This window comes from Phyllobates terribilis, unplaced genomic scaffold, assembly GCF_046119375.1.
Source record: "Phyllobates terribilis strain yellow unplaced genomic scaffold, ASM4611937v1 Scaffold_3__8_contigs__length_932513732, whole genome shotgun sequence".
In the NCBI taxonomy this organism is placed as follows: Eukaryota; Metazoa; Chordata; class Amphibia; order Anura; family Dendrobatidae; genus Phyllobates; species Phyllobates terribilis.
The window spans coordinates 6094802-6238980 of record NW_027362763.1 but is presented as its reverse complement, the minus strand read 5'-3'; the positions used below and the strand labels follow the sequence as shown (position 1 = coordinate 6238980).

The window sequence follows — 144179 nt, the reverse complement described above, 5'->3', positions numbered from 1 at the left end:
ATGTGGGGGGCACATACTTTTCTCCATATTAATGTCTATGGATGTAGATGAGGACAGAGAAGCCCCTGGAGGTGGATGTGGGGGGCACATACTTTCCTCCATATTAATGTCTATGGATGTAGATGAGGACAGAGAAGCCCCCGGAGGTGGATGTGGGGGGCACATACTTTTCTCCATATTAATGTCTATGGATGTAGATGAGGACAGAGAAGCCCCCGGAGGTGGATGTGGGGGGCACATACTTTCTCCATATTAATGTCTATGGATGTAGATGAGGACAGAGAAGCCCCCGGAGGTGGATGTGGGGGGCACATACTTTTCCCCATATTAATGTTTATGGATGTAGATGAGGACAGAGAAGCCCCCGGAGGTGGATGTGGGGGGCACATACTTCCTCCATATTAATGTCTATGGATGTAGATGAGGACAGAGAAGCCCCTGGAGGTGGATGTGGGGGGCACATACTTTTCCCCATATTAATGTTTATGGATGTAGATGAGGACAGAGAAGCCCCCGGAGGTGGATGTGGGGGGCACATACTTTTCTCCATATTAATGTCTATGGATGTAGATGAGGACAGAGAAGCCCCCGGAGGTGGATGAGGGGGGCACATACTTTCCTCCATATTAATGTCTATGGATGTAGATGAGGACAGAGAAGCCCCCGGAGGTGGATGAGGGGGGCACATACTTTCCTCCATATTAATGTCTATGGATGTAGATGAGGACAGAGAAGCCCCTGGAGGTGGATGTGGGGGGCACATACTTTCCTCCATATTAATGTCTATGGATGTAGATGAGGACAGAGAAGCCCCCGGAGGTGGATGTGGGGGGCACATACTTTTCTCCATATTAATGTCTATGGATGTAGATGAGGACAGAGAAGCCCCCGGAGGTGGATGTGGGGGGCACATACTTTCTCCATATTAATGTCTATGGATGTAGATGGACGGAGAAGCCCCCGGAGGTGGATGTGGGGGGCACATACTTTTCTCCATATTAATGTCTATGGATGTAGATAGAGGACAGAGAAGCCCCCGGAGGTGGATGTGGGGGGCACATACTTTCTCCATATTAAAGTCTATGGATGTAGATGGACAGAGAAGCCCCTGGAGGTGGATGTGGGGGGCACATACTTTCCTCCATATTAATGTATATGGATGTAGATGAGGACAGAGAAGCCCCCGGAGGTGGATGTGGGGGGCACATGCTTTCCTCCATATTAATGTCTATGGATGTAGATGAGGACAGAGAAGCCCCTGGAGGTGGATGTGGGGGGCACATACTTTCCTCCATATTAATGTCTATGGATATAGAGGAGGACAGAGAAGCCCCCGGAGGTGGATGTGGGGGGCACATACCTTTCTCCATATTAATGTCTATGGATGTAGATGAGGACAGAGAAGCCCCCGGAGGTGGATGTGGGGGGCACATACTTTTCTCCATATTAATGTCTATGGATGTATATGAGGACAGAGAAGCCCCCGGAGGTGGATGTGGGGGGCACATACTTTCCTCCATATTAATGTCTATGGATGTAGATGAGGACAGAGAAGCCCCCGGAGGTGGATGTGGGGGGCACATACTTTTCCCCATATTAATGTTTATGGATGAAGATGAGGACAGAGAAGCCCCCGAAGGTGGATGTGGGGGGCACATACTTTCTCCATATTAATGTCTATGGATGTAGATGAGGACAGAGAAGCCCCTGGAGGTGGATGTGGGGGGCACATACTTTTCCCCATATTAATGTTTATGGATGTAGATGAGGACAGAGAAGCCCCCGGAGGTGGATGTGGGGGGCACATACTTTTCTCCATATTAATGTCTATGGATGTAGATGAGGACAGAGAAGCCCCCGGAGGTGGATGTGGGGGGCACATACTTTTTTCCATATTAATGTCTATGGATGTAGATGAGGACAGAGAAGCCCCCGGAGGTGGATGTGGGGGGCACATACTTTCCTCCATATTAATGTCTATGGATGTAGATGAGGACAGAGAAGCCCCCGGAGGTGGATGAGGGGGGCACATACTTTCCTCCATATTAATGTCTATGGATGTAGATGAGGACAGAGAAGCCCCTGGAGGTGGATGTGGGGGGCACATACTTTCCTCCATATTAATGTCTATGGATGTAGATGAGGACAGAGAAGCCCCCGGAGGTGGATGTGGGGGGCACATACTTTTCTCCATATTAATGTCCATGGATGTAGATGAGGACAGAGAAGCCCCCGGAGGTGGATGTGGGGGGCACATACTTTTCTCCATATTAATGTCTATGGATGTAGATGAGGACAGAGAAGCCCCCGGAGGTGGATGTGGGGGGCACATACTTTCTCCATATTAATGTCTATGGATGTAGATGGACGGAGAAGCCCCCGGAGGTGGATGTGGGGGGCACATACTTTCTCCATATTAATGTCTATGGATGTAGATGGACGGAGAAGCCCCCGGAGGTGGATGTGGGGGGCACATACTTTTCTCCATATTAATGTCTATGGATGTAGATAGAGGACAGAGAAGCCCCCGGAGGTGGATGTGGGGGGCACATACTTTCTCCATATTAATGTCTATGGATGTAGATGGACAGAGAAGCCCCTGGAGGTGGATGTGGGGGGCACATACTTTCCTCCATATTAATGTCTATGGATGTAGATGAGGACAGAGAAGCCCCTGGAGGTGGATGTGGGGGGCACATACTTTCCTCCATATTAATGTCTATGGATGTAGATGAGGACAGAGAAGCCCCCGGAGGTGGATGTGGGGGGCACATACTTTCCTCCATATTAATGTCTATGGATGTAGATGAGGACAGAGAAGCCCCTGGAGGTGGATGTGGGGGGTACATACTTTTCCCCATATTAATGTCTATGGATGTAGATGAGGACAGAGAAGCCCCCGGAGGTGGATGAGGGGGGCACATACTTTCCTCCATATTAATGTCTATGGATGTAGATGAGGACAGAGAAGCCCCCGGAGGTGGATGTGGGGGTCACATACTTTTCTCCATATTAATGTCTATGGATGTAGATGAGGACAGAGAAGCCCCCGGAGGTGGATGTGGGGGCACATACTTTCCTCCATGTTAATGTCTATGGATGTAGATGAGGACAGAGAAGCCCCTGGAGGTGGATGTGGGGGGCACATACTTTCCTCCATATTAATGTCTATGGATGTAGATGAGGACAGAGAAGCCCCCGGAGGTGGATGTGGGGGGCACATACTTTCTCCATATTAATGTCTATGGATGTAGATGGACGGAGAAGCCCCCGGAGGTGGATGTGGGGGGCACATACTTTTCTCCATATTAATGTCTATGGATGTAGATAGAGGACAGAGAAGCCCCCGGAGGTGGATGTGGGGGGCACATACTTTTCCCCATATTAATGTTTATGGATGTAGATGAGGACAGAGAAGCCCCCGGAGGTGGATGTGGGGAGCACATACTTTTCTCCATATTAATGTCTATGGATGTAGATAGAGGACAGAGAAGCCCCCGGAGGTGGATGTGGGGGGCACATACTTTTCCCCATATTAATGTTTATGGATGTAGATGAGGACAGAGAAGCCCCCGGAGGTGGATGTGGGGGGCACATACTTTTCTCCATATTAATGTCTATGGATGTAGATGGACGGAGAAGCCCCCGGAGGTGGATGTGGGGGGCACATACTTTTCTCCATATTAATGTCTATGGATGTAGATGGACGGAGAAGCCCCCGGAGGTGGATGCGGGGGGCACATACTTTTCTCCATATTAATGTCTATGGATGTAGATGGACAGAGAAGCCCCTGGAGGTGGATGTGGGGGGCACATACTTTCCTCCATATTAATGTCTATGGATGTAGATGAGGACAGAGAAGCCCCCGGAGGTGGATGTGGGGGGCACATACTTTCCTCCATATTAATGTCTATGGATGTAGATGAGGACAGAGAAGCCCCTGGAGGTGGATGTGGGGGGCACATACTTTCCTCCATATTAATGTCTATGGATATAGAGGAGGACAGAGAAGCCCCAGGAGGTGGATGTGGGGGGCACATACCTTTCTCCATATTAATGTCTATGGATGTAGATGAGGACAGAGAAGCCCCTGGAGGTGGATGTGGGGGGCACATACTTTCCTCCATATTAATGTCTATGGATGTAGATGAGGACAGAGAAGCCCCCGGAGGTGGATGTGGGGGGCACATACTTTTCTCCATATTAATGTCTATGGATGTATATGAGGACAGAGAAGCCCCCGGAGGTGGATGTGGGGGGCACATACTTTTCTCCATATTAATGTCTATGGATGTAGATGAGGACAGAGAAGCCCCCGGAGGTGGATGTGGGGGGCACATACTTTTCCCCATATTAATGTTTATGGATGAAGATGAGGACAGAGAAGCCCCCGAAGGTGGATGTGGGGGGCACATACTTTCTCCATATTAATGTCTATGGATGTAGATGAGGACAGAGAAGCCCCTGGAGGTGGATGTGGGGGGCACATACTTTTCCCCATATTAATGTTTATGGATGTAGATAAGGACAGAGAAGCCCCCGGAGGTGGATGTGGGGGGCACATACTTTTCTCCATATTAATGTCTATGGATGTAGATGAGGACAGAGAAGCCCCCGGAGGTGGATGTGGGGGGCACATACTTTTTTCCATATTAATGTCTATGGATGTAGATGAGGACAGAGAAGCCCCCGGAGGTGGATGTGGGGGGCACATACTTTCCTCCATATTAATGTCTATGGATGTAGATGAGGACAGAGAAGCCCCCGGAGGTGGATGAGGGGGGCACATACTTTCCTCCATATTAATGTCTATGGATGTAGATGAGGACAGAGAAGCCCCTGGAGGTGGAGGTGGGGGGCACATACTTTCCTCCATATTAATGTCTATGGATGTAGATGAGGACAGAGAAGCCCCCGGAGGTGGATGTGGGGGGCACATACTTTTCTCCATATTAATGTCCATGGATGTAGATGAGGACAGCGAAGCCCCCGGAGGTGGATGTGGGGGGCACATACTTTTCTCCATATTAATGTCTATGGATGTAGATGAGGACAGAGAAGCCCCCGGAGGTGGATGTGGGGGGCACATACTTTCTCCATATTAATGTCTATGGATGTAGATGGACGGAGAAGCCCCCGGAGGTGGATGTGGGGGGCACATACTTTCTCCATATTAATGTCTATGGATGTAGATGGACGGAGAAGCCCCCGGAGGTGGATGTGGGGGGCACATACTTTTCTCCATATTAATGTCTATGGATGTAGATAGAGGACAGAGAAGCCCCCGGAGGTGGATGTGGGGGGCACATACTTTCTCCATATTAATGTCTATGGATGTAGATGGACAGAGAAGCCCCTGGAGGTGGATGTGGGGGGCACATACTTTCCTCCATATTAATGTCTATGGATGTAGATGAGGACAGAGAAGCCCCTGGAGGTGGATGTGGGGGGCACATACTTTCCTCCATATTAATGTCTATGGATATAGAGGAGGACAGAGAAGCCCCCGGAGGTGGATGTGGGGGGCACATACCTTTCTCCATATTAATGTCTATGGATGTAGATGAGGACAGAGAAGCCCCCGGAGGTGGATGTGGGGGGCACATACTTTCCTCCATATTAATGTCTATGGATGTAGATGAGGACAGAGAAGCCCCTGGAGGTGGATGTGGGGGGCACATACTTTTCCCCATATTAATGTCTATGGATGTAGATGAGGACAGAGAAGCCCCCGGAGGTGGATGAGGGGGCACATACTTTCCTCCATATTAATGTCTATGGATGTAGATGAGGACAGAGAAGCCCCCGGAGGTGGATGTGGGGGTCACATACTTTTCTCCATATTAATGTCTATGGATGTAGATGAGGACAGAGAAGCCCCCGGAGGTGGATGTGGGGGCACATACTTTCCTCCATGTTAATGTCTATGGATGTAGATGAGGACAGAGAAGCCCCCGGAGGTGGATGTGGGGGGCACATACTTTCCTCCATGTTAATGTCTATGGATGTAGATGAGGACAGAGAAGCCCCTGGAGGTGGATGTGGGGGGCACATACTTTCCTCCATGTTAATGTCTATGGATGTAGATGAGGACAGAGAAGCCCCTGGAGGTGGATGTGGGGGGCACATACTTTCCTCCATGTTAATGTCTATGGATGTAGATGAGGACAGAGAAGCCCCTGGAGGTGGATGTGGGGGGCACATACTTTCCTCCATATTAATGTCTATGGATGTAGATGAGGACAGAGAAGCCCCCGGAGGTGGATGTGGGGGTCACATACTTTTCTCCATATTAATGTCTATGGATGTAGATGAGGACAGAGAAGCCCCCGGAGGTGGATGTGGGGGGCACATACTTTTCTCCATATTAATGTCTATGGATGTAGATGAGGACAGAGAAGCCCCCGGAGGTGGATGTGGGGGTCACATACTTTTCTCCATATTAATGTCTATGGATGTAGATGAGGACAGAGAAGCCCCCGGAGGTGGATGTGGGGGGCACATACTTTTCCCCATATTAATGTCTATGGATGTAGATGAGGACAGAGAAGCCCCCGGAGGTGGATGTGGGTGGCACATACTTTCTCCATATTAATGTCTATGGATGTAGATGAGGACAGAGAAGCCCCTGGAGTTTGATGTGGGGGGCACATACTTTCCTCCATATTAATGTCTATGGATGTAGATGAGGACAGAGAAGCCCCTGGAGATGGATGTGGGGGGCACATACTTTCCTCCATATTAATGTCTATGGATGTAGATGAGGACAGAGAAGCCCCTGGAGGTTGATGTGGGGGGCACATACTTTTCCCCATATTAATGTCTATGGATGTAGATGAGGACAGAGAAGCCCCTGGAGGTTGATGTGGGGGACACATACTTTCCTCCATATTAATGTCTATGGATGTAGATGAGGACAGAGAAGCCCCCGGAGGTGGATGTGGGGGTCACATACTTTTCTCCATATTAATGTCTATGGATGTAGATGAGGACAGAGAAGCCCCCGGAGGTGGATGTGGGGGGCACATACTTTCTCCATATTAATGTCTATGGATGTAGATGGACGGAGAAGCCCCCGGAGGTGGATGTGGGGGGCACATACTTTCTCCATATTAATGTCTATGGATGTAGATGGACGGAGAAGCCCCCGGAGGTGGATGTGGGGGGCACATACTTTTCTCCATATTAATGTCTATGGATGTAGATGAGGACAGAGAAGCCCCAGGAGGTGGATGTGGGGGGCACATACTTTCTCCATATTAATGTCTATGGATGAAGATGGACAGAGAAGCCTCCGGAGGTGGATGTGGGGGGCACATACTATCCTCCATATTAATGTCTATGGATGTAGATGGGGACAGAGAAGCCCCCTGAGGTGGATGTGGGGGGCACATACTTTCCTCCATATTAATGTCTATGGATGTAGATGAGGACAGAGAAGCCCCCGGAGGTGGATGTGGGGGGCACATACTTTCTCCATATAATGTCTATGGATGTAGATGAGGACAGAGAAGCCCCCGGAGGTGGATGTGGGGGTCACATACTTTTCTCCATATTAATGTCTATGGATGTAGATGAGGATAAAGAAGCCCCCGGAGGTGGATGTGGGGGGCACATACCTTTCCTCCATATTAATGTCTATGGATGTAGATGGGGACAGAGAAGCCCCCTGAGGTGGATGTGGGGGGCACATACTTTCCTCCATATTAATGTCTATGGATGTAGATGAGGACAGAGAAGCCCCTGGAGATGGATGTGGGGGGCACATACTTTTCTCCATATTAATGTCTATGGATGTAGATGAGGACAGAGAAGCCCCCGGAGGTGGATGTGGGGGGCACATACATTCCTCCATATTAATGTCTATGGATGTAGATGAGGACAGAGAAGCCCCCGGAGGTGGATGTGGGGGGCACATACTTTCCTCCATATTAATGTATATGAATGTAGATGATAACAGAGAAGCCCCCGGAGGTGGATGTGGGGGGCACATACTTTCCTCCATATTAATGTCTATGGATGTAGATGATAACAGAGAAGCCCCCGGAGGTGTATGTGGGGGGCACATACTTTCCCCATATTAATGTCTATGGATGTAGATGAGGACAGAGAAGCCCCCGGAGGTGGATGTGGGGGGCACATACTTTCCTCCATATTAATGTCTATGGATGTAGATGAGGACAGAGAAGCCCCCGGAGGTGGATGTGGGGGGCACATACTTTCCTCCATATTAATGTCTATGGATGTAGATGAGGACAGAGAAGCCCCCGGAGGTGGATGTGGGGGGCACATACTTTCCTCCATATTAATGTCTATGGATGTAGATGAGGACAGAGAAGCCCCCGGAGGTGGATGTGGGGGGCACATACTTTCCTCCATATTAATGTCTATGGATGTAGATGAGGACAGAGAAGCCCCTGGAGGTGGATGTGGGGGGCACATACTTTCTCCATATTAATGTCTATGGATGTAGATGAGGACAGAGAAGCCCCTGGAGGTGGATGTGGGGGGCACATACTTTCCTCTATATTAATGTCTATGGATGTAGATGAGGACAGAGAAGCCCCCGGAGGTGGATGTGGGGGTCACATACTTTTCTCCATATTAATGTCTATGGATGTGGATGAGGACAGAGAAGCCCCCGGAGGTGGATGTGGGGGTCACATACTTTTCTCCATATTAATGTCTATGGATGTAGATGAGGACAGAGAAGCCCCTGGAGGTGGATGTGGGGGGCACATACTTTCCTCAATATTAATGTCTATGGATGTAGATGAGGACAGAGAAGCCCCTGGAGGTGGATGTGGGGGGCACATACTTTTCTCCATATTAATGTCTATGGATGTAGATGAGGACAGAGAAGCCCCCGGAGGTGGATGTGGGGGGCACATACTTTTCTCCATATTAATGTCTATGAATGTAGATGAGGACAGAGAAGCCCCCGGAGGTGGATGTGGGGGGCACATACTTTCCTCCATATTAATGTCTATAGATGTAGATGAGGACAGAGAAGCCCCCGGAGGTGGATGTGGGGGGCACATACTTTTCTCCATATTAATGTCTATGAATGTAGATGAGGACAGAGAAGCCCCCGGAGGTGGATGTGGGGGGCACATACTTTCCTCCATATTAATGTCTATAGATGTAGATGAGGACAGAGAAGCCCCTGGAGGTGGATGTGGGGGGCACATACTTTCTCCATATTAATGTCTATGGATGTAGATGAGGATAAAGAAGCCCCCGGAGGTGGATGTGGGGGTCACATACTTTCCTCCATATTAATGTCTATGAATGTAGATGAGGACAGAGAAGCCCCTGGATGTGGATGTGGGGGTCACATACTTTCCTCCATATTAATGTCTATGAATGTAGATGAGGACAGAGAAGCCCCTGGAGGTGGATGTGGGGGGCACATACTTTCCTCCATATTAATGTCTATGGATGTAGATGAGGACAGAGAAGCCCCCGGAGGTGGATGTGGGGGGCACATACTTTTCTCCATATTAATGTCTATGGATGTAGATGAGGACAGAGAAGCCCTCGGAGGTGGATGTGGGGGGCACATACTTTCTCCATATTAATGTCTATGGATGTAGATGAGGAGAGAGAAGCCCCCGGAGGTGGATGTGGGGGGCACATTCTTTCCTCCATATTAATGTCTATGGATGTAGATGAGGACAGAGAAGCCCTCAGAGGTGGATGTGGGGGGCACATACTTTCTCCATATTAATGTCTATGGATGTAGATGAGGAGAGAGAAGCCCCCGGAGGTGGATGTGGGGGGCACATACTTTCCTCCATATTAATGTCTATGGATGTAGATGAGGACAGAGAAGCCCCCGGAGATGGATGTGGGGGGCACATACTTTTCCTCATATTAATGTCTATGGATGTAGATGAGGACAGAGAAGCCCCTGGAGGTGGATGTGGGGGGCACATACTTTTCTCCATATTAATGTCTATGGATGTAGATGAGGACAGAGAAGCCCCTGGAGGTGGATGTGGGGGGCACATACTTTTCTCCATATTAATGTCTATGGATGTAGATGAGGACAGAGAAGCCCCCGGAGGTGGATGTGGGGGGCACATACTTTTCTCCATATTAATGTCTATGGATGTAGATGAGAACAGAGAAGCCCCCGGAGGTGGATGTGGGGGGCACATACTTTTCTCCATATTAATGTCTATGGATGTAGATGAGGACAGAGAAGCCCCCGGAGGTGGATGTGGGGGGCACATACCTTTCTCCATATTAATGTCTATGGATGTAGATGAGGACAGAGAAGCCCCCGGAGGTGGATGTGGGGGGCACATACTTTCTCCATATTAATGTCTATGGATGTAGATGAGGACAGAGAAGCCCCTGGAGGTGGATGTGGGGGGCACATACTATCCTCCATATTAATGTCTATGGATGTAGATGAGGACAGAGAAGCCCCCGGAGGTGGATGTGGGGGGCACATACTATCCTCCATATTAATGTCTATGGATGTAGATGAGGACAGAGAAGCCCCTGGAGGTGGATGTGGGGGGCACATACTTTTCTCCATATTAATGTCTATGGATGTAGATGAGGACAGAGAAGCCCCCGGAGGTGGATGTGGGGGGCACATACATTCCTCCATATTAATGTCTATGGATGTAGATGAGGACAGAGAAGCCCCCGGAGGTGGATGTGGGGGGCACATACTTTCCTCCATATTAATGTATATGAATGTAGATGATAACAGAGAAGCCCCCGGAGGTGGATGTGGGGGGCACATACTTTCCTCCATATTAATGTCTATGGATGTAGATGATAACAGAGAAGCCCCCGGAGGTGTATGTGGGGGGCACATACTTTCCCCATATTAATGTCTATGGATGTAGATGAGGACAGAGAAGCCCCCGGAGGTGGATGTGGGGGGCACATACTTTCCTCCATATTAATGTCTATGGATGTAGATGAGGACAGAGAAGCCCCCGGAGGTGGATGTGGGGGGCACATACTTTCCTCCATATTAATGTCTATGGATGTAGATGAGGACAGAGAAGCCCCCGGAGGTGGATGTGGGGGGCACATACTTTCCTCCATATTAATGTCTATGGATGTAGATGAGGACAGAGAAGCCCCTGGAGGTGGATGTGGGGGGCACATACTTTCTCCATATTAATGTCTATGGATGTAGATGAGGACAGAGAAGCCCCTGGATGTGGATGTGGGGGGCACATACTTTCCTCTATATTAATGTCTATGGATGTAGATGAGGACAGAGAAGCCCCCGGAGGTGGATGTGGGGGTCACATACTTTTCTCCATATTAATGTCTATGGATGTGGATGAGGACAGAGAAGCCCCCGGAGGTGGATGTGGGGGTCACATACTTTTCTCCATATTAATGTCTATGGATGTGGATGAGGACAGAGAAGCCCCCGGAGGTGGATGTGGGGGTCACATACTTTTCTCCATATTAATGTCTATGGATGTAGATGAGGACAGAGAAGCCCCTGGAGGTGGATGTGGGGGGCACATACTTTCCTCCATATTAATGTCTATGGATGTAGATGAGGACAGAGAAGCCCCCGTAGGTGGATGTGGGGGGCACATACTTTTCTCCATATTAATGTCTATGGATGTAGATGAGGACAGAGAAGCCCCCGGAGGTGGATGTGGGGGGCACATACTTTCCTCCATATTAATGTCTATAGATGTAGATGAGGACAGAGAAGCCCCCGGAGGTGGATGTGGGGGGCACATACTTTTCTCCATATTAATGTCTATGAATGTAGATGAGGACAGAGAAGCCCCCGGAGGTGGATGTGGGGGGCACATACTTTCCTCCATATTAATGTCTATAGATGTAGATGAGGACAGAGAAGCCCCTGGAGGTGGATGTGGGGGGCACATACTTTCTCCATATTAATGTCTATGGATGTAGATGAGGATAAAGAAGCCCCCGGAGGTGGATGTGGGGGTCACATACTTTCCTCCATATTAATGTCTATGAATGTAGATGAGGACAGAGAAGCCCCTGGATGTGGATGTGGGGGGCACATACTTTCCTCCATATTAATGTCTATGGATGTAGATGAGGACAGAGAAGCCCCCGGAGGTGGATGTGGGGGGCACATACTTTTCTCCATATTAATGTCTATGGATGTAGATGAGGACAGAGAAGCCCTCGGAGGTGGATGTGGGGGGCACATACTTTCTCCATATTAATGTCTATGGATGTAGATGAGGAGAGAGAAGCCCCCGGAGGTGGATGTGGGGGGCACATACTTTCCTCCATATTAATGTCTATGGATGTAGATGAGGACAGAGAAGCCCCCGGAGATGGATGTGGGGGGCACATACTTTTCCTCATATTAATGTCTATGGATGTAGATGAGGACAGAGAAGCCCCTGGAGGTGGATGTGGGGGGCACATACTTTTCTCCATATTAATGTCTATGGATGTAGATGAGGACAGAGAAGCCCCTGGAGGTGGATGTGGGGAGCACATACTTTTCTCCATATTAATGTCTATGGATGTAGATGAGGACAGAGAAGCCACCGGAGGTGGATGTGGGGGGCACATACTTTTCTCCATATTAATGTCTATGGATGTAGATGAGAACAGAGAAGCCCCCGGAGGTGGATGTGGGGGGCACATACTTTTCTCCATATTAATGTCTATGGATGTAGATGAGGACAGAGAAGCCCCCGGAGGTGGATGTGGGGGGCACATACCTTTCTCCATATTAATGTCTATGGATGTAGATGAGGACAGAGAAGCCCCCGGAGGTGGATGTGGGGGGCACATACTTTCTCCATATTAATGTCTATGGATGTAGATGAGGACAGAGAAGCCCCCGGAGGTGGATGTGGGGGGCACATACTTTCTCCATATTAATGTCTATGGATGTAGATGAGGACAGAGAAGCCCCCGGAGGTGGATGTGGGGGGCACATACTTTCTCCATATTAATGTCTATGGATGTAGATGAGGACAGAGAAGCCCCCGGAGGTGGATGTGGGGGGCACATACTATCCTCCATATTAATGTCTATGGATGTAGATGAGGACAGAGAAGCCCCTGGAGGTGGATGTGGGGGGCACATACTATCCTCCATATTAATGTCTATGGATGTAGATGAGGACAGAGAAGCCCCCGGAGGTGGATGTGGGGGGCACATACTATCCTCCATATTAATGTCTATGGATGTAGATGAGGACAGAGAAGCCCCTGGAGGTGGATGTGGGGGGCACATACTTTTCTCCATATTAATGTCTATGGATGTAGATGAGGACAGAGAAGCCCCCGGAGGTGGATGTGGGGGGCACATACATTCCTCCATATTAATGTCTATGGATGTAGATGAGGACAGAGAAGCCCCCGGAGGTGGATGTGGGGGGCACATACTTTCCTCCATATTAATGTATATGAATGTAGATGATAACAGAGAAGCCCCCGGAGGTGGATGTGGGGGGCACATACTTTCCTCCATATTAATGTCTATGGATGTAGATGATAACAGAGAAGCCCCCGGAGGTGTATGTGGGGGGCACATACTTTCCCCATATTATTGTCTATGGATGTAGATGAGGACAGAGAAGCCCCCGGAGGTGGATGTGGGGGGCACATACTTTCCTCCATATTAATGTCTATGGATGTAGATGAGGACAGAGAAGCCCCCGGAGGTGGATGTGGGGGGCACATACTTTCCTCCATATTAATGTCTATGGATGTAGATGAGGACAGAGAAGCCCCTGGAGGTGGATGTGGGGGGCACATACTTTCTCCATATTAATGTCTATGGATGTAGATGAGGACAGAGAAGCCCCTGGATGTGGATGTGGGGGGCACATACTTTCCTCTATATTAATGTCTATGGATGTAGATGAGGACAGAGAAGCCCCCGGAGGTGGATGTGGGGGTCACATACTTTTCTCCATATTAATGTCTATGGATGTGGATGAGGACAGAGAAGCCCCCGGAGGTGGATGTGGGGGTCACATACTTTTCTCCATATTAATGTCTATGGATGTGGATGAGGACAGAGAAGCCCCCGGAGGTGGATGTGGGGGTCACATACTTTTCTCCATATTAATGTCTATGGATGTAGATGAGGACAGAGAAGCCCCTGGAGGTGGATGTGGGGGGCACATACTTTCCTCCATATTAATGTCTATGGATGTAGATGAGGACAGAGAAGCCCCCGTAGGTGGATGTGGGGGGCACATACTTTTCTCCATATTAATGTCTATGGATGTAGATGAGGACAGAGAAGCCCCCGGAGGTGGATGTGGGGGGCACATACTTTCCTCCATATTAATGTCTATAGATGTAGATGAGGACAGAGAAGCCCCCGGAGGTGGATGTGGGGGGCACATACTTTTCTCCATATTAATGTCTATGAATGTAGATGAGGACAGAGAAGCCCCCGGAGGTGGATGTGGGGGGCACATACTTTCCTCCATATTAATGTCTATAGATGTAGATGAGGACAGAGAAGCCCCTGGAGGTGGATGTGGGGGGCACATACTTTCTCCATATTAATGTCTATGGATGTAGATGAGGATAAAGAAGCCCCCGGAGGTGGATGTGGGGGTCACATACTTTCCTCCATATTAATGTCTATGAATGTAGATGAGGACAGAGAAGCCCCTGGATGTGGATGTGGGGGGCACATACTTTCCTCCATATTAATGTCTATGGATGTAGATGAGGACAGAGAAGCCCCCGGAGGTGGATGTGGGGGGCACATACTTTTCTCCATATTAATGTCTATGGATGTAGATGAGGACAGAGAAGCCCTCGGAGGTGGATGTGGGGGGCACATACTTTCTCCATATTAATGTCTATGGATGTAGATGAGGAGAGAGAAGCCCCCGGAGGTGGATGTGGGGGGCACATTCTTTCCTCCATATTAATGTCTATGGATGTAGATGAGGACAGAGAAGCCCTCGGAGGTGGATGTGGGGGGCACATACTTTTCTCCATATTAATGTCTATGGATGTAGATGAGGACAGAGAAGCCCCTGGAGGTGGATGTGGGGGGCACATACTTTCCTCCATATTAATGTCTATGGATGTAGATGAGGACAGAGAAGCCCCCGGAGATGGATGTGGGGGGCACATACTTTTCCTCATATTAATGTCTATGGATGTAGATGAGGACAGAGAAGCCCCTGGAGGTGGATGTGGGGGGCACATACTTTCCCCATATTAATGTCTATGGATGTAGATGAGGACAGAGAAGCCCCTGGAGGTGGATGTGGGGGGCACATACTTTTCTCCATATTAATGTCTATGGATGTAGATGAGGACAGAGAAGCCCCCGGAGGTGGATGTGGGGGTCACATACTTTTCTCCATATTAATGTCTATGGATGTAGATGAGAACAGAGAAGCCCCCGGAGGTGGATGTGGGGGGCACATACTTTTCTCCATATTAATGTCTATGGATGTAGATGAGGACAGAGAAGCCCCTGGAGGTGGATGTGGGGGGCACATACTTTTCTCCATATTAATGTCTATGGATGTAGATGAGAACAGAGAAGCCCCCGGAGGTGGATGTGGGGGGCACATACTTTTCTCCATATTAATGTCTATGGATGTAGATGAGGACAGAGAAGCCCCCGGAGGTGGATGTGGGGGGCACATACCTTTCTCCATATTAATGTCTATGGATGTAGATGAGGACAGAGAAGCCCCCGGAGGTGGATGTGGGGGGCTCATACTTTTCTCCATATTAATGTCTATGGATGTAGATGAGAACAGAGAAGCCCCCGGAGGTGGATGTGGGGGGCACATACTATCCTCCATATTAATGTCTATGGATGTAGATGAGGACAGAGAAGCCCCCGGAGGTGGATGTGGGGGGCACATACTATCCTCCATATTAATGTCTATGGATGTAGATGAGGACAGAGAAGCCCCTGGAGGTGGATGTGGGGGGCACATACTTTTCTCCATATTAATGTCTATGGATGTAGATGAGGACAGAGAAGCCCCCCGGAGATGGATGTGGGGGGCACATACTTTCCTCCATATTAATGTCTATGGATGTAGATGAGGAAAGAGAAGCCCCCGGAGGTGGATGTGGGGGGCACATACTTTTCTCCATATTAATGTCTATGGATGTAGATGAGGACAGAGAAGCCCTCGGAGGTGGATGTGGGGGGCACATACTTTCTCCATATTAATGTCTATGGATGTAGATGAGGAGAGAGAAGCCCCCGGAGGTGGATGTGGGGGGCACATACTTTCCTCCATATTAATGTCTATGGATGTAGATGAGGACAGAGAAGCCCCCGGAGATGGATGTGGGGGGCACATACTTTTCCTCATATTAATGTCTATGGATGTAGATGAGGACAGAGAAGCCCCTGGAGGTGGATGTGGGGGGCACATACTTTTCTCCATATTAATGTCTATGGATGTAGATGAGGACAGAGAAGCCCCTGGAGGTGGATGTGGGGAGCACATACTTTTCTCCATATTAATGTCTATGGATGTAGATGAGGACAGAGAAGCCACCGGAGGTGGATGTGGGGGGCACATACTTTTCTCCATATTAATGTCTATGGATGTAGATGAGAACAGAGAAGCCCCCGGAGGTGGATGTGGGGGGCACATACTTTTCTCCATATTAATGTCTATGGATGTAGATGAGGACAGAGAAGCCCCCGGAGGTGGATGTGGGGGGCACATACCTTTCTCCATATTAATGTCTATGGATGTAGATGAGGACAGAGAAGCCCCCGGAGGTGGATGTGGGGGGCACATACTTTCTCCATATTAATGTCTATGGATGTAGATGAGGACAGAGAAGCCCCCGGAGGTGGATGTGGGGGGCACATACTATCCTCCATATTAATGTCTATGGATGTAGATGAGGACAGAGAAGCCCCTGGAGGTGGATGTGGGGGGCACATACTATCCTCCATATTAATGTCTATGGATGTAGATGAGGACAGAGAAGCCCCCGGAGGTGGATGTGGGGGGCACATACTATCCTCCATATTAATGTCTATGGATGTAGATGAGGACAGAGAAGCCCCTGGAGGTGGATGTGGGGGGCACATACTTTTCTCCATATTAATGTCTATGGATGTAGATGAGGACAGAGAAGCCCCCGGAGGTGGATGTGGGGGGCACATACATTCCTCCATATTAATGTCTATGGATGTAGATGAGGACAGAGAAGCCCCCGGAGGTGGATGTGGGGGGCACATACTTTCCTCCATATTAATGTATATGAATGTAGATGATAACAGAGAAGCCCCCGGAGGTGGATGTGGGGGGCACATACTTTCCTCCATATTAATGTCTATGGATGTAGATGATAACAGAGAAGCCCCCGGAGGTGTATGTGGGGGGCACATACTTTCCCCATATTATTGTCTATGGATGTAGATGAGGACAGAGAAGCCCCCGGAGGTGGATGTGGGGGGCACATACTTTCCTCCATATTAATGTCTATGGATGTAGATGAGGACAGAGAAGCCCCCGGAGGTGGATGTGGGGGGCACATACTTTCCTCCATATTAATGTCTATGGATGTAGATGAGGACAGAGAAGCCCCTGGAGGTGGATGTGGGGGGCACATACTTTCTCCATATTAATGTCTATGGATGTAGATGAGGACAGAGAAGCCCCTGGATGTGGATGTGGGGGGCACATACTTTCCTCTATATTAATGTCTATGGATGTAGATGAGGACAGAGAAGCCCCCGGAGGTGGATGTGGGGGTCACATACTTTTCTCCATATTAATGTCTATGGATGTGGATGAGGACAGAGAAGCCCCCGGAGGTGGATGTGGGGGTCACATACTTTTCTCCATATTAATGTCTATGGATGTGGATGAGGACAGAGAAGCCCCCGGAGGTGGATGTGGGGGTCACATACTTTTCTCCATATTAATGTCTATGGATGTAGATGAGGACAGAGAAGCCCCTGGAGGTGGATGTGGGGGGCACATACTTTCCTCCATATTAATGTCTATGGATGTAGATGAGGACAGAGAAGCCCCCGTAGGTGGATGTGGGGGGCACATACTTTTCTCCATATTAATGTCTATGGATGTAGATGAGGACAGAGAAGCCCCCGGAGGTGGATGTGGGGGGCACATACTTTCCTCCATATTAATGTCTATAGATGTAGATGAGGACAGAGAAGCCCCCGGAGGTGGATGTGGGGGGCACATACTTTTCTCCATATTAATGTCTATGAATGTAGATGAGGACAGAGAAGCCCCCGGAGGTGGATGTGGGGGGCACATACTTTCCTCCATATTAATGTCTATAGATGTAGATGAGGACAGAGAAGCCCCTGGAGGTGGATGTGGGGGGCACATACTTTCTCCATATTAATGTCTATGGATGTAGATGAGGATAAAGAAGCCCCCGGAGGTGGATGTGGGGGTCACATACTTTCCTCCATATTAATGTCTATGAATGTAGATGAGGACAGAGAAGCCCCTGGATGTGGATGTGGGGGGCACATACTTTCCTCCATATTAATGTCTATGGATGTAGATGAGGACAGAGAAGCCCCCGGAGGTGGATGTGGGGGGCACATACTTTTCTCCATATTAATGTCTATGGATGTAGATGAGGACAGAGAAGCCCTCGGAGGTGGATGTGGGGGGCACATACTTTCTCCATATTAATGTCTATGGATGTAGATGAGGAGAGAGAAGCCCCCGGAGGTGGATGTGGGGGGCACATTCTTTCCTCCATATTAATGTCTATGGATGTAGATGAGGACAGAGAAGCCCTCGGAGGTGGATGTGGGGGGCACATACTTTTCTCCATATTAATGTCTATGGATGTAGATGAGGACAGAGAAGCCCCTGGAGGTGGATGTGGGGGGCACATACTTTCCTCCATATTAATGTCTATGGATGTAGATGAGGACAGAGAAGCCCCCGGAGATGGATGTGGGGGGCACATACTTTTCCTCATATTAATGTCTATGGATGTAGATGAGGACAGAGAAGCCCCTGGAGGTGGATGTGGGGGGCACATACTTTCCCCATATTAATGTCTATGGATGTAGATGAGGACAGAGAAGCCCCTGGAGGTGGATGTGGGGGGCACATACTTTTCTCCATATTAATGTCTATGGATGTAGATGAGGACAGAGAAGCCCCCGGAGGTGGATGTGGGGGTCACATACTTTTCTCCATATTAATGTCTATGGATGTAGATGAGAACAGAGAAGCCCCCGGAGGTGGATGTGGGGGGCACATACTTTTCTCCATATTAATGTCTATGGATGTAGATGAGGACAGAGAAGCCCCTGGAGGTGGATGTGGGGGGCACATACTTTTCTCCATATTAATGTCTATGGATGTAGATGAGAACAGAGAAGCCCCCGGAGGTGGATGTGGGGGGCACATACTTTTCTCCATATTAATGTCTATGGATGTAGATGAGGACAGAGAAGCCCCCGGAGGTGGATGTGGGGGGCACATACCTTTCTCCATATTAATGTCTATGGATGTAGATGAGGACAGAGAAGCCCCCGGAGGTGGATGTGGGGGGCTCATACTTTTCTCCATATTAATGTCTATGGATGTAGATGAGAACAGAGAAGCCCCCGGAGGTGGATGTGGGGGGCACATACTATCCTCCATATTAATGTCTATGGATGTAGATGAGGACAGAGAAGCCCCCGGAGGTGGATGTGGGGGGCACATACTATCCTCCATATTAATGTCTATGGATGTAGATGAGGACAGAGAAGCCCCTGGAGGTGGATGTGGGGGGCACATACTTTTCTCCATATTAATGTCTATGGATGTAGATGAGGACAGAGAAGCCCCCGGAGATGGATGTGGGGGGCACATACTTTCCTCCATATTAATGTCTATGGATGTAGATGAGGACAGAGAAGCCCCCGGAGGTGGATGTGGGGGGGCACATACTTTCCTCCATATTAATGTCTATGGATGTAGATGAGGACAGAGAAGCCCCTGGAGGTGGATATGGGGGGCACATACTTTTCTCCATATTAATGTCTATGGATGTAGATGAGGACAGAGAAGCCCCGGGAGGTGGATGTGGGGGGCACATACTTTTCTCCATATTAATGTCTATGGATGTAGATGAGGACAGAGAAGCCCCTGGAGGTGGATGTGGGGGGCACATACTTTTCTCCATATTAATGTCTATGGATGTAGATGGGGACAGAGAAGATCCTGGAGGTGGATGTGGGGGGCACATACTTTCCTCCATATTAATGTCTATGGATGTAGATGAGGACAGAGAAGCCCCCGGAGGTGGATGTGGGGGGCACATACTTTTCTCCATATTAATGTCTATGGATGTAGATGGGGACAGAGAAGATCCTGGAGGTGGATGTGGGGGGCACATACTTTCCTCCATATTAATGTCTATGGATGTAGATGAGGACAGAGAAGCCCCGGGAGGTGGATGTGGGGGGCACATACTTTCCTCCATATTAATGTCTATGGATGTAGATGAGGACAGAGAAGCCCCCGGAGGTGGATGTGGGGGGCACATACTTTCCTCCATATTAATGTCTATGGATGTAGATGAGGACAGAGAAGCCCCCGGAGGTGGATGTGGGGGGCACATACTTTCCTCCATATTAATGTCTATGGATGTAGATGAGGACAGAGAAGCCCCTGGAGGTGGATGTGGGGGGCACATACTTTCCTCCATATTAATGTCTATGGATGTAGATGAGGACAGAGAAGCCCCTGGAGGTGGATGTGGGGGGCACATACTTTCTTCATATTAATGTCTATGGATGTAGATGAGGACAGAGAAGCCCCCGGAGGTGGATGTGGGGGGCACATACTTTCTCCATATTAATGTTTATGGATGTAGATGGACAGAGAAGCCCCTGGAGGTGGATGTGGGGGGCACATACTTTTCTCCATATTAATGTCTATGGATGTAGATGAGGACAGAGAAGCCCCCGGAGGTGGATGTGGGGGGCACATACTTTCTCCATATTAATGTTTATGGATGTAGATGAGGACAGAGAAGCCCCCGGAGGTGGATGTGGGGGGCACATACTTTTCTCCATATTAATGTCTATGGATGTAGATGGGGACAGAGAAGCCCCAGAGGTGGATGTGGGGGTCACATACTTTCTCCATATTAATGTCTATGGATGTAGATGAGGACAGAGAAGCCCCTGGAGGTGGATGTGGGGGGCACATACTTTCTCCATATTAATGTCTATGGATTTAGATGAGGACAGAGAAGCCCCTGGAGGTGGATGTGGGGGGCACATACTTTCTCCATATTAATGTCTATGGATGTAGATGAGGACAGAGAAGCCCCCGGAGATGGATGTGGGGGGCACATACTTTCCTCCATATTAATGTCTATGGATGTAGATGGGGACAGAGAAGCCCCCGGAGGTGGATGTGGGGGGCACATACTTTCCTCCATATTAATGTCTATGGATGTAGATGAGGACAGAGAAGCCCCTGGAGGTGGATGTGGGGGGCACATACTTTCCTCCATATTAATGTCTATGGATGTAGATGAGGACAGAGAAGCCCCCGGAGGTGGATGTGGGGGGCACATACTTTCCTCCATATTAATGTCTATGGATGTAGATGAGGACAGAGAAGCCCCTGGAGGTGGATGTGGGGGGCACATACTTTCCTCCATATTAATGTCTATGGACGTAGATGAGGTCAGAGAAGCCCCCGGAGGTGGATGTGGGGGGCACATACTTTCCTCCACAGGACAGAGAAGCCCCCGGAGGTAGATGTGGGGGGCACATACTTTTCTCCATATTAATGTCTATGGATGTAGATGAGGAGAGAGAAGCCCCTGGAGATGGATGTGGGGGGCACATACTTTCCTCCATATTAATGTATATGAATGTAGATGATAACAGAGAAGCCCCCGGAGGTGGATGTGGGGGGCACATACTTTCCTCCATATTAATGTCTATGGATGTAGATGAGGACAGAGAAGCCCCTGGAGGTGGATGTGGGGGGCACATACTTTCTCCATATTAATGTCTATTGATGTAGATGGACGGAGAAGCCCCCGGAGGTGGATGTGGGGGGCACATACTTTCTCCATATTAATGTCTATGGATGTAGATGGACGGAGAAGCCCCACGAGGGGGATGTGGGGGGCACATACTTTTCTCCATATTAATGTCTATGGATGTAGATGAGGACAGAGAAGCCCCCGGAGGTGGATGTGGGGGGCACATACTTTCCTCCATATTAATGTCTATGGATGTAGATGAGGACAGAGAAGCCCCTGGAGGTGGATGTGGGGGGCACATACTTTCCTCCATATTAATGTCTATGGATGTAGATGAGGACAGAGAAGCCCCCGGAGGTGAATGTGGGGGGCACATACTTTCTCCATATTAATGTCTATGGATGTAGATGAGGACAGAGAAGCCCCCGGAGGTGGATGTGAGGGGCACATACTTTCTCCATATTAATGTCTATGGATGTAGATGAGGACAGAGAAGCCCCTGGAGGTGGATGTGGGGGGCACATACTTTCCTCCATATTAATGTCTATGGATGTAGATGAGGACAGAGAAGCCCCTGGAGATGGATGTGGGGGGCACATACTTTCCTCCATATTAATGTCTATGGATGTAGATGAGGACAGAGAAGCCCCTGGAGGTGGATGTGGGGGGCACATACTTTCTCCATATTAATGTCTATGGATGTAGATGGACGGAGAAGCCCCCGGAGGTGGATGTGGGGGGCACATACTTTCTCCATATTAATGTCTATGGATGTAGATGGACGGAGAAGCCCCACGAGGGGGATGTGGGGGGCACATACTTTTCTCCATATTAATGTCTATGGATGTAGATGAGGACAGAGAAGCCCCCGGAGGTGGATGTGGGGGGCACATACTTTCCTCCATATTAATGTCTATGGATGTAGATGAGGACAGAGAAGCTTTCGGAGGTGGATGTGGGGGGCACATACTTTCCTCCATATTAATGTCTATGGATGTAGATGAGGACAGAGAAGCCCCTGGAGGTGGATGTGGGGGGCACATACTTTCCTCCATATTAATGTCTATGGATGTAGATGAGGACAGAGAAGCCCACGGAGGTGGATGTGGGGGGCACATACTTTCCTCCATATTAATGTCTATGGATGTAGATGAGGACAGAGAAGCCCCTGGAGGTGGATGTGGGGGGCACATACTTTCTCCATATTAATGTCTATGGATGTAGATGAGGACAGAGAAGCCCCCGGGGGTGGATGTGGGGGGCACATACTTTCCTCCATATTAATGTCTATGGATGTAGATGAGGACAGAGAAGCCCCCGGAGGTGGATGTGGGGGGCACATACTTTCCTCCATATTAATGTCTATGGATGTAGATGAGGACAGAGAAGCCCCTGGAGGTGGATGTGGGGGGCAAATACTTTCCTCCATATTAATGTCTATGGATGTAGATGAGGACAGAGAAGCCCCCGGAGGTGGATGTGGGGGGCACATACTTTTCTCCATATTAATGTCTATGGATGTAGATGAGGACAGAGAAGCCCCCGGAGGTGGATGTGGGGGGCACATACTTTCTCCATATTAATGTCTATTGATGTAGATGAGGACAGAGAACCCCCCGGAGGTGGATGTGGGGGGCACATACTTTCTCCATATTAATGTCTATGGATATAGATGAGAACAGAGAAGCCCCCGGAGGTGGATGTGGGGGGCACATACTTTTCTCCATATTAATGTCTATGGATGTAGATGAGGACAGAGATGCCCCCGGAGGTGGAGGTGGGGGGCACATACCTTTCTCCATATTAATGTCTATGGATGTAGATGAGGACAGAGAAGCCCCCGGAGGTGGATGTGGGGGGCACATACTTTCCTCCATATTAATGTCTATGGATGTAGATGAGGACAGAGAAGCCCCTGGAGGTGGATGTGGGGGGCACATACTTTTCTCCATATTAATGTCTATGGATGTAGATGAGGACAGAGATGCCCCCGGAGGTGGAGGTGGGGGGCACATACCTTTCTCCATATTAATGTCTATGGATGTAGATGAGGACAGAGAAGCCCCTGGAGATGGATGTGGGGGGCACATACTTTCCTCCATATTAATGTCTATGGATGTAGATGAGGACAGAGAAGCCCCTGGAGGTGGATGTGGGGGGCACATACTTTCTCCATATTAATGTCTATGGATGTAGATGGACGGAGAAGCCCCCGGAGGTGGATGTGGGGGGCACATACTTTCTCCATATTAATGTCTATGGATGTAGATGGACGGAGAAGCCCCACGAGGGGGATGTGGGGGGCACATACTTTTCTCCATATTAATGTCTATGGATGTAGATGAGGACAGAGAAGCCCCCGGAGGTGGATGTGGGGGGCACATACTTTCCTCCATATTAATGTCTATGGATGTAGATGAGGACAGAGAAGCCCCTGGAGGTGGATGTGGGGGGCACATACTTTCCTCCATATTAATGTCTATGGATGTAGATGAGGACAGAGAAGCCCACGGAGGTGGATGTGGGGGGCACATACTTTCCTCCATATTAATGTCTATGGATGTAGATGAGGACAGAGAAGCCCCCGGAGGTGGATGTGGGGGGCACATACTTTTCTCCATATTAATGTCTATGGATGTAGATGAGGACAGAGAAGCCCCTGGAGGTGGATGTGGGGGGCACATACTTTCCCCATATTAATGTTTATGGATGTAGATGAGGACAGAGAAGCCCCCGGAGGTGGATGTGGGGGGCACATACTTTCCTCCATATTAATGTCTATGGATGTAGATGAGGACAGAGAAGCCCCCGGAGGTGGATGTGGAGGGCACATACTTTCCTCCATATTAATGTCTATGGATGTAGATGAGGACAGAGAAGCCCCTGGAGGTGGATGTGGGGGGCACATACTTTCTCCATATTAATGTCTATGGATGTAGATGAGGACAGAGAAGCCCCCGGGGGTGGATGTGGGGGGCACATACTTTCCTCCATATTAATGTCTATGGATGTAGATGAGGACAGAGAAGCCCCCGGAGGTGGATGTGGGGGGCACATACTTTCCTCCATATTAATGTCTATGGATGTAGATGAGGACAGAGAAGCCCCTGGAGGTGGATGTGGGGGGCACATACTTTTCTCCATATTAATGTCTATGGATGTAGATGAGGACAGAGAAGCCCCCGGAGGTGGATGTGGGGGGTACATACTTTTCTCCATATTAATGTCTATGGATGTAGATGAGGACAGAGAAGCCCCCGGAGGTGGATGTGGGGGGCACATACTTTCTCCATATTAATGTCTATTGATGTAGATGAGGACAGAGAAGCCCCCGGAGGTGGATGTGGGGGGCACATACTTTCTCCATATTAATGTCTATGGATATAGATGAGAACAGAGAAGCCCCCGGAGGTGGATGTGGGGGGCACATACTTTTCTCCATATTAATGTCTATGGATGTAGATGACGACAGAGATGCCCCCGGAGGTGGAGGTGGGGGGCACATACCTTTCTCCATATTAATGTCTATGGATGTAGATGAGGACAGAGAAGCCCCCGGAGGTGGATGTGGGGGGCACATACTATCCTCCATATTAATGTCTATGGATGTAGATGAGGACAGAGAAGCCCCTGGAGGTGGATGTGGGGGGCACATACCTTTCTCCATATTAATGTCTATGGATGTAGATGAGGACAGAAAAGCCCCCGGAGGTGGATGTGGGGGGCACATACTATCCTCCATGTTAATGTCTATGGATGTAGATGAGGACAGAGAAGCCCCTGGAGGTGGATGTGGGGGGCACATACTTTTCTCCATATTAATGTTTATGGATGTAGATGAGGACAGAGAAGCCCCCCGGAGGTGGATGTGGGGGGCACATACTTTCCTCCATATTAATGTCTATGGATGTAGATGAGGACAGAGAAGCCCCCGGAGGTGGATGTGGGGGGCACATACTTTCTCCATATTAATGTCTATGGATGTAGATGGGGACAGAGAAGATCCTGGAGGTGGATGTGGGGGGCACATACTTTCCTCCATATTAATGTCTATGGATGTAGATGAGGACAGAGAAGCCCCGGAGGTGGATGTGGGGGGCACATACTTTCCTCCATATTAATGTCTATGGATGTAGATGAGGACAGAGAAGCCCCCGGAGGTGGATGTGGGGGGCACATACCTTTCTCCATATTAATGTCGATGGATGTAGATGAGGACAGAGAAGCCCCCGGAGGTGGATGTGGGGGGCTCATACTTTCTCCATATTAATGTCTATAGATGTAGATGAGGATAGAGAAGCCCCCGGAGGTGGATGTGGGGGGCACATACTTTCCTCCATATTAATGTCTATGGATGTAGATGAGGACAGAGAAGCCCCCGGAGGTGGATGTGGGGGGCACATACTTTCCTCCATATTAATGTCTATGGATGTAGATGAGGACAGAGAAGCCCCCGGAGGTGGATGTGGGGGGCACATACTTTCCCCATATTAATGTCTATGGATGTAAATGAGGACAGAGAAGCCCCTGGAGGTGGATGTGGGGGGCACATACCTTTCTCCATATTAATGTCTATGGATGTAGATGAGGATAGAGAAGCCCCCGGAGGTGGATGTGGGGGGCACATACTTTCTCCATATTAATGTCTATGGATGTAGATGAGGACAGAGAAGCCCCTGGAGGTGGATGTGGGGGGCACATACCTTTCTCCATATTAATGTCTATGGATGTAGATGAGGACAGAGAAGCCCCCGGAGGTGGATGTGGGGGGCACATACTTTCTCCATATTAATGTCTATGGATGTAGATGAGGACAGAGAAGCTCCTGGAGGTGGATGTGGGGGGCACATACTTTTCTCCATATTAATGTCTATGGATGTAGATGAGGACAGAGAAGCCCCCGGAGGTGGATGTGGGGGGCACATACTTTCCTCCATATTAATGTCTATGGATGTAGATGAGGACAGAGAAGCCCCCGGAGGTGGATGTGGGGGGCACATACTTTCCTCCATATTAATGTCTATGGATGTAGATGAGGACAGAGAAGCCCCCGGAGGTGGATGTGGGGGGCACATACTTTCCCCATATTAATGTCTATGGATGTAGATGAGGACAGAGAAGCCCCTGGAGGTGGATGTGGGGGGCACATACTTTTCTCCATATTAATGTCTATGGATGTAGATGAGGACAGAGAAGCCCCCGGAGGTGGATGTGGGGGGCACATACTATCCTCCATATTAATGTCTATGGATGTAGATGAGGACAGAGAAACCCCCGGAGGTGGATGTGGGGGGCACATACTTTCCTCCATATTAATGTCTATGGATGTAGATGAGGACAGAGAAACCCCCGGAGGTGGATGTGGGGGGCACATACTTTCCTCCATATTAATGTCTATGGATGTAGATGAGAACAGAGAAGCCCCTGGAGGTGGATGTGGGGGGCACATACTTTCCTCCATATTAATGTCTATGGATGTAGATGAGGACAGAGAAGCCCCCGGAGGTGGATGTGGGGGGCACATACTTTCCCCATATTAATGTCTATGGATGTAGATGAGGACAGAGAAGCCCCTGGAGGTGGATGTGGGGGGCACATACTTTTCTCCATATTAATGTCTATGGATGTAGATGAGGACAGAGAAGCCCCCGGAGGTGGATGTGGGGGGCACATACTTTCCTCCATATTAATGTCTATGGATGTAGATGAGGACAGAGAAGCCCCCGGAGGTGGATGTGGGGGGCTCATAGTTTTCTCTGTATTAATGTCTATGGATGTAGATGAGGACAGAGAAGCCCCCGGAGGTGGATGTGGGGGGCACATACTTTCCTCCATATTAATGTCTATGGATGTAGATGAGGACAGAGAAGTCCCTGGAGGTGGATGTGGGGGCACATACTTTCTACATATTAATGTCTATGGATATAGATGAGGACAGAGAAGCCCCTGGAGGTGGATGTGGGGGGCACATACTTTCCTCCATATTAATGTCTATGGATGTAGATGAGGACAGAGAAGCCCCGGAGGTGGATGTGGGGGGCACATACTTTCTATATATTAATGTCTATGGATATAGATGGGGACAGAGAAGCCCCCGGAGGTGGATGTGGGGGGCACATACTTTTCTCCATATTAATGTCTATGGATGTAGATGAGGGCAGAGAAGCCCCTGGAGGTGGATGTGGGGGGCACATACTTTCTCCATATTAATGTCTATGGATGTAGATGAGGACAGAGAAGCCCCCGGAGGTGGATGTGGGGGGCACATACTTTCCTCCATATTAATGTCTATGGATGTAGATGAGGACAGAGAAGCCCCCGGAGGTGGATGTGGGGGGCACATACTTTCCTCCATATTAATGTCTATGGATGTAGATGAGGACAGAGAAGCCCCCGGAGGTGGATGTGGGGGGCACATACTTTCCTCCATATTAATGTCTATGGATGTAGGTGAGGACAGAGAAGCCCCCGGAGGTGGATGTGGGGGGCACATACTATCCTCCATATTAATGTCTATGGATGTAGATGGGGACAGAGAAACCCCCGGAGGTGGATGTGGGGGGCACATACTTTTCTCCATATTAATGTCTATGGATGTAGATGGGGACAGAGAAACCTCCGGAGGTGGATGTGGGGGGCACATACTATCCTCCATATTAATGTCTATGGATGTAGATGGGGACAGAGAAACCCCCGGAGGTGGATGTGGGGGGCACATACTTTCCTCCATATTAATGTCTATGGATGTAGATGGGGACAGAGAAACCTCCGGAGGTGGATGTGGGGGGCACATACTATCCTCCATATTAATGTCTATGGATGTAGATGGGGACAGAGAAGCCCCCGGAGGTGGATGTGGGGGGCTCATAGTTTTCTCTGTATTAATGTCTATGGATGTAGATGAGGACAGAGAAGCCCCCGGAGGTGGATGTGGGGGGCACATACTTTCCTCCATATTAATGTCTATGGATGTAGATGAGGACAGAGAAGCCCCTGGAGGTGGATGTGGGGGGCACATACTTTTCTCCATGCTAATGTCTATGGATGTAGATGAGGACAGAGAAGCCCCTGGAGGTGGATGTGGGGGGCACATACTTTCCTCCATATTAATGTCTATGGATGTAGATGAGGACAGAGAAGCCCCTGGAGGTGGATGTGGGGGGCACATACTTTCTACATATTAATGTCTATGGATGTAGATGAGGACAGAGAAGCCCCTGGAGGTGGATGTGGGGGGCACATACTTTCTACATATTAATGTCTATGGATATAGATGAGGACAGAGAAGCCCCTGGAGGTGGATGTGGGGGGCACATACTTTTCTCCATATTAATGTCTATGGATGTAGATGGGGACAGAGAAGCCCCCGGAGGTGGATGTGGGGGGCACATACTTTTCTCCATATTAATGTCTATGGATGTAGATGAGGACAGAGAAGCCCCCGGACGTGGATGTGGGGGGCACATACTTTCCTCCATATTAATGTCTATGGATGTAGATGAGGATAGAGAAGCCCCCGGAGGTGGATGTGGGGGGCACATACTTTCTCCATATTAATGTCTATGGATGTAGATGGACAGAGAAGCCCCTGGAGTTGGATGTGGGGGGCACATACTTTTCTCCATATTAATGTCTATGGATGTAGATGAGGACAGAGAAGCCCCCGGAGGTGGATGTGGGGGGCACATACTTTCTCCATATTAATGTCTATGGATGTAGATGGACAGAGAAGCCCCTGGAGGTGGATGTGGGGGGCACATACTTTTCTCCATATTAATGTCTATGGATGTAGATGAGGACAGAGAAGCCCCCGGAGGTGGATGTGGGGGGCACATACTTTCTCCATATTAATGTCTATGGATGTAGATGGACAGAGAAGCCCCTGGAGGTGGATGTGGGGGGCACATACTTTTCTCCATATTAATGTCTATGGATGTAGATGAGGACAGAGAAGCCCCCGGAGGTGGATGTGGGGGGCACATACTTTCCTCCATATTAATGTCTATGGATGTAGATGAGGACAGAGAAGCCCCCGGAGGTGGATGTGGGGGGCACATACTTTCCTCCATATTAATGTCTATGGATGTAGATGAGGACAGAGAAGCCCCCGGAGGTGGATGTGGGGGGCACATACTTTCCTCCATATTAATGTCTATGGATGTAGGTGAGGACAGAGAAGCCCCCGGAGGTGGATGTGGGGGGCACATACTATCCTCCATATTAATGTCTATGGATGTAGATGGGGACAGAGAAACCCCCGGAGGTGGATGTGGGGGGCACATACTTTTCTCCATATTAATGTCTATGGATGTAGATGGGGACAGAGAAACCTCCGGAGGTGGATGTGGGGGGCACATACTATCCTCCATATTAATGTCTATGGATGTAGATGGGGACAGAGAAACCCCCGGAGGTGGATGTGGGGGGCACATACTTTCCTCCATATTAATGTCTATGGATGTAGATGGGGACAGAGAAACCTCCGGAGGTGGATGTGGGGGGCACATACTATCCTCCATATTAATGTCTATGGATGTAGATGGGGACAGAGAAGCCCCCGGAGGTGGATGTGGGGGGCTCATAGTTTTCTCTGTATTAATGTCTATGGATGTAGATGAGGACAGAGAAGCCCCCGGAGGTGGATGTGGGGGGCACATACTTTCCTCCATATTAATGTCTATGGATGTAGATGAGGACAGAGAAGCCCCTGGAGGTGGATGTGGGGGGCACATACTTTTCTCCATGCTAATGTCTATGGATGTAGATGAGGACAGAGAAGCCCCTGGAGGTGGATGTGGGGGGCACATACTTTCCTCCATATTAATGTCTATGGATGTAGATGAGGACAGAGAAGCCCCTGGAGGTGGATGTGGGGGGCACATACTTTCTACATATTAATGTCTATGGATGTAGATGAGGACAGAGAAGCCCCTGGAGGTGGATGTGGGGGGCACATACTTTCTACATATTAATGTCTATGGATATAGATGAGGACAGAGAAGCCCCTGGAGGTGGATGTGGGGGGCACATACTTTTCTCCATATTAATGTCTATGGATGTAGATGGGGACAGAGAAGCCCCCGGAGGTGGATGTGGGGGGCACATACTTTTCTCCATATTAATGTCTATGGATGTAGATGAGGACAGAGAAGCCCCCGGACGTGGATGTGGGGGGCACATACTTTCCTCCATATTAATGTCTATGGATGTAGATGAGGATAGAGAAGCCCCCGGAGGTGGATGTGGGGGGCACATACTTTCTCCATATTAATGTCTATGGATGTAGATGGACAGAGAAGCCCCTGGAGTTGGATGTGGGGGGCACATACTTTTCTCCATATTAATGTCTATGGATGTAGATGAGGACAGAGAAGCCCCCGGAGGTGGATGTGGGGGGCACATACTTTCTCCATATTAATGTCTATGGATGTAGATGGACAGAGAAGCCCCTGGAGGTGGATGTGGGGGGCACATACTTTTCTCCATATTAATGTCTATGGATGTAGATGAGGACAGAGAAGCCCCCGGAGGTGGATGTGGGGGGCACATACTTTCTCCATATTAATGTCTATGGATGTAGATGGACAGAGAAGCCCCTGGAGATGGATGTGGGGGGCACATACTTTTCTCCATATTAATGTCTATGGATGTAGATGGGGATAGAGAAGCCCCCGGAGGTGGATGTGGGGGTCACATACTTTCTCCATATTAATGTCTATGGATGTAGATGAGGACAGAGAAGCCCCTGGAGGTAGATGTGGGGGGCACATACTTTTCTCCATATTAATGTCTATGGATGTAGATGAGGACAGAGAAGCCCCCGGAGGTGGATGTGGGGGGCACATACTTTCTCCATATTAATGTCTATGGATGTAGATGAGGACAGAGAAGCCCCCGCAGGTGGATGTGGGGGGCACATACTTTCTCCATATTAATGTCTATGGATGTAGATGAGGACAGAGAAGCCCCCGGAGGTGGTTGTGGGGGGCACATACTTTCTCCATATTAATGTCTATGGATGTAGATGAGGACAGAGAAGCCCCCGGAGGTGGATGTGGGGGGCACATACTTTCCCCATATTAATGTCTATGGATGTAGATGAGGACAGAGAAGCCCCCGGAGGTGGATGTGGGGGGCACATACTTTCTCCATATTAATGTCTTTGGATGTAGATGAGGACAGAGAAGCCCCCGGAGGTGGATGTGGGGGGCACATACTTTCTCCATATTAATGTCTATGGATGTAGATGAGGACAGAGAAGCCCCCGGAGGTGGATGTGGGGGGCACATACTTTCTCCATATTAATGTCTATGGATGTAGATGAGGACAGAGAAGCCCCCGGAGGTGGATGTGGGGGGCACATACTTTCTCCATATTAATGTCTATGGATGTAGATGAGGACAAAGAAGCCCCCGGAGGTGGATGTGGGGGGCACATACTTTCCCCATATTAATGTCTATGGATGTAGATGAGGACAGAGAAGCCCCTGGAGGTGGATGAGGGGGGCACATACTTTCCTCCATATTAATGTCTATAGATGTAGATGAGGACAGAGAAGCCCCTGGAGGTGGATGTCGGGGGGCACATACTTTCTCCATATTAATGTCTATGGATGTAGATGAGGACAGAGAAGCCCCCGGAGGTGGATGTGGGGGGCACATACTTTCCTCCATATTAATGTCTATGGATGTAGATGAGGACAGAGAAGCCCCTGGAGGTGGATTTCGGGGGGCACATACTTTCTCCATATTAATGTCTATGGATGTAGATGAGGACAGAGAAGCCCCCGGAGGTGGATGTGGGGGGCACATACTTTCTCCATATTAATATCTATGGATGTAGATGAGGACAGAGAAGCCCCCGGAGGTGGATGTGGGGGGCACATACTTTCTCCATATTAATATCTATGGATGTAGATGAGGACAGAGAAGCCCCCGGAGGTGGATGTGGGGGGCACATACTTTCTCCATATTAATGTCTATAGATGTAGATGAGGACAGAGAAGCCCCCGGAGGTGGATGTGGGGGGGCACATACTTCCTCCATAATAATGTCTATGGATGTAGATGAGGACAGAGAAGCCCCTGGAGGTGGATGAGGGGGGCACATACTTTCCTCCATATTAATGTCTATAGATGTAGATGAGGACAGAGAAGCCCCTGGAGGTGGATGTGGGGGGCACATACTTTCTCTATATTAATGTCTATGGATGTAGATGAGGACAGAGAAGCCCCTGGAGGTGGATGTCGGGGGGCACATACTTTCCTCCATATTAATGTCTATGGATGTAGATGAGGACAGAGAAGCCCCCGGAGGTGGATGTGGGGGGCACATACTTTCTCTATATTAATGTCTATGGATGTAGATAAGGACAGAGAAGCCCCTGGAGGTGGATGTTGGGGGCACATACTTTCTCCATATTAATGTCTATGGATGTAGATGAGGACAGAGAAGCCCCTGGAGGTGGATGTGGGGGGCACATACTTTCTCTATATTAATGTCTATGGATGTAGATAAGGACAGAGAAGCCCCTGGAGGTGGATGTCGGGGGGCACATACTTTCCTCCATATTAATGTCTATGGATGTAGATGAGGACAGAGAAGCCCCCGGAGGTGGATGTGGGGGGCACATACTTTCTCCATATAATGTCTATGGATGTAGATGAGGACAGAGAAGCCCCCGGAGGTGGATGTGGGGGGCACATACTTTCCTCCATATTAATGTCTATGGATGTAGATGAGGAAAGAGAAGCCCCTGGAGGTGGATGTGGGGGGCACATACTTTTCTCCATATTAATGTCTATGGATGTAGATGAGGACAGAGAAGCCCCCGGAGGTGGATGTGGGGGGCACATACTTTCCTCCATATTAATGTCTATAGATGTAGATGAGGAAAGAGAAGCCCCCGGAGGTGGATGTGGGGGGCACATACTTTTCTCCATATTAATGTCTATGGATGTAGATGAGGACAGAGAAGCCCCTGGAGGTGGATGTCGGGGGGCACATACTTTCTCCATATTAATGTCTATTGATGTAGATGAGGACAGAGAAGCCCCCGGAGGTGGATGTGGGGGGCACATACTTTCTCTATATTAATGTCTATGGATGTAGATGAGGACAGAGAAGCCCCTGGAGGTGGATGTCGGGGGGCACATACTTTCCTCCATATTAATGTCTATGGATGTAGATGAGGACAGAGAAGCCCCCGGAGGTGGATGTGGGGGGCACATACTTTCTCTATATTAATGTCTATGGATGTAGATGAGGACAGAGAAGCCCCTGGAGGTGGATGTGGGGGGCACATACTTTCTCCATATAATGTCTATGGATGTAGATGAGGACAGAGAAGCCCCTGGAGGTGGATGTGGGGGGCACATACTTTCTCCATATAATGTCTATGGATGTAGATGAGGACAGAGAAGCCCCCGGAGGTGGATGTGGGGGGCACATACTTTCCTCCATATTAATGTCTATGGATGTAGATGAGGACAGAGAAGCCCCTGGAGGTGGATGTGGGGGGCACATACTTTTCTCCATATTAATGTCTATGGATGTAGATGAGGACAGAGAAGCCCCCGGAGGTGGATGTGGGGGGCACATACTTTCCTCCATATTAATGTCTATGGATGTAGATGAGGAAAGAGAAGCCCCTGGAGGTGGATGTGGGGGGCACATACTTTTCTCCATATTAATGTCTATGGATGTAGATGAGGACAGAGAAGCCCCCGGAGGTGGATGTGGGGGGCACATACTTTTCTCCATATTAATGTCTATGGATGTAGATGAGGACAGAGAAGCCCCTGGAGGTGGATGTGGGGGGCACATACTTTTCTCCATATTAATGTCTATGGATGTAGATGAGGACAGAGAAGTCCCCGGAGGTGGATGTGGGGGTCACATACTTTTCTCCATATTAATGTCTATGGATGTAGATGAGGACAGAGAAGCCCCCGGGGGTGGATGTGGGGGGCACATACTTTTCTCCATATTAATGTCTATGGATGTAGATGAGGATAGAGAAGCCCCCGGAGGTGGATGTGGGGGGCACATACTTTTCTCCATATTAATGTCTATGGATGTAGATGAGGACAGAGAAGCCCCTGGAGGTGGATGTGGGGGGCACATACTTTTCTCCATATTAATGTCTATGGATGTAGATGAGGACAGAGAAGCCCCCGGGGGTGGATGTGGGGGGCACATACTTTCCTCCATATTAATGTCTATGGATGTAGATGAGGACAGAGAAGCCCCCGGAGGTGGATGTGGGGGGCACATACTTTTCTCCATATTAATGTCTATGGATGTAGATGAGGATAGAGAAGCCCCCGGAGGTGGATGTGGGGGGCACATACTTTCTCCATATTAATGTCTATGGATGTAGATGGACAGAGAAGCCCCTGGAGTTGGATGTGGTGGGCACATACTTTTCTCCATATTAATGTCTATGGATGTAGATGAGGACAGAGAAGCCCCCGGAGGTGGATGTGGGGGGCACATACTTTCTCCATATTAATGTCTATGGATGTAGATGGACAGAGAAGCCCCTGGAGGTGGATGTGGGGGGCACATACTTTTCTCCATATTAATGTCTATGGATGTAGATGAGGACAGAGAAGCCCCCGGAGGTGGATGTGGGGGGCACATACTTTTCTCCATATTAATGTCTATGGATGTAGATGAGGACAGAGAAGCCCCCGGAGGTGGATGTGGGGGGCACATACTTTTCTCCATATTAATGTCTATGGATGTAGATGAGGAAAGAGAAGCCCCTGGAGGTGGATGTGGGGGGCACATACTTTTCTCCATATTAATGTCTATGGATGTAGATGAGGACAGAGAAGCCCCCGGAGGTGGATGTGGGGGGCACATACTTTCCTCCATATTAATGTCTATGGATGTAGATGAGGAAAGAGAAGCCCCCGGAGGTGGATGTGGGGGGCACATACTTTCCTCCATATTAATGTCTATGGATGTAGATGAGGAAAGAGAAGCCCCCGGAGGTGGATGTGGGGGGCACATACTTTCCTCCATATTAATGTCTATGGATGTAGATGAGGACAGAGAAGCCCCTGGAGGTGGATGTGGGGGGGCACATACTTTTCTCCATATTAATGTCTATGGATGTAGATGAGGACAGAGAAGCCCCCGGAGGTGGATGTGGGGGGGCACATACTTTTCTCCATATTAATGTCTATGGATGTAGATGAGGACAGAGAAGCCCCCGGAGGTGGATGTGGGGGGCACATACTTTTCTCCATATTAATGTCTATGGATGTAAATGAGGACAGAGAAGTCCCTGGAGGTGGATGTGGGGGGCACATACTTTTCTCCATATTAATGTCTATGGATGTAGATGAGGACAGAGAAGCCCCCGGAGGTGGATGTGGGGGGCACATACTTTTCTCCATATTAATGTCTATGGATGTAGATGAGGACAGAGAAGCCCCTGGAGGTGGATGTGGGGGGCACATACTTTTCTCCATATTAATGTCTATGGATGTAGACGAGGACAGAGAAGCCCCCGGAGGTGGATGTGGGGGGCACATACTTTTCTCCATATTAATGTCTATGGATGTAGATGAGGACAGAGAAGTCCCTGGAGGTGGATGTGGGGGGCACATACTTTTCTCCATATTAATGTCTATGGATGTAGATGAGGACAGAGAAGCCCCTGGAGGTGGATGTGGGGGGCACATACTTTTCTCCATATTAATGTCTATGGATGTAGATGAGGACAGAGAAGTCCCTGGAGGTGGATGTGGGGGGCACATACTTTTCTCCATATTAATGTCTATGGATGTAGATGAGGACAGAGAAGCCCCCGGAGGTGGATGTGGGGGGCACATACTTTTCTCCATATTAATGTCTATGGATGTAGATGAGGACAGAGAAGCCACCGGAGGTGGATATGGGGGGCACATTCTTTTCTCCATATTAATGTCTATGGATGTAGATGAGGACAGAGAAGTCCCTGGAGGTGGATGAGGGGGGCACATACTTTCTCCATATTAATGTCTATGGATGTAGATGAGGACAGAGAAGCCCCCGGAGGTGGATGTGGGGGGCACATACTTTCTCCATATTAATATCTATGGATGTAGATGAGGACAGAGAAGCCCCCGGAGGTGGATTTGGGGGGCACATACTTTCTCCATATTAATGTCTATGGATGTAGATGAGGACAGAGAAGCCCCCGGAGGTGGATGTGGGGGGCACATACTTTCTCCATATTAATATCTATGGATGTAGATGAGGACAGAGAAGCCCCCGGAGGTGGATTTGGGGGGCACATACTTTCTCCATATTAATGTCTATGGATGTAGATGAGGACAGAGAAGCCCCCGGAGGTGGATGTGGGGGGGCACATACTTCCTCCATAATAATGTCTATGGATGTAGATGAGGACAGAGAAGCCCCCGGAGGTGGATGTGTGGGGGCACATACTTCCTCCATATTAATGTCTATGGATGTAGATGAGGACAGAGAAGCCCCCGGAGGTGGATGTGGGGGGCACATACTTTCCCCATATTAATGTCTATGGATGTAGATGAGGACAGAGAAGCCCCCGGAGGTGGATGTGGGGGGCACATACTTTTCTCCATATTAATGTCTATGGATGTAGATGAGGACAGAGAAGCCCCCGGAGGTGGATGTGGGGGGCACATACTTTTCTCCATATTAATGTCTATGGATGTAGATGAGGACAGAGAAGCCCCCGGAGGTGGATGTGGGGGTCACATACTTTTCTCCATATTAATGTCTATGGATGTGGATGAGGACAGAGAAGCCCCTGGAGGTGGATGAGGGGGGCACATACTTTCCTCCATATTAATGTCTATAGATGTAGATGAGGACAGAGAAGCCCCTGGAGGTGGATGTCGGGGGGCACATACTTTCTCCATATTAATGTCTATTGATGTAGATGAGGACAGAGAAGCCCCCGGAGGTGGATGTGGGGGGGCACATACTTCCTCCATAATAATGTCTATGGATGTAGATGAGGACAGAGAAGCCCCCGGAGGTGGATGTGGGGGGCACATACTTTCCCCATATTAATGTCTATGGATGTAGATGAGGACAGAGAAGCCCCCGGAGGTGGATGTGTGGGGGCACATACTTCCTCCATATTAATGTCTATGGATGTAGATGAGGACAGAGAAGCCCCCGGAGGTGGATGTGGGGGGCACATACTTTCCCCATATTAATGTCTATGGATGTAGATGAGGACAGAGAAGCCCCTGGAGGTGGATGTGGGGGGCACATACTTTCCCCATATTAATGTCTATGGATGTAGATGAGGACAGAGAAGCCCCCGGAGGTGGATGTGGGGGTCACATACTTTTCTCCATATTAATGTCTATGGATGTGGATGAGGACAGAGAAGCCCCTGGAGGTGGATGAGGGGGGCACATACTTTCCTCCATATTAATGTCTATAGATGTAGATGAGGACAGAGAAGCCCCTGGAGGTGGATGTCGGGGGGCACATACTTTCTCCATATTAATGTCTATTGATGTAGATGAGGACAGAGAAGCCCCCGGAGGTGGATGTGGGGGGCACATACTTTCTCTATATTAATGTCTATGGATGTAGATGAGGACAGAGAAGCCCCTGGAGGTGGATGTGGGGGGCACATACTTTCCTCCATATTAATGTCTATGGATGTAGATGAGGACAGAGAAGCCCCTGGAGGTGGATGTGGGGGGGCACATACTTTTCTACATATTAATGTCTATGGATGTAGATGAGGACAGAGAAGCCCCCGGAGGTGGATGTGGGGGGCACATACTTTTCTCCATATTAATGTCTATGGATGTAGATGAGGACAGAGAAGCCCCCGGAGGTGGATGTGGGGGGCACATACTTTCTCCATATTAATGTCTATGGATGTAGATGAGGACAGAGAAGCCCCCGGAGGTGGATGTGGGGGGCACATACTTTTCTCCATATTAATGTCTATGGATGTAGATGAGGACAGAGAAGCCCCCGGAGGTGGATGTGGGGGGCACATACTTTTCTCCATATTAATGTCTATGGATGTAGATGAGGACAGAGAAGCCCCTGGAGGTGGATGTGGGGGGCACATACTTTCCTCCATATTAATGTCTATGGATGTAGATGAGGACAGAGAAGTCCCTGGAGGTGGATGTGGGGGGCACATACTTTTCTCCATATTAATGTCTATGGATGTAGATGAGGACAGAGAAGCCCCCGGAGGTGGATGTGGGGGGCACATACTTTCTCCATATTAATGTCTATGGATGTAGATGAGGACAGAGAAGCCCCCGGAGGTGGTTGTGGGGGGCACATACTTTCCTCCATATTAATGTCTATAGATGTAGATGAGGACAGAGAAGCCCCTGGAGGTGGATGAGGGGGGCACATACTTTTCTCCATATTAATGTCTATGGATGTAGATGAGGACAGAGAAGCCCCCGGAGGTGGATGTGGGGGGCACATACTTTCTCCATATTAATGTCTATGGATGTAGATGAGGACAGAGAAGCCCCCGGAGGTGGATGTGGGGGGCACATACTTTCCTCCATATTAATGTCTATAGATGTAGATGAGGACAGAGAAGCCCCTGGAGGTGGATGACGGGGGCACATACTTTTCTCCATATTAATGTCTATGGATGTAGATGAGGACAGAGAAGCCCCTGGAGGTGGATGTGGGGGGCACATACTTTCCTCCATATTAATGTCTATAGATGTAGATGAGGACAGAGAAGCCCCTGGAGGTGGATGAGGGGGGCACATACTTTTCTCCATATTAATGTCTATGGATGTAGATGAGGACAGAGAAGCCCCCGGAGGTGGATGTGGGGGGCACATACTTTCTCCATATTAATGTCTATGGATGTAGATGAGGACAGAGAAGCCCCCGGAGGTGGATGTGGGGGGCACATACTTTCTCCATATTAATGTCTATGGATGTAGATGAGGACAGAGAAGCCCCCGGAGGTGGATGTGGGGGGCACATACTTTCCTCCATATTAATGTCTATGGATGTAGATGAGGACAGAGAAGCCCCTGGAGGTGGATGTCGGGGGGCACATACTTTCTCCATATTAATGTCTATGGATGTAGATGAGGACAGAGAAGCCCCCGGAGGTGGATGTGGGGGGCACATACTTTCTCCATATTAATATCTATGGATGTAGATGAGGACAGAGAAGCCCCCGGAGGTGGATGTGGGGGGCACATACTTTCTCCATATTAATATCTATGGATGTAGATGAGGACAGAGAAGCCCCCGGAGGTGGATGTGGGGGGCACATACTTTCTCCATATTAATGTCTATGGATGTAGATGAGGACAGAGAAGCCCCCGGAGGTGGATGTGGGGGGGCACATACTTCCTCCATAATAATGTCTATGGATGTAGATGAGGACAGAGAAGCCCCCGGAGGTGGATATGGGGGGCACATACTTTCCCCATATTAATGTCTATGGATGTAGATGAGGACAGAGAAGCCCCTGGAGGTGGATGTGGGGGGCACATACTTTTCTCCATATTAATGTCTATGGATGTAGATGAGGACAGAGAAGCCCCCGGAGGTGGATGTGGGGGGCACATACTTTTCTCCATATTAATGTCTATGGATGTAGATGAGGACAGAGAAGTCCCTGGAGGTGGATGTGGGGGGCACATACTTTTCTCCATATTAATGTCTATGGATGTAGATGAGGACAGAGAAGCCCCTGGAGGTGGATGTGGGGGGCACATACTTTTCTCCATATTAATGTCTATGGATGTAGATGAGGACAGAGAAGTCCCTGGAGGTGGATGTGGGGGGCACATACTTTTCTCCATATTAATGTCTATGGATGTAGATGAGGACAGAGAAGCCCCTGGAGGTGAATGTGGGGGGCACATACTTTCTCCATATTAATGTTTATGGATGTAGATGAGGACAGAGAAGCCCCTGGAGGTGGATGTGGGGGGCACATACTTTCCTCCATATTAATGTCTATGGATGTAGATGGGGACAGAGAAGCTCCTGGAGGTGGATGTGGGGGGCACATACTTTCCTCCATATTAATGTCTATGGATGTAGATGAGGACAGAGAAGCCCCCGGAGGTGGATGTGGGGGGCACATACTTTCCTCCATATTAATGTCTATGGATGTAGATGAGGACAGAGAAGCCCCTGGAGGTGGATGTGGGGGGCACATACTTCCTCCATATTAATGTCTATGGATGTAGATGAGGACAGAGAAGCCCCCGGAGGTGAATGTGGGGGGCACATACTATCCTCCATATTAATGTCTATGGATGTAGATGAGGACAGAGAAGCCCCTGGAGGTGGATGTGGGAGGCACATACTATCCTCCATATTAATGTCTATGGATGTAGATGAGGACAGAGAAGCCCCCGGAGGTGAATGTGGGGGGCACATACTATCCTCCATATTAATGTCTATGGATGTAGATGAGGACAGAGAAGCCCCCGGAGGTGAATGTGGGGGGCACATACTATCCTCCATATTAATGTCTATGGATGTAGATGAGGACAGAGAAGCCCCTGGAGGTGGATGTGGGGGGCACATACTTCCTCCATATTAATGTCTATGGATGTAGATGAGGACAGAGAAGCCCCCGGAGGTGAATGTGGGGGGCACATACTATCCTCCATATTAATGTCTATGGATGTAGATGAGGACAGAGAAGCCCCCGGAGGTGGATGTGGGGGGCACATACTTTTCTCCATATTAATGTCTATGGATGTAGATGAGGACAGAGAAGCCCCCGGAGGTGGATGTGGGGGGCACATACTTTTCTCCATATTAATGTCTATGGATGTAGATGAGGACAGAGAAGCCCCTGGAGGTGGATGTGGGGGGCACATACTTTCCTCCATATTAATGTCTATGGATGTAGATGAGGACAGAGAAGCCCCCGGAGGTGGATGTGGGGGGCACATACTTTTCTCCATATTAATGTCTATGGATGTAGATGAGGACAGAGAAGCCCCCGCAGGTGGATGTGGGGGGCACATACTTTTCTCCATATTAATGTCTATGGATGTAGATGAGGACAGAGAAGCCCCCGGAGGTGGATGTGGGGGGCACATACTTTTCTCCATATTAATGTCTATGGATGTAGATGGACAGAGAAGCCCCCGGAGGTGGATGTGGGGGGCACATACTTTTCTCCATATTAATGTCTATGGATGTAGATGGACAGAGAAGCCCCCGGAGGTGGATGTGGGGGGCACATACTTTTCTCCATATTAATGTCTATGGATGTAGATGGACAGAGAAGCCCCCGGAGGTGGATGTGGGGGGCACATACTTTTCTCCATATTAATGTCTATGGATGTAGATGGACAGAGAAGCCCCCGGAGGTGGATGTGGGGGGCACATACTTTTCTCCATATTAATGTCTATGGATGTAGATGGACAGAGAAGCCCCCGGAGGTGGATGTGGGGGGCACATACTTTTCTCCATATTAATGTCTATGGATGTAGATGAGGACAGAGAAGCCCCTGGAGGTGGATGTGGGGGGCACATACTTTTCTCCATATTAATGTCTATGGATGTAGATGGACAGAGAAGCCCCTGGAGGTGGATGTGGGGGGCACATACTTTCTCCATATTAATGTTTATGGATGTAGATGAGGACAGAGAAGCCCCCGGAGGTGAATGTGGGGGGCACATACTTTCTCCATATTAATGTTTATGGATGTAGATGAGGACAGAGAAGCCCCCGGAGGTGAATGTGGGGGGCACATACTTTCTCCATTTTAATGTTTATGGATGTAGATGAGGACAGAGAAGCCCCTGGAGGTGGATGTGGGGGGCACATACTTTCTCCATATTAATGTCTATGGATGTAGATGAGGACAGAGAAGCCCCTGGAGGTGGATGTGGGGGGCACATACTTTTCTCCATATTAATGTCTATGGATGTAGATGAGGACAGAGAAGCCCCTGGAGGTGGATGTGGGGGGCACATACTTTTCTCCATATTAATGTCTATGGATGTAGATGAGGACAGTGAAGCCCCCGGAGGTGGATGTGGGGGGCACATACTTTTCTCCATATTAATGTTTATGGATGTAGATGAGGACAGAGAAGCCCCCGGAGGTGAATGTGGGGGGCACATACTTTCTCCATATTAATGTTTATGGATGTAGATGAGGACAGAGAAGCCCCCGGAGGTGAATGTGGGGGGCACATACTTTCTCCATATTAATGTTTATGGATGTAGATGAGGACAGAGAAGCCCCCGGAGGTGAATGTGGGGGGCACATACTTTCTCCATATTAATGTCTATGGATGTAGATGAGGACAGAGAAGCCCCTGGAGGTGGATGTGGGGGGCACATACTTTCTCCATATTAATGTTTATGGATGTAGATGAGGACAGAGAAGCCCCTGGAGGTGGATGTGGGGGGCACATACTTTCCTCCATATTAATGTCTATGGATGTAGATGAGGACAGAGAAGCCCCTGGAGGTGGATGTGGGGGGCACATACTTTCCTCCATATTAATGTCTATGGATGTAGATGAGGGCAGAGAAGCCCCCGGAGGTGGATGTGGGGGGCACATACTTTCCTCCATATTAATGTCTATGGATGTAGATGAGGGCAGAGAAGCCCCCGGAGGTGGATGTGGGGGGCACATACTTTCCTCCATATTAATGTCTATGGATGTAGATGAGGACAGAGAAGCCCCTGGAGGTGGATGTGGGGGGCACATACTTCCTTGATATTAATGTCTATGGATGTAGATGAGGACAGAGAAGCCCCCGGAGGTGAATGTGGGGGGCACATACTATCCTCCATATTAATGTCTATGGATGTAGATGAGGACAGAGAAGCCCCCGGAGGTGGATGTGGGGGGCACATACTTTCCTCCATATTAATGTCTATGGATGTAGATGAGGACAGAGAAGCCCCTGGAGGTGGATGTGGGGGGCACATACTTTCCTCCATATTAATGTCTATGGATGTAGATGAGGACAGAGAAGCCCCCGGAGGTGGATGTGGGGGGCACATACTTTCCTCCATATTAATGTCTATGGATGTAGATGAGGACAGAGAAGCCCCCGGGGGTGGATGTGGGGGGCACATACTTTTCTCCATATTAATGTCTATGGATGTAGATAAGGAGAGAGAAGCCCCCGGAGGTGGATGTGGGGGGCACATACTTTTCTCCATATTAATGTCTATGGATGTAGATGGACAGAGAAGCCCCCGGAGGTGGATGTGGGGGGCACATACTTTTCTCCATATTAATGTTTATGGATGTAGATGGACAAAGAAGCCCCCGGAGGTGGATGTGGGGGGCACATACTTTCTCCATATTAATGTCTATGGATGTAGATGAGGACAGAGAAGCCCCCGGAGGTGGATGTGGGGGGCACATACTTTCTCCATATTAATATCTATGGATGTAGATGAGGACAGAGAAGCCCCTGGAGGTGGATGTGGGGGGCACATACTTTTCTCCATATTAATGTCTATGGATGTAGATGAGGACAGAGAAGCCCCCGGAGGTGGATGTGGGGGGCACATACTTTCCTCCATATTAATGTCTATGGATGTAGATGAGGACAGAGAAGCCCCCGGAGGTGGATGTGGGGGGCACATACTTTTCTCCATATTAATGTCTATGGATGTAGATAAGGAGAGAGAAGCCCCCGGAGGTGGATGTGGGGGGCACATACTTTTCTCCATATTAATGTCTATGGATGTAGATGGACAGAGAAGCCCCCGGAGGTGGATGTGGGGGGCACATACTTTCTCCATATTAATGTTTATGGATGTAGATGAGGACAGAGAAGCCCCCGGAGGTGAATGTGGGGGGCACATACTTTCTCCATATTAATGTTTATGGATGTAGATGAGGACAGAGAAGCCCCCGGAGGTGAATGTGGGGGGCACATACTTTCTCCATTTTAATGTTTATGGATGTAGATGAGGACAGAGAAGCCCCTGGAGGTGGATGTGGGGGGCACATACTTTCTCCATATTAATGTTTATGGATGTAGATGAGGACAGAGAAGCCCCCGGAGGTGGATGTGGGGGGCACATACTTTCTCCATATTAATGTTTATGGATGTAGATGAGGACAGAGAAGCCCCTGGAGGTGGATGTGGGGGGCACATACTTTCCTCCATATTAATGTCTATGGATGTAGAAGAGGGCAGAGAAGCCCCTGGAGGTGGATGAGGGGGGCACATACTTTTCTCCATATTAATGTCTATGGATGTAGATGAGGACAGAGAAGTCCCTGGAGGTGGATGAGGGGGGCACATACTTTCCTCCATATTAATGTCTATGGATGTAGATGAGGACAGAGAAGCCCCCGGAGGTGGATGTGGGGGGCACATACTTTCCTCCATATTAATGTCTATGGATGTAGATGAGGGCAGAGAAGCCCCTGGAGGTGGATGTGGGGGGCACATACTTTTCTCCATATTAATGTCTATGGATGTAGATGAGGACAGAGAAGCCCCTGGAGGTGGATGTGGGGGGCACATACTTTCCTCCATATTAATGTCTATGGATGTAGATGAGGACAGAGAAGCCCCTGGAGGTGGATGTGGGGGGCACATACTTTTCTCCATATTAATGTCTATGGATGTAGATGAGGACAGAGAAGCCCCCGGAGGTGAATGTGGGGGGCACATACTTTCCTACATATTAATGTCTATGGATGTAGATGAGGACAGAGAAGCCCCTGGAGGTGGATGTGGGGGGCACATACTTTCCTCCATATTAATGTCTATGGATGTAGATGAGGACAGAGAAGCCCCCGGAGGTGGATGTGGGGGGCACATACTTTTCTCCATATTAATGTCTATGGATGTAGATGAGGACAGAGAAGCCCCTGGAGGTGGATGTGGGGGGCACATACTTTTCTCCATATTAATGTCTATGGATGTAGATGAGGACAGAGAAGCCCCTGGAGGTGGATGAGGGGGGCACATACTTTCCTCCATATTAATGTCTATGGATGTAGATGAGGACAGAGAAGCCCCTGGAGGTGGATGTGGGGGGCACATACTTTCCTCTATATTAATGTCTATGGATGTAGATGAGGACAGAGAAGCCCCCGGAGGTGAATGTGGGGGGCACATACTTTCCTCCATATTAATGTCTATGGATGTAGATGAGGACAGAGAAGCCCCTGGAGGTGGATGTGGGGGGCACATACTTTCCTCCATATTAATGTCTATGGATGTAGATGAGGACAGAGAAGCCCCTGGAGGTGGATGTGGGGGGCACATACTTTTCTCCATATTAATGTCTATGGATGTAGATGAGGACAGAGAAGCCCCTGGAGGTGGATGTGGGGGGCACATACTTTTCTCCATATTAATGTCTATGGATGTAGATGGACAGAGAAGCCCCCGGAGGTGGATGTGGGGGGCACATACTTTCTCCATATTAATGTCTATGGATGTAGATGAGGACAGAGAAGCCCCCGGAGGTGGATGTGGGGGGCACATACTTTCCTCCATATTAATGTCTATGGATGTAGATGAGGACAGAGAAGCCCCCGGAGGTGAATGTGGGGGGCACATACTTTCCTCCATATTAATGTCTATGGATGTAGATGAGGACAGAGAAGCCCCCAGAGGTGGATGTGGGGGGCACATACTTTCCTCCATATTAATGTCTATGGATGTAGATGAGGACAGAGAAGCCCCCAGAGGTGGATGTGGGGGGCACATACTTTCTCCATATTAATGTTTATGGATGTAGATGAGGACAGAGAAGCCCCCGGAGGTGGATGTGGGGGGCACATACTTTCTCCATATTAATGTCTATGGATGTAGATGAGGACAGAGAAGCTCTTGGAGGTGGATGTGGGGGGCACATACATTCCTCCATATTAATGTCTATGGATGTAGATGAGGACAGAGAAGCTCTTGGAGGTGGATGTGGGGGGCACATACTTTCCTCAATATTAATGTCTATGGATGTAGATGAGGACAGAGAAGCCCCCAGAGGTGGATGTGGGGGGCACATACTTTCCTCCATATTAATGTCTATGGATGTAGATGAGGACAGAGAAGCCCCTGGAGGTGGATGTGGGGGGCACATACTTTCTCCATATTAATGTCTATGGATGTAGATGAGGACAGAGAAGCCCCCGGAGGTGGATGTGGGGGGCACATACTTTTCTCCATATTAATGTCTATGGATGTAGATGAGGACAGAGAAGCCCCCGGAGGTGGATTTGGGGGGCACATACGTTTCTCCATATTAATGTCTATGGATGTAGATGAGGACAGAGAAGCCCCTGGAGGTGGATGTGGGGGGCACATTCTTTCCTCCATATTAATGTCTATGGATGTAGATGAGGACAGAGAAGCCCCCGGAGGTGGATGTGGGGGGCACATACTTTTCTCCATATTAAAGTCTATGGATGTAGATGAGGACAGAGAAGCCCCTGGAGGTGGAAGTGGGGGGCACATACTTTCCTCCATATTAATGTCTATGGATGTAGATGAGGACAGAGAAGACCCCAGAGGTGGATGTGGGGGGCACATTCTTTCCTCCATATTAATGTCTATGGATGTAGATGAGGATAGAGAAGCCCCCGGAGGTGGATGTGGGGGGCACATACTTTCCTCCATATTAATGTCTATGGATGTAGATGAGGACAGAGAAGCCCCCGGAGGTGGATGTGGGGGGCACATACTTTCCTCCATATTAATGTCTATGGATGTAGATGAGGACAGAGAAGTCCCTGGAGGTGGATGAGGGGGGCACATACTTTCCTCCATATTAATGTCTATGGATGTAGATGAGGACAGAGAAGCCCCCGGAGGTGGATGTGGGGGGCACATACTTTCCTCCATATTAATGTCTATGGATGTAGATGAGGGCAGAGAAGCCCCTGGAGGTGGATGTGGGGGGCACATACTTTTCTCCATATTAATGTCTATGGATGTAGATGAGGACAGAGAAGCCCCTGGAGGTGGATGTGGGGGGCACATACTTTCCTCCATATTAATGTCTATGGATGTAGATGAGGACAGAGAAGCCCCTGGAGGTGGATGTGGGGGGCACATACTTTTCTCCATATTAATGTCTATGGATGTAGATGAGGACAGAGAAGCCCCCGGAGGTGAATGTGGGGGGCACATACTTTCCTACATATTAATGTCTATGGATGTAGATGAGGACAGAGAAGCCCCTGGAGGTGGATGTGGGGGGCACATACTTTCCTCCATATTAATGTCTATGGATGTAGATGAGGACAGAGAAGCCCCCGGAGGTGGATGTGGGGGGCACATACTTTTCTCCATATTAATGTCTATGGATGTAGATGAGGACAGAGAAGCCCCTGGAGGTGGATGTGGGGGGCACATACTTTTCTCCATATTAATGTCTATGGATGTAGATGAGGACAGAGAAGCCCCTGGAGGTGGATGAGGGGGGCACATACTTTCCTCCATATTAATGTCTATGGATGTAGATGAGGACAGAGAAGCCCCTGGAGGTGGATGTGGGGGGCACATACTTTCCTCTATATTAATGTCTATGGATGTAGATGAGGACAGAGAAGCCCCCGGAGGTGAATGTGGGGGGCACATACTTTCCTCCATATTAATGTCTATGGATGTAGATGAGGACAGAGAAGCCCCTGGAGGTGGATGTGGGGGGCACATACTTTCCTCCATATTAATGTCTATGGATGTAGATGAGGACAGAGAAGCCCCTGGAGGTGGATGTGGGGGGCACATACTTTTCTCCATATTAATGTCTATGGATGTAGATGAGGACAGAGAAGCCCCTGGAGGTGGATGTGGGGGGCACATACTTTTCTCCATATTAATGTCTATGGATGTAGATGGACAGAGAAGCCCCCGGAGGTGGATGTGGGGGGCACATACTTTCTCCATATTAATGTCTATGGATGTAGATGAGGACAGAGAAGCCCCCGGAGGTGGATGTGGGGGGCACATACTTTCCTCCATATTAATGTCTATGGATGTAGATGAGGACAGAGAAGCCCCCGGAGGTGAATGTGGGGGGCACATACTTTCCTCCATATTAATGTCTATGGATGTAGATGAGGACAGAGAAGCCCCCAGAGGTGGATGTGGGGGGCACATACTTTCCTCCATATTAATGTCTATGGATGTAGATGAGGACAGAGAAGCCCCCAGAGGTGGATGTGGGGGGCACATACTTTCTCCATATTAATGTTTATGGATGTAGATGAGGACAGAGAAGCCCCTGGAGGTGGATGTGGGGGGCACATACTTTCCTCCATATTAATGTCTATGGATGTAGATGAGGACAGAGAAGCTCTTGGAGGTGGATGTGGGGGGCACATACTTTCCTCAATATTAATGTCTATGGATGTAGATGAGGACAGAGAAGCCCCCAGAGGTGGATGTGGGGGGCACATACTTTCCTCCATATTAATGTCTACGGATGTAGATGAGGACAGAGAAGCCCCTGGAGGTGGATGTGGGGGGCACATACTTTTCTCCATATTAATGTCTATGGATGTACATGAGGACAGAGAAGCCCCTGGAGGTGGATGTGGGGGGCACATACTTTCTCCATATTAATGTCTATGGATGTAGATGAGGACAGAGAAGCCCCCGGAGGTGGATGTGGGGGGCACATACTTTTCTCCATATTAATGTCTATGGATGTAGATGAGGACAGAGAAGCCCCCGGAGGTGGATTTGGGGGGCACATACGTTTCTCCATATTAATGTCTATGGATGTAGATGAGGACAGAGAAGCCCCTGGAGGTGGATGTGGGGGGCACATTCTTTCCTCCATATTAATGTCTATGGATGTAGATGAGGACAGAGAAGCCCCCGGAGGTGGATGTGGGGGGCACATACTTTTCTCCATATTAAAGTCTATGGATGTAGATGAGGACAGAGAAGCCCCTGGAGGTGGAAGTGGGGGGCACATACTTTCCTCCATATTAATGTCTATGGATGTAGATGAGGACAGAGAAGACCCCAGAGGTGGATGTGGGGGGCACATTCTTTCCTCCATATTAATGTCTATGGATGTAGATGAGGATAGAGAAGCCCCCGGAGGTGGATGTGGGGGGCACATACTTTCCTCCATATTAATGTCTATGGATGTAGATGAGGACAGAGAAGCCCCCGGAGGTGGATGTGGGGGGCACATACTTTCCTCCATATTAATGTCTATGGATGTAGATGAGGAGAGAGAAGCCCCTGGAGATGGATGTGGGGGGCACATTCTTTCCTCCATATTAATGTCTATGGATGTAGATGAGGATAGAGAAGCCCCCGGAGGTGGATGTGGGGGGCACATACTTTCCTCCATATTAATGTCTATGGATGTAGATGAGGACAGAGAAGCCCCCGGAGGTGGATGTGGGGGGCACATACTTTCCTCCATATTAATGTCTATGGATGTAGATGAGGACAGAGAAGCCCCCGGAGGTGGATGTGGGGGGCACATACTGTACTCCATATTAATGTCTATGGATGTAGATGAGGACAGAGAAGCCCCCGGAGGTGGATGTGGGGGGCACATACTTTCCTCCATATTAATGTCTATGGATGTAGATGAGGACAGAGAAGCCCCTGGAGGTGGATGTGGGGGGCACATACTTTTCTCCATATTAATGTATATGGATGGAGGACAGAGAAGCCGCCGGAGGTGGATGTGGGGGGCACATACTTTCCCCCATATTAATGTCTATGGATGTAGATGAGGACAGATGAGCCCCCGTAGGTGGATGTGGGGGGCACATACTTTCTCCATATGAATGTCTATGGATGTAGATGAGGACAGAGAAGCCCCCGGAGGTGGATGTGGGGGGCACATACTTTCCTCCATATTAATGTCTATGGATGTAGATGAGGACAGAGAAGCCCCCAGAGGTGGATGTGGGGGGCACATACTTTCCTCCATATTAATGTCTATGGATGTAGATGAGGACAGAGAAGCCCCCAGAGGTGGATGTGGGGGGCACATACTTTCTCCATATTAATGTTTATGGATGTAGATGAGGACAGAGAAGCCCCCGGAGGTGGATGTGGGGGGCACATACTTTCCTCCATATTAATGTCTATGGATGTAGATGAGGACAGAGAAGCCCCTGGAGGTGGATGTGGGGGGCACATACTTTCTCCATATTAATGTCTATGGATGTAGATGAGGACAGAGAAGCCCCCGGAGGTGGATGTGGGGGGCACATACTTTCTCCATATTAATGTCTATGGATGTAGATGAGGACAGAGAAGCCCCCGGAGGTGGATGTGGGGGGCACATACTTTTCTCCATATTAATGTCTATGGATGTAGATGAGGAGAGAGAAGCCCCTGGAGGTGGATGTGGGGGGCACATTCTTTCCTCCATATTAATGTCTATGGATGTAGATGAGGACAGAGAAGCCCCTGGAGGTGGATGTGGGGGGCACATACTTTTCTCCATATTAATGTCTATGGATGTAGATGAGGACAGAGAAGCCCCCGGAGGTGGATGTGGGGGGCACATACTTTTCTCCATATTAATGTCTATGGATGTAGATGAGGAGAGAGAAGCCCCTGGAGGTGGATGTGGAGGGCACATACTTTTCTCCATATTAATGTCTATGGATGTAGATGAGGAGAGAGAAGCCCCTGGAGGTGGATGTGGGGGGCACATACTTTTCTCCATATTAATGTCTATGGATGTAGATGAGGACAGAGAAGCCCCCGGAGGTGGATGTGGGGGGCACATACTTTTCTCCATATTAATGTCTATGGATGTAGATGAGGACAGAGAAGCCCCTGGAGGTGGATGTGGGGGGCACATACTTTCCTTCATATTAATGTCTATGGATGTAGATGAGGACAGAGAAGCCCCCGGAGGTGAATGTGGGGGGCACATACTTTTCTCCATATTAATGTCTATGGATGTAGATGAGGACAGAGAAGCCCCCGGAGGTGGATGTGGGGGGCACATACTTTTCTCCATATTAATGTCTATGGATGTAGATGAGGAGAGAGAAGCCCCTGGAGGTGGATGTGGGGGGCACATACTTTTCTCCATATTAATGTCTATGGATGTAGATGAGGACAGAGAAGCCCCCGGAGGTGGATGTGGGGGGCACATACTTTTCTCCATATTAATGTCTATGGATGTAGATGAGGACAGAGAAGCCCCCGGAGGTGGATGTGGGGGGCACATACTTTTCTCCATATTAATGTCTATGGATGTAGATGAGGAGAGAGAAGCCCCTGGAGGTGGATGTGGGGGGCACATTCTTTCCTCCATATTAATGTCTATGGATGTAGATGAGGACAGAGAAGCCCCCGGAGGTGGATGTGGGGGGCACATACTTTTCTCCATATTAATGTCTATGGATGTAGATGAGGACAGAGAAGCCCCTGGAGGTGGATGTGGGGGGCACATACTTTCCTCCATATTAATGTCTATGGATGTAGATGAGGAGAGAGAAGCCCCTGGAGGTGGATGTGGGGGGCACATACTTTCTCCATATTAATGTCTATGGATGTAGATGAGGACAGAGAAGCCCCCGGAGGTGGATGTGGGGGGCACATACTTTTCTCCATATTAATGTATATGGATGTAGATGAGGACAGAGAAGCCCCCGGAGGTGGATGTGGGGGGCACATACTTTCTCCATATTAATGTATATGGATGTAGATGAGGACAGAGAAGCCCCCGGAGGTGGATGTGGGGGGCACATACTTTCTCCATATTAATGTATATGGATGTAGATGAGGACAGAGAAGCCCCCGGAGGTGGATGTGGGGGGCACATACTTTCTCCATATTAATGTATGTGGATGTAGATGAGGACAGAAAAGCCCCCGGAGGTGGATGTGGGGGGCACATACTTATTTCCTCCTGAAGTCCCCCAGTGTCACGGTCCAGGGGTCAACTTCCCCCCCAGTGTCACCGTCCAGGGGTCCAACCCCCAGTGTCACCGTCCAGGGGTGCGCCCCCCCAGTGTCACTGTCCAGGGGTCCACCCCCCCAGTGTCACCGTCCAGGGGTCCACGCCCCCAGTGTCACCGTCCAGGGGTCCACCCCCCCAGTGTCACTGTCCAGGGGTCCACCCCCCCAGTGTCACCGTCCAGGGGTCCACGCCCCCAGAGTCACCGTCCAGGGGTCCACCCCCCCAGTGTCACCGTCCAGGGGTACACCCCCCCAGTGTCACCGTCCAGGGGTCCACCCCCCCAGTGTCACCCTCCAGGGGTCCACCCCCCCAGTGTCACCGTCCAGGGGTACACCCCCCCAGTGTCACCGTCCAGGGGTACACCCCCCCAGTGTCACCGTCCAGGGGTCCACCCCCCCAGTGTCACCCTCCAGGGGTCCACCCCCCCAGTGTCACCGTCCAGGGGTACACCCCCCCAGTGTCACCGTCCAGGGGTCTGCCCCATCACCCCTGGGCAGAGATTCACACACTCACCGGTAATGCAGTGGGATGAAGTAAAAATTAGCCATCTGCACGGCCGGCCATATCTGCAGGGAGGGAAGAAAATCAGAACATAGAAAAAGCCGCAGAGATCAGAACCTCAACGATAAGAGCTGGAAACTTACATAATAATTGGCGATTAAGGCGTCTGTGTAATCCTGCAAGACAAGAACACACCATCAGTGACCCGAGCCGGGCACAGAGACGCTGCCCTGCCCGCCAGAGAGCATGCTGGAGTTAAGGCACGCCCGGTATAGGGAGGTAAGCCGCGCCCGGTATATGGAGGTAAGGCGCGCCCGGTATATGGAGGTAAGGCGCGCCCGGTATATGGAGGTAAGGCGCGCCCTGTATATGGAGGTAAGGCGCGCCCGATATAGGGAGGTAAGGCGCGCCCGGTATATGGAGGTAAGGCACGCCCGGTATATGGAGGTAAGGCGCGCCCGGTATAGGGAGGTAAGGCGCGCCCGGTATATGGAGGTAAGGCGCGCCCGGTATAGGGAGGTAAGACGCGCCCGGTATATGGAGGTAAGGCACGCCCGGTATAGGGAGGTAAGGCGCGCCCGGTATATGGAGGTAAGGCCCGCCAGAGAGCATGCTGGAGGTAAAGCACGCCCGGTATAGGGAGGTAAGGCACGCTCGGTATATGGAGGTAAGGCGCGCCCGGTATAGGGAAGTAAGACGCGCCCGGTATAAGGAGGTAAGGGACGCCCGGTATAGGGAGGTAAGGCGCGCCCGGTATATGGAGGTAAGGCCCGCCAGAGAGCATGCTGGAGGTAAGGCACGCCCGGTATAGGGAGGTAAGGTGCGCCCGGTATAGGGAGGTAAGGCACGCTCGGTATATGGAGGTAAGGCGCGCCCGGTATAGGGAGGTAAGACGCGCCCGGTATATGGAGGTAAGGCACGCCCGGTATATGGAGGTAAGGCGCGCCCTGTATATGGAGGTAAGGCCCGCCAGAGAGCATGCTGGAGGTAAGGCGCGCCCGGTATAGGGAGGTAAGACGCGCCCGGTATATGGAGGTAAGGCGCGCCCGGTATAGGGAGGTAAGACGTGCCCGGTATATGGAGGTAAGGCACGCCCGGTATATGGAGGTAAGGCGCGCCCGGTATATGGAGGTAAGGCGCGCCCGGTATATGGAGGTAAGGCGCGCCCGGTATAGGGAGGTAAGACGCGCCCGGTATAGGGAGGTAAGGCCCACCAGAGAGCATGCTAGAGGTAAGGCGCGCCCGGTATATGGAGGTAAGGCACGCCCGGTATATGGAGGTAAGGCGCGCCCGGTATAGGGAGGTAAGACGCGCCCGGTATATGGAGGTAAGGCACGCCCGGTATATGGAGGTAAGGCGCGCCCTGTATATGGAGGTAAGGCCCGCCAGAGAGCATGCTGGAGGTAAGGCGCGCCCGGTATAGGGAGGTAAGACGCGCCCGGTACATGGAGGTAAGGCGCGCCCGGTATAGGGAGGTAAGACGTGCCCGGTATATGGAGGTAAGGCACGCCCGGTATATGGAGGTAAGGCGCGCCCGGTATATGGAGGTAAGGCGCGCCCGGTATATGGAGGTAAGGCGCGCCCGGTATAGGGAGGTAAGACGCGCCCGGTATAGGGAGGTAAGGCCCACCAGAGAGCATGCTAGAGGTAAGGCGCGCTCGGTATATGGAGGTAGGCACGCCCGGTATATGGAGGTAAGGCGCGCCCTGTATATGGAGGTAAGGCCCGCCAGAGAGCATGCTGGAGGTAAGTCGTGCCCGGTATAGGGAGGTAAGACGCGCCCGGTATATGGAGGTAAGGCGCGCCCGGTATAGGGAGGTAAGACGCGCCCGGTATATGGAGGTAAGGCGCGCCCTGTATATGGAGGTAAGGCCCGCCAGAGAGCATGCTGGAGGTAAGGCACGCCCGGTATAGGGAGGTAAGACGCGCCCGGTATATGGAGGTAAGGCGCGCCCGGTATAGGGAGGTAAGACGCGCCCGGTATATGGAGGTAAGGCACGCCCGGTATATGGAGGTAAGGCGCGCCCTGTATATGGAGGTAAGGCGCGCCCGGTATATGGAGGTAAGGCACGCCCGGTATATGGAGGTAAGGCACGCCCGGTATATGGAGGTAAGGCGCGCCCTGTATATGGAGGTAAGGCGCGCCCGGTATATGGAGGTAAGGCACGCCCTGTATATGGAGGTAAGGCGCGTCCGGTATATGGAGGTAAGTCGCGCCCGGTATATGGAGGTAAGGCGCGCCCGGTATATGGAGGTAAGGCGCGCCCTGTATATGGAGGTAAGGCGCGCCCGGTATATGAAGGTAAGGCACGCCCTGTATATGGAGGTAAGGCGCGCCCGGTATATGGAGGTAAGGCGCGCCCAGTATATGGAGGTAATGCGCGCTCTGTATAGGGAGGTAAGACGCGCCCGGTATATGGAGGTAAGGCGCGCTCTGTATATGGAGGTAAGGCGCGCCCGGTATATGGAGGTAAGGCGCGCCCGGTATATGGAGGTAAGGCGCGCCCTGTATATGGAGGTAAGGCGCGCCCGGTATATGGAGGTAAGGCGCGCCCTGTATATGGAGGTAAGGCGCGCCCGGTATATGGAGGTAAGGCGCGCCCGGTATATGGAGGTAAGGCGCGCCCGGTATATGGAGGTAAGGCGCGCCCGGTATATGGAGGTAAGGCGCGCTCTGTATAGGGAGGTAAGACGCGCCCTGTATATGGAGGTAAGGTGCGCTCTGTATAGGGAGGTAAGGCGCGCTCTGTATAGGGAGGTAAGACGCGCCCTGTATATGGAGGTAAGGCGCGCCCGGTATATGGAGGTAAGGCGCGCCCGGTATATGGAGGTAAGGCGCGCTCTGTATAGGGAGGTAAGACGCGCCCTGTATATGGAGGTAAGGCGCGCCCGGTATATGGAGGTAAGGTGCGCTCTGTATAGGGAGGTAAGACGCGCCCTGAATAGGGAGGTAAGACGCTCCCTGTATATGGAGGTAAGGCGTGCTCTGTATAGGGAGGTAAGATGCGCCCTGTATAGGGAGGTAAGGTGCGCCCTGTATAGGGAGGTAAGGCGCGCTCTGTATAGGGAGGTAAGACGCGCCTTGTATATGGAGGTAAGGCACACCCTGTATATGGAGGTAAGGCACACCCTGTATATGGAGGTAAGGCGCGCTCTGTATAGGGAGGTAAGGCACGCTCTGTATAGGGAGGTAAGGCGCGCCCTGTATAGGGAGGTAAGGCGCGCCCTGTATATGGAGGTAAGGCACACCCTGTATATGGATGTAAGGCACACCCTGTATATGGAGGTAAGGCGTGCCCGGTATAGGGAGGTAAGACGCACCCGGTATAGGGAGGTAAGACGCGCCCGGTATATGGAGGTAAGGCACGCCCGGTATATGGAGGTAAGGCACGCCCTGTATATGGAGGTAAGGCGCGCCCTGTATAGGGAGGTAAGGCGCGCTCTGTATAGGGAGGTAAGGCGCGCCCTGTATATGGAGGTAAGACGCGCCCTGTATATGGAGGTAAGGCGCGCCCTGTATATGGAGGTAAGGTGCGCTCTGTATAGGGAGGTAAGACGCGCCCTGTATAGGGAGGTAAGACGCTCCCTGTATATGGAGGTAAGGCGTGCTCTGTATAGGGAGGTAAGACGCGCCCTGTATATGGAGGTAAGGTGCGCCCTGTATAGGGAGGTAAGGCGCGCTCTGTATAGGGAGGTAAGACGCGCCTTGTATATGGAGGTAAGGCACACCCTGTATATGGAGGTAAGGCACACCCTGTATATGGAGGTAAGGCGCGCTCTGTATAGGGAGGTAAGGCGCGCTCTGTATAGGGAGGTAAGGCGCGCCCTGTATAGGGAGGTAAGGCGCGCCCTGTATATGGAGGTAAGGCACACCCTGTATATGGATGTAAGGCACACCCTGTATATGGAGGTAAGGCGTGCCCGGTATAGGGAGGTAAGACGCACCCGGTATAGGGAGGTAAGACGCGCCCGGTATATGGAGGTAAGGCACGCCCGGTATATGGAGGTAAGGCACGCCCTGTATATGGAGGTAAGGCGCGCCCTGTATAGGGAGGTAAGGCGCGCTCTGTATAGGGAGGTAAGGCGCGCCCTGTATATGGAGGTAAGACGCGCCCTGTATATGGAGGTAAGGCGCGCCCTGTATAGGGAGGTAAGGCGCGCTCTGTATAGGGAGGTAAGGCGCGCCCTGTATATGGAGGTAAGGCGTGCCCTGTATATGGAGGTAAGGCGCGCCCTGTATATGGAGGTAAGGCACGCCCGGTATATGGAGGTAAGGCGCGCCCGGTATATGGAGGTAAGGCACGCCCTGTATATGGAGGTAAGGCGCGCCCTGTATAGGGAGGTAAGGCACGCCCGGTATAGGGAGGTAAGGCACGCCCGGTATATGGAGGTAAGGCGTGCCCGGTATATGGAGGTAAGGCGCGCTCTGTATAGGGAGGTAAGACGCGCCCTGTATATGGAGGTAAGGTGCGCTCTGTATAGGGAGGTAAGGCGCGCTCTGTATAGGGAGGTAAGACGCGCCTGGTATATGGAGGTAAGGCGCGCTCTGTATAGGGAGGTAAGACGCGCCCTGTATATGGAGGTAAGGCGCGCCCGGTATATGGAGGTAAGGCGCGCCCTGTATATGGAGGTAAGGCGCGCCCGGTATATGGAGGTAAGACGCGCCCTGTATATGGAGGTAAGGCGCGCCCTGTATATGGAGGTAAGGCGCGCCCGGTATATGGAGGTAAGACGCGCCCTGTATATGGAGGTAAGGCGCGCCCTGTATATGGAGGTAAGGCGCGCCCGGTATATGGAGGTAAGGCGCGCTCTGTATAGGGAGGTAAGACGTGCCCTGTATATGGAGGTAAGGTGCGCTCTGTATAGGGAGGTAAGGCGCGCTCTGTATAGGGAGGTAAGGCGCGCCCTGTATATGGAGGTAAGGCGCGCCCGGTATATGGAGGTAAGGCGCGCTCTGTATAGGGAGGTAAGACGCGCCCTGTATATGGAGGTAAGACGCGCCCGGTATATGGAGGTAAGACGCGCGCTGTATATGGAGGTAAGGCGTGCCCTGTATAGGGAGGTAAGGCGCGCCCTGTATAGGTAGGTAAGATGCGCCCTGTATAGGGAGGTAAGGCGCGCCCTGTATATGGAGGTAAGGCACACCCTGTATATGGATGTAAGGCACACCCTGTATATGGAGGTAAGGCGTGCCCGGTATAGGGAGGTAAGACGCACCCGGTATAGGGAGGTAAGACGCGCCCGGTATATGGAGGTAAGGCACGCCCGGTATATGGAGGTAAGGCACGCCCTGTATATGGAGGTAAGGCGCGCCCTGTATAGGGAGGTAAGGCGCGCTCTGTATAGGGAGGTAAGGCGCGCCCTGTATATGGAGGTAAGACGCGCCCTGTATATGGAGGTAAGGCGCGCCCTGTATAGGGAGGTAAGGCGCGCTCTGTATAGGGAGGTAAGGCGCGCCCTGTATATGGAGGTAAGGCGTGCCCTGTATATGGAGGTAAGGCGCGCCCTGTATATGGAGGTAAGGCGCGCCCGGTATATGGAGGTAAGGCGCGCCCGGTATATGGAGGTAAGGCACGCCCTGTATATGGAGGTAAGGCGCGCCCTGTATAGGGAGGTAAGGCACGCCCGGTATAGGGAGGTAAGGCACGCCCGGTATATGGAGGTAAGGCGTGCCCGGTATATGGCGGTAAGGCGCGCTCTGTATAGGGAGGTAAGACGCGCCCTGTATATGGAGGTAAGGTGCGCTCTGTATAGGGAGGTAAGGCGCGCTCTGTATAGGGAGGTAAGGCGCGCTCTGTATAGGGAGGTAAGACGCGCCCTGTATATGGAGGTAAGGCGCGCCTGGTATATGGAGGTAAGACGCGCTCTGTATAGGGAGGTAAGACGCGCCCTGTATATGGAGGTAAGGCGCGCCCGGTATATGGAGGTAAGGCGCGCCCTGTATATGGAGGTAAGGCGCGCCCGGTATATGGAGGTAAGGCACACCCTGTATATGGATGTAAGGCACACCCTGTATATGGAGGTAAGGCGTGCCCGGTATAGGGAGGTAAGACGCACCCGGTATAGGGAGGTAAGACGCGCCCGGTATATGGAGGTAAGGCACGCCCGGTATAAGGAGGTAAGGCACGCCCTGTATATGGAGGTAAGGCGCGCCCTGTATAGGGAGGTAAGGCGCGCTCTGTATAGGGAGGTAAGGCGCGCCCTGTATATGGAGGTAAGACGCGCCCTGTATATGGAGGTAAGGCGCGCCCTGTATAGGGAGGTAAGGCGCGCTCTGTATAGGGAGGTAAGGCGCGCCCTGTATATGGAGGTAAGGAGTGCCCTGTATATGGAGGTAAGGCACGCCCTGTATATGGAGGTAAGGCGCGCCCGGTATATGGAGGTAAGGCGCGCCCGGTATATGGAGGTAAGGCACGCCCTGTATATGGAGGTAAGGCGCGCCCTGTATAGGGAGGTAAGGCACGCCCGGTATAGGGAGGTAAGGCACGCCCGGTATATGGAGGTAAGGCGTGCCCGGTATATGGCGGTAAGGCGCGCTCTGTATAGGGAGGTAAGACGCGCCCTGTATATGGAGGTAAGGTGCGCTCTGTATAGGGAGGTAAGGCGCGCTCTGTATAGGGAGGTAAGACGCGCCCTGTATATGGAGGTAAGGCGCGCCTGGTATATGGAGGTAAGGCGCGCTCTGTATAGGGAGGTAAGACGCGCCCTGTATATGGAGGTAAGGCGCGCCCGGTATATGGAGGTAAGGCGCGCCCTGTATATGGAGGTAAGGCGCGCCCGGTATATGGAGGTAAGACGCGCCCTGTATATGGAGGTAAGGCGCGCCCTGTATATGGAGGTAAGGCGCGCCCGGTATATGGAGGTAAGACGCGCCCTGTATATGGAGGTAAGGCGCGCCCTGTATATGGAGGTAAGGCGCGCCCGGTATATGGAGGTAAGGCGCGCTCTGTATAGGGAGGTAAGACGTGCCCTGTATATGGAGGTAAGGTGCGCTCTGTATAGGGAGGTAAGGCGCGCTCTGTATAGGGAGGTAAGGCGCGCCCTGTATATGGAGGTAAGGCGCGCCCGGTATATGGAGGTAAGGCGCGCTCTGTATAGGGAGGTAAGACGCGCCCTGTATATGGAGGTAAGACGCGCCCGGTATATGGAGGTAAGGCGTGCCCTGTATAGGGAGGTAAGGCGCGCCCTGTATAGGTAGGTAAGACGCGCCCTGTATAGGGAGGTAAGATGCTCCCTGTATATGGAGGTAAGACGCTCCCTGTATATGGAGGTAAGGCGCGCCCTGTATAGGGAGGTAAGACGCGCCCTGTATAGGGAGGTAAGACGCGCTCTGTATAGGGAGGTAAGATGCTCCCTGTATATGGAGGTAAGACGCTCCCTGTATATGGAGGTAAGGCACACCCTGTATAGGGAGGTAAGACGCGCTCTGTATATGGAGGTAAGACGCTCCCTGTATATGGAGGTAAGGCACACCCTGTATATGGAGGTAAGACGCGCTCTGTATATGGAGGTAAGGCGCGCCCTGTATAGGGAGGTAAGACGCGCTCTGTATATGGAGGTAAGGCGCGCCCTGTATAGGGAGGTAAGGCGCGCTCTGTATAGGGAGGTAAAACGCGCTCCGTATATGGAGGTAAGGCACACCCTGTATATGGAGGTAAGACGCGCTCTGTATATGGAGGTAAGGCACACCCTGTATAGGGAGGTAAGACGCGCTTTGTATATGGAGGTAAGGCGCGCCCTGTATAGGGAGGTAAGGCGCGCTCTGTATAGGGAGGTAAGACGCGCTCTGTATATGGAGGTAAGACGCTCCCTGTATATGGAGGTAAGGCGCGCTCTGTATATGGAGGTAAGACGCTCCCTGTATAGGGAGGTAAGACGCGCCCTGTATAGGGAGGTAAGACGCGCCCTGTATAGGGAGGTAAGACGCGCCCTGTATAGGGAGGTAAGATGCTCCCTGTATATGGAGGTAAGACGCTCCCTGCATATGGAGGTAAGGCGCGCCCTGTATAGGGAGGTAAGACGCGCCCTGTATAGGGAGGTAAGACGCGCTCTGTATATGGAGGTAAGATGCTCCCTGTATATGGAGGTAAGACGCTCCCTGTATATGGAGGTAAGACGCGCCCTGTATAGGGAGGTAATACGCGCTCTGTATATGGAGGTAAGACGCTCCCTGTATATGGAGGTAAGGCGCGCTCTGTATAGGGAGGTAAGGCGCGCTCTGTATAGGGAGGTAAGACGCGCCCTGTATAGGGAGGTAAGATGCTCCCTGTATATGGAGGTAAGACGCTCCCTGTATATGGAGGTAAGGCGTGCTCTGTATAGGGAGGTAAGACGCGCCTGGTATATGGAGGTAAGACGCGCCCTGTATATGGAGGTAAGGCGCGCCCTGTATATGGAGGTAAGGCGCGCTCTGTATAGGGAGGTAAGGCACGCCCTGTATATGGAGGTAAGGCACACCCTGTATATGGAGGTAAGGCACACCCTGTATATGGAGGTAAGGCGTGCCCGGTATAGGGAGGTAAGACGCACCCGGTATAGGGAGGTAAGACGCACCCGGTATAGGGAGGTAAGACGCGCCCGGTATATGGAGGTAAGGCACGCCCGGTATATGGAGGTAAGGCGCGCCCGGTATATGGAGGTAAGGCGCGCCCGGTATATGGAGGTAAGGCGCGCCCTGTATATGGAGGTAAGGCGCGCCCGGTATATGGAGGTAAGGCGCGCCCTGTATAGGGAGGTAAGGCGCGCTCTGTATAGGGAGGTAAGACGCGCTCCGTATATGGAGGTAAGGCACACCCTGTATATGGAGGTAAGACGCGCTCTGTATATGGAGGAAAGGCACACCCTGTATAGGGAGGTAAGACGCGCTCTGTATATGGAGGTAAGGCGCGCCCTGTATAGGGAGGTAAGGCGCGCTCTGTATAGGGAGGTAAGACGCGCTCTGTATATGGAGGTAAGACGCTCCCTGTATATGGAGGTAAGGCGCGCTCTGTATATGGAGGTAAGACGCTCCCTGTATAGGGAGGTAAGACGCGCCCTGTATAGGGAGGTAAGACGCGCCCTGTATAGGGAGGTAAGATGCTCCCTGTATATGGAGGTAAGACGCTCCCTGTATATGGAGGTAAGGCGCGCCCTGTATAGGGAGGTAAGACGCGCCCTGTATAGGGAGGTAAGACGCGCTCTGTATATGGAGGTAAGATGCTCCCTGTATATGGAGGTAAGACGCTCCCTGTATATGGAGGTAAGACGCGCCCTGTATAGGGAGGTAAGACGCGCTCTGTATATGGAGGTAAGACGCTCCCTGCATATGGAGGTAAGGCGCACTCTGTATAGGGAGGTAAGGCGCGCTCTGTATAGGGAGGTAAGACGCGCCCTGTATAGGGAGGTAAGATGCTCCCTGTATATGGAGGTAAGACGCTCCCTGTATATGGAGGTAAGGCGCTCCCTGTATATGGAGGTAAGGCGCGCTCTGTATAGGGAGGTAAGGCACGCCCTGTATATGGAGGTAAGACGCGCTCTGTATATGGAGGAAAGGCACACCCTGTATAGGGAGGTAAGACGCGCTCTGTATATGGAGGTAAGACGCGCCCTGTATAGGGAGGTAAGATGCTCCCTGTATATGGAGGTAAGAAGCGCCCTGTATATGGAGGTAAGGCGCTCCCTGTATATGGAGGTAAGGCGCGCTCTGTATAGGGAGGTAAGGCACGCCCTGTATATGGAGGTAAGACGCGCTCTGTATATGGAGGAAAGGCACACCCTGTATAGGGAGGTAAGGCGCGCTCTGTATAGGGAGGTAAGACGCGCCCTGTATAGGGAGGTAAGATGCTCCCTGTATATGGAGGTAAGACGCGCCCTGTATATGGAGGTAAGGCGCTCCCTGTATATGGAGGTAAGGCGCGCTCTGTATAGGGAGGTAAGGCACGCCCTGTATATGGAGGTAAGACGCGCTCTGTATATGGAGGAAAGGCACACCCTGTATAGGGAGGTAAGACGCGCTCTGTATATGGAGGTAAGGCGCGCCCTGTATAGGGAGGTAAGGCGCGCTCTGTATAGGGAGGTAAGACGCGCTCTGTATATGGAGGTAAGACGCTCCCTGTATATGGAGGTAAGGCGCGCTCTGTATATGGAGGTAAGACGCTCCCTGTATAGGGAGGTAAGACGCGCCCTGTATAGGGAGGTAAGACGCGCCCTGTATAGGGAGGTAAGACGCGCCCTGTATAGGGAGGTAAGACGCGCCCTGTATAGGGAGGTAAGACGCGCCCTGTATAGGGAGGTAAGACGCGCCCTGTATAGGGAGGTAAGATGCTCCCTGTATATGGAGGTAAGACGCTCCCTGTATATGGAGGTAAGGCGCGCCCTGTATAGGGAGGTAAGACGCGCCCTGTATAGGGAGGTAAGACGCGCTCTGTATATGGAGGTAAGATGCTCCCTGCATATGGAGGTAAGACGCGCCCTGTATAGGGAGGTAAGACGCGCTCTGTATATGGAGGTAAGACGCTCCCTGTATATGGAGGTAAGGCGCGCTCTGTATAGGGAGGTAAGGCGCGCTCTGTATAGGGAGGTAAGACGCGCCCTGTATAGGGAGGTAAGATGCTCCCTGTATATGGAGGTAAGACGCTCCCTGTATATGGAGGTAAGGCGTGTTCTGTATAGGGAGGTAAGACGCGCCCGGTAGATGGAGGTAAGACGCGCCCTGTATATGGAGGTAAGGCGCGCCCTGTATATGGAGGTAAGGCGCGCTCTGTATAGGGAGGTAAGGCACGCCCTGTATATGGAGGTAAGGCACACCCTGTATATGGAGGTAAGGCACACCCTGTATATGGAGGTAAGGCGTGCCCGGTATAGGGAGGTAAGACGCACCCGGTATAGGGAGGTAAGACGCACCCGGTATAGGGAGGTAAGACGCGCCCGGTATATGGAGGTAAGGCACGCCCGGTATATGGAGGTAAGGCGCGCCCGGTATATGGAGGTAAGGCGCGCCCGGTATATGGAGGTAAGGCGCGCCCTGTATATGGAGGTAAGGCGCGCCCGGTATATGGAGGTAAGGCGCGCCCTGTATATGGAGGTAAGGCGCGCCCGGTATATGGAGGTAAGGCGCGCCCGGTATATGGAGGTAAGGCGAGCCCAGTATATGGAGGTAAGGCGCGCTCTGTATAGGGAGGTAAGACGCGCCCTGTATATGGAGGTAAGGCGCGCCCTGTATATGGAGGTAAGGCGCGCCCTGTATATGGAGGTAAGGCGCGCCCGGTATATGGAGGTAAGGCGCGCCCGGTATATGGAGGTAAGGCGCGCTCTGTATAGGGAGGTAAGGCACGCCCGGTATAGGGAGGTAAGGCACGCCCGGTATATGGAGGTAAGGCACGCCCGGTATAGGGAGGTAAGGCACGCCCGGTATATGGAGGTAAGGCGCGCCCGGTATATGGAGGTAAGGTGCGCTCTGTATAGGGAGGTAAGGCACACCAGGTATAGGGAGGTAAGACGCGCCCTGTATATGGAGGTAAGGCGCGCCCGGTATATGGAGGTAAGGTGCGCTCTGTATAGGGAGGTAAGACGCGCCCTGTATAGGGAGGTAAGACGCTCCCTGTATATGGAGGTAAGGCGTGCTCTGTATATGGAGGTAAGGCGCGCCCTGTATAGGGAGGTAAGGCGCGCTCTGTATAGGGAGGTAAGGCACGCCCTGTATATGGAGGTAAGGCACACCCTGTATATGGAGGTAAGGCACACCCTGTATATGGAGGTAAGGCGTGCCCGGTATAGGGAGGTAAGACGCACCCGGTATAGGGAGGTAAGACGCGCGCCCGGTATAGGGAGGTAAGACGTGCCCGGTATATGGAGGTAAGGCGCGCCCTGTATAGGGAGGTAAGGCACGCCCTGTATACGGGGGTAATGCACGCTCGGTATATGGAGGTAAGGCACGCCCTGTATATGGAGGTAAGGCGCGCCCGGTATATGGAGGTAAGGCACACCCGGTATACGGAGGTAAGATGCGCCCGGTATACAGAGGTAAGACGCGCCCTGTATATGGAGGTAAGGCGCACCTGGTATATGGAGGTAAGGCACACCCTGATGGATAGGAGCCATCCCTGATGGATAGGAGCCACCCCTGATGGATAGGAGCCACCCCTGACGGATATCAGCCACCCCTGACGGATATCAGCCACCCCTGACGGCTATCAGCCACCCCTGATGGATAGGAGCCACCCCTGACGGATAGAAGCCACCCCTGACGGATAGGAGCCACCCCTGACGGATAGAAGCCAACCCTGACGGATAGAAGCCACTCCTGACGGATAGAAGCCACCCCTGAGGGATATCAGCCACCCCTGATGGATATCAGCCACCCCTGACGGATAGAAGCCACCCTTGACGGATAGAAGCCACCCCTGATGGATAGAAGCCACCCCTGATGGATATCAGCCACCCCTGACGGATAGAAGCCACCCCTGATGGATAGAAGCCACCCCTGACGGATAGAAGCCACCCCTGAAGGATAGAAGCCAACCCTGATGGATATCAGCCACCCCTGACGGATAGAAGCCACCCCTGATGGATAGAAGCCACCCCTGACGGATAGAAGCCACTACTGACGGATAGAAGCCACCCCTGACGGATAGAAGCCACCTCTGATGGATATCAGCCACCCCTGACGGATAGAAGCCACCCCTGATGGATAGAAGCCACCCCTGACTGACAGAAGCCACTACTGACGGATAGAAGCCACCCCTGACGGATAGAAGCCACCCCTGATGGATAGACCCACCCCTGACTGATAGAAGCCACTACTGACGGATAGAAGCCACCCCTGACGGATAGAAGCCACCCCTGATGGATATCAGCCACCCCTGACGGATAGAAGCCACCCCTGACGGATAGAAGCCACCCCTGATGGATAGAAGCCACCCCTGACTGATAGAAGCCACTACTGACGGATAGAAGCCACTACTGACGGATAGAAGCCACCACTGACGGATAGAAGCCACCCCTGATGGATATCAGCCACCCCTGACGGATAGAAGCCACCCCTGACGGATAGAAGCCACCCCTGATGGATAGAAGCCACCCCTGACTGATAGAAGCCACCCCTGATGGATAGAAGCCACCCCTGAAGGATAGAAGCCAACCCTGATGGATATCAGCCACCCCTGACGGATAGAAGCCACCCCTGACGGATAGAAGCCACCCCTGACGGATAGAAGCCACTACTGACGGATAGAAGCCACCCCTGACGGATAGAAGCCACCCCTGATGGATATCAGCCACCCCTGACGGATAGAAGCCACCCCTGACGGATAGAAGCCACCCCTGATGGATATCAGCCACCCCTGACGGATAGAAGCCACCCCTGATGGATATCAGCCACCCCTGATGGATAGAAGCCACCCCTGATGGATAGAAGCCACCCCTGATGGATAGAAAACACCCCTGATGGATAGAAGCCACCCCTGACGGATAGAAGCCACCCCTGATGGATATCAGCCACCCCTGACGGATAGAAGCCTTCTTGCTCCACTATTCGTAGATATCTGGAGCTGCCGTTGCCTTTTCTATTAATAATTACAAGTCAGGTCACCCCAGAGGAGACGTAAATATGACATCACGTAGTACGGAGCTTTGGAGATGAAGCCTTACAATGGGGTCTTCTCGGCTCCCTCATTACATAGGCAGGTTTATAAATAGAGGCCCAGTGTGTCAGGGGGTCACTTATTTCAGCATCTGCAGCTAATTCTTCGCCATTGTCACATCCCGTTGATACCAGGTCTGGATGTTTGAAGAACTAATATCTTCCCCTCACCCCGACCTCTTACCATCGTCATCGCGACGTTCTCATCAGACTATATTTACACAAATTATACCTTCCAGATGAGGCCTGCAGGATGGTCAAACACATAAAGACCCTGCACCCTCCCCAGGGAACACAGTAATCCGTCCTCCATCATGGACGTACCCGCTGTAGTTTGTCCCAGATTTCCTCTTTAGAGAGTCCATTCAATGAGCCAACAATGGTCAGGAAGCATCCGAGAAAGCAAGGAGCAAAGCCACCCTGGAAGAGAAAATGTACAGCGAGGTGTACAACTAAAGCCAAGAATGTGCCCATCCAGAAGAACTGCACCACCATCCCAGAAATGCTGACCGAGGAGTCATCCCAACCCATCCCACAGCACCTCGCACCCTGCGCGCGATCAGTGCTTCCCATGACCAGGGTGCAGCACAGAGCAGCACCTGAATTTGCGGCTCTCTTGTGCGTCTGGGTGGTGCGGACAGCGATATTAGTATGGCCATTCTTACCTGATCCAACAGCATTTTCTTCATGGCTGCACTCTTGCTGCTCCCGGAAATAATGCCATCAAGTACCTTGTACCATCCACCGACTACTGGACCCTGTATGACAAGAGAAATTCTGAAATGTACATAGTCACTGCCCAGAAAAAGGCACCAAATATACACTCGAGAAAATACCTGTGATGTTTATCTGGAAAACCTTCCTCTGCAACCACAATCTCTTCAGCAAAAACCTGTACTGTCACCACCGTGTCCTTCATCCTTACACTGCACATCTGTACCAGCACCACCATGTTCTCCTCCATCTCTACATCACACACCTGTACCACCATCACTATGACCTCCTCCATCTCTACATCACAAATCTGTACCAGCAACACTGTCCTCCTCCATCTCTACATCACACATCTGTACCAGCAACACTGTCCTCCTCCATCTCTACATCACACACCTGTACCACCATCACTATGACCTCCTCCATCTCTACATCACACATCTGTACCAGCAACACTGTCCTCCTCCATCTCTACATCACACACCTGTACCACCATCACTATGACCTCCTCCATCTCTACATCACACATCTGTACCAGCAACACTGTCCTCATCCATCTCTACATCACACATCTGTACCACCATCACTATGACCTCCTCCATCTCTACACCGCACATCTGTACCACCATCACTATGACCTCCTCCATCTCTACACCGCACACCTGTACCACCATCACTATGACCTACTCCATCTTTACATCACATGCTTGCACCAGCACCACTATGTCATACTCCGGCTCTACATAACACACCTCTACCACCACCACTATGTCCTCTTCCATCACACATCTGTAACAGAACCACTATGTCCTACTCCATCTCTACATCACACATCTGAACCACCGCAACTATGTCCTCTTCCATCTCTAAACCACACATCTGTACCAGCACCACTATGTCCTCCTCCATCTCTACACCGCACATCTGTACCAGCACCACTATGTCCTCCTCCATCTCTACATCACACACCTGTACCACACCACTATGAGATCCTCCATCTCTACATCACACATCTGAACCACCACCATGTCCTCCTCCATCTGTACACCGCACATCTGTAACAAGCACCACTATGTCCTCCTCTATCTCTACATCGCACATCTGTACCAACACCACTATGTCCTCATCCATCTCTACATCACACGCTTGTAGCAGCACCACTATGTCCTCCTCCATCTCTACATCACACATCTGTACCACCACCACTATGTCCTCCTCCATCTCTACATCACACGCTTGTACCAGCACCACTATGTCCTCCTCCATCCCTACATCCCACGCCTGTACCAGCACCACTATGTCCTCCTCCATCCCTACATCACACGCTTGTACCAGCACCACTATGTCCTCCTCCATCTCTACATCACACGCTTGTACCAGCACCACTATGTCTTCCTCCATCCCTACATCCCACGCCTGTACCAGCACCACTATGTCCTCCTCCATCCCTACATCACACGCTTGTACCAGCACCACTATGTCCTCCTCCATCTCTACATCACACGCTTGTACCAGCACCACTATGTCCTCCTCCATCCCTACATCCCACGCCTGTACCAGCACCACTATGTCCTCCTCCATCCCTACATCCCACGCTTGTACCAGCACCACTATGTCTTCCTCCATCCCGACATCACACGCCTGTACCAGCACCACTATGTCCTCCTCCATCCCTACATCCCACACTTGTACCAGCACCACTATGTCCTCCTCCATCCCTACATCCCACGCCTGTACCAGCATCACTATGTCCTCCTCCATCCCTACATCACACGCCTGTACCAGCACCACTATGTCCTCCTCCATCCCTACATCCCACGCTTGTACAAGCACCACTATGTCCTACTCCATCCCTACATCCCATGCTTGTACCAGCACCACTATGTCCTCCTCCATCCCTACATCCCAAGCCTGTACCAGCACCAATATGTCCTCCTCAATCCCTACATCACACGCCTGTACCAGCACCACTATGTCCTCCTCAATCCCTACATCACACGCCTGTACCAGCACCACTATGTCCTCATCCATCTCTACATCACACGCCTGTACCAGCACCACTATGTCCTCCTCCATCCCTACATCACACGCCTGTACCAGCACCACTATGTCCTTCTCCATCCCTATATCCCACGCTTGTACCAGCACCACTATGTCCTCCTCCATCCCTACATCACATGCTTGTACCAGCACCACTATGTCCTCCTCCATCTACATCACACGCCTGTACCAGCACCACTATGTCCTCCTCCATCTCTACATCACACGCTTGTACCAGCACCACTATGTCCTCCTCCATCTCTACATCACATGCTTGTAGCAGCATCACTATGTCCTCCTCAATCCCTACATCACACGCTTGTACCAGCACCACTATGTCCTCCTCCATCTACATCACACGCCTGTACCAGCACCACTATGTCCTCCTCCATCTCTACATCACACGCCTGTACCAGCACCACTATGTCCTCCTCAATCCCTACATCACACGCCTGTACCAGCACCACTATGTCCTCCTCCATCTACATCACACGCCTGTACCAGCACCACTCTGTCCTCCTCCATCCCTACAACCCATGCTTGTACCACCACCACTATGTCCTCCTCCATCTCTACATCACACGCTTGTACCAGCACCACTATGTCCTCCTCCATCTCTACATCACACGATTGTACCAGCACCACTATGTCCTCCTCCATCCCTACATCACAAGCTTGTACCAGCACCACTATGTCCTCCTCCATCCCTACATCACACGCCTGTACCAGCACCACTATGTCCTCCTCAATCCCTACATCACACGCCCGTACCAGCACCACTATGTCCTCCTCAATCCCTACATCACACGCCTGTACCAGCACCACTATGTCCTCCTCCATCTACATCACACGCCTGTACCACCACCACTATGTCCTCCTCAATCCCTACATCACACGCCTGTACCAGCACCACTATGTCCTCCTCCATCTACATCACACGCTTGTACCAGCACCACTATGTCCTCCTCCATCTCTACATCACACGCTTGTACCAGCACCACTATGTCCTCCTCCATCTCTACATCACACGCTTGTACCAGCACCACTATGTCCTCCTCCATCCCTACATCACAAGCTTGTACCAGCACCACTATGTCCTCCTCCATCTACATCACACGCCTGTACCAGCACCACTATGTCCTCCTCCATCTACATCACACGCTTGTACCAGCATCACTATGTCCTCCTCAATCCCTACATCACACGCTTGTACCAGCACCACTATGTCCTCCTCCGTGTCTACATCACACACTTGTACCAGCACCACTATGTCCTCCTCCATCTACATCACACGCCTGTACCAGCACCACTATGTCCTCCTCCATCTCTACATCACACGCTTGTACCAGCACCACTATGTCCTCCTCCATCTCTACATCACACGCTTGTACCAGCACCACTATGTCCTCCTCCGTGTCTACATCACACACTTGTACCACCACCACTATGTCCTCCTCCATGACACACCTGTACCAGCACCACTATGTCCTCCTCCATCACACACCTGTACCAGCACCACTATGTCCTCCTCCATCACACACCTGTACCAGCACCACTATGTCCTCCTCCGTCTCTACATCACACACCTGTACCAACACCACTTTGTCCTACTCCATCTCTACATCCCACGCTTGTACCAGCACCACTATGTCCTCCTCCGTCTCTACATCACACACCTGTACCAGCACCACTATGTCCTCCTCCATCTCTACATCCCACGCTTGTAAAAGCACCACTATGTCTTCCTCCATCCCTACATCACACGCCTGTACCAGCACCACTATGTCCTCCTCAATCCCTACATCACACGCCTGTATCAGCACCACTATGTCCTGCTCCATCTCTACATCACACGCCTGTACCAGCACCACTATGTCCTCCTCAATCCCTACATCACACGCCTGTACCAGCACCACTATGTCCTCATCCATCTCTACATCACACGCCTGTACCAGCACCACTATGTCCTCATCCATCTCTACATCACACGCTTGTACCAGCACCACTATGTCTTCCTCCATCCCTACATCACACGCCTGTACCAGCACCACTATGTCCTCCTCAATCCCTACATCACACGCCTGTACCAGCACCACTATGTCCTCCTCAATCCCTACATCACACGCCTGTACCAGCACCACTATGTCCTCCTCAATCCCTACATCACACGCCTGTGCCAGCACCACTATGTCCTCATCCATCTCTACATCACACGCCTGTACCAGCACCACTATGTCCTCCTCCATCCCTACATCACACGCCTGTACCAGCACCACTATGTCCTTCTCAATCCCTACATCCCACGCTTGTACCAGCACCACTATGTCCTCCTCCATCCCTACATCACATGCTTGTACCAGCACCACTATGTCCTCCTCCATCTACATCACACGCCTGTACCAGCACCACTATGTCCTCCTCCATCTCTACATCACACGCTTGTACCAGCACCACTATGTCCTCCTCCATCTCTACATCACATGCTTGTAGCAGCATCACTATGTCCTCCTCAATCCCTACATCACACGCTTGTACCAGCACCACTATGTCCTCCTCCATCTACATCACACGCCTGTACCAGCACCACTATGTCCTCCTCCATCTCTACATCACACGCCTGTACCAGCACCACTATGTCCTCCTCAATCCCTACATCACACGCCTGTACCAGCACCACTATGTCCTCCTCCATCTACATCACACGCCTGTACCAGCACCACTATGTCCTCCTCCATCCCTACAACCCATGCTTGTACCACCACCACTATGTCCTCCTCCATCTCTACATCACACGCTTGTACCAGCACCACTATGTCCTCCTCCATCTCTACATCACACGACTGTACCAGCACCACTATGTCCTCCTCCATCCCTACATCACAAGCTTGTACCAGCACCACTATGTCCTCCTCCATCCGTACATCACACGCCTGTACCAGCACCACTATGTCCTCCTCAATCCCTACATCACACGCCCGTACCAGCACCACTATGTCCTCCTCAATCCCTACATCACACGCCTGTACCAGCACCACTATGTCCTCCTCCATCTACATCACACGCCTGTACCACCACCACTATGTCCTCCTCAATCCCTACATCACACGCCTGTATGAGCACCACTATATCCTCCTCCATCTACATCACACGCTTGTACCAGCACCACTATTCCTCCTCCATCTCTACATCACACGCTTGTACCAGCACCACTATGTCCTCCTCCATCTCTACATCACACGCTTGTACCAGCACCACTATGTCCTCCTCCATCTCTACATCACACGCTTGTACCAGCACCACTATGTCCTCCTCCATCTACATCACACACTTGTACCACCACCACTATGTCCTCCTCCATCACACACCTGTACCAGCACCACTATGTCCTCCTCCATCACACACCTGTACCAGCACCACTATGTCCTCCTCCATCACACGCTTGTACCAGCACCACTATGTCCTCCTCCATCTCTACATCACACGCTTGTACCAGCACCACTATGTCCTCCTCCATCTCTACATCACACGCTTGTACCAGCACCACTATGTCCTCCTCCATCCCTACATCACAAGCTTGTACCAGCACCACTATGTCCTCCTCCATCTACATCACACGCCTGTACCAGCACCACTATGTCCTCCTCCATCTACATCACACGCTTGTACCAGCATCACTATGTCCTCCTCAATCCCTACATCACACGCTTGTACCAGCACCACTATGTCCTCCTCCGTGTCTACATCACACACTTGTACCAGCACCACTATGTCCTCCTCCATCTACATCACACGCCTGTACCAGCACCACTATGTCCTCCTCCATCTCTACATCACACGCTTGTACCAGCACCACTATGTCCTCCTCCATCTCTACATCACACGCTTGTACCAGCACCACTATGTCCTCCTCCGTGTCTACATCACACACTTGTACCACCACCACTATGTCCTCCTCCATCACACACCTGTACCAGCACCACTATGTCCTCCTCCAACACACACCTGTACCAGCACCACTATGTCCTCCTCCATCACACACCTGTACCAGCACCACTATGTCCTCCTCCGTCTCTACATCACACACCTGTACCAACACCACTTTGTCCTACTCCATCTCTACATCCCACGCTTGTACCAGCACCACTATGTCCTCCTCCGTCTCTACATCACACACCTGTACCAGCACCACTATGTCCTCCTCCATCTCTACATCCCACGCTTGTAAAAGCACCACTATGTCTTCCTCCATCCCTACATCACACGCCTGTACCAGCACCACTATGTCCTCCTCAATCCCTACATCACACGCCTGTATCAGCACCACTATGTCCTCCTCCATCTCTACATCACACGCCTGTACCAGCACCACTATGTCCTCCTCAATCCCTACATCACACGCCTGTACCAGCACCACTATGTCCTCATCCATCTCTACATCACACGCCTGTACCAGCACCACTATGTCCTCATCCATCTCTACATCACACGCTTGTACCAGCACCATTATGTCTTCCTCCATCCCTACATCACACGCCTGTACCAGCACCACTATGTCCTCCTCAATCCCTACATCACACGCCTGTACCAGCACCACTATGTCCTCCTCAATCCCTACATCACACGCCTGTACCAGCACCACTATGTCCTCCTCAATCCCTACATCACACGCCTGTGCCAGCACCACTATGTCCTCATCCATCTCTACATCACACGCCTGTACCAGCACCACTATGTCCTCCTCCATCCCTACATCACACGCCTGTACCAGCACCACTATGTCCTTCTCAATCCCTACATCCCACGCTTGTACCAGCACCACTATGTCCTCCTCCATCCCTACATCACATGCTTGTACCAGCACCACTATGTCCTCCTCCATCTACATCACACGCCTGTACCAGCACCACTATGTCCTCCTCCATCTCTACATCACACGCTTGTACCAGCACCACTATGTCCTCCTCCATCTCTACATCACATGCTTGTAGCAGCATCACTATGTCCTCCTCAATCCCTACATCACACACTTGTACCAGCACCACTATGTCCTCCTCCATCTACATCACACGCCTGTACCAGCACCACTATGTCCTCCTCCATCTCTACATCACACGCCTGTACCAGCACCACTATGTCCTCCTCAATCCCTACATCACACGCCTGTACCAGCACCACTATGTCCTCCTCCATCTACATCACACGCCTGTACCAGCACCACTATGTCCTCCTCCATCCCTACAACCCATGCTTGTACCACCACCACTATGTCCTCCTCCATCTCTACATCACACGCTTGTACCAGCACCACTATGTCCTCCTCCATCTCTACATCACACGACTGTACCAGCACCACTATGTCCTCCTCCATCCCTACATCACAAGCTTGTACCAGCACCACTATGTCCTCCTCCATCCGTACATCACACGCCTGTACCAGCACCACTATGTCCTCCTCAATCCCTACATCACACGCCCGTACCAGCACCACTATGTCCTCCTCAATCCCTACATCACACGCCTGTACCAGCACCACTATGTCCTCCTCCATCTACATCACACGCCTGTACCACCACCACTATGTCCTCCTCAATCCCTACATCACACGCCTGTATGAGCACCACTATATCCTCCTCCATCTACATCACACGCTTGTACCAGCACCACTATTCCTCCTCCATCTCTACATCACACGCTTGTACCAGCACCACTATGTCCTCCTCCATCTCTACATCACACGCTTGTACCAGCACCACTATGTCCTCCTCCATCTCTACATCACACGCTTGTACCAGCACCACTATGTCCTCCTCCATCTACATCACACACTTGTACCACCACCACTATGTCCTCCTCCATCACACACCTGTACCAGCACCACTATGTCCTCCTCCATCACACACCTGTACCAGCACCACTATGTCCTCCTCCATCACACGCTTGTACCAGCACCACTATGTCCTCCTCCATCTCTACATCACACGCTTGTACCAGCACCACTATGTCCTCCTCCATCTCTACATCACACGCTTGTACCAGCACCACTATGTCCTCCTCCATCCCTACATCACAAGCTTGTACCAGCACCACTATGTCCTCCTCCATCTACATCACACGCCTGTACCAGCACCACTATGTCCTCCTCCATCTACATCACACGCTTGTACCAGCATCACTATGTCCTCCTCAATCCCTACATCACACGCTTGTACCAGCACCACTATGTCCTCCTCCGTGTCTACATCACACACTTGTACCAGCACCACTATGTCCTCCTCCATCTACATCACACGCCTGTACCAGCACCACTATGTCCTCCTCCATCTCTACATCACACGCTTGTACCAGCACCACTATGTCCTCCTCCATCTCTACATCACACGCTTGTACCAGCACCACTATGTCCTCCTCCGTGTCTACATCACACACTTGTACCACCACCACTATGTCCTCCTCCATCACACACCTGTACCAGCACCACTATGTCCTCCTCCAACACACACCTGTACCAGCACCACTATGTCCTCCTCCATCACACACCTGTACCAGCACCACTATGTCCTCCTCCGTCTCTACATCACACACCTGTACCAACACCACTTTGTCCTACTCCATCTCTACATCCCACGCTTGTACCAGCACCACTATGTCCTCCTCCGTCTCTACATCACACACCTGTACCAGCACCACTATGTCCTCCTCCATCTCTACATCCCACGCTTGTAAAAGCACCACTATGTCTTCCTCCATCCCTACATCACACGCCTGTACCAGCACCACTATGTCCTCCTCAATCCCTACATCACACGCCTGTATCAGCACCACTATGTCCTCCTCCATCTCTACATCACACGCCTGTACCAGCACCACTATGTCCTCCTCAATCCCTACATCACACGCCTGTACCAGCACCACTATGTCCTCATCCATCTCTACATCACACGCCTGTACCAGCACCACTATGTCCTCATCCATCTCTACATCACACGCTTGTACCAGCACCATTATGTCTTCCTCCATCCCTACATCACACGCCTGTACCAGCACCACTATGTCCTCCTCAATCCCTACATCACACGCCTGTACCAGCACCACTATGTCCTCCTCAATCCCTACATCACACGCCTGTACCAGCACCACTATGTCCTCCTCAATCCCTACATCACACGCCTGTGCCAGCACCACTATGTCCTCATCCATCTCTACATCACACGCCTGTACCAGCACCACTATGTCCTCCTCCATCCCTACATCACACGCCTGTACCAGCACCACTATGTCCTTCTCAATCCCTACATCCCACGCTTGTACCAGCACCACTATGTCCTCCTCCATCCCTACATCACATGCTTGTACCAGCACCACTATGTCCTCCTCCATCTACATCACACGCCTGTACCAGCACCACTATGTCCTCCTCCATCTCTACATCACACGCTTGTACCAGCACCACTATGTCCTCCTCCATCTCTACATCACATGCTTGTAGCAGCATCACTATGTCCTCCTCAATCCCTACATCACACACTTGTACCAGCACCACTATGTCCTCCTCCATCTACATCACACGCCTGTACCAGCACCACTATGTCCTCCTCCATCTCTACATCACACGCCTGTACCAGCACCACTATGTCCTCCTCAATCCCTACATCACACGCCTGTACCAGCACCACTATGTCCTCCTCCATCTACATCACACGCCTGTACCAGCACCACTATGTCCTCCTCCATCCCTACAACCCATGCTTGTACCACCACCACTATGTCCTCCTCCATCTCTACATCACACGCTTGTACCAGCACCACTATGTCCTCCTCCATCTCTACATCACACGACTGTACCAGCACCACTATGTCCTCCTCCATCCCTACATCACAAGCTTGTACCAGCACCACTATGTCCTCCTCCATCCGTACATCACACGCCTGTACCAGCACCACTATGTCCTCCTCAATCCCTACATCACACGCCCGTACCAGCACCACTATGTCCTCCTCAATCCCTACATCACACGCCTGTACCAGCACCACTATGTCCTCCTCCATCTACATCACACGCCTGTACCACCACCACTATGTCCTCCTCAATCCCTACATCACACGCCTGTATCAGCACCACTATGTCCTCCTCCATCTACATCACACGCTTGTACCAGCACCACTATGTCCTCCTCCATCTCTACATCACACGCTTGTACCAGCACCACTATGTCCTCCTCCATCTCTACATCACACGCTTGTACCAGCACCACTATGTCCTCCTCCATCTCTACATCACACGCTTGTACCAGCACCACTATGTCCTCCTCCATCTACATCACACACTTGTACCACCACCACTATGTCCTCCTCCATCACACACCTGTACCAGCACCACTATGTCCTCCTCCATCACACACCTGTACCAGCACCACTATGTCCTCCTCCATCACACGCTTGTACCAGCACCACTATGTCCTCCTCCATCTCTACATCACACACCTGCACCACCACCATGTCCTCCTCCATATCTACATCGCAGATCTGTACCACACTACCTCCCTTAGGACAAGTTACACACAGCAGGTTAGTCAGCGGGTAAACAGTTAATGAGAAATAGGGATGGTCATAATTTATACACAGGTGTGAATTTTACCACAAAGCAGAATCCTATTCCCATCATCTTCATGGTCCTCTCCACGCTGTGACCTTGGAGACCTCGCCTCTCCACCAATTGCTGAGAGATCACATCACCCACACCGACCAGAGACCCTGTGGGGCGAGAGCCATGTTAGGAGTCTCCAGTGTATGATGTGTTTCATTATTACATAGATCTTACTACAAAAAAAAATAAAGAGTCCACATTCACTAGTGACAGTATGGCGCCTCTAGTGATCGGACGCCCTCCCCAGCACTCACGTATGCCCTCTAGTGATCGGACGCCCTCCCCAGCACTCACGTATGCCCTCTAGTGATCGGACGCCCTCCCCAGCACTCACGTATGCCCACTAGTGATCGGACGCCCTCCCCAGCACTCACGTATGCCCTCTAGTGATTGGACGCCCTCCCCAGCATTCACGTGTGCCCTCTAGAGATCGGACGCCCTCCCCAGCATTCACGTATGCCCTCTAGTGATTGGACGCCCTCCCCAGGACTCACGTATGCCCTCTAGTGATCGGACGCCCTCCCCAGCACTCACGTATGCCCTCTAGTGATCGGACGCCCTCCCCAGCACTCACGTGTGCCCTCTAGTGATCGGACGCCCTCCCCAGCACTCACGTATGCCCTCTAGTGATCGGACGCTCTCCCCTGCACTCACGTATGCCCTCTAGTGATCGGACGCTCTCCCCTGCACTCACGTATGCCCTCTAGTGTTCAGACACCCTCCCCAGCACTCACGTATGCCCTCTAGTGATCGGACGCCCTCCCCAGCACTCACGTATGCCCTCTAGTGATCGGACGCCCTCCCCAGCACTCACGTATGCCCTCTAGTGATCGGACGCAGTCCCCAGCACTCACGTATGCCCTCTAGTGATCGGACGCCCTCCCCAGCACTCAAGTGTGCCCTCTAGTGATTGGACGCCCTCCCCAGCACTCACGTATGCCCTCTAGTGATCGGACGCCTTCCCCAGCACTCACGTATGCCCTCTAGTGATCGGACGCCCTCCCCAGCACTCACGTATGCTCTCTAGAGATCGGACGCCCTCCCCAGCACTCACGTATGCCCTCTAGTGATCGGACGCCCTCCCCAGCACTCACGTATGCCCTCTAGTGATCGGACGCCCTCCCCAGCACTCACGTATGCCCTCTAGTGATCGGACACCCTCCGCAGCACTCATGTATGCCCTCTAGTGATCGGACGCCCTCCCCAGCACTCACGTATGCCCTCTAGTGATCGGACGCCCTCCCCATCACTCACGTATGCCGTCTAGTGATCGGACGCCCTCCCCAGCACTCACGTATGCCCTCTAGTGATCAGACGCCCTCCCCAGCACTCACGTATGCTCTCTAGAGATCGGACACCCTCCCCAGCACTCACGTATGCCCTCTAGTGATCGGACGCCCTCACCAGCACTCACGTATGCTCTCTAGAGATCGGACGCCCTCCCCAGCACTCACGTGTGCCCTTTAGTGTTCAGACACCCTCCCCAGTACTCACGTATGCCCTCTAGTGATCGGATGCCCTCCCCAGCATTCACGTATGCTCTCTAGAGATCGGACGCCCTCCCCAGCACTCACGTATGCTCTCTAGAGATCGGACGCCCTCCCCAGCACTCACGTGTGCCCTTTAGTGTTCAGACACCCTCCCCAGTACTCACGTATGCCCTCTAGAGATCGGACGCCCTCCCCAGCACTCACGTATGCCCTCTAGTGATCAGACGCCCTCCCCATCACTCACGTATGCCCTCTAGTGATCGGACACCCTCCCCAGCATTCACGTATGCTCTCTAGAGATCGGACGCCCTCCCAGGCACTCACGTGTGCCCTTTAGTGTTCAGACGCCCTCCCCAGTACTCACGTATGCCCTCTAGTGATCGGACGCCCTCCCCAGCACTCACGTGTGCCCTCTAGTGTTCAGACACCCTCCCCAGCACTCACGTATGCCCTCTAGTGATCGGACGCCCTCCCCAGCACTCACGTATGCTCTCTAGAGATCGGACGCCCTCCCCAGCACTCACGTATTCCCTCTAGAGATCGGACGCCCTCCCCAGCACTCACGTATGCTCTCTAGAGATCGGACGCCCTCCCCAGCACTCACGTATGCCCTCTAGTGTTCAGACACCCTCCCCAGCACTCACGTATGCCCTCTAGTGATCGAACGCCCTCCCCAGCATTCACGTGCGCCCTCTAGTGTTCAGACACCCTCCCCAGCACTCACGTATGCCCTCTAGTGATCGGACGCCCTCCCCAGCACTCACGTATGCTCTCTAGAGATCGGACGCCCTCCCCAACACTCACGTATTCCCTCTAGAGATCGGATGCCCTCCCCAGCACTCACGTATGCTCTCTAGAGATCGGACGCCCTCCCCAGCACTCACGTATGCCCTCTAGTGTTCAGACACCCTCCCCAGCACTCACGTATGCCCTCTAGTGATCGGACGCCCTCCCCAGCACTCACGTATGCTCTCTAGAGATCGGACGCCCTCCCCAGCATTCACGTATGCTCTCTAGAGATCGGACGCCCTCCCCAGCACTCACGTGTGCCCTCTAGTGATCGGACGCCCTCCCCAGCATTCACGTGCGCCCTCTAGTGTTCAGACACCCTCCCCAGCACTCACGTATGCCCTCTAGTGATCGGACGCCCTCCCCAGCACTCACGTATGCTCTCTAGAGATCGGACACCCTCCCCAGCACTCACGTATTCCCTCTAGAGATCGGACGCCCTCCCCAGCACTCACGTATGCTCTCTAGAGATCGGACGCCATCCCCAGCACTCACGTGTGCCCTATAGTGTTCAGATGCCCTCCCCAGCACTCACGTATGCCCTCTAGTGATCGGACGCCCGCCCCAGCACTCACGTGTGCCCTCTAGTGTTCAGACACCCTCCCCAGCACTCACGTATGCCCTCTAGTGATCGGACGCCCTCCCCAGCACTCACGTATGCCCTCTAGTGATCGGACGCCCTCCCCAGCACTCACGTATGCCCTCTAGTGATCGGACGCCCTCCCCAGCACTCACGTATGCCCTCTAGTGATCGGACGCCCTCCCCAGCACTCACGTATGCCCTCAAGTGATCGGACGCCCTCCCCAGCACTCACGTATGCCCTCTAGTGATCGGACGCTCTCCCCTGCACTCACGTATGCCCTCTAGTGATCGGACGCCCTCCCCAGCACTCACGTGTGCCCTCTAGCGATCGGACGCCCTCCCCAGCACTTACGTATGCCCTCTAGTGATCGGACGCCTTCCCCAGCACTCACGTATGCCCTCTAGTGATCGGACGCCCTCCCCAGCACTCACGTATGCTCTCTAGAGATCGGACGCCCTCCCCAGCACTCACGTATGCCCTCTAGTGATCGGACGCCCTCCCCAGCACTCACGTATGCCCTCTAGTGATCGGACGCCCTCCCCAGCACTCACGTATGCCCTCTAGTGATCGGACACCCTCCGCAGCACTCATGTATGCCCTCTAGTGATCGGAAGCCCTCCCCAGCACTCACGTATGCCCTCTAGTGATCGGACGCCCTCCCCATCACTCACGTATGCCGTCTAGTGATCGGACGCCCTCCCCAGCACTCACGTATGCCCTCTAGTGATCAGACGCCCTCCCCAGCACTCACGTATGCTCTCTAGAGATCGGACACCCTCCCCAGCACTCACGTGTGCCCTCTAGTGATCGGACGCCCTCCCCAGCACTCACGTATGCTCTCTAGAGATCGGACGCCCTCCCCAGCACTCACGTGTGCCCTTTAGTGTTCAGACACCCTCCCCAGTACTCACGTATGCCCTCTAGTGATCGGATGCCCTCCCCAGCATTCACGTATGCTCTCTAGAGATCGGACGCCCTCCCCAGCACTCACGTATGCTCTCTAGAGATCGGACGCCCTCCCCAGCACTCACGTGTGCCCTTTAGTGTTCAGACACCCTCCCCAGTACTCACGTATGCCCTCTAGAGATCGGACGCCCTCCCCAGCACTCACATATGCCCTCTAGTGATCAGACACCCTCCCCAGCACTCACGTATGCCCTCTAGTGATCGGACGCCCTCCCCAGCACTCACGTATGCTCTCTAGAGATCGGACGCCCTCCCCAGCACTCACGTATGCCCTCTATAGATCGGACGCCCTCCCCAGCACTCACGTATGCCCTCTAGTGATCAGACGCCCTCCCCATCACTCACGTATGCCCTCTAGTGATCGGACGCCCTCCCCAGCATTCACGTATGCTCTCTAGTGATCGGACGCCCTCCCCAGCACTCACGTGTGCCCTCTAGTGTTCAGACACCCTCCCCAGCACTCACGTATGCCCTCTAGTCATCGGACGCCCTCCCCAGCACTCACGTATGCTCTCTAGAGATCGGACGCCCTCCCCAGCACTCACGTATTCCCTCTAGAGATCGGACGCCCTCCCCAGCACTCACGTATGCTCTCTAGAGATCGGACGCCCTCCCCAGCACTCACGTATGCCCTCTAGTTTTCAGACACCCTCCCCAGCACTCACGTATGCCCTCTAGTGATCGGACGCCCTCCCCAGCACTCACGTATGCTCTCTAGAGATCGGACGCCCTCCCCAGCACTCACGTATTCCCTCTAGAGATCGGACGCCCTCCCCAGCACTCACGTATGCTCTCTAGAGATCGGACGCCCTCCCCAGCACTCACGTATGCCCTCTAGTGTTCAGACACCCTCCCCAGCACTCACGTATGCCCTCTAGTGATCGGACGCCCTCCCCAGCACTCACGTATGCTCTCTAGAGATCGGACGCCCTCCCCAGCATTCACGTATGCTCTCTAGAGATCGGACGCCCTCCCCAGCACTCACGTGTGCCCTTTAGTGTTCAGACACCCTCCCCAGCACTCACGTATGCCCTCTAGTGATCGGACGCCCTCCCCAGCACTCACGTATGCTCTCTAGAGATCGGACACCCTCCCCAGCACTCACGTATTCCCTCTAGAGATCGGACGCCCTCCCCAGCACTCATGTATGCTCTCTAGAGATCGGACGCCCTCCCCAGCACTCATGTATGCTCTCTAGTGATCGGACGCCCTCCCCAGCACTCACGTATGTCCTCTAGTGATCGGACGCCCGCTCCAGCACTCACGTGTGCCCTCTAGTGTTCAGACACCCTCCCCAGCACTCACGTATGCCCTCTAGTGATCGGACGCCCTCCCCAGCACTCACGTATGCTCTCTAGTGATCGGACGCCCTCCCCAGCACTCACGTATGCCCTCTAGAGATCGGACGCCCTCCCCAGCACTCACGTGTGCCCTTTAGTGTTCACACGCCCTCCCCAGTACTCACGTATGCCCTCTAGTGATCGGACGCTCTCCCCAGCACTCACGTGTGCCCTCTAGTGATCGGACGCCCTCCCCAGCATTCACGTGTGCCCTCTAGTGATCGGACGCTCTCCCCAGCACTCACGTATGCCCTCTAGTGATCGGACGCCCTCCCCAGCACTCACGTATGCTCTCTAGAAATCGGACGCCCTCCCCAGCACTCACGTACTCCCTCTAGAGATCGGACGCCCTCCCCAGCACTCACGTGTGCCCTCTAGTGTTCAGACGCCCTCCGCAGCACTCACGTATGCCCTCTAGTGATCGGACGCCCTCCCCAGCACTCACGTATGCTCTCTAAAGATCGGACGCCCTCCCCAGCACTCACGTATGCCCTCTAGTGTTCAGACGCCCTCCCCAGCACTCACGTATGCCCTCTAGTGATCGGACGCCCTCCCCAGCACTCACGTATGCTCTCTAAAGATCGGACGCCCTCCCCAGCACTCACGTATGCCCTCTAGTGATCGGACGCCCTCCCCAGCACTCACGTATGCCCTCTAGTGATCGGACGCCCTCCCCAGCACTCACGTATGCTCTCTAAAGATCGGACGCCCTCCCCAGCACTCACGTATGCCCTCTAGTGATCGGACGCCCTCCCCAGCACTCACGTATGCCCTCTAGTGATCGGACGCCCTCCCCAGCACTCACGTATGCTCTCTAAAGATCGGACGCCCTCCCCAGCACTCACGTGTGCCCTCTAGTGTTCAGACGCCCTCCCCAGCACTCACGTATGCCCTCTAGTGATCGGACGCCCTCCCCAGCATTCACGTGCGCCCTCTAGTGTTCAGACACCCTCCCCAGCACTCACGTATGCCCTCTAGTGATCGGACGCCCTCCCCAGCACTCACGTATGCTCTCTAGAGATCGGACGCCCTCCCCAGCACTCACGTATTCCCTCTAGAGATCGGACGCCCTCCCCAGCACTCACGTATGCTCTCTAGAGATCGGACGCCCTCCCCAGCACTCACGTATGCCCTCTAGAGATCGGACGCCCTCCCCAGCACTCACGTGTGCCCTTTAGTGTTCAGACGCCCTCCCCAGTACTCACGTATGCCCTCTAGTGATCAGACGCTCTCCCCAGCACTCACGTGTGCCCTCTAGTGATCGGACGCCGTCCCCAGCATTCACGTGTGCCCTCTAGTGTTCAGACACCCTCCCCAGCACTCACGTATGCCCTCTAGTGATCGGACGCCCTCCCCAGCACTCAGGTATGCTCTCTAGAAATCGGACACCCTCCCCAGCACTCACGTACTCCCTCTAGAGATCGGATGCCCTCCCCAACACTCACGTGTGCCCTCTAATGTTCAGACGCCCTCCCCAGCACTCACGTATGCCCTCTAGTGATCGGAGGCCCTCCCCAGCACTCACGTGTGCCCTCTAGTGTTCAGACACCCTCCCCAGCACTCACGTATGCCCTCTAGTGATCGGACGCCCTCCCCAGCACTCACGTATGCTCTCTAGAGATCGGACGCCCTCCCCAGCACTCACGTGTGCCCTCTAGTGTTCAGACGCCCTCCCCAGCACTCACGTGTGCCCTCTAGTGATCGGACGCCCTCCCCAGCACTCACGTATGCCCTCTAGTGATCAGACGCCCACCCCAGTACTCACGTATGCCCTCTAGTGATCGGACGCCCTCCCCAGCACTCACGTGTGCCCACTAGTGTTCAGACACCCTCCCCAGCACTCACGTATGCCCTCTAGTGATCGGACGCCCTCCCCAGCACTCACGTGTGCCCTCTAGTGTTCAGACACCCTCCTCAGCACTCAGGCATGCCCTCTAGTGATCGGACGCCCTCCCCAGCACTCACGTATGCTCTCTAGAGATCGGACGCCCTCCCCAGCACTCACGTGTGCCCTCTAGTGTTCAGACGACCTCCCCAGCACTCACGTATGCCCTCTAGTGTTCAGACGACCTCCCCAGCACTCACGTATGCCCTCTAGTGTTCAGACGCCCTCCCCTGCACTCACGTATGCCCTCTAGTGATCGGACGCCCTCCCCAGTACTCACGTATGCCCTCTAGTGATCAGACGCCCTCCCCAGCACTCACGTGTGCCCTCTAGTGATCGGACGCCCTCCCCAGCACTCACGTGTGCCCTCTAGTGTTCAGGCACCCTCCTCAGCACTCACTTTGGCCCTCTAATGATCGGACACCCTCCCCAGCACTCACGTATGCCCTCTAGTGATCAGACGCCCTCTCCAGCACTCACGTGTGCCCTCTAGTGATCGGACACCCTCCCCAGCACTCACGTATGCCCACTAGTGATCGGACGCCCTCCCCAGCATTCACGTGTGCCCTCTAGAGATCGGACGCCCTCCCCAGCATTCACGTATGCCCTCTAGTGATTGGACGCCCTCCCCAGGACTCACGTATGCCCTCTAGTGATCGGACGCCCTCCCCAGCACTCACGTATGCCCTCTAGTGATCGGACGCTCTCCCCAGCACTCACGTACCATCTCTAGTGATCAGACGCCCTCCCCGGCACTCACTTATGCCCTCTAGTGATCAGACGCCCTCCCCAGTACTCAGGTATCCCTGTAGTGATCGGACGGCCTCCCCAGCACTCACGTATGCCCTCTAGTGATGGGACGCCCTCCCCAGCACTCACGTATGCCCTCTAGTGATGGGACACCCTCCCCAGCACTCACGTACCATCTCTAGTGATCTGACGCCCTCCCCGGCACTCACTTATGCCCTCTAGTGATCGAACGGCCTCCCCAGCACCCCGGCACTGTCTCTACTGATTGGACACCGTCCCCGGCACTCACGTATGGCCTCTAGTGATCGGACGCCCTCCCCGGCACTCACGTATGCCCTCTAGTGATCGGACGCCCTCCCCAGCACTCACGTATGCCCTCTATTGATCGGACGCCATCCCCACCACTCACGTACCATCTCTAATGATTGGATGCCCTCTCCAGCACTCACGTATGCCCTCTAGTGATCGGACACCCTACCCAGCACTCACGTATGCCCTCTAGTGATCAGATGCCCTCCCCAGCACTCACGTGTTACCTCTAGTGATCGGACGCCCTCCCCAGCACTCACGTATACCCTCCAGTGATCGGACGCCCTCCCCAGCACTCACGTATGCTCTTTAGTGATCGGACGCCCTCCCCAGCACTCACGTGTTACCTCTAGTGATCGGACGCCCTCCCCAGCACTCACGTATACCTTCCAGTGATTGGACGCCCTCCCCGGCACTCACGTATGGCCTCTACTGATTGGACGCCCTCCCTGGCACTCACGTATGGACTCTAGTGATCGGACGCCCTCCCCAGCACTCACGTATGCTCTTTAGTGATCGGACGCCCTCCCCAGCACTCACGTATGGCCTCTACTGATTGGACGCCCTCCCTGGCACTCACGTATGGACTCTAGTGATCGGACGCCCTCCCCAGCACTCACGTATGCCCTCTAGTGATCGGACGCCCTCCCCAGCACTCACGTATACCCTCCAGTGATCGGACGCCCTCCCCAGCACTCACGTATGCTCTTTAGTGATCGGACGCCCTCCCCAGCACTCACGTGTTACCTCTAGTGATCGGACGCCCTCCCCAGCACTCACGTATACCTTCCAGTGATTGGACGCCCTCCCCGGCACTCACGTATGGCCTCTACTGATTGGACGCCCTCCCTGGCACTCACGTATGGACTCTAGTGATCAGACGCCCTCCCCAGCACTCACGTATGCTCTTTAGTGATCGGACACCCTCCCCAGCACTCACGTATGGCCTCTACTGATTGGACGCCCTCCCTGGCACTCACGTATGGACTCTAGTGATCGGACGCCCTCCCCAGCACTCACGTATGCCCTCTAGTGATCGGACGCCCTCCCCAGCACTCACGTATACCTTCCAGTGATTGGACGCCCTCCCCGGCACTCACGTATGGCCTCTACTGATTGGACGCCCTCCCTGGCACTCACGTATGGACTCTAGTGATCGGACGCCCTCCCCAGCACTCACGTATGCCCTCTAGTGATCGGACGCCCTCCCCAGCACTCACGTGTTACCTCTAGTGATCGGACGCCCTCCCCAGCACTCACGTATACCTTCCAGTGATTGGACGCCCTCCCCGGCACTCACGTATGGCCTCTACTGATTGGACGCCCTCCCTGGCACTCACGTATGGACTCTAGTGATCGGACGCCCTCCCCAGCACTCACGTATGCTCTTTAGTGATCGGACGCCCGCCCCAGCACTCACGTGTTACCTCTAGTGATCGGACGCCCTCCCCAGCACTCACGTATACCCTCCAGTGATCGGACGCCCTCCCCAGCACTCACGTATGCTCTTTAGTGATCGGACACCCTCCCCAGCACTCACGTGTTACCTCTAGTGATCGGACGCCCTCCCCAGCACTCACGTATACCTTCCAGTGATTGGACACCCTCCCCGGCACTCACGTATGCCCTCTAGTGATCGGACGCCCTCCCCAGCACTCACGTATACCTTCCAGTGATTGGACACCCTCCCCGGCACTCACGTATGCCCTCTAGTGATCGGACGCCCTGTATAGTAATTTTTAACCAGATTTGAAGAAAGTATATTTAAAATAAAACTATCGAAATAATGCTGACTTTTCATATCTGGCATTATTGGTCTGTTTGCATTATATGATTTGCATCATTAAACAACCGCCGTCTAATAAATCTTTACTGATCGGTGGTTGTTCAATAACCTGTCTGGAGAGGCAGACCTGGCTGAGCCATCTGTCATTCATCATTTTCGACAGCGTGAGTCACGTTTACACTGGATGAGGTGCTGCCGAGAATGAGGATCTTTCAGTGTAAATGCTCCTGAAGTCCAGGGGTGGTGAGATACGGCAGCTACGATCCTTCTAAAAGTCAGAAGTTACTTACCGGTAACGGGATTTTTCGGAGACCATGACAGCACCACAAGAGAGGGAATCCGCCCATCAAGGGCAGGAAACCTACAGGCTTAAAAGGGGCGGCCCTCTCTCTCGCCTCAGTTTGGATTACAGAGCATTGAGAGGACCACCAGGTTAGTAGACATAGCAAACAACGATAAAAATAATATTTTTATACAACACCACTCAGTGAGAAAATTTTAATTAATAAATGAGGAGTGCTCCCATAAAGTGAAGGGAGGGAATATAAGGGTGCTGTCATGGTCTCCGAAAAATCCCGTTACCGGTAAGTAACTTATGACTTTATCGGTCGACCATGACAGCACCACGAGAGAATTGCAGAGATGAAGAAGTCTAGGGAGGGACCACAGCCTGGAGCACCCTTCTCCCAAAAGTAAGGTCAGATGAAACACCCAAATCCAGTCTATAGTGCCTATAGAAGGTAAATGGAGAAGACCAGGTAGCAGCCTTACATATGTCTTCCATCGAGACACCAGTCTTCTCCACCCATGAGGTCGCCACTGCTCGGGTAGAGTGAGCCTTCAACCCCTGCGGCGCTTCCTCACCGCTGGAGACATAGGCTAGAGTAATAGCCTCCCTGATCCACCTAGCTATGGTGGACTTAACAACCTTAAGCCCCTTTCTAACCCCTTGGTAGGAGACAAACAAGGAACTATCTTTCCTGAAAGCCTGGGTGACCGAAAGGTACCTAATCACACATCTTCTAACATCTAAGGAATGGAACTCTGCTTCTTTTTGGTTACTTGGATTAGGACAGAACGAGGGTAGGATTATTTCTTAGAGTCTATGGAAACGGGAAGCTACTTTAGGGAGATACGCTGGGTCAGTTCTAAGAATTATTCTATCGTTCAGGATCTGAGTGAAAGGTGAAGCTGAAGACAGAGCCTGGATGTCACTGATCCTTCTAGCTGATGTTATAGCTATTAGAAGCGCTGTTTTAGGGGAGATGGACTTGAGTGATGCTGAATCTATTGGTTCAAAGAGTGAACTAGTTAATGCTTTTAGAACTAAACTTAGATCCCAGGGAACTAAATTGCTTTTGATAACAGGCCTGGATCTAAACACAGCTTTGATGAAGCGAGAAATCCAGTAATTTCCTGCCAAGTCACAGTTATATAGGGCACCCAAGGCAGAGACTTGGACTTTAAGGGTACTTGTTCCCAACCCCAACTCAAGACCCTTCTGTAAAAACTCAAAAATTTTACCAACTGGTGCCCCCTCACCAACTGCAGAACCAGAAAAAGATAAAAATTTCTTCCAAGTTTTAGCATAAATTCTGGTAGTGACAGGTTTTCTACTACGCATTAGTGTAGCCACTAGGTCTCGGGAGAATCCTTTGCGTTCTAACAGAGACCTCTCAAGTTCCACACCGTCAAGTGGAGGCCAGGAGCTTGAGGATAGACTATTGGACCCTGGCCGAGGAGATCCGGAATCACAGGCAGAACCCAAGGATCTGAGATGGACTTGTTCCTCAGGCATGAGAACCAGGGTCTCCTGGGCCAAAAGGGGGCGACCAGAAGGACCCTCGCCTTGTCCTCTCTGATCTTTCTTAGGACCATGGGAAGAAGATTCAATGGGGGAAAGGCATAGGCCAGGCTGAAATCCCAAGTTACTTGGAGAGCGTCCACTGCCAGGGGGTTTTCTCTGGGATTTAGGGAGCAAAAGAGCTCTGTATTTCGATTTAGCCTTGTGGCAAAGAGATCTACCACCGGAAGCCCCCATCTTCGGACTATTTGGAAAAAAATATCCTGCTTTAGTTCCCATTCGCCCTGTCTCAGAGAACAGCGGCTTAAGTAGTCTGCCTTTATGTTTTCTTTTCCTTTGATATTGAGGGCAGTTAAGGAAAGGAGATGGCATTCCGAAATCTGAAAAAGATGATCCGTCACTCTCATCAGTGATCCTGAACGTGTACCCCCCTGATGGTTCACGGAAGCTACCGCTATTTTATCTGAAAGGATCTTAACATTTTTATCATGAAGGAAAGGCAAGAAATAATTAATCGCTTTATCCACTGCTAGCAGTTCTTTAGTGTTGGAGGAAAGACCCTTTTCAGTGTGTGACCAGGACCCCTGGGCCACCATATCCCCCAGATGGGCCCCCCACCCATGGAAGCTTGCATCAGTTGCAATTATCTTAGTGACTCTAAACGCCCAGGGAACCCCTCGTGACAGGTTCGCCTCGTTCACCCACCACTACAAGGACTCAACTGATCGGGGTGACAAGGACATAAGTCCTTCTAAGTGCCCATCTAACAAAACCTCATTATGTAGAACGTCCCACTGTAGAACCCTGGAGTGGTATTGAGCCCACAGAACCCCAGGAAGGCAAGATGACAGGGTACCCAACAAGGACATCGCAGCTCTAAGGGACATGACCGGGTTTGATAATGCTTTCCCTACTAGAATTTTAACCTTTTGTTTATTGGCTTCCGGGAGGAAACATATTTGAAGGTCTGAATCCAGCATAATACCCAAGAACTGCTGTATTTTTGAAGGCACTACCCTAGATTTTTCTAGATTCAGGATCCAGCCCAGACTTTCTAAGATGGAGGATACTAATTTTAGGTGATTATCACATTGGGAGGCTGAGTCTCCAGCTATCAAGAAATCATCCAGGTAAGGGATAATTAAAATATTATGTTCCCTAACATGAGCCATGACTTCCGCTATAACCTTAGTAAATACCCTGGGGGCTATGGCCAGACGGAACGGTAGGGCTCTAAACTGGAAATGTTTAATTTTTCCATCTATGATCAAAGCCACCCTAAGGTATTTCTGGAAATCCATATGTATAGGTACATGGTAATAGGTGTCTTCTAGATCTAACACTACCATGTAACAGCCTGAAAAAAGTAACTTTATTGTAGATTTAATGGATTCCATTTTAAAGGTGGGAACTATCAAAAACTTATTAAGGGCTTTTAAGTTAATGATGCACCTAAATGAACCGTCAGGCTTAGAAACCAAAAAGAGAGGCGAGTAGAATCCTAGCCCCTTTTCTGCTGTCGGGACTTTCCACTAGGACCGCTTTACGAACTAAGTCCAGGACTTCCACTTGTAGGGCCGTCTGCTCTAATACTGAGGAACGGTTTGGGGTCAGGATGAATCTCCCACGAGGAATCTGCTGAAACTCGAACCTCAGACCCGAACCTACCAGATCAAGGATCCAGTTACTAGCAGAAATCTTTGTCCAAGCAGGTAAGAAGCCCAACAGCCTCCACCTACCTGGGCTAGGAGTCACTGACTCGGTTTCTGGGGCCCTCGGTTAGAAGGAGAAGAGCCGAATAGGAGCCCTCTACCTTTCGGTCTGCGGTCTTCCCATTTCTCCTGACCCTTCTGCGGTCTTTTTCGTAGAAATCTTCTTCTATGGAAAGACCGTTTATAAGCGGGAATAGACAAGCTATGGAAACCTTTCTTTTTGTCACTAGTTTTATCCAGAATCTCGTCCCGAACAGGCCCAAAAAGATGCTCTCCTTCACATGGTATAGTACAGAGTCTCGTTCTTGCCTGAATATCACCTGGCCAACATTTAAGCCACAGGGCTCTACGGGCTGCGTTGGACATGGCGGCTGACCTCGCTGCCAATCTGACTTAATCCGCAGAGGCATCCGCCAGGAAGGCTGCGGTCCCCTGTAAGAGTGACATATCTGATAAAATCTCTTTCCTTGGGGTGTTATTTCTCAGATGGGATTCAAGTTGGTCCAACCATATCATTAGGGACCTGGCGGTACAAGTAGCGGCAACCGTCGGTTTAAAGGCCCCCGCAGACGTTTCCCAGGTCCCTTTGAGAAAGGTGTCAGCTTTCCCATCCAAAGGGTCCTTAAGAGCTCCCATATCGTCAAAGGGGAGAGACGATCGTCTAGATGCCTTAGCTATAGCAACATCTATTTTTGTGGCTTTCTCCCAGGAGGAAGAAGCTGAGTCTTCAAAGGGGTATTTCCTCTTAAAGAATGGCGGGAGAACACCCTTTCTCTCTGGTCTTTTCCATTCTCTACGTATCAAATCCTGAAGTTTATCGTTAAAGGGAAAACTTCTTCTTTTCCTTTGCCCCAGCCCCCTGAACATTACGTCCTGGACTGATTTTTCTGGTCTGGCATCTGTAATACCCATAATAACCATCAACTCCATTAAGTGGGAAGCAATGCAGACCCGCACCACTGTCTGAGGAAGAGGATGATGAAGAGGCTGAGTTGTCCGAGTCCAACTCATAAGCCGACGACAGGGAGTCATCAGGGGCTGGGGAGATCTCACGGTTTGTATCCACCTTCTCCTTTAGTCTTTTTAGAGAGGATTTTACTAATTTCAGACTTGACCAAGGTTTTCAATCTTGAGACCAAACTAGGGGTCTCCTCTGCTAGCGTCTGATTTATACAGGACTGACACAATTTTTTGGAATACGAGTCAGGAAGGACGGTGTTACACAATGCACATTGAAAATGCTTGGTCTTGGAGGTACACTTCTTCCCCTATTAAAAATAGAAGGGGAGAAGGGATACTCCATTACTAAGTGAACTTTCTCGAAGATCACTTACCCAGGCGGCTCAAAGGGCTGGTACCGATTTGGAGGAAGGACCTTTCTCAGCCGGGGGATCTTCCCTGGAGGCTGCAGATTCGTCCATCCTGCTGATGACTGGACTTAGATGCTGAACCCCGTTTTCCTGAGGACCGGGCATTACCAGTAACACGAGGGCGATACACCTTTTGAAGCTCCCCAAACAGCCGCTGAGATGGTGGAGATGGCGGCTGCTGAACTTGCTGCTGCTGCGGCTCACTATCAGTCTCCATGATAGGGAGAAGTGAAGCTGGGAAGCCCCGAACAGTGGAGCCTGAGCCAGTTAAATAGCACCTGTTCCATCCATCCCTCAGCCACCTGATTTAAATTAAATATATCTTCTCTTTTTTGTTTTTTTCTTTCTTTCTCCTCTTCAGGGACGCCGCCACAGTTAATACCGCACTTACAATTTAGATGCACGTGACCGGACTTCCGGGTCCCGGTCACGTGACCGCCCCGAGGCGCAGTGGCGTCATCAAGCCACGACTCACAGGAGGAGGCCGGAAGCGTGCGCCCGCACGAACCACAAGGACGCCGGGATGTTCCAGCTGTTGCCGCTCCAGGTAGGCTCTGCTGAACCGACGGGGCTGCTACCCCAGACTGGGGCGCAGCCCCACAGAATATCCAGAGCGCCATCCTCCGTCGATGGGAATGACACCCCACGCAACCCGCCATCCACTTTAGGGCGATGGTGGGCTTGCCACCCCAGATAGGGACGCAGTCCCACTGCAGTCCGGATCAGACCAGGGACAGCCCCCCCTCAGATAGGGGCGCAGACCTGGCTATAGCATTTGATGATAGGGCTGCCACCCCAGATAGGGGCGCAGCTCCCACTGCTATTCGGTGCAAGGATGCTGTGCATTCCCCAGATAGGGGTGCACCCGCATAGCTGACGCTGGAGCTGCCGATCCCAGATAGGGGCGCTGCTCGACAGCAGTCGCAAAATCCAACGAAGGTCTTCCACGCGGTCTGCTCATCATGGTCCTATTGTCACGGTCTGCTCATCATGGTCTATTGTCGCGGTCTGCTTGTCATGGTCCTATTGTTGCGGTCTGCTCGTCATGGTCTATTGTCGCGGTCTGCTCGTCATGGTCCTATTGTCACGGTCTGCTCGTCATGGTCCTATTGTCGAGGCCTGCTCGTCATGGCCTATTGTCGTGGTCTGCTCGTTATGGTCCTATTGTCGCGGTCTCCTGGTCATAGTCCTATTGTCGCGGTCTGCTCGTCATGGTCCTATTGTCGCAGTCTCTTGGCCATGGTCTATTGTCGCAGTCTCCTTGTCATAGTCCTATCGTCGCGGTCTGCTCATGTCACGGGTGTGTTGCCACGAAGATCGTCACGAGTACACAGCCTGACTTCTCGCAGCTGACTTGTTGGTGCTTTGTGTTTTCTCGGCAGTGAAGGAGTTAATTCTCTCTCTCTCTGGGCTAGCTGAGGTCCAGCCTCGCCCAGCTGCAATCAATGCTTCGTTAGTGAGACTCCTTTATATTCCTGCAGGTCTGTTTGTGAGGTGTCGGTGAAAGCTTTTCATTCAGACTTACAGAGCGGATCGTGGTGTTTGGAGTTGCTGAGATAAGTGTATTTGAAAGTGTTATTTCCCTTTCCTCGCTTTATCATTTATCTCCTTTCCCGTTGGTGTTTCCTCTGTTGTAGTTTTGTTGAAGTTGTATGCAAGGTGGTTTTGGTTTTTCCCTTGTACTGTCTCGTTCGTCTAAATACTGTGTGTGGGCATATTATCGCTGGTTCCCAATTGTTGTGATCGGGGTCCTTCTCAGGACTAGATTACTGTGGTGCAGGGATCCTCAGGAGGTAGGGGTTACGCTGGCGGCCTGGACCTCTGTACCTTTAACAGTACCTCCAGGATGAGGGATTAGTCAGGGCCCCAGCTTAGGGTCAGCTTAGGCCCCCTACCTCCAGTATTCTGTGACAGTGTGACATTTTCACCGACCAACTTAGTTTTTCTCCAGCTACCATGGATCCAGTAGCCGGTCTAGCTCAGCAGTTGCAGAGTTTGTCCATGGGGCTGGCGGACGTTAGGTCCAAGGTTTTGCATCCTCTGGAGCAAGCCGGACCAGAACCTAAAGTAGCCCTCCCTGACAGGTTCACTGGGGGGCGGGACAAGTTTTTTGTTTTCCGGGAGGCATGCAAATTGTACTTTCGGCTGCGGCCTTGGTCATCGGGCAGTGAAGAACAAAGGGTGGGAATTGTCATCTCGCTCCTACAAGGGGACCCACAATCTTGGGCGTTCTCTCTTCCCCCTAGCTCCCCAGTTCTCCAGTCAGTGGATAGGTTTTTCGCTGCTTTGGGACTCGTATATGATGACCCAGATCGGATCTCCCTTGCTGAGTCTAAGTTACGTAGGATTCAGCAGGGAGATCGTCCGGCGGAGGAATTCTGTTCGGAGTTCCGTAGGTGGGCCACGGACACCCAGTGGAATGACCCGGCTCTTAGGAGCCAGTTTTGTCATGGTTTATCCGACAAATTACAGGATGTGTTGGCACAGTATGACTCTCCCGCGTCACTGGAAGCCGCTATGGCCCTTGCTATTCGCGTTGACAGACGGCTTCGGGAGAGGTGCGGGATAACTCTACCCCCTGTAATGTCTCCACCTCTTACAAGGTCCCCTCATATGGTGGTTCCCCTGGTCAGTCCGGAGGAGCCTATGCAATTAGGAGGGACATCATTTCGGGGAAGGGGACCGGTGGTGCGCCATAAGACAGGAAGGTGTTTCCTCTGCGGGAAAAAGGGACATTTTATTGGGGGGTGTCCATCCCGCCCCTTGCTTAGTAAAGAGTCGTCGAAAAAACTGTTGATCCCAGGTTGTGTGGTGGACGGCAATCTGGGAGTAGGTATTTCGTCCCTAGGTTCGTCTCAGTTTCTCGTACCGGCGGAGGTGGTGGTGGGTACGAGAACTGAGAGGATATCTGTTCTTCTGGATAGTGGGGCCGGGGCTAATCTGGTTGATGCTCGGTTTGCCCGGGTTCAAGGTATGCGATTGAGTGAGTTGGCTAAACCCATCCCCATATTCTCGATCGATGCCAGGCCTCTCGGTCAGGGAAGTTTTTTGCAAGCTGTGCATGGCGTAAAACTTCAAGTGGGGGCAATACATAAAGAACTGTTGTCTTGCTACGTGTTGGAGGGTCTTCCCACTCCTATAGTGTTGGGCCTTCCTTGGTTAGCTAAGCATAACCCTGTTATTAATTGGCAAACCAGAGAGATAAGCCAATGGAGTAAATTCTGTAATAAAAACTGCATGAACACGGTCATCGGTGCGGTTACTCCTTGGGTCTTACCTCCATTTCTGGCAGACTTTGAGGATGTATTCTCGGAGAATGGGTGTCAGGAACTACCTCCTCATCGCGAGTATGACTGTTCTGTAAAACTGCTCCCTGAGGCCAAGTTACCTAAAGCTAGGTTGTATAACCTTTCTGGTCCTGAGAGGCAGGCCATGAAGGATTATATTTCTGAAAGTCTGGCTAAGGGGCATATTAGACCTTCATCTTCACCGGTGGCCGCGGGGTTCTTCTTTGTTAAGAAGAAAGATGGAGGCCTACGCCCTTGCCTGGATTTCCGTGAACTTAATCGGATTACGGTCCGAGATCCGTATCCGCTCCCACTTATTCCCGATCTCTTTAATCAGATCGTGGGCGCCAAATGGTTCTCTAAGTTGGATCTCAGGGGGGCGTACAATTTGATTAGGATGAAGGAGGGGGATGAGTGGAAGACGGCTTTTAACACTCCGGAGGGGCATTATGAGAACCTTGTCATGCCATTCGGTCTGACTAATGCCCCGGCGGTGTTTCAACACTTTGTTAATGATATTTTTCGCCACCTGGTGGGACAGTTTGTTGTCATATATCTGGATGATATCTTAATTTACTCGCCGGATCTGGTGTCTCATCAGGAGCACGTTAGACAGGTGTTACAGATCTTGCGGGATAATAAACTGTATGCCAAGTGGGAAAAGTGTGTGTTCGCCGTACAGGAACTCCAGTTTTTAGGCTTCCTGGTTTCTGCGTCCGGTTTTCGTATGGACCCTGGGAAAGTGCGGGCAGTTCTTGAGTGGGATCGGCCGGAGAATCTTAAGGCACTACAACGTTTCCTGGGGTTTGCTAACTATTACCGGAAGTTCATTCGTAATTTCTCGTCCGTGGTTAAGCCTCTCACAGACATGACTAAAAAGGGGACGGATTTTTCTAGGTGGTCTGACAAGGCTTGTCAAGCATTCTCCTCCTTGAAAAAATGTTTTGCCTCGGCACCCATACTCATTCAACCTGATGCGTCTCAGCCATTCTTTGTAGAGGTAGACGCTTCCGAGGTAGGGTTGGGAGCAGTATTGTCACAGGGTTCGTCCCCTGGTAAGTGGCATCCGTGCGCCTTTTTCTCTAAAAAATTGTCGTCCGCTGAGAGGAATTACGATGTCGGCAATAGGGAACTCCTGGCCATTAAGTTAGCTTTTGAGGAGTGGCGCCATTTTTTGGAGGGGGCAGTTCATCCGGTCACCGTCATCACCGATCACAAGAACCTGCTATATCTGGAGTCCGCTAAACGTCTGAATCCCAGACAAGCTAGGTGGTCATTGTTTTTTACCAGGTTTAATTTCGTCGTTACATATCGTCCTGGGTCTAAAAATGTAAAGGCGGATGCCTTATCTCGTAGTTTCCCTGGGGCCGGGAATACGGACGACCCGATTCCTGTTCTTCAGGAGGGGGTGGTGGTTTCGGCAGTATGCTCTGAGCTGGAGGAGGAGATATTGGAGGCTCAGGGGGACGCCCCTGTTGGACCTCCGGGGAGACTGTTCGTTCCAGATCAGTTGCGACAAAAGGTGATCGAGGCACACCATAACTCAGTTTTTGCAGGACACCCGGGGAGTAAAGCAACTGTGGATCTCCTCTCGCGTCGGTTTTGGTGGCCTAACTTACATAAAGAGGTGGTAACTTTTGTCGCGTCCTGTGGGGTTTGTGCGCGCTCTAAGACCTCACATACCCGTCCGTCTGGGGCCCTCTTACCTTTGAAGATCCCGGAGCGTCCTTGGACTCATCTGTCTATGGACTTTATTACGGACCTCCCTCCGTCTTCGGGTAAAACGGTCATACTCGTTGTAGTGGACAGGTTCAGCAAGATGGCACATTTTATCGCTCTTCCGGCTCTCCCTAATGCTAAAACTCTTGCGCAGGTGTTCATTGGGGAGATTGTGAGGCTTCACGGGGTACCCTCCGAGGTGGTGTCTGATCGGGGGTCTCAGTTTGTGTCCAAGTTCTGGAAGGCGTTTTGTGCACGGCGGGGGATGCATTTGTCATTCTCGTCGGCTTTTCATCCTCAGACCAATGGTCAGACGGAACGTATGAACCAGAGCTTGGAGACATATCTTCGGTGTTTTGTGTCAGAGAACCAGGAGGACTGGGCTTCTTTCCTACCTCTGGCAGAGTTTGCTCTCAATAATAGGCGAAGCGAGTCCACTGGTAAGTCCCCGTTTTTTGGGGCATATGGTTTTCACCCCCAGTTTTGTACTTTCAGTAGGGGGGGCTCTTCGGGGGTTCCGGAGGAGGAACGATTTTCCTCATCTCTCGCTTCAGTATGGAGAGGGGTGCTGAAGAATCTGATTACTATGGGGAACCGATACAAACGTATGGCTGATAGGAGGAGAGTGTCTGGTCCGGACCTAAGTGTGAACGATCAGGTATGGTTGTCTACCAGGAATATTAAACTTAAGGTTCCCTCCTGGAAACTGGGTCCCAGGTTCATCGGGCCGTACAGAATCAGTTCTGTTATTAATCCGGTGGCATTCCGTCTTGACCTCCCCCCTACGTTTAAAATTCACAACGTGTTTCACAGATCATTGCTTAAGAGGTATGTGGCGCCGGTGGTACCGTCACCTTTACCTCCCCCTCCTGTGGTTGTCAATGGTAACTTGGAGTTCCAGGTATCGAGGGTCATTGATTCACGCTTTAATCGCCGGTCCCTTCAGTACTTGGTTCATTGGAAGGGGTATGGTCCTGAGGAGAGGATGTGGGTTCCTGCGTCGGATATTAACGCAGACCGATTAGTTCGGGCCTTCCACACGACTCACCCGGATAAACCTGGCCCTGAGGGTCCGGAGGCCCCTCGTAGAAGGGGGGGTACTGTCACGGGTGTGTTGCCACGAAGATCGTCACGAGTACACAGCCTGACTTCTCGCAGCTGACTTGTTGGTGCTTTGTGTTTTCTCGGCAGTGAAGGAGTTAATTCTCTCTCTCTCTGGGCTAGCTGAGGTCCAGCCTCGCCCAGCTGCAATCAATGCTTCGTTAGTGAGACTCCTTTATATTCCTGCAGGTCTGTTTGTGAGGTGTCGGTGAAAGCTTTTCATTCAGACTTACAGAGCGGATCGTGGTGTTTGGAGTTGCTGAGATAAGTGTATTTGAAAGTGTTATTTCCCTTTCCTCGCTTTATCATTTATCTCCTTTCCCGTTGGTGTTTCCTCTGTTGTAGTTTTGTTGAAGTTGTATGCAAGGTGGTTTTGGTTTTTCCCTTGTACTGTCTCGTTCGTCTAAATACTGTGTGTGGGCATATTATCGCTGGTTCCCAATTGTTGTGATCGGGGTCCTTCTCAGGACTAGATTACTGTGGTGCAGGGATCCTCAGGAGGTAGGGGTTACGCTGGCGGCCTGGACCTCTGTACCTTTAACAGTACCTCCAGGATGAGGGATTAGTCAGGGCCCCAGCTTAGGGTCAGCTTAGGCCCCCTACCTCCAGTATTCTGTGACAGTGTGACAGCTCATCATTGTCCTATTGTCGTGGTCGGCTCGTCATGGTCCTATTGTCGCGGTCTGCTCGTCATGGTCCTATTGTCGCAGTCTGCTCATCATGGTCTATTGTCGCGGTCTGCTCGTCATGGTCTACTGTCGCGGTCTGCTCGTCATGGTCTATTGTCGCAGTCTGCTCGTCATGGTCTATTGTCGCAGTCTGCTCGCCATGGCACTATTGTCGCAGTCTGCTCATCATAGTCCTATTATCGCGGTCTCCTTGTCATAGTCCTATTGTCGCGGTCTCTTGGCCATGGTCTATTGTCGTGGTCTGCTCATCATGGTCCTATTGTCGTGGTCTGCTCGTCATGGTCCTATTGTCGCGGTCTGCTCGTCATGGTCTATTGTCGTGGTCTGCTCGTTATGGTCTATTGTCGTGGTCTGCTCGTCATGGTCTATTGTCGCGGTCTGCTCGTCATGGTCTATTGTCGCGGTCTGCTCGTCATGGTCCTACTGTCGCGGTCTGCTCGTCATGGTCCTATTGTCGAGGCCTGCTCGTCATGGCCTATTGTCGTGGTCTGCTCGTTATGGTCCTATTGTCGCGGTCTCCTGGTCATAGTCCTATTGTCGCGGTCTGCTCGTCATGGTCCTATTGTCGCAGTCTCTTGGCCATGGTCTATTGTCGCAGTCTCCTGGTCATAGTCCTATCGTCGCGGTCTGCTCATCATTGTCCTATTGTCGCGGTCTGCTCGTCATGGTCCTATTGTCGTGGTCTGCTCGTCAAGGTCCTATTGTCGCAGTCTGCTCATCATGGTCTATTGTCGCGGTCTGCTCGTCATGGTCTACTGTCGCGGTCTGCTCGTCATGGTCTATTGTCGCAGTCTGCTCGTCATGGTCTATTGTCGCAGTCTGCTCGCCATGGCACTATTGTCGCAGTCTGCTCATCATAGTCCTATTGTCGCGGTCTCCTTGTCATAGTCCTATTGTCGCGGTCTCTTGGCAATGGTCTATTGTCGTGGTCTGCTCATCATGGTCCTATTGTCGCGGTCTGCTCGTCATGGTCCTATTGTCGCGGTCTGCTTGTCATGGTCTATTGTCGTGGTCTGCTCGTCATTGTCTATTGTCGTGGTCTGCTCGTCATGGTCTATTGTCGCGGTCTGCTCGTCATGGTCCTATTGTCGCGGTCTGCTCGTCATGGTCTATTGTCGCAGTCTGCTCGTCATTGTCCTATTGTCATGGTCTGCTCGTCATGGTCTACTGTCGCAGTCTCCTGGTCATGGTCTATTGTCGCAGTCTGCTGGTCATGGTCTATTGTCGCGGTCTCCTGGTCATGGTCTATTGTCGCGGTCTCCTGGTCATGGTCCTATTGTCGCGGTCTCCTTGTCATAGTCCTATTGTCGCGGTCTCTTGGCCATGGTCTATTGTCGCGGTCTGCTCATCATGGTCCTATTGTCGCGGTTTGCTCGTCATGGTCCTATTGTCGCGGTCTGCTCGTTATTGTCCTATTGTCGCGGTCTCCTGGTCATAGTCCTATTGTCGCGGTCTCTTGGCCATGGTCTATTGTCGCAGTTTGCTCGTTATGGTCCTATTGTCGCGGTCTGCTCGTTATGGTCCTATTGTCGCGGTCTGCTCGTTATGGTCCTATTGTCGCGGTCTGCTCATCATGGTCCTATTGTCGCGGTTTGCTCGTCATGGTCCTATTGTCGCGGTCTGCTCGTTATTGTCCTATTGTCGCGGTCTCCTGGTCATAGTCCTATTGTCGCGGTCTCTTGGCCATGGTCTATTGTCGCAGTTTGCTCGTTATGGTCCTATTGTCGCGGTCTGCTCGTTATGGTCCTATTGTCGCGGTCTGCTCGTTATGGTCCTATTGTCGCGGTCTGCTCGTTATGGTCCTATTGTCGCGGTCTGCTCGTTATGGTCCTATTGTCGCGGTCTCCTGGTCATAGTCCTATTGTCGAGGTCCTATAGATGAAGTCGGCCGGTGTTGCCATCTTTACACATTGGCACAGATATTGCAGTTGACTAATCACTTAGCCTCCTCTGTTGCCAGACAGCCATCGCAGAGCCCTCACCACAGAAGACATTTATTAGTGACGATTCCTGCCACTTCCATCACATCAACGCGTTGTGCGAAAACTTTGCGACTTTTCAAAGTGTTTATTTGCCAGTTTTTTGGTAAAGACTTTGATGAATTGGGGCCTTGGTCTTTTCAGCATCTGAATGAATTTATAGTCAATCTCACCAGACTGAACCATTCATAATAAGAATAACTGAAAGGATTAAATCAGAGGGGGTCTCGTTCACCAGAACCGCCTTACAGTAAAGTCATCCTCATCCATCACCCATGGCAACCAGAGCTTTCACTTTACTAGAACAGCGGAAGAACCAAAAGCCGAGCCCTAATTGGCTGCTATGGTAAAATGAAAGCTGGGCCCTGATTGGATGCTGTGGTAAAATGAAAGCTGGGCCCTGATTGGCCGCTATGATAAAATGAAAGCTGGGCCCTGATTGGCCGCTATAATAAAATGAAAGCTGGGCCCTGATTGGCCGCTATGGTTTTGATGGATAAGGCGCAGTGCTCGCTGCGTGGCCCTGATCTCCACAGAACTACAAGTCTCAGCATGTTTGTCAGAAATTCCTGTGATCTGCCCGCTGCCCCGTCAGCACATTTCATAGAAGAGGCCCCAGGAAGGCCTTGTTGAAAGGTCCACCCTCGTTTCATCTTCATCATCCTGGTAGATGGCAGCAGATTTTTATCAGGAATGTCTCAGTACATTTGTCCATTTATGCTTCCTTCAATTATAAGAAGTTTGCCAGTGCCGTATGCTGAAAAACAGCCCCACACCATGATGTTCCCACCTCCACACCTCACTGTTGGTATGGTGTTTTTTGGGGTGATATGCAGTTGCCTTTTGGCCTCCAAACATGTTGTGTATTATGGCATCCAAAGAGTTCAGTTTTGGTCTCATCTGACCAGATTATATTCTCCCAGTATATCACAGACTTGTCTAAATATTGTTCACCAAACTGTAAATGCGCTTGAACATGCTTTATGTTCAGCAATGACGTGGGGTCCCCCCTATTTTAATAGCTAGCAAAGGCTAGGCAGACAGCTGGGGGCTGATATTAATAGCCTAGGAAGGGTGCCATGAATATTGGCCCCCTCCCAGGCTAGAAACACCAGCCGTCAGCCGCCCCAGAAATGGCGCATCCATAGGATGCGCCAATTCTGGCACTTAGCCTCGCTCTTCCCACTGCCCTGTAGCGGTGGCAGTGGGGTAATAGGGCTGGGGTTGATGTCAGCTTATAATGCCAGCTGACATCAAGCCCAGGTTAGTAATGGAGAGGCGTCTATAAGACACCCCCATTACTAACCCCATAGTGAAAGTTAAAAAAAACACAAACACCCAGAATAAAGTCCTTTAATTGAAATAAACACACAATTCTTTATTGTTCTAAATTAAACCATACTTACCGTCACGCCCATTCCAGCTGAAGCCAACGATCTCCTGCAATAAAAGAAAAATAATAAAGCAATCTCATCCTTACCTTTCCATGGTTCCCACGACAGCTTCAGCTCTGCTACATTCACATGACAGGCTGGATCACAGTCAAAAGCTGCCATCCAGCTTGCCATGCCGCAGACACTGAGAAGCGCAGGCATGCTTGCGCTCCTCAGTGTCCGGCTGTGACGGCATCCAGATGAGCCGAGGTCATGTCCAATGAACTCAGCTCACCTCATGCACGTCACTGACAGCGTGGGAAAATTCTCCTGCGCTTGCCGTGAGAGCAGGAGAATTCTCCCACGCTGTCAGTGATGTGCATGAGGTGAGCTGAGTTCATTGGACATGACCTCGGCTCATCTGGATGCCGTCACAGCCGGACACTGAGGAGCGCAAGCATGCCTGCGCTTCTCAGTGTCTGCGGCATGGCAAGCTGGATGGCAGCTTTTGACTGTGATCCAGCCTGTCATGTGAATGTAGCAGAGCTGAAGCTGTCGTGGGAACCATGGAAAGGTAAGGATGAGATTGCTTTATTATTTTTCTTTTATTGCAGGAGATCGTTGGCTTCAGCTGGAATGGGCGTGACGGTAAGTATGGTTTAATTTAGAACAATAAAGAATTGTGTGTTTATTTCAATTAAAGGACTTTTTTCTGGGTGTTTGTGTTTTTTTTAACTTTCACTATGGGGTTAGTAATGGGGGTGTCTTATAGACGCCTCTCCATTACTAACCTGGGCTTGATGTCAGCTGGCATTATAAGCTGACATCAACCCCAGCCCTATTACCCCACTGCCACCGCTACAGGGCAGTGGGAAGAGCGAGGCTAAGTGCCAGAATTGGCGCATCCTATGGATGTGCCATTTCTGGGGCAGCTGACGGCTGGTGTTTCTAGCCTGGGAGGGGGCCAATATTCATGGCACCCTTCCTGGGCTATTAATATCAGCCTCCAGCTGTCTGCCTAGCCTTTGCTAGCTATTAAAATAGGGGGGACCCCACGTCATTTTTTTTGGGGGGGGTCCCCCATTTTAATAGCTAGTAAAGGCTAGGTATTCATCTGGGGGCCGATATTAGTAGCCTGGGAAGCTCCGTGGGTATTACCCCCTTCCCAGGCTTCAAACATCTGCCCCAGCCGTCTGCTTAACCTCCGCTAGAGACTAAAATTAAGGGGAACCCCACGCCAATTTTTTTTTTAATAAATCCTTTATTTTAACACTAAATGACAAGTACAGTAATCAACACTGTCACTGTACTTCATATACAGTACAGACCAAAAGTTTGGACACACCTTCTCATTTAAAGATTTTTCTGTATTTTCTTGACTATGAAAATTGTACATTCACACTGAAGGCATCAAAACTATGAATTACCACATGTGGAATTATATACTTAACAAAAAAGTGTGAAACAACTGAAAATATGTCTTATATTCTAGGTTCTTCACAGTAGCCACCTTTTGCTTTGATGACGGCTTTGCACACTCTTGGCATTCTCTTCATGAGCTTCAAGAGGTAGTCACCGGAAATGGTCTTCACTTCACAGGTGTGCCCTGTCAGGTTTAATAAGTGGGATTTCTTGCCTTATAAATGGGGTTGGGACCATCAGTTGTGTTGTGCAGAAGTCTGGTGGATACACAGCTGATAGTCCTACTGAATAGACTGTTAGAATTTGTATCATGGCAAGAAAAAAGCAGCTAAGTAAAGAAAAACGAGTGGCCATCATTACTTTAAGAAATGAAGGTCAATCAGTCTGAAAAATTGGGCAAACTTTGAAAGTGTCCCCAAGTGCAGTTGCAAAAATCATCAAGCACTACAAAGAAACTGCCTCACATGAGGACCGCCCCAGGAAAGGAAGACCAAGAGTCACCTCTGCTTCTGAGGATAAGTTTATCCGAGTCACCAGCCTCAGAAATCGCAGGTTAACAGCAGCTCAGATTAGAGACCAGGTCAATGCCACACAGAGTTCTAGCAGCAGACACATCTCTACAACAACTGTTAAGAGGAGACTTTGTGCAGCAGGCCTTCATGGTAAAATAGCTGCTAGGAAACCACTGCTAAGGACAGGCAACAAGCAGAAGAGACTTGTTTGGGCTAAAGAACACAAGGAATGGACATTAGACCAGTGGAAATCTGTGCTTTGGTCTGATGAGTCCAAATTTGAGATCTTTGGTTCCAACCACCGTGTCTTTGTGCGACGCAGAAAAGGTGAACGGATGGACTCTACATGCCTGGTTCCCACCGTGAAGCATGGAGGAGGATGTGTGATGGTGTGGGGGGGCTTTGCTGGTGACACTGTTGGGGATTTATTCAAAATGGAAGGCATACTGAACCAGCATGGCTACCACAGCATCTTGCAGCGGCATGCTATTCCATCCGGTTTGCGTTTAGTTGGACCATCATTTATTTTTCAACAGGACAATGACCCCAAACACACCTCCAGGCTGTGTAAGGGCTATTTGACCAAGAAGGAGAGTGATGGGGGGCTACGCCAGATGACCTGGCCTCCACAGTCACCAGACCTGAACCCAATCGAGATGGTTTGGGGTGAGCTGGACCGCAGAGTGAAGGCAAAAGGGCAACAAGTGCTAAGCATCTCTGGGAACTCCTTCAAGATTGTTGGAAGACCATTTCCGGTGACTACCTCTTGAAGCTCATCAAGAGAATGCCAAGAGTGTGCAAAGCAGTCATCAAAGCAAAAGGTGGCTACTGTGAAGAACCTAGAATATAAGACATATTTTCAGCTGTTTCACACTTTTTTGGTAAGTATATAATTCCACATGTGTTAATTCATAGTTTTGATGCCTTCAGTGGGAATGTACAATTTTCATAGTCATGAAAATACAGAAAAATCTTTAAATGAGAAGGTGTGTCCAAACTTTTGGTCTGTACTGTATATGTGACTGACATGTTTCTATCTATCTAATCTATGTGTGAACCTCTATTCCTTCTATTCTAAATTGTCGGGTACCGCTGCTGAATTGCCGGCCGGCTTTTTTAAAGAGACAGTGCATGAAAACACTAATTTTTTTTTAATAAATCCTTTACACTAAATGACAAGTACAGTAAGCTGAGCGCTGCCATGCAGCTCGTCATCCTTCAGAGACACTGCAGAGCGCAGCATTATGGGAACTTCCGATTCCGGTATTCGATATTGTAAAAGTATCGGAACTCAGTATCGGAACTCAGTATCGGAATGCTCAACACTAGTTATTACACATCATTTATGGACATCTATGGTGATTTCTTTCCGGTATTGATTGGATGGGATGTTACCGACATCTAGGGAGAATTTCATGGCAATAGCACCTTTACAAATAGATTTACTGAGAACATTGGTGACGAGTCCAACACTTATTTCACCCGCAGTATGAGCTGTATTATAGTAGTTATATTCATAGGGGCAGTGTATGCGCCAATATATAATCCAAGCCTCAGACATGGGAAGCAGCGTCCTCTGCTGCCATCTCCTGGTGACCACACAGACTGCAGCCACAAGACTCCTGCAGATGATGCTCCCTGTTATCAGCCATTACTGGGGGAGGTGACTGTAGGACAGGAGACTGCAATCTATTACTCCCTGTTATCAGCCATTACTGAGGGAGGTGACTGTAGGACAGGAGACTGCAATCTATTACTCCCTGTTATCAACCATTACTGGGGGAGGTGACAGTAGGACAGGAGACTGCAATCTATTACTCCCTGTTATCAACCATTACTGGGGGAGGTGACAGTAGGACAGGAGACTGCAATCTATTACTCCCTGTTATCAGCCATTACTGGGGGAGGTGACTGTAGGACAGGAGACTACAATCTATTACTCCCTGTTATCAGCCATTACTGGGGGAGGAGACAGTAGGACAGGAGACTACAATCTATTACTCCCTGTTATCAGCCATTACTGGGGGAGGTGACAGTAGGACAGGAGACTACAATCTATTACTCCCTGTTATCAACCATTACTGGGGGAGGTGACAGTAGGACAGGAGACTACAATCTATTACTCCCTGTTATCAGCCATTACTGGGGGAGGAGACTGTAGGACAGGTGCCCACAATCAGTTTCTCCCTGCTGAGAGTAGCACCTGCCTCGTGAGCTCCAGGACTTCCAGGAGGAGGGTCGTCGTCTGCCTCTCTTCTCCCCAGGGAGAGGCAGGCTTACTGGGAGGCCGGCATGGCTTCCCAGCCTCCTATCCCCCGGTCTATGCCGGCGGGGGACAAGGAGCCACAACAACCAGCCCAGGAGGGAGTGAGGAGATCGGGTAGGGTGAAGAAAAACATACCCACCTACTCCAACCCCGAGACGGTTCATCGCCCGCCCAGAGAGGGAGACCGGGGCACCCCAGGAACAAGAGTCCAGCAAGATCCTGGGGGGAGATGAGCTCCAGCGAGTCCACAAGTTCCTTCTCCTCCCGAGTGGTCGCCATGCTACGAGAATACGAGGACGCCGGCAAAGCACTAACCCAGCTGAAAGAGGAGCTGAGGGAGGCCCGGATCCTGAACACCCGGGCGTCCAACAAGGAGAGACCCGCGACCTCCCAGAGGTTTAAAGCCCTCAGAGACGAGGTGGTCAGGTTAGTGCTCCTCCGGGAGGGGATTGAGAAAAGCGCAGGTCCCTTCCTGGAGAGGTTTAAGAACCAGCGGCGGTTCTCAGAAATGAAGGGGTTAAACACCTCAGGAGAACCGCCAGCCGGCGTCCTTAGTGAAGAGGAGGAGGAGGATGAAGAGGTGACTGGAGCCCCAGGTGCTGGAGCCAGTGAGGGGCAGAGCCGGAGTTCCAGTGGTCTCCCTGCAGGGCAGAGGACTCCCAGAGCAGAGGCTGGAGTGTCGGGGGAGGAGGAGGAAGGAGGACTGCTGAGGGAGATCCGACTGCTGGAGTCTCCAGTGGACCTGATGCGGTTTTCCTTCGGGGAGGACGATCCAGTGGAGGAGAAAAAAAAGAGGAGGAAGAAGACCGGAGGAGCCGCACAGGAGGTGGTGAGTTACAAGTATGTACCAATGTCTGATGTTGCGCCTGCCACCTCCTGTGTAAACCCCACCAAACCTAAAGGCACGGGCTCTGCAGTGGGCTCGAGCCAGAGGCAAGGTGGAGAGAGGAGAAGGACGTCTGGCGATGCTGCCATCTGTGCGGGGAACAGTGCAGGGGGCGAGGCTGTGGAGGTACTCACAGCGCCGGACATAGGAAGTTCTGTGGAGTTTCCCACCCTGCCCTCTGCGGCTAAGCCGGTTATCACCGGGGCTGGGGGGGCCGGGAGGGATGTGAAAAAAACATCCGCCAAGAATACTGGGTGCACTGCTGCGACAGGGGGGCAGTGTGCCCCAGCGCCCAAAAAGGACAGTAAGGCCCCAAAATCTGTGGGTGCAGGGCGGGCAGCGGTGCCCAACAAAAAGTCTGCCCAGCACAAGGAACAAAATGCTGCAGTAGGGGGACGGGGCGCTCCAGGAGATGACCTGCAGAAAGCCAGCAGCAACCAAAAGAAAACGGGTGTGGTGCTGCAGGGAAAGGAGTCTCTGGGAGTGCTCCCCTCCCCCGGCCCAGCAGGTGTGAGTGCAGATACACCAGACACAAGGGAGGAAGGAATGGAGGTGACTGTGGAAGGTGCAGAGAACAGCGGAGAAAATGGTGGTAATGAGGTGACAAGTGAAGGGAATGAAAGTAATGGTGGGAGTAATGGTGGAGCAGATGGTGAGAGTAGTAGGAATGGTGGAAGTAGTGGTGCAGTGAATGATGATGCAGCAAATGGTGGGGGTAGTGGTGCAGTGAATGATGATGCAGCAAATGGTGGGGGTAGTGGTGGAATGAATGGTGGGAGTAGTGGTGCAGAGAATGATGATGCAGCAAATGGTGGGGGTAGTGGTGCAGTGAATGATGATGCAGCAAATGGTGGGGGTAGTGGTGCAGTGAATGATGATGCAGCAAATGGTGGGGGTAGTGGTGGAATGAATGGTGGGAGTAGTGGTGTAGCAAATGGTGGGGGTAGTGGTGGAATGAATGGTGGGAGTAATGGTGTAGCAAATGGTGGGAGAAGTAGTGGAGTGAATGATGGGAGTGATGGTCCTGCGAATGGTGGCAGTAGTAGTGGAGTGAATGGTGGGAGCAGCATTGGTGTTGGTGGGGGGGAAGTAGGCAATGGTCCCGCTGCCCCCCCAGCATTGGCAGGGGTTTCAGCCAAAAGCTATTCAGGAGCTGTCAGTGCTGGGGGTAGTAGTGCGCCCTCTTCTGGTGGCCCTGGGGATGGTGACTTGCAACAGCAGCTCCTGGACGCCCTGAGGAGAGGGGAGAGCTCCATCACTATAGAGGGGAGGGAGGTTGATCTGTCTTTCTGGATAGAGAGACATGGTCTTTCAGCCTTCCGAGATAGAGGGGCAGAGACTGTCTGGTCTCTGCCGACAACGGGGCAGAGGAGTAACCGTAGGAACGTGGTCCGTCTCCAGTGGGTAAGCAAGGATGCCTGTCCTGATAGGTCGAAGGTGGTTGAGCTCCTGCTGGGGATGGGCTTTGCGGCATATGACATCTTTGCCTTGATCCATCCCTACGGGACCTCCTACTTCGATGTCAGCTTCGTGAGACCGGAGGGCCTTGAGCTTTTCTGGTCTCGCCATGAGCTGGCTCGGAGTCGCCCCGAATGGCATGGTCTCTTTCCCCTGGCAATAACCCGCCAAGATTCAGTCAGGAAAGTGACCGTTTTGACTAGTAACGAGTCACTTTCCTGTATGGACATTACCACCTGGGTGAGTCGATACGGAGAGGTCACCAATATTCCCGAAAAGAATCTGGATGACCATGGCATCTGGTCAGGGGCCTGGACCTTCATGGTGAAATTGAAGGTTTCGGGAAACACTGTTACCCATATCCCCTCCTCAACCTTTTTGGGGAGGGATAGGATCTTGATTTTCTACCGGGGGCAGCCTAAGGTCTGTCACAGGTGCGGTAGCCCCACACACTTCAGTGCGCAGTGTACCACCCAGAAATGCGCACTGTGTGGGGACCTCGGTCATCTTGCTGCTGCCTGTCGCAGGATTAGGTGTAACTTGTGTGGTGACCTCGGTCACCCGTTCAGTCGCTGTCCGCGTTCCTTCGCCAATGCGGTCCTGAAAGCGGCGAGTGCGGGACAGGCGAAAGCCGGGACTAATCTTTCCGGTGAAGGGACCAGCAGAGGCGGGGGAGGCAGGGATCCGGTGAGGAGCAAGCTGCCGCCATCCACCATCAGGCGGCAGGAGCAGCGCCGTGGGGACAGGGGGCAGGGAGTAATGTCCCTAAACTCTGACCCAGGTACTTCACTTGCAGCTGAGGATCCTAAAGACAGCGAATTGAGTGAGGAGGTCAAGAGACTTGAAAGGGAAGAGCGAGAGGACGCCACGTCTTCCCAGGAACCCTCTTCTGGTGACAGTCTAGATGAGGGAGAGGGGGAGTGGTCACAGAAAAAGAAAAAGGGTAACAGGAAAGCGGCCAGAGGTAGGAGGGGGACCAGGTCTCGAGCTGCCTCTTTGGAGTGCGACCTCTCTGACTCTCAGGCCGTGATCCAGGCGCCATTGGAGGGTTCAGCCGCCCCCCCTCTGGTGGATCTCTCCAACCGGTTCGGGGCTCTCCAGGACCTCCCTCTGGAGGGGGGAAGTGGGGACCCGGGGCCGGAGGTTGCGGACAAGGTGGTTGGGGCTCAGGAGATGGCTGGGTCTTCCTCTCGGGGGGCAAATACAAATACAAAGCCCTCTGGGGGGACGACTAACCCAGGACCACCAGACAAGGGCAAGAATGTATGTAAGGAGAGAATGGACGAGTCTGTTTGTCTTAAGCGCACTAAAAACCTGTCGTTATCGGAGGAAGAGGTTGGGACTGTCAGTGGTGGGAAGAAAAAGGCTATCTAATTCAATCAATCATGATGGCGGCACCCACCCCACTGACGCTGGCAACTATTAACGTTTGCAGCATAAAGTCAGATGCGGCAAGGTACACGGCCTTTCATTTTCTCGGCCAACTTGACGCCGACATTTTGTTTTTGCAGGAGACCAGGTTGACCGATATATCAACCTTGCATAAAGCAAGGCGGGAGTGGAGGCATGGACCCTCCTACTGGTCTCTTGCGGCCGAGCCGTATAGCGGGGTGGCGGTCCTTTTTAAGACCGCAGCGGTTGAATGCAGATGAGTGATCGAATTAGAAATGGGGAGATGCTTGATCCTAGATGTCTCCATGGGGGGACAAGAGCTTCGGCTCATTAACATCTACGGTCCCCAGTCCAAGTGGGACCGCAAATGTCTCTTCCTGAAGATCAAACCTTTTTTATTTTCGAGTCAGCAGGTGGTCTTCGGAGGGGATTTCAACAACGTCACGAGATCCTGTGATAGAGGAGGTTCGGAGACCAGCTAGCTTATGACTGCGTTGCGTTAAACAGGATAGTGAGTGAGGCTCGCCTGGTGGATGTCCACATCCGGCACAACCCGGGCGATTCACCTTTTTTAGAGGTAGTCAGTGCAGGTCTAGGCTAGACAGGTTTTATTTGAAGGAGGAGGCCGTCTCTTCACCGTTGTCGGTTGTGGAGGTGGAGTTCTCCGATCACTGTTTGATTATGTTTTCTCTGAACGTTACAGAGACTCCTCGGATGGGAAGAGGTTATTGGAAGCTGAATTCGTCACTCCTTGAGGAAGAAGCTGTAAGACGGTCTTTTGAGGAATTCCTTCAGAGCCAGGTACCATTGCTGGGCCTAAGTAACACTAAGTCAGAGTGGTGGGAGATGTTCAAACATCGGGTGGCGAGATTCTTCCGGCAGCTCTCGAACCTCAGAAGCCTGAACAGGGATCGCCTGTATCAGAGCCTGAGGAGGAAACTCGAGCATCTTGTCTCGACTGGAGGTAGCCGCAAGGAGATCTCCAGAGTGAAGTCCTTGCTGAAGAGGTGTCAGTACGATAGGCACGCATCTTTGGTTTTCGAGAGGGACTACGGGAAGTACTGCTCGCCCGACCCTTACAGAAACTGTAAGATGTCAGTGAATAGTAAGATAGTGACGGGGCTGGTGGACAGTACGGGGTCCCTGAGAAGGTCCAGATCAGGGATCTTGGAGGTCGTCAGTTCCTACTACTTGCACCTCTTGGGAAGGAGGGAGCTGGATCGTGACGGGATGTCGGTTTTCCTGGCTGAATCTGTTCCTGAGCCAGGGGCTGACCTCTCGCTGGGCGGTTTGGCAGAAGCGATCAAAGAAGAGGAAGCGAGACTGGCGATCGATGAGCTTAGGCCCAAAAAGTCGCCAGGTCCGGATGGCTTAACATCCGAATTCTTTAGGACCTTTAGGGACTCTTTGGTCCCCCTCTTGACTCAGGTGTTTAACGAGTGTCTCTCCTCGGGCACTCTGCCGAGATCATTAAGGAGGTCGGCTTTGATCATTTTGTCAAAGGGTAAGGATCCATCACGCATTGAGAACTGGCGTCCCATAGCACTTCTCAATGTGGACAGGAAGGCTATCCTGAGGGTGGTGGCCTACGCGGACGATGTCACCGTCTTTGTTTCTTCGCAAGAGGAGGTAGCGGCGGTGATGTCAGAAGTGGAGCGCTACTCGGAGGCATCCGGGTCCAAGGTCAACCAGGATAAGTGTGAGAGTCTCTGGCTGGGAGGCGGAGATCCCGGTTTTGATCTTCCGGACACCCTCCCCGAACCCCAAGAACATGCCAAAGTCCTGGGCATCGAATTCGGCCAGGGTGATTACCCCACGAAAAACTGGGAAGGCAGAATCAAAGGTGTCGCCCAAAGAGTGGACCAATGGAGGGGTTGGTCTTTGACCCTGAGGGAAAGGGTTGGCCTGTGCAAAGCTTTCCTGCTCCCCTTGCTAATCTACCTGGGCAGCGTCTGTGTCTTGCCAGAGCCTCTCTGGACACGGGTCTACAGTCTGTTCTTCCAGATGTTATGGGGGAACAGACTGAACCTAGTCAAGCGGGAGGTCACTTACCGCACGAGGAGACTAGGGGGTTTGAATATGGTGAACCCCGTGGTGTTCCTGGTGAACACCTTCTTGAAAGTGAACGTGGCAAACCTCTGGAAAGAGAGGGCTCCTCCGTGGGTTTCAGCCTTTCTTCCAGGAATGGGAGACAGGGGGAAGATTGAAGGATCTCCGCACACCACACGGGCATCTCCCGGCTTACGTTACCCCGGTTCTGAAAATGATCCGCCGGTGGGGTCTGGGAATGTGGGAGGTGAGGTCCCTCCCGAGGAAACTCCTTGATATGAGGGTCTTGCTTTCTCATTTTCAGAGTCCATTGGTCCTCAAAGACTGCCCAAGTCGGGATCTGGAGGTTGGGTTGAGTTTGTTAAATTCTAGCAGGATCCCCAAGAAGTACTGGGACTTGACTTGGCGCTGCTTCCATGGTAAGCTGTATGTGAGGGACAATTTGAAGTACAGGAGCTCCGAGGACAGGAATTGCCCCCGTGAGGCTTGTGCTAACGTGCTGGAAAGCATGGAGCACTTCCTGCTTCATTGTCCCTTTAATACAGAGCTGTACAACAGGGTGGGGGCTTCCATTGGTTGGCCGCGGCTGGCTACTCTGTCCTACGCCGGGTGGGCCTATGGAGCGTTCGGAGACCTTGGGAGAAGGGACCGAGACACTTTATTCATAGTCAGCGCAGTGGTCAGGTATTTCACGTGGAACGCACGAGTTTTAGTCTCGACGCAGAGTAAAATCCTCCATGTAGATGAAGTCTGTAGGAACATCCTAGGTGACCTGGTGAAGGTACGTTCTCTGGAGTATGAAGGACTGGGTGCCCGGAGGGCGGCCCGTCTCTGGAGGGGCTTTTCCTTCAGGGTGCCTTAGTCCGGTAGTACTCCTACACCCTGGTGGTGGGCTGATGTCTTTCCACCCTAGATTTTTGTTTTGTATTTCTGTCTCCTGAATAGAAGGTTTGCCGGCATCGAACTTGAGCCTTGGATGGTGAGTGTGTAGGTTGTGTTCTGTATATATTGTATATAATGTATAATAGGGGGTTTTAGTTAGGTTGGGTGGGGGTTTTGGGGGGGTTCTTCATCAGTGGTGATAAGAGGACTGATCTGGCCTGGTCCAGGCCCCGCCTGGGGAAAAACTTTGGGGCCTGATCCTAGCTCGGAGTAATCCTGAACTTTGTGGCCAGAGCTGGATCAGGGGTGGCGGGATAGTTAGTGTAGGTTTGTGTTTTATATATATATATTAAAAAATTACAAAAATATAAAAAAAATTTAAAAAAAGTTTTTGTCCATGTCACTATTGTATATATTGTTATGTTTGTTTTTTTGTGGTGTGAATGAGGTGCGGTAAGGGGGTGACTAAGGTCAGGCAGTGGGACCAGTAGGTTAGTGTTAGTGTCCGGTTGTATATACGTTATATTAGGTTTAGTGTTTTATTGTATATAATCTTGTATATAGGACGGTGTTTTATGTGTATATAGGACGGTGTGAGCGTTGTGTGGGATTGTATATAGTAGGATGAATGAAGCTGGGCCGGGGGTCTTATAGGTTTTATAATAGTTATTTCTTCTCTATGTATATATTCCTGGGGGGATTTTGTTCTTTCTCTGTAGTTCGGATCTTCTATTTTCTGTGATTTGTGTCGGGTTTTTGTCGTCTTGTTTTGTTCTTATGTTTTGTATTCTTTTATCAATAAAAAAGACCTACAATCTATTACTCCCTGTTATCAGCCATTACTGGGGGAGGTGACTGTAGGACAGGAGACCACAATCTATTACTCCCTGTTATCAGCCATTACTGGGGGAGGTGACTGTAGGACAGGAGACCACAATCTATTACTCCCTGTTATCAGCCATTACTGGGGGAGGAGACTGTAGGACAGGAGACCACAATCTATTACTCCCTGTTATCAGCCACATTGTGGGAGAACACCTGGGTGGAGTCACACAGGGCATTGCTCTGCGCTGGAGCTGTATACTCACCGGCAGTGATGATCTGCACCTTCCAGGGATGGAGGGAGAGGAGTCGCTGGTAATGGCGCCACAGCGAGGCCATCAGTCCTGTGCGGAGACACAAGAGGAGACATCACTGTGAGGTATATAGGCGTATACTGTCAGCACGGACATCATATACATTGTTATATATACAAAAACCTGATCAGCACCTCCTAGTGTGAACTGGTGCCAGCTGCTGTCACTAAAATATATAAAGCAATAATACAGCAGCAGCAGCAGCAGCAGCGCTCCTCCATACAGCCGACATGCAGAGCTCCTTCATACGGCCGACATGCAGAGCTCCTCCATACGGCCGACATGCAGAGCTCCTCCATACGGCCGACATGCAGCGCTCCTCCATACGGCCGACATGCAGCGCTCCTCCATACGGCCGACATGCAGCGCTCCTCCATACGGCCGACATGCAGCGCTCCTCCATACGGCCGACATGCAGCGCTCCTCCATACGGCCGACATGCAGCGCTCCTCCATACGGCCGACATGCAGCGCTCCTCCATACGGCCGACATGCAGCGCTCCTCCATACGGCCGACATGCAGCGCTCCTCCATACGGCCGACATGCAGCGCTCCTCCATACGGCCGACATGCAGCGCTCCTCCATACGGCCGACATGCAGCGCTCCTCCATACGGCCGACATGCAGCGCTCCTCCATACGGCCGACATGCAGCGCTCCTCCATACGGCCGACATGCAGCGCTCCTCCATACGGCCGACATGCAGCGCTCCTCCATACGGCCGACATGCTGCGCTCCTCCATACGGCCGACATGCTGCGCTCCTCCATACGGCCGACATGCTGCGCTCCTCCATACGGCCGACATGCAGAGCTCCTCCATACGGCCGACATGCAGCGCTCCTCCATACGGCCGACATGCAGCGCTCCTCCATACGGCCGACATGCTGCGCTCCTCCATACGGCCGACATGCTGCGCTCCTCCATACGGCCGACATGCTGCGCTCCTCCATACGGCCGACATGCTGCGCTCCTCCATACGGCCGACATGCTGCGCTCCTCCATACGGCCGACATGCAGCGCTCCTCCATACGGCCGACATGCAGCGCTCCTCCATACGGCCGACATGCAGAGCTCCTCCATACGGCCGACATGCAGCGCTCCTCCATACGGCCGACATGCAGCGCTCCTCCATACGGCCGACATGCAGAGCTCCTCCATACGGCCGACATGCAGCGCTCCTCCATACGGCCGACATGCAGAGCTCCTCCATACGGCCGACATGCAGCGCTCCTCCATACGGCCGACATGCAGCGCTCCTCCATACGGCCGACATGCAGAGCTCCTCCATACGGCCGACATGCAGCGCTCCTCCATACGGCCGACATGCAGAGCTCCTCCATACGGCCGACATGCAGAGCTCCTCCATACGGCCGACATGCAGAGCTCCTCCATACGGCCGACATGCAGAGCTCCTCCATACGGCCGACATGCAGCGCTCCTCCATACGGCCGACATGCAGCGCTCCTCCATACGGCCGACATGCAGCGCTCCTCCATACGGCCGACATGCAGCGCTCCTCCATACGGCCGACATGCAGCGCTCCTCCATACGGCCGACATGCAGCGCTCCTCCATACGGCCGACATGCAGCGCTCCTCCATACGGCCGACATGCAGCGCTCCTCCATACGGCCGACATGCAGCGCTCCTCCATACGGCCGACATGCAGAGCTCCTCCATACGGCCGACATGCTGCGCTCCTCCATACGGCCGACATGCTGCGCTCCTCCATACGGCCGACATGCAGAGCTCCTCCATACGGCCGACATGCAGAGCTCCTCCATACGGCCGACATGCAGAGCTCCTCCATACGGCCGACATGCAGCGCTCCTCCATACGGCCGACATGCAGCGCTCCTTCATACGGCCGACATGCAGAGCTCCTCCATACGGCCGACATGCAGAGCTCCTCCATACGGCCGACATGCAGCGCTCCTCCATACGGCCGACATGCAGCGCTCCTCCATACGTCCTAACAATGATTGATGGACGCACGTGAATTGGTGATTTCTGCGCTAAGAAACATCGTTTTTTTGTAAGTTTTTGTTGCTGAGGAAAAATACAGTTTAGATGTAATAATTTCATTAAGACGTATCTTGGCCGCATGGAGGAGGCTGCTGTATTAGTGCTTTATATATATGTATACACACAGAGGACATAGATATATACACATATATACATTATATATATATATATATACACGCAGGACGGACACCACATACATCATAGACATACATATACACACACGTATATACATTATATATATATATATATATATATATATATATACACGCAGGACGGACACCACATACATCATAGACATACATATACACACACGTATATACATTATATATATATATATACACGCAGGACGGACACCACATACATCATAGACATACATATACACACACGTATATACATTATATATATATATACACGCAGGACGGACACCACATACATCATAGACATACATATACACACACGTATATACATTATATATATATATATATATATACACGCAGGACGGACACCACATACATCATAGACATACATATACACACACGTATATACATTATATATATATATATATATATACACGCAGGACAGACACCACATACATCATAGACATACATATACACACACGTATATACATTATATATATATATATATATATATATATATACGCAGGACAGACACCACATACATCATAGACATACATATACACACACGTATATACATTATATATATATATACACGCAGGACAGACACCACATACATCATAGACATACATATACACACACGTATATACATTATATATATATATATATATATATACGCAGGACGGACACCACATACATCATAGACATACATATACACACACGTATATACATTATATATATATATACACACGCAGGACGGACACCACATACATCATAGACATACATATACACACACGTATATACATTATATATATATATATACACGCAGGACGGACACCACATACATCATAGACATACATATACACACACGTATATACATTATATATATATATATATATATATATATATATATATATATATATATATATATATATATATATATACGCGCAGGACGGACACCACATACATCATAGACATACATATACACACACGTATATACATTATATATATATATATATATATATATATATATATATATATATATATACGCGCAGGACGGACACCACATACATCATAGACATACATATACACACACGTATATACATTATATATATATATATATATATATATATATATATATATATATATATATATATATATATATATATATATATATATATATAAAACGCAGGACAGACACCACATACATCATAGACATACATATACACAGACGTATATACATTATATATATATATACACGCAGGACAGACACCACATACATCATAGACATACATATACACACACGTATATACATTATATATATATATATACACGCAGGACGGACACCACATACATCATAGACATACATATACACACACGTATATACATTATATATATATATACACGCAGGACGGACACCACATACATCATAGACATACATATACACACACGTATATACATTATATATATATATACACGCAGGACGGACACCACATACATCATAGACATACATATACACACACGTATATACATTATATATATATATACACGCAGGACGGACACCACATACATCATAGACATACATATACACACACGTATATACATTATATATATATATACACGCAGGACGGACACCACATACATCATAGACATACATATACACACACGTATATACATTATATATATATATACACGCAGGACAGACACCACATACATCATAGACATACATATACACACACGTATATACATTATATATACACGCAGGACAGACACCACATACATCATAGACATACATATACACACACGTATATACATTATATATATATATATACACGCAGGACGGACACCACATACATCATAGACATACATATACACACACGTATATACATTATATATATATATATATACACGCAGGACAGACACCACATACATCATAGACATACATATACACACACGTATATACATTATATATATATATACACGCAGGACGGACACCACATACATCATAGACATACATATACACAGACGTATATACATTATATATATATATTGTAGTGCCGGCGTCCCTGCCCTCTGCTAGGCAGGGACGCTGCTCCTCTCACCGCTCTGCTAGCCTACCCGGAGGCTCTGCCATCACAGGTCGTACCTACCCCTTACCCAGAGACTGCCCTGATCACTTGCCGTAACTCCCTGTCCGTTCACCCAGAGACTGCCACCCGCTCCCTTACAAGGGCCGCCCCCTTGTATAGTAGCTCAGAGGTTCCGCCTCCCGGACCCGTTACAGTCCGCCTCCCGGACCCGTTACAGTTTGCTCGGGCCATGGAACCCGGTGGCACCCAAGCTCCCTCGCTCTCGGACCTCGCTCTTGAACTGTCCCGTCAGAGGTCCCAACAGGAGGCCATCCTGGGTCACCTGCGGAATGTTAATACTCGCCTGAACACTCTGTCTGATCCACCAACAACCTCCGCCAGTGCCATATCTTGCAATCCGGCGGCTCCGCTGCTCACTAATACTATGGTATCCTACCCCGGACCCCGGCTTTCTGCACCTCCTCGCTTCGGAGGCGACCCCGTCCAGGCTCGGGGCTTCTTGAATCAGTGCACCCTGCATTTTGAACTTTTGTCCTACCAGTTTAACTCCGACCGGGCCAAAATTGCCTTCATCATGTCCCATCTCACCGGGGAGGCCCTGGCCTGGCTGAATCCTCTATGGGATAGAGGAGACCCCCTGGTGTCCAACTTGCCTGCTTTTCTCACGGCTTTCCGGAAAGTCTTCGACGAACCCGGACGGAAGACCTCATCTGCATCATCGTTGCTACGCCTCCGTCAGGGGAGTCTCACCGTGGGCCAATATGCCATACGGTTCCGTACCCTTGCCTCGGAGCTGGCCTGGGATAACGACGCTCTGGTTTCCGTCTTCTGGGAGGGTCTGTCCGGCCGTATTAAAGATGAACTTGCCGGTCGGGACATTCCTACCACTCTCGATGACTTAATAACTCTTGCCACCCGAATTGACCTACGGTTTCAGGAGCGTGCCAAAGAGGTCACCCGTGAGAGAAGGATTCCACGTTTAGCTCCTACTTTCCAGAAACCCGTCATTCCCTCCATCTCTCCCCAGGTACACTCTCCTGAGCCTATGCAGGTCGACCAGACCAAGATGGTCAAAACCCGTCAGGACTCACGCCGTGCCGAGGGGAGCTGCTTCTACTGTGGCAGTAAGGAGCACCGGATCCGTGCCTGCCCGGAGAGGTCGGGAAACGCCTGTGTCTAGGTTCGCTCAGAGAGGTCCACCTAGACAAGAATAAATCCTCTCCATCCCTGCTGTTGTCAGTTTCGATCATCTACGGGGAGAACCGTTATTTCGAACTAGCCCAACTTGACTCTGGAGCAGCCGGGAACCTTATTTCACAGTCCCTGGTTGAGAAATACCGCATCCCCACCAAACCTCTGGCTGTACCCTTGTCTGTCGCTGCCGTGGATGGGGGCCTCTTACCTCGCCCCATTCAACTCATCACCGAATCCATTACCCTGCAGGTGGGAATGCTGCATTCTGAAAGTATCTCCTTTCATGTTCTGCCTGGACTCTCTCACGCCCTCTTGCTAGGTCTGCCCTGGCTCCAGAGACATGCACCCGTGCTAGACTGGCAAACCGGAGAGGTCCTTCGCTGGGGACAAGACTGTCATAAGACCTGCCTGGTTCCCGTCCATCCCGTTCGTCCCTCTCCTACCCCAGCTAATCTACCTGGACTTCCGATTCCTTATTGGTCTTATGCAGATGTCTTTAATAAAAAGGAGGCAGAGACATTACCACCACATAGACCATACGACTGTCCCATCGATCTGCTACCCGGTACTACTCCTCCCCGTGGGCGTATCTATCCTTTATCCGCTGCTGAGACCCGGTCAATGTCCGAATATATTGAGGAGAATCTGGCCAGAGGATTCATCCGGAAATCTACCTCCCCGGCGGGAGCAGGCTTCTTTTTCGTCAAAAAGAAGGACGGCTCTCTCCGTCCCTGTATAGACTATAGAGGCCTAAACCTGATCACGGTGAAGAATAAGTACCCCCTTCCGCTCATTCCAGAATTATTTGATCGTCTGAGGGGGGCTAGGATCTTCACCAAACTGGACCTTCGTGGGGCGTACAACCTGGTTCGTATTCGTCAGGGGGATGAATGGAAGACGGCATTCAACACCCGGGACGGCCACTATGAATACCTGGTAATGCCCTTTGGTCTCTGTAACGCTCCTGCCGTCTTTCAAGAGTTGGTCAATGACATCTTCCGGGACCTTCTCTACTCCTGCGTAGTGGTGTACCTGGACGACATCTTGGTCTTCTCTCCGGATCTCCAGACTCACCGGAGGGACGTTCGTCAGGTCCTGCTCAGGCTAAGGCAGAACCATCTCTACGCTAAATTTGAGAAGTGCCTCTTTGAGCAGACCTCGCTTCCGTTTCTGGGCTACATTATCTCTCAGACCGGCCTTCAAATGGATCCTGAGAAACTGTCTGCCATCGAGAAATGGCCCCGACCGGAGGGGTTGAAGGCCATTCAGCGTTTCCTGGGCTTCGCCAACTACTACCGCCTCTTCATACCACACTTCTCTTCCCGGACGGCCCCAATTTCTGCGCTCACCCGTAAAGGTACTAATCCCAAAGAGTGGCCACCCGAAGCAGAGGAGGCCTTTCTTTCCCTTAAACAGGCCTTCTCTTCCGCCCCGGTGCTGCATCGCCCAGATGGCAACAAGCAGTTCTTCCTGGAAGTTGACGCCTCCTCCTCTGGAGCCGGAGCGGTACTTACTCAAAAATCATCTTCCGGGAGGATGGTAACTTGTGGCTTCTTCTCTAAACTCTTCTCCTCCTCTGAGCGCAACTATTCCATAGGAGACCGAGAGTTATTGGCCATCAAACTGGCATTGGAGGAGTGGCGTTACCTGCTCGAGGGGGCTCTTCACCCGGTAATAATTTACACTGACCACAAGAACTTGGCTTACCTCCAGCATGCCCAGAGACTTAACCCGCGCCAAGCCCGGTGGTCCTTGTTTTTTGCTCGTTTTGATTTTGTCCTTCATTTTCGCCCGGCTGACAAAAACGTCAAGGCGGATGCCTTGTCTCGATCCTTTCTGGTGTCTGATCTCGAGGAGGATCCGAAACATATCATCGATCCCGCCAGAGTAATGCAGGTGGCTCCCGTGAGTCTAAATCGTCTTCCTCCTGGTAAGACGTTCGTACCAGTACCTGATCGGGAGAAGATTCTACACTGGGGTCATTCGTCTAAACTAGCTGGCCACGCCGGTCAGAAAAAGACCCTCCAGCTTATTACCCGGCACTACTGGTGGCCTAACCTGCACAAGGATGTAATAGACTTTGTTTCTGCCTGTGTGTCCTGCGCCCGCAACAAAGTTCCGAGACACCTGCCGGCCGGCCGCCTCCTACCTCTGCCAGTACCTGCTGCCCCCTGGCAGCATATAGCGATGGACTTCATTACTGATCTGCCTGTCTCTGCCGGTTGTACGGTCATTTGGGTGGTCGCTGACCGCTTCTCCAAGATGGCTCACTTCATTCCACTGCCAGGTCTTCCGTCTGCACCCGAGCTGGCTAAAGACTTTATCCGCCACATCTTCCGTCTTCATGGCCTGCCCCGTCACATCGTGTCGGATCGTGGGGTACAGTTCACTTCCCGTTTCTGGAGAGCCACTTGTAAATTGCTGGACGTCACCCTGGACTTCTCCTCCGCTTACCACCCACAGTCTAATGGTCAAGTGGAGCGGATCAATCAGAACCTGACCAGTTACCTTCGGCACTTCGTTAATGCCCACCATTCTGACTGGGTGGATCTCCTGCCATGGGCCGAATTCTCGTACAACAATCACGAGAGCGAGTCTTCCTCCAAATCCCCGTTTTTTGTAGTCTACGGTCAGCATCCTCGGATCCCGTTTCCCGTCTCCACCTCGGCGGACAATCCGGCTGCGGAATCTCTTGTTAACAAATTTTCCTCCATATGGGAGAGTACCCGGTCCGCACTTCTTCTGTCATCCGAGCGTATGAAAAGACACGCTGACAAAAAACGTCTGGACCCTCCTCAATTCCGCCCTGGGGATAAAGTCTGGCTCTCGTCCAAATATGTCCGGCTCAAGATCCCTTCCTATAAGTTAGGGCCTCGGTTCATCGGCCCACTGGAGGTCATCAGTCAGATCAACCCGGTGGCCTATAAATTGAAACTCCCGGCCAACTTACGGATCCCTAACTCCTTCCATGTGTCTCTCCTCAAACCTGTGGTACTTAACTCTTTTTCCAAGTCTACAGGTACGCCTCCTGCTCCGGTTTCTGCTGTGGACGAGTTTGAGGTAGAGAACATTCTTGCCACCAAAAGGGTAAGAGGAAAGACCTTTTTCCTGGTAGATTGGAAGGGGTTTGGTCCTGAGGAGAGAACGTGGGAGCCCCGGGAGAACATCCATGCCCCTCTCATCCTAGCTAAATTTCTGTCTGGCCTAAAAAAGGGGGGGCCTAAAGGGGGGGGTACTGTAGTGCCGGCGTCCCTGCCCTCTGCTAGGCAGGGACGCTGCTCCTCTCACCGCTCTGCTCCGTGCCCGGCTTCCTCCCCCCGCTCTGCTGTCAGCGCGCGCTCCGTCCCGGCGTCCTCCTCCTGCTCTGCTCTCAGCGCGCGCTCCTTCCCGGCCCCTGTGCTTAGGGCGCGCGCGCGCGCGCTCCCCTCCTCTTAAAGGGGCCGCGCGCGCCGCCCTAAAGAGTCCCCGGCCAATGGCCGGAGGACTTCATCATATATAAGGCACCTCCTCCAAAATGGAGGTGCCCGAGCAATGTTGTTTGCACCTGTGTCTCACCTGTGCTTCAGCCCTCAGGTCCCGTTGCCAGTTACCTGCCAGTTTCCTGCTAGTTACCTGCCAGTTTCCTGCTAGTTACCTGCCAGTACCTGCCAGTTACCTGCCTGATTCCTGCCTGAATACTTGTTACCTGTCTGCCAGTCTGAGGTCCGACGGTCTGCCTTACTTCTCCTGTCAGTCTGTCTAAGGACCAGCCTGCCCGCTCACCTGGGAGCGCATGTCAGCTACCTGCCTGCTTGCCTGAGGTCCGACGGTCTGCCTTACTACTCCGGTCAGTCTGTCTATGGACCAGCTTGCCCGCTCACCTGGGAGCGCTTCTCCGTTGTCTGCCTGCTTGCCAGCCCGGAGGCTCCGTTGTCACGTGCTGTGACCACCAGCTATCTCAGAGACTCTTGCCCGCTCACCTGGGAGCGCATCTCCGTTACCTGCCTGCTTGCCAGCCCGGAGGTCCCGTTGTCACGTGCGGTGACCATCAGCTATTCCAGAGACTCTTGCCCGCTCACCTGGGAGCGCATCTCCGTTACCTGCCTGCTTGCCAGCCCGGAGGTCCCGTTGTCACGTGCGGTGACCATCAGCTATTCCAGAGACTCTCACTTGCTCACCTGGGAGCACACATCTACCACCTGCCTGCTAGCCTACCCGGAGGCTCTGCCATCACAGGTCGTACCTACCCCTTACCCAGAGACTGCCCTGATCACTTGCCGTAACTCCCTGTCCGTTCACCCAGAGACTGCCACCCGCTCCCTTACAAGGGCCGCCCCCTTGTATAGTAGCTCAGAGGTTCCGCCTCCCGGACCCGTTACAGTCCGCCTCCCGGACCCGTTACATATATATATACACGCAGGACGGACACCACATACATCACAGACATACATATACACACACGTATATACATTATATATATATATATATACACGCAGGACGGACACCACATACATCATAGACATACATATACACACACGTATATACATTATATATATATATATATATATATATATATATATATATATATATATATATATATATATATATATATATATATACAGTGCTGGCCAAAAGTATTGGCACCCCTGTAATTCTGTCAGATGATACTCTGTTTCTTGCAATCACAAATTCTTTGGTCTTATTATCTTCATTTAATTTGTCTTCAATGAAAAAAACACAAAAAGAATTGTCCTAAAGCCAAATTGGATATAATTCCACACCAAACCTAAAAAAGGGGGTGGACAAAAGTATTGGCACCCTTTGAAAAATCATGTGATGCTTCTGTAATTGGTGTAATTAACAGCACCTGTAACTTACCTGTGGCACCTAACAGGTGATGGCAATAACTAAATCACACTTGCAGCCAGTTAACATGGATTAAAGTTGCCTCAACCTCTGTCCTGTGTCCTTGTGTGACCACATTGAGCATGGAGAAAAGAAAGAAGACCAAAGAACTGTCTGAGGACTTGAGAAACCAAATTGTGAGGAAGCATGAGCAATCTCAAGGCTACAAGTCCATCTCCAAAGACCTGAATGTTCCTGTGTCTTCCGTGCGCAGTGTCATCAAGAAGTGTAAAGCCCATGGCACTGTGGCTAACCTCCCTAGATGTGGACGGAAAAGAAAAACTGACGAGAGATTTCAACGCAAGATTGTGCGGATGGTGGATAAAGAACCTCGACTAACATCCAAACAAGTTCAAGTTGCCCTGCAGTCCGAGGATACAACAGTGTCAACCCGTAGTATCCGTCGGCGTCTGAATGAAAAGGGACTGTATGGTAGGATACCCAGGAAGACCCCACTTCTTACCCCGAGACATAAAAAAGCCAGGCTGGAGTTTGCCAAAACTTACCTGAGAAAGCCTAAAACGTTTTGGAAGAATGTTCTCTGGTCAGATGAGACAAAAGTAGAGCTTTTTGGGAAAAAGCATCAACATAGAGTGTACAGGAAAAAAAAAGAGGCATTCAAAGAAAAGAACACGGTCCCTACAGTCAAACATGGCGGAGGTTCCCTGATGTTTTGGGGTTGCTTTGCTGCCTCTGGCACTGGACTGCTTGACCGTGTGCATGGCATTATGAAGTCTGAAGACTACCAACAAATTTTGCAGCATAATGTAGGGCCCAGTGTGAGAAAGCTGGGTCTCCCTCAGAGGTCATGGGTCTTCCAGCAGGACAATGACCCAAAACACACTTCCAAAAGCACTATAAAATGGTTTGAGAGAAAGCACTGGAGACTTCTAAGGTGGCCAGCAATGAGTCCAGACCTGAATCCCATAGAACACCTGTGGAGAGATCTCAAAATGGCAGTTTGGAGAAGGCACCCTTCAAATATCAGGGACCTGGAGCAGTTTACAAAGAAGAATGGTCTACAATTCCAGCAGAGCATTGTAAGAAACTCATTGATGGTTACCGGAAGCGGTTGTTCCCAGTTATTTTGGCTAAAGGTTGTGCAACCAAGTATTAGGCTGAGGGTGCCAATACTTTTGTCCGGCCCTTTTTTGGAGTTTTGTGTGAAATGATCAATGATTTCATTTTTGCTTCATTCTCTTTTGTGTTTTTTCCTTGCAAGCAAATTAAATGAAGAGAATAAGACCAAAGAATTTGTGATTGCAAGAAACTGAGTATTATCTGACAGAATTGCAGGGGTGCCAATACTTTTGGCCAGCACTGTATATATATATATATATATATATATATATATATATATATATATATATATATATATATATATATATATATATATATATATATATATATATATATATATATATATTTATACACGCAGGACGGACACCACATACATCATAGACATACATATACACACATGTATATACATTATATATATATATATACACGCAGGACGGACACCACATACATCATAGACATACATATACACACGTATATACATTATATATATATATACACGCAGGACGGACACCACATACATCATAGACATACATATACACACACGTATATACATTATATATATATATATATATACACGCAGGACGGACACCACATACATCATAGACATACATATACACACACGTATATACATTATATATATATACACGCATGACGGACACCACATACATCATAGACATACATATACACAGACGTATATACATTATATATATATATACACGCAGGACGGACACCACATACATCATAGACATACATATACACAGACGTATATACATTATATATATATATATATATATATATATATATATATATATACACACGCAGGACGGACACCACATACATCATAGACATACATATACACACACGTATATACATTATATATATATATATATATATATATATATATATATATATATATACAGTGCTGGCCAAAAGTATTGGCACCCCTGTAATTCTGTCAGATAATACTCTGTTTCTTGCAATCACAAATTCTTTGGTATTATCTTCATTTAATTTGTCTTCAATGAAAAAAACACAAAAAGAATTGTCCTAAAGCCAAATTGGATACAATTCCACACCAAACCTAAAAAAGGGGGTGGACAAAAGTATTGGCACTGTTTGAAAAATCATGTGATGCTTCTCTAATTGGTGTAATTAACAGCACCTGTAACTTACCTGTGGCACCTAACAGGTGATGGCAATAACTAAATCACACTTGCAGCCAGTTAACATGGATTAAAGTTGCCTCAACCTCTGTCCTGTGTCCTTGTGTGTACCACATTGAGCATGGAGAAAAGAAAGAAGACCAAAGAACTGTCTGAGGACTTGAGAAACCAAATTGTGAGGAAGCATGAGCAATCTCAAGGCTACAAGTCCATCTCCAAAGACCTGAATGTTCCTGTGTCTTCCGTGCGCAGTGTCATCAAGAAGTGTAAAGCCCATGGCACTGTGGCTAACCTCCCTAGATGTGGACGGAAAAGAAAAACTGACGAGAGATTTCAACGCAAGATTGTGCGGATTGTGGATAAAGAACCTCAACTAACATCCAAACAAGTTCAAGCTGCCCTGCAGTCCGAGGGTACAACAGTGTCAACCCGTACTATCCGTCGGCGTCTGAATGAAAAGGGACTGTATGGTAGGATACCCAGGAAGACCCCACTTCTTACCCCGAGACATAAAAAAGCCAGGCTGGAGTTTGCCAAAACTTACCTGAGAAAGCCTAAAACGTTTTGGAAGAATGTTCTCTGGTCAGATGAGACAAAAGTAGATGGGAAAAAGCATCAACATAGAGTGTACAGGAAAAAAAAAGAGGCATTCAAAGAAAAGAACATGGTCCCTACAGTCAAACATGGCGGAGGTTTCCTGATGTTTTGGGGTTGCTTTGCTGCCTCTGGCACTGGACTGCTTGACCGTGTGCATGGCATTATGAAGTCTGAAGACTACCAACAAATTTTGCAGCATAATGTAGGGCCCAGTGTGAGAAAGCTGGGTCTCCCTCAGAGGTCATGGGTCCTCCAGTAGGACAATGACCCAAAACACACTTCCAAAAGCACTATAAAATGGTTTGAGAGAAAGCACTGGAGACTTCTAAGGTGGCCAGCAATGAGTCCAGACCTGAATCCCATAGAACACCTGTGGAGAGATCTCAAAATGGCAGTTTGGAGAAGGCACCCTTCAAATATCAGGGACCTGGAGCAGTTTACAAAGAAGAATGGTCTACAATTCCAGCAGAGCATTGTAAGAAACTCATTGATGGTTACCGGAAGCGGTTGTTCCCAGTTATTTTGGCTAAAGGTTGTGCAACCAAGTATTAGGCTGAGGGTGCCAATACTTTTGTCCGGCCCTTTTTTGGAGTTTTGTGTGAAATGATCAATGATTTCATTTTTGCTTCATTCTCTTTTGCGTTTTTTCCTTGCAAGCAAATTAAATGAAGAGAATAAGACCAAAGAATTTGTGATTGCAAGAAACTGAGTATTATCTGACAGAATTGCAGGGGTGCCAATACTTTTGGCCAGCACTGTATATATATATATATATATATATATATATATATATATATATATATATATATATATATATATACACACACACACGCAGGACGGACACCACATACATCATAGACATACATATACACACACGTATATACACTATATATATATATATATATATACACGCAGGACGGACACCACATACATCACAGACATACATATACACACGTATATACATTATATATATATATATACACGCAGGACGGACACCACATACATCATAGACATACATATACACACACGTATATACATTATATATATATACACGCATGACGGACACCACATACATCATAGACATACATATACACACACGTATATACATTATATATATATATATACACGCAGGACGGACACCACATACATCATAGACATACATATACACACACGTATATACATTATATATATATATATACACGCAGGACGGACACCACATACATCATAGACATACATATACACACACGTATATACATTATATATATATATATACACGCAGGACGGACACCACATACATCATAGACATACATATACACACGTATATACATTATATATATATATATATATACACGCAGGACGGACACCACATACATCATAGACATACATATACACACACGTATATACATTATATATATATATATACACGCAGGACAGACACCACATACATCACAGACATACATATACACACACGTATATACATTATATATATATATACACGCAGGACGGACACCACATACATCATAGACATACATATACACACACGTATATACATTATATATATATATATATATATATACACGCAGGACGGACACCACATACATCATAGACATACATATACACAGACGTATATACATTATATATATATATACACGCAGGACGGACACCACATACATCATAGACATACATATACACACACGTATATACATTATATATATATATATATATATACACGCAGGACGGACACCACATACATCATAGACATACATATACACACACGTATATACATTATATATATATATATACACGCAGGACGGACACCACATACATCATAGACATACATATACACAGACGTATATACATTATATATATATATACACGCAGGACGGACACCACATACATCATAGACATACATATACACACACGTATATACATTATATATATATATACACGCAGGACGGACACCACATACATCACAGACATACATATACACACACGTATATACATTATATATATATATACACGCAGGACAGACACCACATACATCATAGACATACATATACACACACGTATATACATTATATATATATATACACGCAGGACGGACACCACATACATCATAGACATACATATACACACACGTATATACATTATATATATATATACACGCAGGACGGACACCACATACATCACAGACATACATATACACACACGTATATACATTATATATATATATACACGCAGGACGGACACCACATACATCATAGACATACATATACACACACATATATACATTATATATATATATATATATACACGCATGACGGACACCACATACATCATAGACATACATATACACACACGTATATACATTATATATATATATATACACGCAGGACGGACACCACATACATCATAGACATACATATACACAGACGTATATACATTATATATATATATATACACGCAGGACGGACACCACATACATCATAGACATACATATACACACACGTATATACATTATATATATATATACACGCAGGACGGACACCACATACATCACAGACATACATATACACACACGTATATACATTATATATATATATACACGCAGGACGGACACCACATACATCATAGACATACATATACACACACGTATATACATTATATATATATATATATATACACGCATGACGGACACCACATACATCATAGACATACATATACACACACGTATATACATTATATATATATATATACACGCATGACGGACACCACATACATCATAGACATACATATACACACACGTATATACATTATATATATATATATACACGCAGGACGGACACCACATACATCATAGACATACATATACACACACGTATACAGATACAGAGGAGACTCACAATGTGACACTCACTGGAGCCTCAGACAGGAAGTGATGTCACAGGAAGCAGAGCATCATGGGAGGTGTAGTTTTCCCTGCTGCTTCTTTGGCATGGAGATCACATGATGTGGAGACCCCTGTGACTGCAGCCCCTGTGTGATCCCCTCCTGCTAACCCCTTAGTGACCGGGCAGAGGTCCAGCCTGCGTCGTGTGTTGGGGTCTTCTTCTTCCTTCCACCTCACATTACAGACCAGTCGGCTGTAGGTCGCTGCTTTGTGCCCTGGCTGCAGAGATGGCGGCTCGTCCGCTCCTCACACCTATGGCCACAGATTCTATGGCCCCGTTCACACTGCGTCATTCGCCATGTTCAGTGGTCCCGTCGCCAGGGGCTTACGTCCGAACCCCCCACAATTTGGGTGTATGTGTCTCTTGGAGACGTAATGTGCGAATTGCCTCTTTAGAGAAAAAGAGGACTTAACTCTATAGGAAGCAGCGATCCTACAAGTCACCATCGCCCGTGTAACGAGCCTTGCAGTATGACTTAGGGTAATAGCCAAATCAGAATCTCCAGAGACGGCCGCACAGACGTAGTACACGCCGACAGTGAAGCATGGCGGAGACCACTGACTCCGTCATTACTGTCACTGGCCCGGTCGGCTCATGCGCCCGAATCCCGGTGCGCGGGGGGTTGGACAGAAGCCCCGATGGGACCAACCAATTTGGGACACAGTGCAGTGTGAACACTCCCTAAGCAAGTTTTTGTTTTTATGCAGTGAGACATGTCTCCGGGGCCCCGAGGCGCTGACGCCGCTCATCATGTGAGGATTTATTGTACCACAAATGTGACGTTTCTAGGACAGGATTACAGGTGTCGTATGGAGAAATGCCCCAACACTGACTGCCCCCTACTGTCATCTGTCCGCCGCTGCAGGAGGTGCCAGAGAAAGAGGGAGAAGCTGCTTCTCGCAGGTGGAGCCGCGTATCACCCCCACGGGATCCCAGAGTGAGATCTACAACCCAGGTCTTCATCTCTGGGTCTCGTGGACTGGAGAGGTCTCATCTCAGGAGATAATGGGGTCTAATAATAAATGTGCAACACAGAGGGGCCACAACCTCGTGTAGCCCTCTCCCCGTGTATCTGCCACCTCTGCTGCAGAGGTTTCTCCTGTCATTGTACCATGTGTGAGAGACGTACAGGTGGTTTACCTTTGTTTTCTTCTCCTGTGAGCGGAGATCTGTCTTCCAGATGTGGGTTGATACGACTGTGTACCATGTGTGAGAGACGTACAGGTGGTTTACCTTTGTTTTCTTCTCCTGTGAGCGGAGATCTGTCTTCCAGATGTGGGTTGATATGACTGTGTACCATGTGTGAGAGACGTACAGGTGGTTTACCTTTGTTTTCTTCTCCTGTGAGCGGAGATCTGTCTTCCAGATGTGGGTTGATATGACTGTGTAACATGTGTGAGCGACATACAGGTGGTTTACCTTTGTTTTCTTCTCCTTCTGTGAGCGGAGATCTGTCTTCCAAATGTGGGTTGATATGACTGTGTACCATGTGTGAGAGACGTACAGGTGGTTTACCTTTGTTTTCTTCTCCTGTGAGCGGAGATCTGTCTTCCAGATGTGGGTTGATATGACTGTGTACCATGTGTGAGAGACGTACAGGTGGTTTACCTTTGTTTTCTTCTCCTTCTGTGAGCGGAGATCTGTCTTCCAAATGTGGGTTGATATGACTGTGTACCATGTATGAGAGACGTACAGGTGGTTTACCTTTGTTTTCTTCTCCTGTGAGCGGAGATCTGTCTTCCAGATGTGGGTTGATATGACTGTGTAACATGTGTGAGCGACATACAGGTGGTTTACCTTTGCTTTCTCTTGTTGAGCTCCTCGGTTGTGTGTCTGGGTCCAGTTGTGCCTGCCTGACATTGTGGGAGGATGAGATATTTCACATCAGACAGACAGTGACCATTATCTGCAACCTGGAGGATCACAGGAAGAACAAGACATGACGACCCGAGCGGTCGTACAATGCTGTCTCAGTGCAGTCTGCGAACCATCGTCCCTCCACAGAGTAAGTCTGCAGCTGTTGTGCACCACCACATGTATGTGGTTTCCTCTGTGTTGGTAGGTTTTATCCTCAGGGGAAGGATTTACTGTAGGATTATCCCACGGAATAAAGCTTACAAGCCACATATCGTGTCATTAATCATCCGATGTGGCGATGGTGGTGGTGTCAGACCTTGTCACTGTGGGGGTCTGCATCCTGATATCCCTTCTCTTCCACACGGTCTTGATATTAAAGGTAAGAGAGGAGTTGTGCTGTCCATTTGTATGGGGTCTAGGGTCACCCTCTGAACCAGCGGAGCCCATACTCCATCCTCTCTCAGACCCTGATGGTGGATTCACCAGTCACAATCATAGTGAGCTGTCAAGGAGCAGCGGTACGGATCTCAGCTCTGGAGGGTCTGGATCTCCTGATCTGGGCTGACCCCTCTCCTATGTGAGATTATATACAGTGCCTACAAGTAGTATTCAACCCCCTGCAGATTTAGCTGGTTTGATAAGATGCAAATAAGTTAGAGCCTTCAAACTGCAAACGAGAGTAGGTTTTATGAACAGAAGCATAAATCTTACAAACCAAAAAGTTATGTTGCTCAGTTGAATTTTATTACATTTTAAACATAAAAGTGTGGGTCAATTATTATACAACCCCTATGTTTAATATTTTGTGGAATAACCCTTGTTTGCAATTACAGCTAATAATCGTCTTTTATAAGACCTGATCAGGCCGGCACAGGTCTGTGGAGTTATCTTGGCCCACTCCTCCATGCAGATCTTCTCCAAGTTATCTAGGTTCTTTGGGTGTCTCATGTGGACTTTATTCTTGAGCTCCTTGCACAAGTTTTCAATTGGGTTAAGGTCAGGAGACTGACTAGGCCACTCCAACACCTTGACTTTTTCCCTATTGAACCAGGCCTTGGTTTTCTTGGCTGTGTGCTTTGGGTCGTTGTCTTGTTGGAAGATGAAATTACGACCCATCTTAAGATCCTTGATGGAGGAGCGGAGGTTCTTGGCCAAAATCTCCAGGTAGGCCGTGCTATCCATCTTCCCATGGATGCGGACCAGATGGCCAGGCCCCTTGGCAGAGAAACAGCCCCACAGCATGATGCTGCCACCACCATGCTTGACTGTAGGGATGGTATTCTTGGGGTCGTATGCAGTGCCATCCAGTCTCCAAACGTCACGTGTGTGGTTGGCACCAAAGATCTCGATCTTGGTCTCACCAGACCATAGAACCTTGAACCAGTCTGTCTCAGAGTCCTCCAAGTGATCATGAGCAAACTGTAGACGAGCCTTGACATGACGCTTTGAAAGTAAAGGTACCTTACGGGCTCGTCTGGAACGGAGACCATTGCCGTGGAGTACGTTACTTATGGTATTGAATGAAACCAATGTCCCCACTGCCATGAGATCTTCCCGGAGCTCCTTCCTTGTTGTCCTTGGGTTAGCCTTGACTCTTCGGACAAGCCTGGCCTCGGCACGGGAGGACACTTTCAAAGGCTGTCCTGGCCGTGGAAGGCTAACAGTAGTTCCATAAGCCTTCCACTTACGAATGATGCTCCCAACAGTGGAGACAGGTAGGCCCAACTCCTTGGAAAGGGTTTTGTACCCCTTGCCAGCTTTGTGACCCTCCACGATCTTGTCTCTGATGGCCTTGGAATGCTCCTTTGTCTTTCCCATGTTGACCATGTCTGAGTGCTGTTCACAAGTTTGGGGAGGGTCTTAAATAGTCAGAAAAGGCTGGCAAAAGAGATCTTTAATCCACACATGTGAGGCTCATTATTCTTGGTGCCTGAACTACTTCTTAATACTTTAGGGGGACCAAACAGAAATCTTGTGGTTTGAGGGGTTGAATAATAAATGACACTCTGAATTAACTTTTTACGGTTTAAAAAAAAAATAATAATTTGCTGCAGTGCATTTCCCACTTCCAGGCTGATCTACAGTACAAATGTCACAATGCCAAGTTAATTCCGCATGTGTCAACCAGCTAAATCTGCAGGGGGTTGAATACTACTTGTAGGCACTGTATATACAAACCATCAGCGCTCGGGTTCGTGTCCTGGGATTCTGTGACTGTTGTATATTACCTGTGGGAAGATCAAAGACAGTAATAGCACTCATCGTGCCGACCTGTTCCCCAGGTCATCCTGCCGACATTTATAGACTCATTATTTATGACCTGTCACCTGCTCCTTCCACATGACGAGTAACATTTACGTCCATCCACAGTAGGTGACTATCCCTCTTATGTTACTAGCCGTAGTGACCAGATCATGAGCCCACTGGTGTACAACGCTGCGCTATATGTCACCGCCACAGAAATGACATCAACACCAAGGTATCAGCCTGGAGGGAGGTGGATACCCCTGACCATGGCGGTGCCAGTGTAAGACCAACCCAACCTCCAGAGCATGGCTACTGCTTCAGTAATGTGGCTGCAACGCCGGATATTGCTGCCACCAGCCTCATCAGGTCCAATCACACACATCAGTAATGGTTTATAGATTTATTCACATTTATAGAGTCCGCTCCGCTGCGGAAGGAGAAAACCAGAACACTGGTAAAGGGAGAAGAAAGAATCAATAATGCTCCAATAGATAAGTCTCTGCCCGAGAGGTTGGAGACAGAGGAGTCTGAGGTGACAGAGGCATCTGGAGGAAGAGAAAGTGGGGTCTAAAGGAGGACAGAGATGTCAGGAGGAGGGGGACAGAGGAATACGGAGGAAGAGAAGGAAGGGTCTAGAGGAGGAGGGGGGCAGAGGTGGCTGGAGGAAGGAGAAAGAGGAGTCTGGTAGAGGAAGGGGGCAGAGGAGTCTGGTAGAGGAAGGGGGCAGAGGAGTCTGGTAGAGGAAGGAGACAGAGGAGTCTGGTAGAGGAGGGGGGCAGAGGTGGCTGGAGGAAGGAGAAAGAGGAGTCTGGTAGAGGAAGGGGGCAGAGGAGTCTGGTAGAGGAATGAGACAGAGGAGTCTGGTAGAGGAAGGGGGCAGAGGAGTCTGGTAGAGGAAGGAGACAGAGGAGTCTGGTAGAGGAAGGGGGCAGAGGAGTCTGGTAGAGGAAGGAGACAGAGGAGTCTGGTAGAGGAAGGGGGCAGAGGAGTCTGGTAGAGGAAGGGGGCAGAGGAGTCTGGTAGAGGAAGGGGGCAGAGGAGTCTGGTAGAGGAAGGAGACAGAGGAGTCTGGTAGAGGAAGGGGGCAGAGGAATCTGGTAGAGGAAGGGGGCAGAGGAGTCTGGTAGAGGAAGGGGGCAGAGGAGTCTGGTAGAGGAAGGGGGCAGAGGAGTCTGGTAGAGGAAGGAGACAGAGGAGTCTGGTAGAGGAAGCAGACAGAGGAGTCTGGTAGAGGAGGGGGGCAGAGGAGTCTGGTAGAGGAAGGGGGCAGAGGAGTCTGGTAGACGAAGGGGGCAGAGGAGTCTGGTAGAGGAAGGAGACAGAGGAGTCTGGTAGAGGAAGGGGGCAGAGGAGTCTGGTAGAGGAAGGGGGCAGAGGAGTCTGGTAGAGGAAGGGGGCAGAGGAGTCTGGTAGAGGAAGGGGGCAGAGGAGCCTGGTAGAGGAAGGGGGCAGAGGAGTCTGGTATAGGAAGGGGGCAGAGGAGTCTGGTAGAGGAAGGAGACAGAGGAGTCTGGTAGAGGAAGGGGGCAGAGGAGTCTGGTAGAGGAGGGGGGAAGAGCAGTCTGGTAGAGGAGGGGGGCAGAGGAGTCTGGAGGAAGGGCAGAGGAGTCTGGTAGAGGAAGGGGGCAGAGGAGTCTGGTAGAGGAAGGAGACAGAGGAGTCTGGTAGAGGAAGGGGGCAGAGGAGTCTGGTAGAGGAAGGGGGCAGAGGAGTCTGGTAGAGGAAGGGGGCAGAGGAGTCTGGTAGAGGAAGGGGGCAGAGGAGTCTGGTAGAGGAGGGGGGCAGAGGAGTCTGGAGGAAAGGCAGAGGAGTCTGGTAGAGGAAGGGGGCAGAGGAGTCTGGTAGAGGAAGGGGACAGAGGAGTCTGGTAGAGGAAGGGGACAGAGGAGTCTGGTAGAGGAAGGAGACAGAGGAGTCTGGTAGAGGAAGGGGGCAGAGGAGTCTGGTAGAGGAAGGGGGCAGAGGAGTCTGGTAGAGGAAGGAGGCAGAGGAGTCTGGTAGAGGAAGGGGGCAGAGGAGTCTGGTAGAGGAGGGGGGCAGAGGAGTCTGGTTGAGGAAGGGGGCAGAGGAGTCTGGTAGAGGAAGGGGGCAGAGGAGTCTGGTAAAGGAAGGGGACAGAGGAGTCTGGTAGAGGAAGGAGACAGAGGAGTCAGGTAGAGGAAGGGGACAGAGGAGTCTGGTAGAGGAAGGAGACAGAGGAGTCAGGTAGAGGAAGGGGACAGAGGAGTCTGGTAGAGGAAGGGGACAGAGGAGCCTGGAGGAAGGGCAGAGGAGTCTGGAGGAGAAAAACAAGAGTCTGGAGGTCGGGGACAGAGGATTTTATAGGAGGAGGACAGAGGAGCCTGGAGAAGGGGACAGGGTTTTGGGGGAGGACAGAGGTGTTTTAGAAGAACTGAATAGTCTGGTGGGGGCAGAAGAGTAAAGACAGATGGAAAAACTGTAGGAGAATCAGCCAGCAGGACTTCACCCCATGTCCTTGTAGATCTTTCTAACACATGTCCAGCTATACCTTTAGGTGGGCGCGCGGTCCTCCCTGTGTCTAAATTTATATGCAAATGAGGCTGCAGAACTATTTGTAGGACAGAAAATGTAGCTGGAGTGACGGAGGCTTCAGATCTATCATAGCACTTCAGCCTTCAGTGAGCGTATGGTATATACACCTTACACTCCAACGTATGGAATTTATGTATATACCACTGGCAGGCATATGAACCCTTTGCACTATAGTAGCTCATCATAATGCCCAATTGCACCTGATTTGCGAGGTAGAAATGGGCCCCCTTACCTCTTGGGCCCCTGTGCAGCTGCACAGGTTGCACCAATTATATGTCCGCCCGAGTATATACCCCCCGTATGGTCACTGCCAGCTCAACAATAACAAAAAAAGAACCACTAGCTGCCACCACCAATCACTTACATAGGCCGATTGAACACGCGTTACAGATACAGTGGCTTGCAAAAGTATTCACCACCCTTTGCATTTTTTTGTGTTTTGCTACCTCACAACCTGGAAATTCACTGTTTTTTTGTTTTTTTTTTGAGGGTTTGCATCAGTTCATGTAAAGAACAGGCCGACAACTGTGAACATTTGGTTTTCTGTTTATTGTGAAGCAAACAACAAACAGGACAAAATAATTGAAAACTTAAGTGTGCATAAATATTCACCTCCCTAAAGTCACTACTTTGTGGAGCCTCCTTTTGCGGCAATTACAGCTGCAAGTCACTTTGAATAAGTCTCTATGAGCTCTCCTCATCCGGCCACTTTTGCCCATTCCTCAAAACAAAACCCTCCAGCTGCTTCAAGTTAGTTGGTTTCCTCTGGTGAATAGCGATCTTCACGTCTGACCACAGATTCTCCATTGGAGTAAAGTCTTGGCTTTGACTAGGCCACTCCAGAACATTTCCACGTTTCCCCTTAAACCACCCGAGTATTACTTTAGCAGTTTGCTTTGGGTCACTGTCTTGTTGGAAGGTGAACCCCCATCCCAGTCTCAAATCACTGACAAACAGGTTTTGCTCAAAAATATCCCTGTATTTCGCACCATACATCTTCCCCTCAACTCAGACCATTTTCCCGGTCCATGCTGCCGAAAAACATCCCCACAGCTTGATGCTGCCACCACCATGTTTCACTGTGGGGATGGTATTCTTTGGTTAATGAGCTGTTGGTTTGGTGCCAGACATAGCGTTTACCTTGGTGGCCAAAAAGTTACATTTTGGTCTCATCTGACCACAGCACCTTCCTCCGTACATTTGGGGAGTCTCCCACATGTCTTTTGGCAAACTCAAAACGAGAAAGTGCCTTACAATTTTTGTGTGTAAGTAAAGGCTTTTTTCTGCCCACTCTTCCTTAAAGGCCATATCTATGGCGTGTACGACTTAGGCTATGTTCACACACGTTGTGTTTTGCTTCGTATTTTGCAGCAGATTTTTATGCAAATTTTTAGCTGTATCTTGCAGTACCAGCAAAGTACCGTATTTTTCGGACTATAAGACGCACCGGACCATAAGACGCACCTAGGTTTTAGAGGAGGAAGATAAAAAAAGAAAAATGTAAGCAAAAAATGTGGTCATGATGCACTTTTAAGGGGGAGGGGGTCTTCTGCTGACACTGGTATAGGGGTAATGTCCCCCAATTCTGACAATATCCCCCATCCTGGTATATATGCCGCCCCCATTTCTTTTATATGTGGTCCCCATCCCCATCCTGGTATGCCTGGCATCCCTCCATCCTGGTATGCAGGCACCCCTCATCCCTATCCTGGTATGCATGGCACCCCTCATCCCTGTCCTGGTATGCATGGTACCCCATCCCTCATCCCTGTCCTGGTATGCATGGCACCCCTCATCCCTGTCCTGGTATGCATGGCACCCCTCATCCCTGTCCTGGTATGCATGGCACCCCTCATCCCTGTCCTGGTATGCATGGCACCCCTCATCCCTGTCCTGGTATGCAGGCACCCCTCATCCCTGTCCTGGAATGCATAGCGCCCCTCATCCCTGTCCTGGTATGCATGGCGCCCCTCATCCCTGTCCTGGTATGCATGGCGCCCCTCATCCCTGTCCTGGTATGCATGGCGCCCCTCATCCCTGTCCTGGTATGCATGGCGCCCCTCATCCCTGTCCTGGTATGCATGGCGCCCCTCATCCCTGTCCTGGTATGCATGGCGCCCCTCATCCCTATCCTGGTATGCATGGCACCCCTCATCCCTGTCCTGGTATGCATGGCACCCCTCATCCCTATCCTGGTATACATGGCACCCCTCATCCCTGTCCTGGTATTCATGGCACCCCTCATCCCTATCCTGGTATGCATGGCGCCCCTCATCCCTGTCCTGGTATGCATGGCGCCCCTCATCCCTGTCCTGGTATGCATGGCGCCCCTCATCCCTGTCCTGGTATGCATGGCGCCCCTCATCCCTATCCTAGTATGCAGGCACCCCTCATCCCTGTCCTGGTATGCATGGCACCCTTCATCCCTGTCCTGGTATGCATGGCACCCTTCATCCCTGTCCTGGTATGCATGGCACCCCTCATCCCTGTCCTGGTATGCATGGCACCCCTCATCCCTGTCCTGGTATGCATGGCACCCCTCATCCCTATCCTGGTATGCAGGCACCCCTCATCCCTATCCTGGTATGCATGGCACCCATCATCCCTGTCCTGTTATGCATGGCACCCCTCATCCCTGTCCTGGTATGCATGGCACCCCTCATCCCTGTCCTGGTATGCATGGCACCCCTCATCCCTATCCTGTTATGCATAGCACCCCTCATCCCTGTCCTGGTATGCATGGCACCCCTCATCCCTGTCCTGGTATGCATGGCACCCCTCATCCCTGTCCTGGTATGCATGGCACCCCTAATCCCTGTCCTAGTATGCATGGTCCCCCTAATCCCCATCAGGCTGCACATTAAAAAAATATATATATGAGAAACCAGAGTTCTCTGTTCACACATGTTGCTTTTTGTTTGCTGCGTATTTTCTGCTTTGCTTGTGTTTTTGGAAAATAGAGAGTTTTTTCACCCATAATAATAGGTGGTGAAAAAAAACGCACCTAAGTTTTTTGCTGCGTTTTTGATGGCAAAATAGAATGGGATTCTTTTTTTGCATAGAACTTTATGTACATAACCAAATAGAAACAGAAGGACAGTGAAAAAAATTGCTGCAAAAACGCATCAAAAAAACGCAGGAAACCTGCATTTTTGACGCAGCTGCTTTCCTGCCAGAGAAAAGTTGTCAGCAGATTTGCAGCAGATTTAGCTGCAGAAAAAAAACGCAACGTGTGTGAACATAGCCTTATTGTGGTCGTATGGACGGATATTCCAGTCTCTGCTTGGGAACACGGCAGCTCCTCCAGGGTTACCTTCAGTCTCTGTGCTGCCTCTCTGATTAGTGCCCTCCTTGCCCGGGCTGAGAGTTATGGTGGGCCACCTCTCTTGGCAGGTTTGCTGTGATACCAGGTTCTTTCCATTTGATGATAATCCGGGTGATCATCAGAGATATTTTTTTGAAGCCCAACCCTGACATGTTCTTCTCAATAACTTTGTCCTTGACTTGCTTGGAGACCTCCTTAGTCTCCATGGTGTTGTTTGGAGACCTCCTTGGTCTTCATGGTGTTGTTTGGAGATCTCCTTGGTCTTCATGGTGTTGTTTGGAGACCTCCTTGGTCTTCATGGTGTTGTTTGGAGACCTCCTTGGTCTTCATGGTGTTGTTTGGAGATCTCCTTGGTCTTCATGGTGTTGTTTGGAGACCTCCTTGGTCTTCATGGTGTTGTTTGGAGACCTCCTTGGTCTTCATGGTGTTGTTTGGAGACCTCCTTGGTCTTCATGGTGTTGTTTGGAGACCTCCTTAGTCTTCATGGTGGTGTTTGGAGATCTCCTTGGTCTTCATGGTGGTGTTTGGAGATCTCCTTGGTCTTCATGGTGGTGTTTGGAGATCTCCTTGGTCTTCATGGTGGTGTTTGGAGATCTCCCTGGTCTTCATGGTGTTGTTTGGAGATCTACTTGGTCTTCATGGTGTTGTTTGGAGATCTCCTTGGTCTTCATGGTGTTGTTTGGAGATCTCTTTGGTCTTCATGGTGTTGTTTGGAGATCTCCTTGGTCTTCATGGTGTTGTTTGGAGATCTCCTTGGTCTTCATGGTGTTGTTTGGAGATTTCCTTGGTCATCATGGTGTTTGGTTAGTGGTGCCTCTTTTTAATGGTGTTGCAACCTCTGTGGCCTTTCAGAGAAGGTAAAGTGTATATACTGACAGACATGTTAATAGAAAAAGGGATGAATACATATGCACATGCCAATTTTTAGTTATTTGATCCCATAAATTTAATTTATGCCTATATTTTTCTCACTTCACCAACTTAGACTATTTGGTGCTGATGCATCACACACAAATCGGATGACAAAAGTATTTACACACAGGTTGTAAAGTAACAAAATAAGTAAAAAGGCAAGGGGGTGAATAATTTTGCAAGTCACTGTAGCATATGGCTTCAGGGGTGCGGTTTACAGAGCTATTAAATTGTATATATTTAATCCAGAAAGATAGGCAGAGTTTATAAATATATACAAAATGGGAACAAAACAATGCGATATATACAATTATATGACATAAAAAGGAATAATGAAACAAAAAAAAGAGAATTACTAAACCTGAAGTCGTGGAAATGGCTCAAAGCTTAGCGGAGGGAGGCACACAGATTGGAAAACGGACAGAACCTTCAGCAAGCTGCAACCTCCTGAACTGACAAATGACCCAAACCCAAATACTGCCTTTTATTAGCACAAGGTTACGCCCACATACCTCTCATTGGTGAGCTCATGTGGGGGCTGATTGTGTGAGGTGCTTGGCCCTTCAGAACTTTATGAGATCCCCAACTTACTGGATATCTGCACCCACAGAGGTTCCAGGAGTTAGATATTGTCATTATATTTCTTATCACGATTTTACCTTTACATAGAGATCAAACATGACCTGGATAGCATCAGCTATCGGACCGTTATTAAGTTGGAGGGGTTAGAAGGGCCTTACAGTGATGTGAGTGACTGCGTATCCTTTGAACCGGGATACTTCTTCCTTATAACAAAGAAAGCCCCTGCGCTTCTTCTCCTCTATGTAAACAGATCTCAGCCTCAAAATCTGTTTCCCAGAGTATCTCCTGTTTAAATACCTGGACACTGCAGGGGGCCTCTGCTTCAAAACAGCTGGAGGTGTTAGCTCCCTTTCTTTATCTTCCCATTATAATTAATCCCAGATGTTCAATGTGAGGGGGGATGCCTCTCCTCTCTGGTGATGTGTGACGATACAGCGGAAAATCGTAATTATGCCAGACATACTTTCTGATGGCAAGAGCAGTATACCTTTATTTTTATGTTGACTTTTTAACCTGTGTTCTTTATTAGATTAACACAGACCAGTATTTGTATAACCCTGAATGTTGAATTCAATTCGTTTGGAAACAATCATGTTTACTATGCTAATGACAAATTGTACTAAAACTCAGCTAGATGTTTATTTACAATAGCCCCTGTGATACTATGTAAATTGATTAGCTCAAACAATGAGACCTAGTGAGCCCTGCACCTTTACCTCTTACCTGTGGCTGATGACCTTACACAGATGTAAATATAAACAGGGATGTCTGTAGTGCTGGAGACAGAATCAAGGAGCATCAGAAAGACTTTACAAGGAGAATGACAGACATCTGTCAGGACAGCAGATGGATTGCACGGCGTCCAAAGAGACACAGATTTGGATTCTACATGATTCTAGCCAATGGGTATTGGCACTGACTGGAAAGATACGGATCTGCTCCATTGACCACCAGAGAGACATGGACACATTTTGGGGAGACCAGGGTGGGACGAGGAAGTCACCTGGCCCCATGAATATGTTTGGGGTTGCCAGGAGGGACCCATCGGTTGCCTGGAACCCATGGAGACATTCGGAGAAACCAGATTGTGACCCACTGGTCATCTGGTCCCATGGAAACTCTCGTAGAGGCCAGGGTGGGACCTTCGGGTCTCCTGGCCTTGTACCTCGATGGACTATCAGCTTCCTACAGGTGGGAGGAGAAGGAAGGGGGAGACTGTGTAATGGTGCACCATCTTGGGTATTTGTGGGGACTGTTCTGTGTGTTTATTGTCCGCTTTGTGGTTCAATAAAGTATTGCC

General features: G+C 50.6%; 1 protein-coding gene across 2 annotated transcripts; it reads right to left on the bottom strand.

Annotated features, from left to right (window-relative positions):
* Positions 1-53345: 53345 nt before the first annotated feature.
* On the bottom strand, positions 53346-131407 carry MPV17 (mitochondrial inner membrane protein MPV17). Of its 2 annotated transcripts, none has more exons than XM_073672897.1 (7): positions 131356-131407; positions 115242-115319; positions 78345-78460; positions 67621-67713; positions 67280-67375; positions 53481-53513; positions 53346-53402 (listed from the first exon to the last, which is right to left on the bottom strand). In XM_073672897.1, exons 2-7 carry the CDS (start codon positions 115312-115314, stop codon positions 53346-53348), a joined length of 468 nt encoding a protein of 155 aa, XP_073528998.1. In that variant the 5' UTR covers positions 115315-115319; positions 131356-131407. The 2 variants fall into 2 exon arrangements, with proteins under 2 accessions (XP_073528998.1, XP_073528999.1); XM_073672898.1 differs by having other exon boundaries at positions 131370-131402.
* Between the last annotated feature and the right edge of the window lie 12772 nt (positions 131408-144179).

Coding starts and splice junctions, on each gene's coding strand:
- MPV17 (XM_073672897.1), bottom strand. CDS start 115,314: ATGGCCTCGCTGTGGCGCCATTACCAGCGACTCCTCTCCCTCCATCCC. Junction 78,461..115,241: donor GGTGCAGATCATCACTGCCG/GTGAGTATACAG, acceptor CTCGCCCCACAG/GGTCTCTGGTCGGTGTGGGT. Junction 67,714..78,344: donor GAATAGGATTCTGCTTTGTG/GTAAAATTCACA, acceptor CTTGTCATACAG/GGTCCAGTAGTCGGTGGATG.